Source organism: Lepidochelys kempii, chromosome 9 (assembly GCF_965140285.1).
Source record: "Lepidochelys kempii isolate rLepKem1 chromosome 9, rLepKem1.hap1, whole genome shotgun sequence".
Classification (NCBI taxonomy): Eukaryota; Metazoa; Chordata; order Testudines; family Cheloniidae; genus Lepidochelys; species Lepidochelys kempii.
Window position 1 is genome coordinate 34,414,292 of NC_136388.1, and position 123,205 is coordinate 34,537,496.

Genomic DNA, 123,205 nt, shown 5'->3' on the forward strand with positions numbered 1-123,205 from the left:
AAAAATTAAATATGGGCTTGTAATAGTATAAAAAATTAAAGCAATTTCCTTTCAACTTTAATAGTATGTTCTATCTAGGTATTTATAATGTGTGACAAAGCTCTGTCCTTGTCTCCGTGGGTCCCACATTTCCTGGCAGATTTCGCTAGCCTCAGAGGCTCACTGTGACCCTCCACATAACCCTTCTCTCTCTAGAGACAAGGGTCACAGTCTACTGAGCCATTTTCATCATAAGCCAGCAAGGGAGGTGAGGAGAAGCTATCCTCCCTTGCACAGTCTCTGTTGTCTCCCAGTCTCAGTGATTAATCGGGGGGGGAATGAAAGGGGGGAGTCCAGGCTCACCCTCTACTCCAGGCTCCAGCCCAGGGACCCTAATAGTATCAGCTATGGTAGCTGACCTTTAAGAAACATGACACGTATAATTCCCTGGGCTACTTCCCCACAGCAACCCCCACTTCCTCAAGCTCCACTTCACCCTTACCTCAGGGCCTCCTTCTTTGTGTCTGATATCGTGTGTACTGCTCAGTCTCTCCAACAGCACAACTTCCTCCCTCAGCTCCTGACATCCACACCTACCTGACTAACCGGGAGGCTTTTAACTAGTTTCAGCCAGTCCGTGATTGGCTTCAGGTGTCCCAATCAACCTAGCGTTCTCCCTGCCTTCTGGAAAGTTCTTAATTGGCCCCAGGTGTCTTAATTGACCTGGAGCAGCTGCCATTTAACTTATCCTGGTACCAGGGATTTGTTTAGCCTATCTCCCACTACTTTTCTATAGCCATCTGACCTTTCCCAGTCACAAATGCCTCAATCACTATTTTAAGAAGGCACAGAATACATGTTTTTAGGACTGCAAAGAAATGGTCCAAACTGGATTCTCCTCTCTGTGCTTCAAATAGCCACTGTTCCTATATTTCCTCATCTACTTTTCTCTCTCCTCCTTCTCTTCTCTTCTTTCTACTTAGTTTTAGAAATGAGGAGGTCTGGGTAGTTGTTCAACTCAGTTAATGTTCACAAATTGATGTATTTTGATACATTCTCTGAACTTGTTAGTGGATGGATTCCATCTGAGCTTTTCTTCTAACAAGCTCCATAATTGAAGTCCTTCTACAGAGAATAATTTGCCTCCAGCATCTAGAGATTTCACCCCAGAGAACAGTCAAAATTACCATCCCTGATGAAGGCAGCTATTTTGGAGGATCACAGACAGACACTAAGGATAAAACTTTCAAGTGCTCCTAAGTAATTTAAGAGCCAAAGCCCCAATGTCTTTCAATGAGACTGAGGATTCCAAGTGCCTAAATCCCATTTTCAAAAATGATTGGAGACTACAGATAAAACTTTCCTAATATAGATAGACCAGAACCCCCTTATTGATAAGGCCCAACACCTTGAACTAATTCTAGGGTACATTTACACTGCAATCAGAGATGTGACTGTAACACATATGGACATACCTGAGCTAGATTTTATCTAGCTAGCTTGAAAAAGAATAGCAGTGAAGCTCTGGGGGCATCAGTAAACACAAGCTAGCTGCTTGAGTACATAACCAGGGTCCTGGGCAGGCTTGCAGATCCTGCGCCACCACAGCTTCAATGCTATCATCATCTGTGCTAGCTAGATCAAACCTAGCTTAGCTACATCCCTAGAATCACATAGAAGGCAAATGGAGCTTGCAGTGCACCTGTGTGATGTGTTCTCGTTGCTCATAAACAGATTAAGGCCTAGACAAACTAGGTGTGATATATAGCAAGTTCATGTAATTTCCTTAAAAAACCTTATTGAATTAAGTTTAATTATCTTTGGAGTCCATTGTATTGAATACAAAGTTTATGTAGTACTGTGAACCTTGAGAAGTGTTGTGAACGTCAAAGGACTATTTTGAACAATGGGCCAGACATGAATGGACTTTTGGAACAAACCATGTTAAGTGGTTTTTCTGGGAATCTCTACGTTCCCCACCTCTGGTTATGCAAAACCCCAGCCTTTTGAAGCTACACCTTGAATCATAGAATCATAGATTATCAGGGTTGGAAGGGACCTCAGGAGGTCATCTAGTCCAACCCCCTGCTCAAAGCAGGACCGATCCCCAATTAAATCATCCCAGCCAGGGCTTTGTCAAGCCTAACCTTAAAAATAACTAAGGAAGGAGATTCCACCACCTCCCTAGGTAACACGTTCAGTGTTTCACCAACCTCCTAGTAAAAAAGTTTTTCCTAATATCCAACCTAAATCTCCCCCACTGCAACTTGAGACCATTACTCCTTGTTATGTCATCTGCTACCACTGAGAACAGTCTAGAGCCATCCTCTTTGGAACCCCCTTTCAGGTAGTTGAAAGCAGCTATCAAATCTCCCCTCATTCTTCTCTTCCGTAGACTAAACATCCCCAGTTCCCTCAGCCTCTCCTCATAACTCATGTGTTCCAGTCCCCTAATAATTTTTGTTGCCCTCCGCTGGACTCTTTCCAATTTTTCCACATCCTTCTTGTAGTGTGAGGCCCAAAACTGGACACAGTACTCCAGATGAGGCCTCACCAGTGTCGAATAAAGGGGAACGATCACGTCCCTCGATCTGCTGGCAATGCCCCTACATATACATCCCAAAATGCCATTGGCCTTCTTGGGAACAAGGGCATACTGTTGACTCATATCCAGCTTCTCATCCACTGTAACCCCTAGGTCCTTTTCTGCAGAACTGCTGCCGAGCCATTCGGTCCCTAGTCTGTAGCGGTGCATTGGATTCTTCCGTCCTAAGTGCAGGACTCTGCACTTGTCCTTGTTGAACTTCATCAGATTTCTTTTGGCCCAATCCTCCAATTTGTCTAGGTCCCTCTGTATCCTATCGCTACCCTCCAGCGTATTTACCTCTCCTCCCAGTTTAGTGTCATCTGCAAACTTGCTGAGGGTGCAATCCACACCATCCTCCAGATCATTTATGAAGATATTGAACAAAACTGGCCCCAGGACCGACCCTTGGGGCACTCCACTTGATACCAGCTGCCAACTAGACATCGAGCCATTGATCACTACCCGTTGAGCCCGACAATCTAGCCAGCTTTCTATCCACCTTATAGTCCATTCATCCAGGCCATACTTCTTTAACTTGCTGGCAAAAATACTGTGGGAGACAGTATCAAAAGCTTTGCTTAAGTCAAGGAACAACATGTCCACTGCTTTTCCTTCATCCACAGAGCCAGTTATCTCGTCATAGAAGGCAATTAGATTAGTCAGGCATGACTTGCCCTTGGTGAATCCATGCTGACTGTTCCTGATCACTTTCCTCTCCTCTAAGTGCTTCAGAATTGATTCCTTGAGGACCTGCTCCATGATTTTTCCAGGGACTGAGGTGAGGCTGACTGGCCTGTAGTTCCCAGGATCCTCCTTCTTTCCTTTTTTCAAAGATGGGCACTACATTAGCCTTTTTCCAGTCGTCCGGGACCTCCCCCAATCGCCATGAGTTTTACAGGATAATGGCCAATGGCTCTGCAATCACATCCGCCAACTCCTTTAGCAGGCTCGGATGCAACGTATCCGGCCCCATGGACTTGTGCACGTCCAGCTTTTCTAAATAGTCCCAAACCACTTCTTTCTCCACAGAGGGCTGGTCACCTCCTCCCCATGCTGTGCTGCCCAGTGCAGTAGTCTGGGAGCTGACCTTCTTCATGAAGACAGAGGCAAAAAAAGCATTGAGTACATTAGCTTTTTCCACATCCTCTGTCACTAGGTTGCCTCCCTCATTCAGTAAGGGGCCCACACTTTCCTTGACTTTCTTCTTGTTGCTAACATACCTGAAGAAACCCTTCTTGTTACTCTTAACATCTCTTGCTAGCTGCAACTCCAGGTGTGATTTGGCCTTCCTAATTTCACTCCTGCATGCCCGAGCAATATTTTTATACTCATCCCTGGTCATTTGTCCAATCTTCCACTTCTTGTAAGCTTCTTTTTTGTGATTAAGATCAGCAAGGATTTCACTGTTAAGCCAAGCTGGTCACCTGCCATATTTACTATTCTTTCTACACATCGGGATGGTTTGTCCTTGTAACCTCAATAAGGATTCATTAAAATAGGGACCTTTTTTGAGGAAGGGACCTTTTTCTACTGCCTATCTGTTCTTGAAGTCTCAAGATCAAAGGCCCAAACTGCATAAAGGAAAGACTGAACTATTCATGGTTGTGCTAAGTATGAACTTATAACTACAGAAAAATACCAGTTGAAGGATTGATTCCTACCAGAGCCCTTGCTGGAGTTGGGGGCGATTTTTGGTAAGCTTATTATCATGCATGTAGGTTCTTTATTGTTTTTAATATGTTTTCTCTGTAATGCTTTCATCTTAAAAATAAATGTGCTTGCTTAGAAAGAGCTTTGTGGTAACTTGTTACTGCTGGCAATTATAGGTTTTAGGACTATGAGCAGTGCCCTGAGCAGCAGCAGGCTGAGGAGCTGGTTCAGAAGCATCCATAGCATGGCCATGATGAGTGTACCACACAGCTGTTTGTCATTATTCATAAGAAAGTAGGGGCCCATACATGTATTTTGCCTAGGGCCCTCTAATGCTTAATCTGGCTCTGCTTATAGGGCAAGCAAATACTTGTAAGCTTGGTGGCTCAGAGGACAGTGATAGCCAAAAATGCTTTTCAATCACATATGCTTTGCCGAGAGATTGCGAACTTTTCTTTAAGATGCAGAACTCACCACAACAAATTCATGCCTTTGTCACCTCCCGTCTGGATTACTGCCATATGCTCTACATGGCACCTTACGACCCCTTGGACATTTCAGGTACTGCAGCACGTGCAGCTAATGCAGCTCTTTTGCGTGGCAGCACATTACACCAGCACTCCCTGATCTGCACTGTCTTTCAGTTCAATTCTAGATGCAATTTAATGTGTTGTTTTTGACCTATAAGATCCTAATAAATGGTTTAATTCTTGTTTACTGAAGAAATACTATCATTATTTGTATTACTCTAGCAACTAGGAGCCCCAGTCATGGACCCGAACCGTGTTGTCCTAGGTGCTGTACAAACACAGAACAAAAAGAGAGTCTCTGCCCCAAAAAGCGTTCCATCTAAGAAGTTTTTGTCCCTGTGGAATACTACAGTAGTTGAGATCAGCTGAAAGATTCAATGTAACAGACCCCTATTTAGTCAGGAAGGCCGTGGAGGCAGAACATTTCCAGTGAAGAGTCCTCAACCCTGGAAATGGCTTGGTTGGTCTGCTGGAGTCCAAATGTAAGGTCTAGCTGCAAAGTTCATCTTTTTCCCCAGGCCTCTTCTGGGGAATGTGGATGTAGGCTGAGGGTAGAGTACTAGTATGGGAGGATTTTTTTTCATTGGGCCTAATTTTGTATGTTTAATATTAAAATTGTATACATTCACCCAGAGATTTGGAAGATCTTATTTTAGGAGAAGTTGAAATATCTATCAATATGGGTACAGATGAGTGTAAGAGAGAACAACATGTACACCAACACACCATGGACAGAGTAGTGATCCGTATGTATTAAATTATGGAACCATATGATGCATTGCAGAGGGATGTGATAAATCATATGGATCTTTCTCCTTTGACTCTACCCATCTGTTTCAGATCACTTTCTTCTGAAGATGCCACTATCAGCGACAAGATACTAGACTAGATGGTTAACTTGTCTGTTCCCACAGGGATTGCCTTACGTAACACTTGCTTCCTTTAGTAATATGAATTTGATGGCACGGTGTAATTCCTATTAATGAATGTACAACGTATACACTATGGACAAAATCCACAACCAAATGAAGTCAAAAGAAAGGCTTCCAGTGATTTCAACTGAATTTTGAATCAGACACCAATAACTGCATGAAATGGGATAAGCACAATTATATATAGTGAGCGTGTGTCTGTCTGTCTGTCTATCTACATCTGGAGTATACTAAACATATCAAAACTAAAACTAACTCTTGTCCTACACACTTAACCTTAACCAGCAGAGTGTAACTTCACTAGTAACATACACTTAAAAAATTAGTAAAATATGCATATCTGTCTATACCATGTCAGAACTCAACAGCTGTAGCATCCAACTAAATAAAGGGAAATTACAAAACCTGATTAATAAATTCTGCAAACATCTGAAGTAATAAATTGTGCCTGGCAATCAACTACATATGCAAACACGAAACTACAGTATCTGCAGCAGTAATCAAACATTTAATGAATACTGACAAGACCTGGATCAACTTTGTCCATTTAATTTAAAATAGTTAATTAAAATTAAGTGGGTAAGGTAAAATCTTTTATTGGCCCAACTTCTGTTGGTGAAAGAGACAAGCTTTCAAGCTACATGGAACTCTTCTTCAGGTCCATTTTTTAAACGGACTTTTATATTTTAAATTTGTATAGCTCCTCTGGTGCATTTTTTTGCAATTTCATTTGGAAGTTGAATTATTGCTGTTGTGTGGAAATTGCTACATAAGCATCAAGTTAGTAATTTGCATGCACACTTCATGGTAATTGCACAAGCAAAATGTAGGCAAAAAATTGCATCTGCAAAAGTCTACACAGATTGATTATTATTTAAATCATGGTAGTGGCCAAAGGCCCTGATCCGCATTGGTGTTTCATTGTGCTAGACACTGCATATTATGTATATAGTTCCTTACCCAAAGATTTTACAAAGTAAGGTCTGCTTCTGGAAACATTATGCACAACCTTGACTTTATACATAGACAGTACTATTAAATACAATGCTAAGCTCGAACTTGTCTAAGCTCTTCCTTTTTTAGGCCCCAAGCTTGCAAACACTTACCATGTGCTTAACATTACACCTTGCAGTAGTCTCATTTAGTAAAATGGTTCTGTAACAGAGCTGCTGTCATAAAAATAAAGGGAAAGGTAACCACCTTTCTGTACACAGTGCTATAAAATCCCTCCTGGCCAGAAGCAAAACCCTTTCACCTGTAAAGGGTTAAGAAGCTAAGATAACCTCACTGGCACCTGACCCAAAATGACCAATGAGGGGACAAGATACTTTCAAATCTGGAGAGGGGAGAACAAAGGGTTTGTCTGTCTGTCTGGTTCTTTTGCCAGGAACAGATCAGGAATGCAGCCTTACAACTCCTGTTAAGTTAGTAAGTAATGTAGCTAGAAATGCATCAGATTTCCTTTTGTTTAATGGCTGTTAAAATAAGCTGTGCTGTTTTTGTGTTTTTTTGTAACTTAAGGTTTTGCCAAAAAGGATTCTCTGTGTTTTGAATCTGATTACCTTGTAAGGTATTTACCATTCTGATTTTACAGAGGTGATTCTTTTACTTTTTCTTTAATTAAAATTCTTCTTTTAAGAACCTGATTGATTTTTCATTGTTCTTAAAATCCAAGGGTTTGGGTCTGTGTTCACCTGTACACATTGGTGAGGATTCTTATCAAGCCTTGCTCAGGAAAGTGGGTGTAGGGCTTGAGGGGATATTTTGGGGAAAGACGTCTCCAAGTGGTCTCTTTCCCTGTTCTTTGTTTAAAATGTTTGGTGGTGGCAGCATACGGTTCAAGGGCAACTCAAAGTTTGTACCTGGGGGAAGTTTTTAACCTAAGCTGGTAAGAATAAGCTTAGGGGGTCTTTCATGCAGGTCCCCACATCTGTACCCTAGAGTTCAGAGTGGGGAAGGAACCTTGACAGCTGCTCAGAAGACAAGCAAGGGGACCTCATTTTGAAAACACCATCCAGTATTGGGACCCACATGGACTAGTCCCCATCTAGATAGGCCTGCCAAGACATGTCTGACTGAACTGGAGTCATGCTTAAGCACAGCTTTCAAAGATAGTTCTTTGCCTAGAATGGGCAAGGCTTTGGTATCAAGTCAAGCTCTTGATGTAAGCCTTGCTCCCTCTGCCTTTTCAAGAATCATTGCCACATTTTCTGATATGGCAGCTACCGGGAAAGGGTCAACACGTCTTTTGATGCTGTTGTTTCAGTCTTTCTTTGCCAGCTCGAACTGACAGCATTGCAGCAGCTTACTCTATCAAACCTATCTTTCCAACCAGAAGGGCTAGAATTTTTTTTTTAATGAAAGCTTAGATATTGTATAAACTGGCAAAATCCTCAGAATATGCATACATTCTATGTCCATGAATTTCCATTATCCCTAATGATGACTGTGTCCTAGACTGATGTGGTAAATGCAGGTGGAGCTGGCTTTCCTGACATAACAATGTTTTTGCTGTTGCCTATTCAGATCTGGAAGCTATGGGTATGCTATGGATGACATACAGCTCTGAATGAAAAGGCAATGATTGACAGTAATCAGTTTTGAGCTGTCATGTGGGGACCTGGGAAAGGAAGAGATTTTTAGCTTGCCTATTAACACTCTCAAACTACTGGACAGAAAAAGGCAAAGGGACAAGCCAGGCACTGCTACCTGCTTTAGAATACAGAGTTCAGAGAGTAGTTGATTTGGCTACCTGCACAATAAAAGAATGAGTCAAGAGTAGATTGTGAGGAAGTTAATAATAGATTGAGAGAGAGAGAGCGAGAGAATAAGTAAATGGTGCTCTAACAGAGGGAATGAGAGAGAGAGAGAGAGAGAGAGAGAGATGCTGTCAGGGATGGATGATGGGGAGATGGAACCAGTGATTGTGCCAGTCAGAATCTTGAAGCAGTGTTTTCACAGGGTGACAAAGCCAAATAATAAGAGAATGACAAACTGCTGTCTAATACAATAAGAAAAAGGAGAAGAAAATCAAATTATTGGTTAGGAATGAGAGGGTTTGAAATTGGTTCTTAGGATGTGTTAAAAATCAAATAGTGTAATCTCAAAGCAATCTACTGGAGTAAGAGAGGGATGAGCGGCAGTCTGTGTGATAGAAAGCAGCATTTGAGATAACATCTTCTAGAACAGAGGCTAAAATAGAGGGGAGCCTGGGCACAGCAGAGGAAGAATTCTTCCCCCTTTCTCAGATTTAGGGGAGCTTTGCTGCTCCAGAGCTATCACTCCTCCCTGGCTCACCAGTGATAACACACCAGGGCAGAGACTCTGAAATGAAAGAAGCAGGAGAAACTGGCTGAGGAACTTCTGGTGCCCCCAGCTTTCAGGTAAGCAGATGAAGCCACAGCAGCCCCACCTGACTGGCAGTAAAAAAGATGGTAATAGGAAGATTTGTCCCTCTGCTGAGTCTCCCTCCCCCTAGGGGGTTAGGCAAAATCTCCCTGCTGATCCATGAAGCCCAGACACAGGAATGTGGAAGCTGTGGATAAAAATTCATGACTTCTGAGAGGTGAAAGAATGACAGTAGAAAAGCTGAAAGAGTGGGAATGACAGAGGGAGATGCAAGAAGGAGTAAAGAGAGAGGCAAACAAGCACGGTAGAGGTACAAGAACTGAGGAAAGCAATACACATTTATTTATGGAAAGGAGAGCATGATGGATGGACTTAAGGGGAAGACAGTCTGAAATAATCAAACAGATTGAGAATGGCCTCAGGCAAGTTTGAGTCTTATTTCTCACCCACCCCACATCTGTAAAAGGGGGGTGGGGAAGCTGTATAAAATATAATTCATAGCTCACTGGGCTTTCAGGGTGCTAAGTGAATGTTTAAGGCATTATTTTAACAAAATCAGAGAGGCTTAAAAATGATTATTGTACAGAATGTCAAGGAAGTGAATGAGGGACAAATAGAAGGAAGAATACAAGAGTCATAGAAGTATGCGTCTGAGAGAGTGTACCAGGAAGTTAATGCCACTGGAAGTTCAGGAGAGTATTAAGGAGGAGTTTTACAGATGATCACTGTTTGTAAGCAGAGGATGTTTGGAAAATAAGAGACAGATGGGGATAATATCAGTGTATGGAAGAGTCAAAGAGTGGAGGACTCAAACTTTGGGATTACAGAGGCGGTCTTGGGGACAGAAGGAAAGCCAGAGTAGAGAGAGAAGGAAGGGAAAGAGTGAGAAAGTTAGAGAGACAGAGGAACAGGAGAGATACTGAGTGCAGAAGAATGTAGGAAAGGTTAAGGAGTACAGCTGGTGACTGGAGAAGCACAGAGGCAGGGAAGACAGGATTAGGGGAAACTTAAAATACAGAGCAGGATCGCTGATGCAAAGTCAAAAACTAGGAGACTTAAAGAGGAGTTAGAGGGAGGGATGCAGTTGATGGGAGATATGAGATTTGGAAGCAGGGGTTATGGGGGAGATTTGAGGGGTGAGAGTGAATGTTGGAGAGTTGAAAAAATACTCAGGCAAGGAGAGACACTAGGGCTGGGAGTCAGCACTGGAAGCAGGGAATGTGTGTGGAGAATCAGGAGGAACATATGAGGGAGGGGCTTGTTTGAAGTGATTTGGGGGAATGAAGTGAGAGAGTGCTGAAGGGGCTCAGAAGAAGAAGACCATGAGATGGTCTTGGGGAAGTAAGAAAGGGCTTGTAGGAAAAGGCAGGAGGACATGAAGTGCTGAAGGCAATGGGAGTAAAAGCTGGATCTTGCCAAAAACTATTGGATCCTGCCAAATTTAATTCCAATCCTGCAAATTCCAGCACCTAACTAGAGAACACCAGCTGCACCCACTGCATCAAAGATCCAATGCACCCCAGAACATGAGCACTGCAAACACATGGTTCCTGCACCTGGATCCTTCTGGGAAGATCAAGTCCCTATCTTCTTAATGCCAAAGTACAGACCAAGTCTAGCCATTCCTACTGCACCAAAAAATTCTGGACCCTCATGCATGAGTGCAACAAAACCCTGGATTCAACACATTCAGTATTGTCAAAGCTAGGGCTTTGGAGCGGAGCCCAGAGCTGGAGCACGGAGCAGCTCCAGAGCAGTGGAACTTCAGGTTTTTGCCTGGAGCTGGAGCGGAGACAGAGCACAACTCCAAAGCCCTGGTCAAAGCCAAGCATTCAAAAAAACCAAACAAACAAACAAAAAACCCAACCACTATATAAAAATAACCCCATACTATTGTCTTAAAAAACATGAGATTAAAAAAAAGTTGGGTTCTTTTTAAACGTTTTGAATTCTGAGACTTTAGAGTTCACATTTGTCAAAATATCTCCTTATTTGTGCGGACTAGAAACCTTTTTTAAAAAAATTCTTATTTCAATCACATAATTCCAGGAGTTGGGACTTCAAGAAGACACACTAAAATATTGTGTGAGTCGCAATAAAATCATGAGCTGGCAACACTACATGGATCCTGTTGGAACCACATAGTGTTTAGTTTCCACCTCCAAATTCTATGGCATGAACACAGAACAAGTATTGCAGCACCTTGTGCACCAAAAATGTGGACCCTGATGTAGTGATCCTTTTACATCAGATAAATCTGCAACCAATACACTGTTTCAGGGAATCCACAGTAATTCCGATCTGATGTCTTGATTTTTTAAATACAGCTAAATTTCATATCATAACACTGAACTTTTGCAGTGGAAGTGGTTTAGTAGATGTGAATGATCACATCCTCCTAGCTGATCAGGAGGAATTGGTGCATGAAGCACAGAAACAATAACAGAAATATCAAAAACACAAGACATAGTATTAACGGGAGATGTTAACTATCCAGACATCTGTTGGAAAAATAATATGGCAAAACTCAATTTCCAATAAGTTCTTGGAATACATCGGGGACAACTTTTTTCTTTCAGAAATTAGAGGAGGTAACCATGGGGACATGGTTTTAGACTTGATTCTAACTAACAGGCAGGAATTGGTTGTGAATCTGAAGGCTGAAGCCAATTGGGGTGAAAGTGATCATGAAATTATACATTTTATTAGCCCAAGGAAAGGAAGGAGTGATTAATGAGAATGGACTTTTAAAAAAGCAGACTTTAAGAAACTCAGAGAACTGGTAAATAAGGTTCCATGGAAAGAAAATCTAAGGGAAACAGAAGTTCAGGGGAGCTGGCAGTTTCTCAAAGAGGCAATACTAAAGGCACAACAGCAAACTATCCTGATGAGTTGCAAAGATAGAAAGAATAGTAAGAGGCCAATAGGGCTCCATCAGGAGCTCTTCAGTTAACTCAAAATCCAAAAGGAATCCTACTAAAAGTGGAAACATGGGCAAATTACTAAGGATGAGTCCAAAAGAATAGCACAGACATGTAGGGACAAAAATCAGAAAGGCTAAGACACAAAACTGAGTTCCACCCAGCTAGGAACATAAAAGAAAATAAAAGAGGGTCTATAAATATATTAGGAGCAAGGGAAAGACAAAGGAAAGTGTAAGTTCTCTGCTTAGCAGGGAAGGAAACCTAACAACAGATGCCATCAAGAAGGTTAAGGAGTTAAATGTCTATTTTGCTTCAGCCTTCACTAAAAAGATACATTTGACCTGATACCCAAACACAATTAATATTAACAGGGGGAAGGACTGCAAGCCAAAATAGGGAAAGAACAGGTTAAAGAATATTTAGATGAGTTAGATGTACTCAAGTCAGCAGTGTCTAAAGGTATTCACCCTATTGTACTTAAGGAACTACCTGAAGAAATAAGAACCAGTAGTAATTGTCTTTGAGAACTCATGGAGGACGGCTGAGAGCCCAGCAGACTGGAGATGGGCAAACATAGTACCTGTCTTTAAAATAAAGATAAATAAAGGGAATAAAGAGGATCTGGGGAATTATAGATCAGTCAGCCTAATTTCAATAGCTGGAAAGATAATGGAACAAATTATTAAACAATTGGTAAGCTCCAAGAAGATAACAGAGTTTTAAGGAATAGCAAGCACAGATTTGTTAAGAACAAATCATGCCAAACCAACTTAATTTCCTTCTTTTACAGGGTTACTAGCTTAGTGGATAGAGGTGAAAGAGTCGAGGTGATATATCTTGATTTTAGTAAGGCTTTTGATGAAGCCCCACATGACATTCTCATAAGCAAACTAGGGAAATAGGGTCTAGATAGTACCATTAGGTGGGTGCACAACTGGTGGAAAGACTGTACTCAAAAAGTAGTCATGGATGGTTTGCTCTTAAACTGGGAGAACGTCCCTGGTCCAGTACTATTCAATATTTTCATTCATGACTTAGATAATGCAGTGGACAGTATGCTTATAACTTTTGCATATGACACCAAGCTCAGAGTGGTTGCTAGCACTTTGAAAGACAGAATTAGAATTCAAAATGACATTGACCAACTGGAGAATTGGTCTGAAATCAACCAGATGAAATTCAACAAAGACAAATACAAAATTCTGCACTTAGGAAGAAAAAAGCAAATGCACAACTACAAAATGGGGAATAACTGGCTAGGCAGTAATATTATTGAAAGGGATTTGGGGATTACAGTGGATCACAAATTGAATGGAAGTCAACAATGTGATATGCAGTGTTGCTGTAGCTGCGTCATTCCCAGGATATTAGAGAGACAAGGTGGGTGAGGTAATATCTTTTATTGAACTAACTTCTGCTGATGGGAGAGAGAAGCTTTTGAGCTATCCAGAGCTCTTCATCTGTTCAGACCTGATGAAGGTCAGGGCAAGTCAGACGTGAGGAAGAGCTTTCCATAGCTCGAAAGCTTGTTTCTCCCACCAACAGAGGTTGGTCCACTAAAAGATATTACCTCATCCACCTTGTCTCTCAAAAATGTGAGACAGTTGAAAAAAGGCTAATATTCTGGGGTGTATTAACAGGAATGTTTTATATGACACAGGAATTGTTCTGTTCCACTTGGCACTGGTGAGGCCTCAGCTGTATCCAGTTCTGGGCACCACACTTTAGGAAAGAGGCGGACAAACTGGAATAATCCAGAGGAGAGCACCAAAAATGATAAAAGGTCAGGTTTTCTAAACCTATGAGGAAAGGTTAAAAAAACGGGGCATATTTAGTCTTGAGAAAAGAAGACTAAAGGAAGGATCTGTTAGTTTTCAAATAAAAGGTCTGTTAGAAAGAGGACCGTGATCAATTGCTCTATATGTCCATTGAAGATAGGACAAGAAGTAATTAGCTTAATCTGCAGCAAGAGAGATTTAGGTTAGATAGTTGGGAAAACTTTCTAACCATAAGGACAATTAAGCACTGGAACTAGTTTTCAAGGGAGATTATAGAATCCCAGTCATTGGAGGCTTTTAAGATCAGGTTAGACAAACCTTTCAGGAAGGTTTATTTGCTCCCTTCCAGCCCTACATTTCTGATTCTATGATCTCATGACAGAGATCGTCAAAGCAATCTAAGGGATTTATACTTGCATTTGGATAGTGCTCTGTGCCAGGATGCACGAGTGTTCAGATTTTTATAACAGACTACGAGCAGCCACATTTGGACGCTACACAGGAGAAGACAGGAGTCCCTGGACCGAAGTTTACGTTGGCGAGATTGAAATGCTCTTGCACTGGAACTTGTTGAAGCCTGGATTCTTCTGGTCATGTAGAAGTAGCAGCATCTGTTGTCTATTTTAATTGTACTATTTGAGAAGATAGGGGGCCAAAACGTGGTAGGATCCAGAAGGATCAGTGTTTTTATGGTGTTTACAACAGGGATGCATTGATGTCCTAAAACTGCAGCATCTGCACTTCCCTTTTACCACGTTTGAGTTTGTGCTCAGAAAAATTAGCTGGATTGCAGAGGATCCTGGTACCAAATACCACTTTTTGCAGTGCCAGCTTACAACACAGTTTGGATATTTTGGTACATCAAGGGCTACTGTTTATTTAGTAGAATTGGGGGAGAACTGGAGTTAAAAATCGGCAAGCTTCAGATGTGTTTTTTCCAGTGCTACTGGCTTGGGATGCATCAGGGGCAGATTTATCCACAGGAGGAGGAACAGCTAGCTACTCCTATTTTCACACAGATTGTACAATTCGGGGCTTGGGGCGAGATACACGTGTCAGAGCCCAGGTTTTGTGGCACTGGCATGCCAGGAGGCATGGAGGTCCGGAATCTTTTGGTGCAGTGAGAGCAACTCCATGGACTCTCTGACCTTGCCGTGAAAGTTGGGGCAGCAGCAGGGCCAAGGAGCAGCCGGGTGCAGGTGGCGGATTCCGGTTTCCGTGGCACCAGGGCTCGGGATTTAGGGGGCAGTCGGGGTGGAATTCAGGGGGCGGCGGCGGCTCCGGCCTGCGCCCTTCTCCCGGGGGCGGGAGCGGGAGCGGGGGGAGGAGCGAGGCAGAGGGCGGCGCGTAGCCGGGCTGGAGCGGTGCGATGGCAGCGGCGGAGCGCCCTGCGCCCTCGCTCTTCCCCTGACACCGCCAGAGCCCGGGGCTCGTCTCCTCGCCATGGCCGGCCATTCTCTGCTGACCGTTCCCAGGTAGGAGCCGGGCTGCCCCCGGGTGGGACCGCGGGCCCCTGGCTCTGCTCGCCGGACACCTGCCAACGCCCCTGGGGCGAGGAGCGAGCCGGCTGCGGAGGGGGAGCTCTGGCCGGCGATTTGGGGCGCAGACTCCCCTCCTGCCTGCGGACTGTGGAGCGAAGCGCTCCGGGCGCGCCGCTGTAAACGGGCTGCCGGGGCAAGGGGACTGGGAGCAGGCTAGTGAGACAGCGAACGAGGAGAAGGAGCGGGGAGCTCGGGGCTGCCAGCTGCCCAGTTAAGTACTGCCCAACACGCAGCCCCCTTGGCTTGTGGAGCTTCCTGACCCCTAGCACGAAGGGGGCTAAGCTCATAGGGACCTGTAGCCACCCTCCCTCGGGTGACTTTCTCCAGAGAGCCCAGCGGAACGGCTGGCAGGTGCTCAGTGCCTCGCAAAAACTTTTGCTGTGAAGGGTCCTAGTTAACCTTAATAATAATTAACAGCAAAGCCGTGAGGGAACTCTGATTCATGGGGGATTTAAAATCTCTCCCCTCTTTGCCAGAGCAACACTGTCTCTGTAAAAATAGTGATACAGATCTTGAAAATTAACAGCTCTAAAGCAAGGATAGGGTATTAGGATGGCTTTGTAGTAGAGAAAAATCTTGCCGGGCAGTAGAGAAAGTGGGATTTCTGATAAATGAAAAGTGGGACATTAGAAAATTACATTTCATCCTAAATGTTCAGTGAGATGTAGGATTGTTTAACTAGCAGTTGTTTACTTTTAATATCTGCATCCAGCAGATTCTCTCTCTTAGAACATGATGTTCAGCCCCTTGTAATATAGTGTTGATTTCGCTTTGGCACAATCTCATTTCTGTAGCAGTAGTGTAAAACTAAGTGCTATAAAAATGAAATGGCAGATCTTATCATGGCTTTCATGCTGATTAAGAAAATAACAGGCTGGGGCAAAAACAGTAAATAAAAGGTGTAGCATATAGCAGTGAATATGAATTGTGCATATGAATGTGCTAAGTGTAACTATGTGGAGCAGCAGTAGTTACATTTGCGGATTTGTTTTTTAAGCTAGTAATATTCTCTCAGATTTGGAGCGGTCTGCATTTATTTTACTAGTACACATCAGTCAGAGAGGCACTGCAGAAGAGAAGTATGCTTTTTTGAACAAATAATCATTTCATATATTGTGAAAACTGTTGAAGTAAAACAGTGGTGTCTAGAGTTTTAAAGAAATAGACCAGATAATGCATAATTTAGGAAGAGCAGAATATGGGTAGAAATCACTGTATGCAAAACTGTTATTAAATTGTATTTTAACACTGTACTTAGTATGCGATGGAATGTACTTTTACATTTTTCTGAATACATTTGTGTATATGCAAAAATAAAATCTAGAGATCAGCAAGATAAAGGGCTTTTAAAAAAAGCTGTGAATGTGGTAGTTTTGGATTTAAGTTAAAACATTAGAAATAAAAAAAACATTTAGGGGGCTTAAACACTGAACAGAAAATAAACATTAAAAACCAATCCAAATAAGGTTATTGGTTTTTCAGGAAAGCAATTAAAAAAAAAGATATCCTAGCGGCTTTTTCATCCCTTCTCACCGGACAGCCTGTGTGTGTCAACCACACTCATTTTATAGTAATAGAGCAAAATGCAAGTACACCCTTCTTGGCTGTCTCAGTTCTATAGGTTTCAGAGTAGCAGCCGTGTTAGATGTAGATAAGGCATTTTTGAACAGCTGATCGTGTAAGTGAGAGAATTTCCTTTTTAAGAGAAAATTGATGCCAAAAGGAAAATATTAAGGGTTGTTACAACAGGCTTCTCAGAGTAATCTTCAAAATGCGGTTTACTTTTGATTCTTGACAACAGACATTGTTTACTACTAGAGATCAAGGCATCTTAGGTTTTAGCAGTGGATACAATGGGTTTTTTTTTTTTTTTGCCTCTAGTAAGGCACTCTAAACAGAACTAAAATTAATGCTGATGTTAAGCGTGCCTGCAGTTAAAAGAGGGAAAATACATAGTGATAACTCTGTACCTTCCCCATGTCAGTTATCTCAGCTTCCAGTGGCTTTAATGGGAACACTTAGTGAATAGTAGTTGCAAGATAAGGGCTTTTGTCTTTATTTTAGTAGAGAAGACTGAAGAAAACTTGCTCATGTGTTTCTTATAAGAAACCCCAAAAGAAGGGTGCTGCTTTTCTTGGCAACATAACATTTCCTGGCAATTATTCAGTCTCCCCTCCCCCAACCTTGTGAGTAGCATCCCTACTGCATGTTTTTAAGCTTGTGACTTGGCTGCCCTGAAGATAGCCCTTCCTCTCCTCCATCAGGATGCAGTTGCAGGATCAGATCCTAAAATACACAAGTGAACTTAAAAAAAAAATCTATATAAGTTTTCAAACATTGACTACAGAGCTGTTTTTACAGTCTACCCTCATAACCAAAATCTGTCTTAAATTGAAAGGGATTCATTCTAATGGCCAGAAGGACCATTAGATCAGCTACTCTGACCTCTTGCGTATCAGAGGCCATTGCATTTCACCAGTTACCCCTGTATTGAGCCTATTAACTTATGTTTAACTAAAGCATATCTTCCAGAAAGGAATCCAGTTTTGATCTGAAGACTAAGATGTAGAATCTACCACTTACTTCCCGTGGTAGGTTGTTCTAAAGGTTAGTCACCCTCACTATTTAAAAAAAAAAAAGTTGTGCTTAATTTCCAATTTGAATTTGTCTGGGTTCAGCTTCCAACCATTGGATCTTGTTATGCCTTTCAGTACCCAGAATATTCTGCCTGTGAAGGTACTTATACACCATAAATGAGTCACCTCTTGACAACTTTTTGTTGAAGCAGATTGAGCTTTAAGTCTCTCATGCTAAAGAGATTTTCTCCAGCCCTGAAGTCAGCTGTGGCTCTTTTCTGCACCCTCTCCAGTTTTTCCAACAATTTTTTTTTTTAAATTTTGACATTGATATTGTAATGCTGCATACAACTCCAGTATCACCAGTCCCATATGCAGAGGTGATTTTCACCACTCTACTCCAGCTCACTACTGCCCTGTTTATACGTACAAGGAATGCATTATTAGACCTTTTAGCTACAGCCAGCACCACACAGGGAGCTCATGTTCATTTCCTTTTCTACTATGATCGCTAGAGTTTTTTTGAGAATCACCGCTTTCCAGGATGTAGTTTCCCATTCTGTAAGCATTGTGAGCACCCCTTGTTCATAGAGGTATGACCTTGCATTTGGTTGTATTAAAACTCATTGTTTGAATGCCCCCCCCCCATCTTACCAAGTGATCAAAATAGCTTTGTATGGCTGCCTTGTCATTATTTTGCCAAGTTTGTGTCATCCACAAATTTTATATTTACTATCAGGTAATTGATATAAGTGTTGATTAGTATTGACTTTAGTACTGATCCTTTGGAGCCCTACTAGAAACACCCCCATTCAAAGAGGATTCCACATTAATAACTACTTGAAAACAGTTAGCCACTTCTTAAACCATTTAATGTGTGCTTTGATACTGTATGGTTCTAATGTTTTCAATCAGAACACCATTTGGTACTAAGTCAAAGACCTTACAAAAGTTTAAGTATATTACACCAATGCAGTTATTGTTATTAACCAAAAAGTCAAAATCATAATAATAAAATCATGTTGCCAAACATTAAAGAATGAAAGGGTATGAGATTTAAATTATACTCCTAACAGCTATTCCATTATTTTACCCAATGTTGAGATCAAGCTCGTTACTCTGTGGTTATCTGGATCATCTCACCTTACCTATCTCAAAACACAACAAACAGTCTTCTAGAATTTCCCCAGTATTCCAAGATTTAATAAATATGAACATCACTATGCCAGCGATCTCCTACACCAGCTCTTTTTGAATTCTTGGATGCGCCTTATCCAGGGCTGCTGATTTAAAAATGCTTATCCCTGGTAGATACTGTTTAACATCATCCTTGTTTACTACTGGACTGGAAGGTACTTCATCATCCTAATGTGACACAAGTCTTTCATCTTGTTTCTTTCCAAATGCAGAACAGAAATATGTTGAACACTAGGTCTTTTCTGCATCATTAACAGTTTTACCATCTCCATCTACTATTGCGCCTATACTGTGATAGAATCTCTTTTGTTCCCAACATGGGGGGGGGGAATTCCTTAATTCCTCCCACCTCATAAGGTCTTTAGATTCTCTTAGCAATTTTTCATTTCATTTCTAATTTAGATTGCTTACTGTCAGTTTCATTCCCCCCTACCCCACCTCACCCCTTACAGGTTGCTTCCTCCCCCCCACCCCCACTTACTGCCTTCATTTCACCACTGAACCTGGATGGGCTTTTAGCCAGATTTGTTCTCTTGCTTGATTATGGACTTGGTCATCTAATAAACTCTTCTTAAAGGGATTCTAATTTTCATCCCCCTGTTTCTATCTAGTGATTGAAAAAGAATAAAGATTCATCCTTTTAAATGCTTGATAAAACTTCATTTGGATTCAGGAGTTAAGAAATATACTTTAAAAAGAGAAAAACCACACACACACCTTGTGGTAAAGTCATTTAGAACCAGCTGCTGTAGTTCTTAATTTCACCAGCTGGGAATTTGCTTGCTTCACTACTGTGCAGAGAGACAGCACAAGACCTGTGCATGCTTAAGCTGTCCCACAAGTCTTCAAAATAGGGGTTAAGTAAAGCTTGGGTGTGCCCAAGCCCACTCATGCATTTACACTGGCTAGTAGGGGACTATTCCAACAGTTTTTGTTTAGAGTTATTTTCTACTAGTTTTTATTTATTTAAAAACTTGCAGGACAGTTGAGATCATTGAACTGAGCACACTTTATACTGCATGTACTTGGATGACCACATATCCATGGAGAACAGAAGCACTTAGGTTATAACATGCATCTGTCACAAGGGTGTTGTGGGGATTAGTTAGCTAGTGGGCTCAATCCTTTAACTGGTTAAATCAGTGAAATTAACTCTCTCCATGCAGAGAGTCAGCACAGGGCCTGTGTGCTCCACTTAAGTCTGGAAAATGCAAGTGTAACTGTGCTGGCCCTCTACAGAAGCATGACTTTCACCCCATTCACGGGACTCCCATTGAAGTCAAAGAATGTTCCAGGCATTGAGCAGACCCAGAATGTGCACATGCTTTGAAGATGCACTTTTTGAAATTTTTAGTCATAATTATGACTTTAAATGTAAGCCAGCTTCTTTATACGCAACCTATGAAGATTGTTTCATTGGTAGTGTAAAAATAGAGTAGTTGCACAGAAGATCAGAGGGAAATTTTATATTAGAATAAACAGTTCTGCAGTGTATTCAGAATGGTCTTAATCTCTTTCAATTTTACATGGTCTGTGCTATTTCAGTTCCTAGTGGAAAGACATCAGATTAGTGGGGAAATGGTCTAACATGCCTAAAAATCAGCTTGTACATACACCGACAGTTTTATGCTACTATTGGCTTGTAGATGTGCCACCCTCTTAGTGCTAATGTAAGAAAGTTAATTGTACTACCGATGTTGTTTACCTCTTCTGAATAAGTTGTTCTAATGTTTATTAAAGGAAAAGACTGCTCTGCTAGTAACATCTGGATAGAAAGCTTGCAATCTGAAAAGAACTCTGAAATACAACACAGCCCTCCCCCAGCCCATAAAAAGGTGGTGTCTTAGATTATCAGGAACTACAAAATTGTAACAATGTATTTGTTAAAAGGAGTTAGATTAAAAGGTCATGTAGTCTTTACCTCACATTATATACTGTGGTAATTATGAGCTTTTACACACACACACACACACACACACACACACACACTATAAATCAAGTGAAATTCAATGCAGTGTTGTTCATTTGTTTCAAAAGCAAGTACCATGTTTGAACTATGCCAGTAGTGTGTGTGAAGTTGCAATCTACTGGATGTGAAATTGATTAGCATTTTAGAGTAGCACAGCCCTGGTTACAGAAATTACTCAAGCCATCCAGTGTGTGTTATGGGGGTTGTTAAATGTTAAACAATACTAAGGCATGGGTTTGCATTCTATCAGCAGCTTGTTTTGGTTTAAAGTAATGGAGATGGAGTCTACATATTATGTAGTCTAAAGATATTTATATTTGTAACTGAATAAAATGGCTGTTTTTCACTCTTAGGAGACATGACCTGTGAGCATCTTAGGATAGGGTGCTTAGAATACAGTGTATTTTACATAGGGACTAATCGTAATCTGTATAAGAGTTTGACTATTAAAAAAAAAAAGACTGTCATTAGAAGAATGTATTTTTTAAAAGAGGCCAGATTCCAATACCCTCCCCCACTGAGCGCCAAGTTAGTCCACAGCTAGAGTCCCCTGAAATTGGGGGGTCAGGGAGTGAGGGTTAGTCATGGAGTAAGGTAGTACTTGTTGTGAATAAGGATATTGGGATCTGGCCTGAGGAGGACCTTGCTAACGGAGGCATTTCTCTCCCTGCCCCGCTCCATTTCATCTAGCCAAAAATTCAAAAAAGAAAGGAAGAAATGTGTTAGTCATTAAGGTCACATCTACATAGCATTTTGAGCCCACCAGAGCGAGCCTCCTAGGCTGGTGGCTAGACTTCTGCTAGCGGGGGCTCATGCTCGTGCTCTGACAATAGCGGTTTACACAAAACTTTGAAGTTGTGACTTAGGCTGGAGCTCGGGCTCTGAACCACCGCCCCATCACCCACAGGCTTCGCAGCCCAGGCTGCAACTGCAAAGCCCTGGCTACACAGCTAATGTTAGAGCACTAGCACCAGCCCCACTAACCCAAGTCAGTCAACTCAGGCTGGGATGCCTGCTCCCAGGGGCTCCCAAATACTGCACAGAAACCCTAAAATGGCTGTCAAAGTGTTTCAGGCTGATGCTCACTATTTGGTATATGAACAGGGCATTTCACAGGTAAGCAGTGAATTATAGTCAGGAGTTCTCGTTATTACTTGGCAATTGAAGAGTGCAATGGGACTACTTGTGTAAGTACCACAGAACAGAAGGAAGAAAGAAAAATTGGGCTCTAGGTTCTGACCCTGTAATTCTTGTGCAGACAAAACTCCCACTTGATTTCCCCATAACCTCTTACTACCTAAGAATTCTGGTTGACATTCGTCTTTTATATATACATAATTTCTCCCTTAGACTATAATAGTGTTCTTGTAATTCACTGAGTAGCTGAGTCATTCCTCTAAGGTATGAAAGCAATCCTTTGCCCAGCAATCAGCCTGAATAGCCAGGCTGGGCTCAGGTATGAGGGGTGAGAAAAAGGGCAAATACCCACCAACCAAGCACAAAAAACAGTTTCACAGCTGCTCCATGAAATATACTGCAGCCTAGTGGCTGGAATAACTCTGCAGTTATCAGAACAAGCTCATGCTCTGGCATGAGGAGAGAAAGTGAGGATCTTTAGCTCACCCTTCACCTTGAGCTGCTCCCAATTCATGCTGTGCATACTACCCAGAAAGTTAGCTTTCAGCTGGGTTCCATGAAGTAGAGCTCCATGCACACCTCTCGTTATGCCACAGAAACGACTTTTTCTACTGCTACTGGGCCTTTGAGGAGGACACTCAATTTTACCCAAAATCTTTATTATGAAAGTCAAGATCTCAGTGATCTGACTATGTACCGTTGGGTTTAGTGATCTGTACAGTTAGAAACAGTGAATTTTAGTGTTTTTAGGAGAGAAACAGAGGATCGTTCTTACCCATGGTTTGTTGGCCCAGTTCCCGACTGCCTCCTGCCCTCTGTAGTCTTGTATATCTGTGCAAAATGAATGTAAGTCACCATCAAATCAGGCTGCTAGTGTTTTCACGCCAATGTTGCTCTGGTATGAAACAAACAGCAAGGCAATAGAGGATCGGTCATTAGAAAAAGAGGAGCCCTGATACAAGCAAAGCACTAGGGAAGGAAAGCCAGGATTGCTGGGCTCTTGCTCTGGATACATGTGGTCTGGTGTAAACAAAGCTAAGATGATCACATGGCTGAATGATACTATGCTACCAAAGGGATTAATAGTACTGAGCTGCCCTAACAAGGGGAGTAAAAGAAGTTTTTCAGAAGTGATTTTAGAGCCTTGTTTGCTTTAGAAAGCCCCACAGATTTTTGATCAATGAATAGTTAACTTCATATTGTCAACAATGAAAATGATTGAATTCGTGTTTCTCTGGGATATCAGAAGGGAAATAGAGCTTCATTCCTACAGAGGAACTGAAAGTACCAGTCTCATGTAAATTTTTAAGAGAGATTTTCTATGAGCAAGTGATGACAGAATATAGTCTTTAGCGTCAAAGTGATCACAGATTGTTCCTATACAATTTAGCTAATAGCTTAGTATAGTTTAGGAGCAGATCTGCATGTGGTCATAGAAACAGTCTCATTAGAGCAGTTGGAACTTCTGAATGTAAATTAGATGCAAACGCTCAATTTAGACCATTTTACTTTATCATTCCCTTAGATCAGAAATCATATCAGCTCACGTCAGTTCGTAATCAAATACTATGGAAGGCATCCATCTAATGCTTGAGAGTCAGGTTGTCCTTCCTTAGGGCCAAATGTGCTGTTACATGTTCAGTGGGAATTGCACCCATGGAATTTGGCTTTTTGTGGAATCAAGATTAGTGGCTATTGCTTAATTAAGTGTAACACAAACTCTTACAGATAATCTTCCACCAGCCTTCGATTTGTAACAGAGTTAGATTCAGTGTGTGTTGGTTGCTCTGTGCGCTCAACTTTTAAGGTTGTACCTGATCAGAATAGGTGGTTTTATTTACCATAAGTAACTTGACTTACTGTCTCTTCCCCCCCTCCCCCCAAAATAGCATCTTCTGTTAAGGATTTAGATCTCTCACCAGTTTTATATTTGTGAGATTCCATTTACTTCAGTAAAGTTATTGCTGACTTTATGCCACTGTAAGAGAAAGGTGATCAAGCCTTGTGTACAGAAATTGGAATATGTTATCAGTAACTTAACTGATGTAAAATTATTAGTGTATAGGATATTTTCTTACCATATACATGCCCTAAAGTTGATTCCAGTGTAACTGGATATAGTGACTGGAGTAGAATTAAAGTGGTTTGCAATTTCAATCACGGTGAACCTCTCTACAGATGTTACTGTCATTCTGTGACAATGAAGACTCCCTATAAGTGTACTGTGTAAATCAGCTTTTAAAATTTGAAAGCTAGTAAAATTGTGTGTTAAAACCATAGTCAATTCAGGCACTATTTCTGATAACTTAAGAGTCAAACATATTTTCTGTCTTTTAATAAAGGGACCAAGATCCAGAACTGGATGGAACAAAGAATAAATTTAGCAGATAACATTTTCTAGAAGAGTGGTTTTCAAAACTGCGGGTCACAGTGAATGTAAGGCACTGGGTCACGGTGACTCTGGTCAGCACCACTAACCAGGCTGTAAAAAATCCCGGTGGTGACGCTGCGTGGCTAAGGCAGACTAGTCCCTACCTGTTCTGACACTGTGCTGCACCCCAGAAGCAGCCATCAGCAGGTCTGGCTCCTAGGCACGGGGGGCTCTGCGTGCTGCCCCCGCCCCAAGCACTAGCTTGAGCTGGGGGGGGGGCAGTGCCTGAATGCAAGAGACACATGGATCTGCTTGTGTGCCTCCACCTAGGAGCCAGACCTGCTGCTGGCCACTTCTGTGGAGGACACAGCTTGGTCTGCACTGCCAGGACAGGCAAAAAGCCTGCCTTAGCACCCCCGCTGCGCTGCTGCCTGGGAGCCGCCTCAGGTAAGTCGGTGCCCCAATCCCCTGCCCCAGACCCCCCACCAAACCTGGAGCCCCTGCCTGCACCCCAAACCTCTCAACAATTTTCTTCAACTGGGTTGCCAGAAAAGAAGTTTGAAAACCACTGGTCTAGAACAGCCTTCTGTCCCACTGATAAATCACATTGATGCTCTGAGTGTAGCAAATTGCATTACATTATACAGAGAATTTAGCAAAACAGGAACTGTGTCAACTTCCATTTTTAATATCAATTGAGTACAGATTTGCTATGCAGGAGATCAGCATTAGGTCTTGTAATTAGATAGGAAGTTCAACCAATTGTTTTGTGAAGATTTAAGTGAATTGCCAAAACCAACCCACATAGTGACCTGTGATATAGAGAACTGAATGCTACCGAAGGTTATGAATGAAGTCTCAATAAGCTTGTGAGAGATGTTTTCACACTTAATTTTGCATTGGATAGTACTTATTTCTGGAAAGGAGGGGAAAAAAAGCTTGCTTAAAATCCAGCAGAATTAAAGCCTGATAGAATTCTAAACAACTGGTCATCTGAATTTGTTTTAGTAGTGTGCACCAAACTATGTAAGGCGAAGCCTGCTGATAAAGAGATCTTGGCACCCCAAGTATAAATTGTTGTAGGGATATAAGCCTAGACTATACATTGCAGGGAGATTGGGGTGGGGGAGGGGGGAAGAGAGAAGACATGGCTGGGCCAGATCCTGAAGTCCTTATGCATCCATAATACAATAGGAATCTTGCTGACTCCAGATTCATTGAAGTCAAGCCGGGAGGGATTTTGGATGTTCAGCAACTCCAGGAGCAGGCCCAGATGTGTCAGCTACTATTAGCAGTCTAACTGAGGTCAGCGACAGATTGTCCCAGGCACTGTGCAAAGAAGGAAGCACTCTGAAGAGCCTAAAGTCTGCAAAGGCAAGAGAATGGGGAATTAGCTAGATGCATTATGGTTTTAAGTTGCCCCTCAAGAATAGACCACTTCAAAAGTCTGCTGCAGTTTCCACGGTAAACATCTGATGAAGTGAGCTGTAGCTCACGAAAGCTCATGCTCAAATAAATTGGTTAGTCTCTAAGGTGCCACAAGTCCTCCTTTTCTTTTTGCGAATACAGACTAACACGGCTGTTCCTCTGAAACACTTCAAAAGTGTTAACAAAAAAGGGGCCATTTACCATACGCTATGCCATGCCAGCCAGACACATTCAGGGGCATAAGATTTGATCAGTATTTAAGATATCTGGGGAGGGACAGGTCAACAAATTATTACCAGGCATTGCTGCTTCATCTGCCTTTTTGTAGCTCTAGTAGCAGTATTAATAGAGTTTCGTTTAGGATTTCTGTAAGCAACCTTTGCTCATCATTACATGATTATTTTCACCTCTACATTTTCCATATTTGCTTTTCTATGGTTATTTTATTTAATATTGAGCACAGATCTGCATTTTATATCAATTCCATGCTGTGTGTGAGGTTTTACTATATGAAGGGGAGGATTTAGGCCCCGATCCTGCAAACATTTATGTATATGCTTAACTTCAGGTGTGTGGGTAACCCCACTGATTTCAATTAAACTACTCATGTGAGTAAAGTTAAACATGTAACTAAGTGTTTGCAGGATCAGGTCTTACATTTATAACAGAAGTCTGCATAGTCCCTCCCTGGCACCATGCCCCCCCCCCCCATTTTTAACTCTTCCCATCTCTCAGTGACAGAACTGGTGTTTTGTGAAGCCCATGGTTAGACAGGAAAGCTTAAAACAAAGTCACTTCCTGGTAGTGATTGCTCAAGCACTTATTGAATCTGGTCTCCCTTCAACCAGTTTTACACTGGTATAACCCCATTAGGCCCTTGACAGCTGCTTCTGATTTATATCAGAATCAGGCCCTATGTATGTAAACATGGTTATCCTTATTTTAGGAATCATCACCAAATAAAAGATAGGAGATTTCCAAGGATACAGCATGTTTTTCAGTGTAACTTGCAGTTAAGTGGGGGTGTTCTCCAGTAGTTTTTTTTTTTAAATCCTGTTTTACAAATAAGGTTGAACATCATTAATGCCCACAATAAAGGCTTCCTGATTTTGAATAGAATTATTGTATTTGAAGAAGTGATGGCATGTGAGATCTGAAAATAAAACAGGTGCTTAGTGAACTTTGCTTTTTTTTTTTTTTAAATGCATAAAACTAGCAGTATATCTTTTACTCATTTGCTTTATAGATCATATCAGCCTCCAGACCAGATTGAGGGGAGGTGGTCAGCACCCTCAATTCCCAGTGAAATCAATAGAAGTGGAGGGAGCTGCATAGCTTTTGAAGGCCCTTAGCACTGTACAGGTCAGACCTAGATGTTGTCCCATTACATTATGCATGGGTCCCACCTCCATAACAAAAACACCCACACATTTGTTCAAGGTATTTATAGATTATCATCTGTTTGACTAGCCATCTGTGCTCTGATTGAAGTACACACGTCAAGACTGATCAAAACGAGTTGTGTTAGAATAGTAATTTCAACAGCATCTAATCTACAGCTGTCACTGTACAGTGACTATATTGACCCTTTTACATGCAAAGTTAAATTTTAAAACAGGGTACAAAATTCAGCAGATACCAGCAGCATTGGAAGGACAGCAGGAGTAGTCTGTTAGGTTCTGGTTCAGAAAAGATTGATTAAGTGAGGTAGGGCCTTACTTCCTTGGATGGTTGAACAACAGCTGTTGACTATCTACCCCTAAACTATGATCCCGCCATTGAACAGACAGCTATAGGAACTTGAAAATTCCATGTAACAGTTTTTAACTATCCCAGGGATGTTAAAAGCTTTTTACAAATGACAAGTGATTCTTAAATACTGTTTATTGGGATTTTTTGCAAAGCTTAAAGAAGTCTTTAAAAAGGCATTTAATTACTCCTCTTTGTATACTCGATACTTACATGTTTTAGATAATTTTGATAGTTCGCAACCTTTTGTCAGAGAGATAAAGCTTAAATGAAGCTCTGAGCACAAGATACCATAGTGTTTGGATTCATTTAAAAAAAAACACACACATAGATGGGGCCATTATGCATATTGAATGTAGTAGTAGCAGCAATGGGATAGTAAAGGGTGAATGATTGCTCTTGATGATACATTTTGGCTGACTGATGGCAACAGCTCATTTATTCCTCTCTTGGTAGGCCCCATGGGGTACTATTCTCTTCTTGTACATTACACTTTTATAATGAAACCCAGTAATTTAAGTATGAATATTCTAAAGTTGCAAATAAGCCACTGGCACAAAGCCAGTGGTCTCTGTTGTGATGTTACATTGTGGAGCTGCACCCTCCCACTGGAAGCAACAGGAAATATTGCATCTCAGAGCTCCTAGGCATACCATGGGAATGCACCCACTGCTGCATCTCTTCAGGTGTGTAACATACACTCATTTGCATGTCCATCCAACTCCTTTGGAGTGTCTGCAAAAAGACTAGCTCGCAGTCTCTGTCCTTAGGAGGATAAAAGAACAAAGACTATGGTCAGCCCCTGCTCTAGGAGTATAAAGTGGCTTAAATCCTTCTCTTGGGTACCTGTGCAGGGTCTAGTCACAGTCTGACCCAAAGAAAATAAAATTAGAATTACTACTAAAAGATGCTGAAAAACTAAGAAGTGATGTATTATCACAGGAGGCCAAAGGAACTCGGGTCTCTCTGGGTATGTCTACACTGCAATTAAAAGCCTATGGCTGGCCCATGTCAGCTGATTTGGGCTAACAGGCTGTTTAATTGTGGCGTAGATGTTCAGGTGTGGCTAGTGCCCAGCTCTAGGACCCTGCGAGGTAGTTGCCTTTATTCCCAAAATTTCCTATATTTATTAATGCAATAACTAATTTTTGGGAGCGGCTAAAACTCTCAGTTGTCTACACCCAGGAACATGAGATCTCCGAGAAACACTTAGATGCTGCAAAGGCAGGCTGGCAGTTTAGTAGCTGGCAGCCTTCCATCTGAATCACTGCTGGCAAAGTAAATAAATAAAAACAGTTCTGGGTTAGGGAGGATTGTGCTACTGTAAATGCCATCTTTTACCTAAGACGGGAAACTGAGGTGATAGAATCATAGAAATGACGACTTCTAGGGTCCCTTCCAGACCTACAAGTCTAGCCCCTTACCCTGTGGCAGGACCAAGTAAACTTGGACCATCTCTGACAGGTGTTTCTCTAACCTATTTTCTAAAAACCTCTAGTGATGCAGATGCCACAGCCTCCCTTAGAAGCCTATTAATAAGGCTAACGACCCTTATCATTAGAAGGTTCTTCCTAAAATCTAGGCCATTACTTCTTATCCTATCTTCAATGGACATGGAAGACAACTGTCCTCTTTATAACAGCACTTAACATATTTGAAGACTTATCAGGTCCACCCATCAATCTTCTTTCCTCAAAACAAAACATGCCCAGTTTTTTTTAAAAAAATGTTTTCTCCTAGGTCAAGGTAATGGAGTTCTCTACTCACCCCTGGGGCATCTCCTTGTGGCTGCATCTGGGAAATAGTTCCACCCTGTCTGACACCCCCTTCTGTTGCCCATTCATTCTGCAGCCCCCTTCTTATGCTCCTGGAGTTGTAGTTCTTCCTCTTCGTTAGTTAGAATGCTCCTTCTTTGTACTTAGCCCTCTAGCCAGGTTACTATAGTTTTCCCCTTCTGGGGTATAAATCACATCACTGGACTAGTTTACCAGATATTCTGGTAGTCCCCCAGTTTAAAGCTATGCTCCTCTACTATGCCAGTGGCTATTAGAGGAACCATTCCTTCTGAGCCAGGATCCTAGGTCTTCTACTCATCCTCTGGATCCTCCCTATGGTTTCTCTAAGCCTAGAGAGTAACTACAGGTTTTTATGCTACAAGCCCCTTCTTCTCTTGCTTCCTGGCTTTATACAAGCCCCCACCTATTCCAGCCCAGATGAGCTCCATCTTCAATTAGGGCTTGACAGTGAAGCCTAAATCTACCTCCATGTGCACTCTACCAGGTTAATTATCCCCCTCTGAGCCACTTTAACCCTTTCAGGGGTGATGTGGGGTGAACATCCCATTACAGTCAGGTTTTCTAAATGTTTTGTTATTTTCATAGCTCTCCTCTGGACTCCAATTTGTCAACATCTTTCCTAAAGTGTTGGACAGAACTGGACACAGTACTCCAGCTGAAGCCTTACCATTGCCAAGTAAAGCAGGACAATTACCTCACATGTATTACTTATGACAGACTTGTTAATACACCTGAAAATGATATTGGTCTTTTTCACAGCTGCATCACATCGTTGAGTCATTCAGTTTACAATCCACTATAACCTCCAGATCATTTTCAGCAGTACTAGCCCCTATCCAGTTACTCCCCATTTTGTGGTTGTGCATTTGTTTTTCCCCTTCCTTAGTGAAGTACTTCTTTGCACTTGTCTTTATTGAATTCATCTTGTTGAATTCAGACCAATTCTCCAATCGGTCAAGATCATTTTGAAGTCTAAGCCTGTCCGTCAAAGCACTTACAACCCCTCTCAGTTTGTATCATATGCAGATTTTGTAAGCAAACTGTTTACTCCATATTGACTAGTACTTGACCTGGGATTGACCCATATGGAACCCCACTAGATACACCGTCCCAGTTTGATAGCAAGCCACTGATGACTCTGAGTACAGTCTTTCAACCACTTGTTCACCCACTTTATAGTAATTTTATCTACATCACATTTCCCTAGCTTGCTTAAGAGACTATGGGACTATATCAAAAGCCTTACTAAAATCAAGATATATTACATCTACTCCTCCCCTCCCCCACTCCAGTTCCCAATCTACTAGGCCAGTAACCCTGTCAAAAAGGAAAGTAGGTTGGTTTGGCATGATTTGTTCTTGACAAATCCATGGGGGCTATTCCTTATAATTCTATTATCTTCTAGGTGCTTACACCTATATTGTTTAAGAATTTGTTCAGTATCTTTTGAGGTATCAAAGTTTGACTTGTTGGTCTAGAATGCCCTAGGACCTTTTTGTTCCTCTTTTTAAAGGCAATTACTATGTTTGCCCTTCTCCATTCCTCTGGAATCTCACTCGTCCTCCATGAGGTTCTCAAAGATAATTGCTAATGGTTCTTAGATTGCTTCAGATAGTTCCTTAAGTAGCATAGGGTGAATTTCATTAGGCCCTACTGATTTGCATATATCTAACTTATCTAAATATTCTTTAGCCAGTTTTTTTCCTATTTTGGCTTGTGTTCCTTCCCCCTTGTTGTTCATGTTTATTGTGTTGAGTATTTGGTCACCCTTAACGCTTTTAGTGAAAACTGAAGCAAAATATGCCTTAAACTCCTCAGCTTTCAGTCATCAGTTCTTTGATCTTTTTTTTTAGACCTACACTGACCTTCTTTCTCTCAGTCCTTATATGTTTAAAGAACCTCTTCTTATTGCCTTTTATAGCCCTTCCTCAATGTAACTCATTTTGTGTCTTAGCCTTTCTGAGTTGATTCCTACACACTTAGGCTAATTTTTCGTACTCCTCCCTAGCAATTTGTCCATGCTTCCACTTTTTGTAGGATTCAGGTCATTGAAGAGCTCCGTATGGAGCCATATTGGCCTCTTACTATTCTCTCAAGCTTTCCAGAATAGTTTGCAGTTGTGCTTTTAGTGTAGTCTTCTTGAGAAACTGTCGGCTCTCCATTTTCTCTTAGATTTGCTTCCCATAGGACCTTAAACTCAGAGAGCTAGTAGGTAAAGTCTGCATATCTGAAGCCCCTGGTCTTTATTCTGCTGCTCTCACTCTTTCTTTCTCTTAGAATCTTAAAATCTATCATGTCATGATCACTTTCACCCAAATTGCCTTCCACCTTCAGATTCGCTACCCATTACTCCCTGTTAGCCAGACTCAAGTCTAAAATGGCTGTCCCCCCATTACTTCCTCCACTTTCTGGTACAAAAAGTTGACCCAATAAATTCCAAGAACGTAATGGCAGTTTTGTGTTTTGCTGTATTACTTTTCCAACAGACATCTAGGTAGTTAAAAAGTCCCCTACTAGAACAAGCTCTTGTGTGTTGGATATTTGTTATTTCTTCTGGAACTGCCTCATCTACCTCCTCTTCCTGATTTGGTGGTCTATAGTAGATCACCTTCATGACATCAACCCTTTTTATCTTTACCCAGAGACTCACAACAGGTCTGCCGCTCACCTTCTACTGGAGCTCAGAACAAGTGTATATATTGTGGATGCATAATGCAACACCTCATCCCTTTTTACCCTGTCTGTCCTTCCTGAACAAGACATACTCCTTTATATAAATATTCCAGTCATGAGACTTAGCCCACCACATCTCTATGGCAATTGTCATAATTTAGCTTAGGTATGAATACTTCCAGCTCTTCCTGTTTTATCACCCCATACTCTTTACTTTTGTTTATAGATATTTAAAATTGTTATCAGATTACCGCAATGATTTCCCTCTTGTTGTTGTTGTGATCCTATTGTGATCCCTGATCTCAACATCTAACCCTCTGTTGAGGTCACCTTTTGTATACCTATCTGTGTGCTTTTGGTATCTGCCCCCTTTGAACCTAGTTTAAGCCCTCCTCACTAGGTTGGATGTTGGTGTGCATAGATGTTCTTTCCTTTCTTGGTCAGAGGGTCCCCATCTCGTCCCAGCATCCCTTCTTCTCAGAACAGCCCCTGGGCAAGGAAGTCAAAACCCTCCTGCCCACCTCATTTGAGCAGGCAAGTATTCATCTCCATGATGTGTCTCCTTGCCTGGGTTCTTATGGCTACTTATGTTCATTATAGTTTCTATGGTATTCTCCATAAATGTAGGTATATTATATAACATGGGTGTCATCGCTAAAGTCCAAGTTGTATTGTATTATGCTTCTCTACGATCTCCCTGAAGTTTTGATAAGAAGAGATATCTTTCACTTACTGTGCAAAACTGTTGGCTAGAGTTGCTATATACTACTGAACAGTTACTATATTGCACCCTCAAAGATGGTGGATGAAGTGATCCCTGTTTGTAAAGTGCTTTGGGATCCTTCTGGGTGCAAAGTGAAAGTAAGATCATGATCCTTTGACAGCTGGAGCCCCAGAATGAAGTCAGAGGGACAAATTGAGCCTGGGCTTATGTTAACACTAACAGATTTAGTAATGGATTTAAGTTACAAACAGATTCAAGTTTATTTATTGGGATATTTAAAGTTTTAAATTACTTTCAAAGTGACAAAGTTCCAGGTAGCAATAGGCACACATTGATTAGGGGCATGGGGGGAGGGGGGACAACTAGGTCAAACACTAAATTATGCTCAACTGTTGCCTGGATTTAGGGAAATACCACTCTGACTTCTAATAATGCCTCTCTGACTACTCTGCCAAATTCAAGAAAGGGTTTAATCAGGTCTGGAAGTCTCTTCTCAGTTGCTGGTGGTCTCCATCTCTACCCTAGACTCAGAGGAAGACCATACAAGCTGAGGTTCCTCCTACCTTGCCAAGGAAGAGCGGTGAGATTTTGAAGACTTACCCAACATGGACTAGAAAAAAAAGTTGAAACCACAGAACATATGCAGCAAATGTTGGCGTCAGGAAGGAAAGAGACAGGCATAAGGAAGCATAAAAGGGTAATGGGAGTCATTGGGGTTGAGGGCAGGGGATTGTGTGTGGTTGGTCAGTGGGTGTGCAAGTATGAGAGTGAGAAATGAAGTCAGCCAGAGAGCTGATCAGGAGGCAGCGTTCAGGCGAAGTTTAGGTTAGTAGGAGAGGTGGGATAATGAGTAAAACAGTGGACAAAAGCTTCTAATGTTTTGATCAATTTTGGATTAAGTGTAGAAATCAGAAATATACGATTGGGAGGGACCTCGATACATCATCTAGTCCAGTCCCCTGTACTAAGTCAGAGCTAATTATCATCTTGACCACATCAGACAGGTGTTTGTCTAACCTGTTCTTCAAACCCCCAATGACAGATTCCACAGCCTCCCTAGGTAATTTGTTCCAGTACTTAACTATCCTTACAATTAGGAAGTTTTTCCTAATATCCAACTTAAATCTCCCTTGCTGCAATTTGAACCAATTACTACTTCCCCTTAGCCACAGAGAACAGGAGAACAGTTATCACCCTCCTCTTTATAACAATCTTTTATGGTCTTCAAGTCTTTTCCAGACTAAACAAACCCAATTTAAAAAAAAAAAGTTCCTTGTAGGTCATGTTTCCTAGACCTTTCGTCATTTTTGTTGCTCTCCTCTTGACTTTCTCCAATTTGTCCATGTTTTTTTCATGAAGTGTGGTGCCCAGAAGTGAACACAATACTCCACATGAGGTCTTATCAGTGCTTAGTAGAGTGGAAGAATTACTTCTTGTGTCTTGCTCGCAACACTCCTGCTAATACATCCCTGGATGATGTTCACTTCTTTTGCAACAGTATTACATTGTTGACTCATCTAGTTTCTGATCCACTATAACCCGCAGATCCTTTTCTACAGTACTCCTTCGTATGCAGTTATTTCCTACTTTGTATTTGTGAAATTGATCGTTCCTTCCTAAGTATAGTACTTTGCATCTGTCCATATTGAATTTCATCCTATTTCAGACCATTTCTCCAGTTTGTCAAGATCATTTTGAATTCTAATCCTGTCCTCCAAAGCACTTGCAAAATACTATCTAAACTTTGATAGGCGTTTCTCAGAACTTTGAGGCTGCTGGCCCTCCAGTGTGGTACAGCTTGGAATTCTAATTCAGGATTCTTTTACTATCCATTTTTGCTAGTTTTCAGTTTCATCATCAACAGAACATTAGGAACATTGTATGCCATAGCTGGAATTTAATTGTACTAAAAAACTTCACTGCATTTATTCAATTCACTTACTTTAACAAAGATTATCTTCTTTCATTCTGTACAGCATTCTGTACGTTCAAAGTGTTGAGATTAAGGATCATAATGAAAAGATGAAAAGCAGTAGGCTTTTATTGTACTAATCCTATTAAGAACTGTAATGGGCACTTAGTATTTATTGAACATGTTCCTTAAATAGGAACCATTACTGATCATCAGCGAGTTTTTGGAAGCTCAAGATGGTAGAAAATTGAAGTTTGTTGATACTGTTTCACAAGATTAATTTTCTTTAGCGATAACCTGGGGAATTCTTTAAATTACATCTACTTGTGTGATGTGTAGCACCATCTGCCACATCTGCAAGGAAGACAATTATTTTTAGGAGCAGATGTGTTTTTTGATTAAGCCTTGAGTCATCAAGGTCACTATTTTTGACATATTCAGTACAGCAAAATAGAAGCAATCATTTCACATTTTGGCCCATTATTTAAAAAAGAATGTGTTTTATTACTGCTAGCACTTTGATTCCTTGCAATTGCTTCCTGTACTCTCATGGAGTTAGCTATAATTTCTGAGTAGTTGACTTGCCTTCTCAGTGGAAGCATTATGGGATTTAGAACAGTCTTATTCATAGTCAATAGGGCAAGGTTTTTGGCAGACAAGAAGCCCCTGACAGACTCCTTGTGTCTTCCAGAGAGAGAAGTAGCATATGACTTGCCTCTTCTCATCTCTAGTGTCTTCCGGTTAATTCCCTAGCTTTATTTTTAAAGGTAGCTTGCAGGGAAGGCAGTTTCACGATCCTCAAAGTCAAAGGAAGGTTCTTTCAGTGGGAAAGTGGTTGACACATCCTTCTCCTCCCCCATAGTCTTCTACAACAGGACCTAAGATACCTATTAGATTTTATGGTTGCACTGCAGCTTCAGTTCAATGAGCAGTGAACATACTTCAATGCCAGCAGAATTCCTGGAAGAGGAATTCTAACACTGCACAGTCTGGGGTATGTCATGGTAGACCAAAAGGGCTCTAAATCCAAACGTGTAGCAGCAGCTTACTTCAGGAGGCATTAAGATACAGGTGCTGCTTCAGTTTTGCCAAGGCTGTTTAGCAGACTTGCAGTTTGCTAGTAACATGGTCACCCAGCCAAAGCAAGAGAGTTTCCTATTGGAAGGAGGAGACAAGACACTGATGCCAACTTGTGATTTTAATCACAAAATTTCATGATAATTGGCATTTTCCCCTCAAACTTCAGTTTCTGGATTCTTGTAGTACCATGAGAATCTCAGCTTTCATTAAAAAAAATTCTAGCCCTCATGCTTGCAGAGGAAAAAAAGCTTGGAAAATGTGACAAGCATACCCTACTTTGTCAAAGTGGAAGGCAAATAAAATGAATCCCAAAATTGTTTCTAGAATCTCATGACTTAAGCCAAACCTATGATTTTTTGAATGCTTGGGAATTGACAATATTGCAAGTGTCCAAACAAACCCAACCTTTTAGCCCTTTCGTGGGCTCAGAATTCTTTCAGCCCTCCTGCACCACCTCTCTAGATGGCTCCATAGGATGGCCCATGCCCCCTTTCTGTGTAAAATCCCAGGATTGAAACCTTAAATTGTGGGCAACTATCTGCACTAAACCCATAACCGTTCTGCTCTATAGCCTACAATGCCTGCTACTCTTACTCCTTTCCTGGCTTCTTCTTCACACAGACTTTCCTAGGTTCCTTCTCCAGCTCCCTCTTAACAGGGAACCACTTTTGAGATTTCCACTGATCCCAGAAAGCTCCCCAGGACAGTACTGCTCCTACCAGCTAATCCCTTATGCTGAGACATGGTTGCCTCATATTTCCCAGCAGGCTTGCTCTCAGGTGCCTCCTCTTGGGTATATGAGTCCAGTGCAGGAGAGAAACCATGCACAGTTCAGAGCTAGGATTTGAACCTCTTAAAAACCCAGCTCATCCTGTGACCGAGTGCAAAAGGCCCTGGTTTAAATCCTGCACAGGATGTCATTGAGGCCTTGAAAATTATGGCACCTTTAAATTAAACTCTCAAGTGAATCATAGAATATCAGGGTTGGAAGGGACCTCAGGAGGTCATCTTGTCCAACCCCCTGCTCAAAGCAGGACCAATCCCCAACTAAATCATCCCAGCCAGGGCTTTGTCAAGCCTGATCTTAACTTCTAAGGAATGAGATTCCACCACCTCCCTAGGTAACGCATTCCAGTGTTTCACCACTCTCCTAGTGAAAAAGTTTTTCCTAATATATTGATATTGATGAGCACAGCGTGAGCATGGGAATGGAACAGAAAGGCCAACTGGGGTAATGCGACTGTGTGGCTGCAGGAGAACCCTTTTGGATCTCGCTGCTGAAGAGCTGAGAAGGGCAGACAAGCTATGCACGCCCCAGAAGATTTTTCCTGGAAAGACTGTCCAGCTGGCTTTGCCACAGAATGAAGGTGGGAGAGCTGAAGAGCCTGAAGAGGGTGTCAGCCATCTGCTTCCTGTGTTGGGATGTAAAGCTCAGAAGGGAGCCCATAAGATTAAAAGGAGAACCAAAAAAAAAAACACCACACTCAGAATTTTGAGGGATGAGGAGATCTTACAGAGGAGGTGAGCTAGCCTCAATCTGACCCCATATTGAAAGAAAGATTTGTGAACCTCAGGAAACAGAGGCTGAGTTTCAGCAAAATCTGACCTCTTGGTAACTTTACTTTGATTTTGTTACTCTTTTAGGCTCTAGATCTTCTTTGACATGGGATGACCTACTTGAAGCAGCTTACTGGAAATGAGCCCGCACATGTGCATGTGCTAATGTGCACCTGCTTCACGTGCAGACTGCACTGACGGTGTACACAATGGCTAAATGGGGACCCACATACTATAGCCAATATGGGGATGTGCACTGTGTGTCCAGTAGTGCATGGACAAAGTTAGTCATTGTCTTACTTATACAAAAGGCACATCCACAAACTTACTGAAAACTAGGCATTAGAATCCTGAAGTTTTTGCCAAACCTTCTTTGTTGTAGCTGCCATGTTTGATCACCCTTTAAATAAGTCAACCAATCTGACCAATCCAGCAACTGACCAATCCAGATGAGTGATTCAGTACAGTTACTTATACCTAGGACCCTACCAAATTCAGGACCATGAAAAATGCGTGATGGACTGTGAAATCTGGTCTTTTATGTACTTTTACCCTGCACTATACAGATTTCACCAGCATTTTTCAAACTGGGAGTCCCAACACAAAAGGATCACAGTGGGGAGGAGGGTAGCAAAGTTATTGTAAGGGGATCGTGGTATTGCCACCCTTACTTTTGTGCTGTCTTTAGACCTGGGCGGCCAGAGAGTGGCGGCTGCTGGGCCACAGAGGACCCAGCTCTGCAGTCAGCAGCGCAGAAGTAAGGGTGACAATACCATACCATGCCATCCTTACTTCTGCGCTGCTGCTGGCAGTGGTTCTGCCTTCAGAGCTGGGCTCTCCAGGCACCCAGCTCTGCAGGCAGAACCACTGCCAACAGTAGCACAGAAGTAAGGGTAGCAATACCAGGACCCCCACTACAATAGTCTTGCAACCCCTCCCCCCACAACTGCCTTTTGGGTCAGGACCCCTAGTTACATCATCATGAAATTTCATATTTAGATAGCTGAAATTATGAAATTTTCAGGGTCATAAGATTTTTTTAAATTGTAATTGACCAAAATGGACTGTGAATTAGGTAGGGCCCTACTTACTTATGCCTAACACTTACTCCTATGTTGGTACGGCATGCAGCTCGATTTTAAAGTGTTCTGCTCTAATACCACTGGAGACCAAAAACAGACACTTCAACACTTACAGCTTCGTGTTCATTCTCAAATACTCCCAAGTATACTGTCAGAGGTCTTCTAAAAATCACTGCTATGCTGTCCCATGTGCACAAACTATCCAGTCTTACAAGGTTCACAGCTATAAACTTCTGAGTGTCTGACATTAGAAATTAGCTCTTATCAGTCTCCAGTGACCTCAATGACAAGTGCTCCAAGTCATTGAACTTCAGTCTGTGTTGTAGCCTGTTCTGTCGGATATAATTCATAACACACAGTGGCATTCTATTTCACTCAACACAGCTCCAGCAAGCCTTTCCATATTTGTACATGAAGATATTTTCCCTTTCACTTTAACCCTGTTTTCTTCTGGAAAATGTTGGAGAACTTTTGCCTTATGTGGTTGAAAAGACTGGTGTTGTGTACTATATCGGACTATGACCTGATCATATATTCAAAGGGAACAGATTTGTTAGTGTGCCAAAATATAACTCCAGGACTAGTTTTCCACATATACATTTTACAAATGGAGAAGTAGAACATCAAGTCCAATAAGTTCTTTGGTTTGTGGTCACGTTTATTGTTTGTTGATTTTTAGACTCCTCACGTGAACCCACCACAATGTGTCTGATTACATGCAGAACATACTGTAACAGATGATATTATCAGTGCATCAGCTTCCTCTAGTGTTAAACTGTACATAAGCCCCACAGTTATCTCTTCAGTTAAAAAGGTGAGCATATAGATGCTCTTGCACTCATACCTGAAATTCAGACTTTGACTTGAACCTTAGTTCTAAATTGTGAAAATGCACATAGCCTATAATAAGGGGCAATACAGCTGCAAACAGACTAGATAAATCCTGATCTTAATCCTCAGTTTAAGAGTAGAGACCACTTTAGATGCACAAATATGCCCATATATACATGCAGGGAAAACCTGGTTTAGTAAAGTCTTTCATCCAAACTTCACCACAAAATTCTTTACAGAACTAAAGAAAAAGGTTATACAGTTAAAATTAAGACTAGAGAAATTAAAATGGCATAAAATGCACATTTTCTATCCATTTGAAGAAGTGGTGAAAGTCATATCCACGTGCATTAGGTTTGCCATCAATATGACATGAGATGTAAAATGGAAAGTCAAAATGAATGCTATAGCTGGTACAAGTGTGGCTTTAATTTTTATTTTTGGGGGGGGGCTGAGATAGAGATCAGAATCTCACTGATTTAACTAACACTGAGAAACCAGAGAGACTCCACTGACTTTCATGGGGATACTCCACTTTTCCACCAGTGGATGATCAGAATCCATCCCATACTTTGTCTCGAGTTACAGAGGCATCCCCTATAATAATGCAATTTTTTCTTGCTGAATTCCAAGGAAATTGACCACAGATGTTCAAGTGTTTAAGGCTATTGATCCTTTGCATAGATTAGACAGGTGAAGAAAAGGCTGAAGATTGAGAACATTAAATGATGGTGTCACAAGGGAAAGGGGCATTCCAGCACTCCCCAGCAGGAGCATTGTGCTCAGCACCTCCTCATGTTCTTCTCAATTTCCCAGACTACACTGGTTCAAAACGTGCATCCACTTCATGAGGTCTCATTTATTAAGTCTTGCTACAAAATGAAACTCGCTTCATTAGTCACCCTAGTTCACATCCACTGAGTCCATATAAAAAAGAGTCCTGGTCAACTTCCTTGTCCCTGTTCAGGATGCCTCTCAGCCCCCTCCCTGGAGCTGGGATTTACTTTAAACAGTCACTCTGTTCCCTCCACCAGCTGGGAATCCCCAGCACTCCTCCTTGGAGCAAGCATTGTAACTTATGCCAGCTGTAAGGCCTCAGCCAGCTTCTCTTTCAGGTAGTCCCTTCTCCCCAGGGAGTCCTCAGCGGGTTCAGCAGATAGCCTTCTCCTGCAGGTGGCTGCCCTGCTATGTGGGAGGAGGCAGCATACCCACTAGTTCCCTTCTCCCAGCTCATCCACGATTGCTCGGGTGAGAGGGGAAGTCTTGTCCTGTCTACTATGCAAGGCTCCTGGTCCAGTCCCTTAAAGAAACAGTAACCGACTTTCTCCCAAAGGCTACTTATTCCGAGGTCCACTTCCTCTCCAAAAGTACCTCTTATGTGTTTGTGTATATCAGAGCCTCCCACAATCTTAAAGGGTCATGCCATGTGATGCGGGGTGGTCTTACCCCTATACATCACTATGCTTAAGTAGTCAGTGATCATGCATGTCAGGTGAACCCAACTATTTAAGGATATTTGTGTGTTTACTGCATCTGTATTAATTCACTGTACTTCTATGCAATAAACACATTTATTAAAAATTACTTTAGCCTTAAATTTTCTTAATTAGCTATTTTAAATTCACTGTATTTAGACAATACTTTTTTTTTTATTAATTATGGATCAGCTTCTGATACCCTTACACTAACTGAGTGGGTCCAGACCTCACTCAACAAATAGTCCCACTAACTGTAAGTCCCTGTTTGCAGAATAAGTTCCCTGTTCTTACTCTCACTAAATAGCAGCAGCATCTGGCCCTGCACAGTATCAAGTAAAACATGTAAATATTCTGAGAAAACATGAACTCTTTAACCTATGAGATAGGGCAAATCCTACATTTGTGGCACACCATTTGACTGTACCTTGACTTAGTTCAGAGTTTTGGATGTGTAAGGAATGGAGGATCAAGTTCTCTATTTTGAAGATTTTCTATATTTTAATATGGGATACGCTTTCAGCTTGCCTCTCAGGAAACTGGACACACAGCTCTGAAAGGGTACTGAGAACTGCGCTGAATTCACTAGGCAATAACCTGAAAACATATGACACTTATAAACTTCATCTAGTTAATACTGAAGTAATGATAATTTAGGGCCTAGTTCTGCAAACAAACGCTTAAAACCAGGTGTAATGGGACACTTAATACACAGTGTAATGTTTACTATGGTGAGTAATGTTTGCAGGAATGGGCCTTTAGGGCTGTATGATCTTTAGGAACTCTGAAATCATGCATAAAGAGAGATGCAGGCTTATTTAGCTGAATTTACCTTGCTATAATTTGATTATTAATTATTTAGTTAGCAGTCTTTCTTCTATGTAAGAAATAATTACGCTAATCCAAAAGCAATGCTTTAGGATCGGTATCAGCTGCGCGTATAAATACTGTGACTGGAAGTCTGATTTGCATGACTTCATGAGAGGAAGATGCAGATGTGAAGGATAAATACAATTCAGCAGCACGCACACAACATTCAATACAGGGTGTGTGCGCAATTCTCATTTCTTAGTCTGCAATTATAAAGCTACACTGCCTGGGCTTTTGAGTTCAGTCACTCCCACTGTTTTCTTTGTGCTTTAATGACGACTATTCAACTCACTTCCCAGATCCCAGGCAGGCAATAGAGAGGATGAAGTACAGTATGAATTTTCTTTTATACTAGTGTCTACCAAGCTCAATCAACGTAGTGAGGATGGCATTTACTGCTCAAGACTGCTTGCTTAAGAAGAAAAGCTAGTACCACATTTTAGTATATTATTAAAGACAGGCAGACATAACTAGGTCCAGCTAAGTGCTATATTCTAGTCTTTAAAAGGCAGCAGTCTGCTATTTTGTATTCATTATAGGATAGTCCTCCAGAAATGAGGAAATTGGGGTAATCAACAGAATGGAAACATCAGCTAGGGAAAGTGGAGAGAGGTTGGTGCAATTTGAGTTAAGATGCATTTCTTTAAATTGAGCTGTATTTTTGGCATCATTTCATGTATTTATGTAGATGAGTCATTGGAAGGATTTTTGTTCTCTTTCTTCAGCAACTTTGAATCCCCACTGATGTATGAAGTCTCAGAGCACCAAGTCAGCGGCACAGACAGTTCAGAAAGCAGTTTGGGGAGCTCTGTCACAGCATGTAAGAAGGTAACTTCTCTCTAAGCTTATTTTATTTTCCAAGGCAGATCTAGCTCTGCTTTAACTCATGCCTTAATGGGGATTATAAAAATCAATACATACACAAAACAAAGTCAATGATATGGAAACAGTATTAAAAGCTGAATGGTCTGGGTATTTTTCAGTTTTATTTGATTAGCCTATGTTTGCCAATGATTTGACACAACACATGTTAAGTGTAGCAGTGATCACTTTCATAGGCAGTTTTCCCACTTTTCCCTTCTTACCAAAGCAGTAGACAGTGTATGAACAGTCTCACAATTGTGTTATAATAAGTTGTCAGGTTCTAGGACCTCACATAGAGGTCCAGAGCTCTTCTGCCTATTCTGGTGTGACTTAGTGGGATTTTTAGTCCAAAAATCATAAAAGTGAGCGTTATTTTGAGGCAAATGGGTCAAGGGAGACAACCCTAGGAACAGCTAAGGTCAGAGAAAAGCTTAGACTAAGGTTTATGTTTAATTAGATAAGTTAAGGGTAAATTTTGACTAGAATGTGTATATACAGTTGACTAGTATGTGTCTATACACACACGGTATTAGGAGCAGGACAAACATTTATATGTACACTTTTTCACTGTGACTGAATATACCACTAAAGAATTTCTAACCTTAGTAGCATACATTCCGTGTACTACAGGGCCAGGTTGTGGCTGTTCCTTGTGTAGGAGCAGAAAAGGGGGAGAACTAGCAGAGCCTTTGAAGAGGTATGGGAGAGGAAGGGTCACAGCTCTGCTCGCATTTTGCAACATGCAGGAGTGCTCTGGGGAGCTTTAAGAGAAATTGTGCTAAGCAGAGGCACAATATTAGAGCCGGTCCAAAAAAAGAAGTTATTTTTCCACAGGAAATTTAGCAAAATTCTCAGATTACTTTTTTTTTATGAACCCCCACCTCAAAAAGGTTAGTTTTCCATAACACTTTGTTTTTTTAAAAAACGGCTGAAATTTGCTGAAAAAAATTTCATTCGTCAAATTCTGTTTTGGTCAAATAGCTTAACTAGCCCTACCCCCAGCCAATGCTTTTGTTCTAGGGCAGTTCTAGCTCACTTCAGCGGGAGGCAGTAGCTAAGAGACACACTTAAGAGTGAACTGAGATGTTTTGTTTATTCAGGAGTGTGCTTATTTGCTTTTAAGAAAAGAGAGCCAACAAATGAAAGGACAAGTAACTGGAACCTGACAGGCACTCCCTGTGTTTCTCCTCCTTATAATGAAAATATTAAGGGTAAAATGTTCCGTGACATTGGTTCCTCATGATTCTCTATTTACTCTTTGCTTCACATCAGCTTGTGGCACACTGGCAGATTCGCGAGGGGAAGATCATGTAGCCAATTGTATCTAATACAGAAGGCTTCACCTTTGGGGTGGGTCAACCTTGCACCTTCACAAACACCAGGTTAAAGTTAAGAAGTTTTAAAGGAGGACACCACACCAGTAACTCAGAGCTGTTCCAGCTGCCTGGACCCTTACAGTTAAGATTTTAATAGTAAAGTATGACAATCAACTTCTAATACATCTGTACAATCAAAATTGAGCAATTCACTTCTGCATTTTGCCAACAGCAAAACATTTTGGGCACATTTGAGGAATTGTTACAGGATGCTTTAACATTGCTTTTAGCCACACAAAACCATACAGAAAGATCAGGTCAGTCCACCACCTTCTTTTATATTACATTCATGAAAAATAAGTTTAATTAAGATTGTAATTGCTGTTGGATTGGAGCCACCTTGGTCTCCCATTGGCAGGGAATGGTTTAAGCATTCCAGCTGATTCACTTGCCAGTTTGAAGAGCTATTTTTATCATGAACAGCTACTGTCAGGCAGCATCTCTCATGGTGCCTGTTACTTCACAGACCAATCTGAATGAATGCAAGAGATGTGCCCCTTGATATCTCATCTTATTCTGCATGTACCTCTTTCATATCTTTTTGAAAAGTGGTAATTAACCAAAACAATTAACATGATCAGTCATAAACATGCAGATGTCTTGTTTGTAGAGCAGAGCCTCAGTGTTGTATGTATTGTAGATAAATTTACTATATATTAATGTCTCAGAGCAGGAAGCTGTTACACTGAACTTGTGTGAAGTTTTTTCCCTCTGGGAAGGAGTGACTTTTCCACTCCACATTGTGCTAGAGGGTGATTTAGTTCATTGATTCACCACACACTGAGTAATGCTGACAGTTAAGTCTAGATGCAAGTGGAAAAACTTTTTTTAGAACCATGAATTACTGCTGATTTCACATTTAATGCATGATGCAGATTCATCCTGAATTATTTAAATATATATCGGATGCATCTGATGAAGTGAGCTGTAGCTCACAGAAGCTTATGCTCAAATAAATGTGTTAGTCTCTAAGGTGCCACAAGTCCTCCTTTTCTTTTTACAGTTACACAATTGTAAGTCTGAAGTAACTTCATGGACCTCAGCAAAATATTATGGATGTACGTCAGAGGAACTTGAGCAAAATTTGGTTCAATACGTAATCATTCTGAGTATGAAGAAGTCTACAAGATTTTAGAGAAGGGAGAACCTATTTTGAAATGGACAGTATAGAACAGGGGTGGGCAAACTTTTTGGCCCAAGGGCCACATCAGGGAATAGAAATTGTATGGTGGGCCATGAATGCTCACAAAATTAGGGTTGGTGTGTGGGCTGGGATGAGGAGTTTGGGGTGTAGGAGGGTGCTCTGAGCTGGCATTGAAGGGTTCAGAGGGTGGGAGGGGGATTAGAGATGGGGCAGGGGTGCAGGTTTCAGCTGGGGGTGCAGGCTCTGGGTTGGGGCTGGGGATGAGAGGTTTGGGATGCAGGAGAGTGCTCTGGGCTGGGATCAAGGGGTTTGGAGAGCGGGAGGGGGAATCAGGGCTGGGGAAGAGGCTCGGGGTGCTCAGAGTGGCGCTTACCTCAAGCGTGGTGTGGCCTGACCCTGTGCCCCAGCTGGAGTGCCAGAGCAGGGCCAAGCTGCGTGGTCCAGCCCCTGACCCAGCTCCCCAGCTGGAGTGCTGCTGAGCCACTGGTGAGGCCCCCGACCTAGCGCCCCAGCCTTAGGTCCGGGGCAGGGCCGAGCCACATCATGCGGCTCGCAGGCCAGTTTAAAACGGCTTGTGGGCCGTAGTTTGCCCACCTCTGGTATAGAATGTACTGAATGACTGGTAACGTACACATTCACATTACTCATTACAGGTGTGTGTTTGCTATATTGCAATGGATATAATCAATTGGTCCTTCTTCACAAACATTCAAATACACTGCTGGAGCTACTAGCCTAAGAAGCAGGTGCGTCCAAATTACATTTGACAAACTAACTAGTGCCATGTAGAACTTGATCCTGCAAATTTATACACGTGTGGCTGAGATTCCTTATCCTCACAGCCACATGTTTGCAGGGAGAAGATTATATCTCAAAAATTAAATAAGATTCTAGGAAATGTAAGAGTATTTTGACCATATATTATCAGCATAGAGATATTATCTTGGGACATTGACATCCTAGGACAAACCTGCAATATTCCTTGCAAATGAAGGGAAAGTGGCCTTTCAGATATCATGTGACAACCTTTAACTTCTAGTTATCAAGAAATCCAACTGTTCATGCATTTTCTGTCTCTACATTACTGCATATGTAGCTATATACTAGTTACCTTTAGTCAACATTACCCTTAGATACCAAACAATGGTCCAGATTATCCCTTTCCATAGAAAAAATAATAGGAGGGGAGTTCTGAGCGAGAAGATAATATCCACCAGGATTCTGTTGCAGAGATTCCCTCCCTCGTATTGTTCATACGTGGCATAGAGTTTGCCCCTACCCCAAGGAAGAGTCTCTAGCAACTTCCATGCTCCCCCCACAGACTGGCATATTCTCCTACCCCCACACCACTCAGATCCATGGGAGGCCCAGGGCATCTGCATGGAAGCCCCCCTATGCCTCCACATCAACTCTCTTTGCTACTAATTTCCACAGGTTTCAGAGGGGACGATGGGCCCACTCCTTCCCCTGGCCTGACCAATTTCCACCCCTTTCCTCAGCATTGACTCTGGAAAAGCCTCTAGAATATCTGAACTGACCGAGGGATGCCATAAAAATGGCAGAGCTCCCTTCCATGTAGGGCGGGGGGAATCCAGGCATGGATCTGGAGTGGAGAAACAGGGTGAACTGAGATAGTGGTACTTCAGACCACATGATGATTTCTTATGGAGAAACGATTAACCATCCCCCCCACACACACACCCCCCCTTACCTATTCATTAAATGACCAAAATCACCACACGGAGGTCATGCATTGCAGTGCTGACAGACCTTGGTCATCATCTGCTGGGATCAAACCTGGGACTTCTGGAGCTTAATGTATAAGCCTCTATCACCTGAGCTAGAAGACATCTCTTAGCCAGGCTGTATCAGGCTCAACAATCTCTAGCTAGCCTAGCTGCCATTAAAGGGGAGCAGAGCGCTACAGCAAGCGGGCATGGATTACACATAAAATATACAGACCTTTGTACTGCTTCAGAGTGACAACAAATGGGCTGGATTCAAGCCATAGTAGCTATGTTGGGAGTGTGGCCAGAATGCTGATGCACCTTAGCTGTACTCAGCTGCCAGAGCAGGCCTTTGAGACCACTAATGTCAAGAATAGCATAGAACAGCCATGAGGCTGCTCTCAACTGCACTGGGGGCTGAACTGGTCATCAGATGACTCAGGAATCCAGGAAGCAAAAAGGTAGCTTAAAGCCACCTTTGTCCCCTTCCCCAGGTGCAGTACCAAACAGTTTGGCTGCATCTGTGAATTGGAGGCATTGCATTAAGCATTATACAACAAAACAAGAGCAAACCATTGAAGCCAAAGGGAACAGCAAATCATCTGACTCTTTCCTCCTTGCTTTTGTCTTAGATGAGAAGCATTTATGCTGAAAATGTCATTTGTAAGGGAGGCCATCTAGCAGCATGATCCGCAACAAGTGAGAAGCAACCTCGAGCAGTTTATCAGTATTTCACCCAAAATTTTATTCTGGTCAGCCTCTCTCCCTCATGCAATCCAAACTGCCTCACTAATAGCAGTGATCTCAGGCCTCCTTCTACAACAGGAAGGAGAGTTAATCTTTGAGACTAGTTCTAGAAGTGGGCAAAAGCACCTGCATGTTGTACCCTTCTCTGCACTTCCAAAGCCTGGGCTAAATTCTGCCCTCAGATACATGCATACAACTCCAGTGGGAACTATGCATATCAGAGAGCAGAATCTGGCTAAGTGAGATCATCCCACTGATGCAATTTGCTCATAGCCAGCCTGAGGAGATAGAGTCCTGAGCTTGCTTCCCAACCAGCCTCCCATGTGATGGTGTCAGCTTTCTACTTGGTCATAGAGTTCACTCACCATTGGGTGCCTCCTTGTGGTTATTTCTAGGGACTCTCCATTCAGGTCAGATACTTCCCTCCTCACTCTCCAGGAGTCATGAAGTTCCCTCCAGCCAGGTCACTATAGTTTTCTCCTTCTGGGGTATCAAAATCCCACTGGGTCAACTGTCTTTATGCTGTTCCAGTCTTCTACTCCCAGGCCAGGTCCTATGCCACTATTCTGGGTTCCAGCTATTTTCCTAAACTCCTTCCTGCATCTCTCTGGGTTTACAAGCCAAAACACTCTCCTCCCAGGGAGTAACTGTAGACTACTCTTTTCTTTGGTTTCTTACCAGACTCTGTAACCAAGTACAAGACCCTTCCCCCAAAAAGCAACTACAGATTACTGTCCTTATAGCCCTCTTCTAGGCTCAGCTTGCTGGCTTTATACAAACTCAGCCTGCCCCTGCCCAGCTGGGCTTTGTTTGGCTCTCCCACAGATGCAGCCTATCATGTTAATTGTCCTAATAACCTGCTCTGCCTTGTGTGGAGGGACACCCATTACACAGCCTCATCCCCAAATTCTGTCATGAAAAGAATTATAAAAACAAACAAGTTGAATATACGTGAATAGACTCCTTGAATAGACAAGTTCATTAGACACCTGAACTATCCACTCATCCTGAGCCATCCTGTCCATGCCCTCAGGCCTAACGCATGTGACCTTTTCAAGCATTCATTCAGGAGCATTACCTATGATCATCATATGCTTTCACTTAAAACAGGGTTCCCTAAAAGGGGATGGAAGAATCATGTGCTCATTCACTAGCAGAGGGTTGGGTATGAGTGGAGCTTTAGGTCCCTAGCTCACTTTTTTGGGTTACTAAATTCATAAATGTTGCCACAATCCACAACTATTTTGTCACTAAAGGTGGGAAGCTACCCCTGGGGAATTTGGGGTGGGGGCAAGTGGGGGAAGAGGAGGAGTATATCCTGAAGCCCTAATTAGAACCTTGTTAGAAGGCAAGTCAGGGGTGCACTGGCTGTTGTTAAAGAATAAGAATAGCTCTTATCCAGTGCTTTTCATCCATAGATTACAGATTGCTTACGTATATACAGATGGCGCTACTGAATTATGGAAAGTTGAAATAACTTGCCCAAGATCACTTAGCAAGTCTGTGGCAGGGCAGGGTCAGGCCTTCTAATTCAGAGTTCCACACACTGTCCCCTAGGTTCTGAAAGAGGGGCTGAGTTAAGGGGAAGAAAGATCCAAAGTGATCAAATCTGAAATAGCATTAGCCATGATTTTAAAGGAAATTCAAAAAGAAAGTATGTCAGTTTACCTCTTGCAGGGCTGTTTAAGCTCAAAGAGGCAATTTCAGATGCACAGGAGAGTATCTCTGACAAGAGTTAGAACTTTAGTTCCTGCGGACAAGAAGTTGTAGAAATGGAAGAATTCTACAACCTATTACATAAGATACAAAAAAATTAAAAATAATGTATCTTGAAGAAAGACTTAGAAAATAGGAATAGAAAGTCAGGAATGTGTACACTGCAATTAAACACTCGTGGTTGGCCCATGTCAGCTGAATTGGGCTTGTAGGGCTCAGGCTGTGGGGCTGTAAATTTGCAGTGTAGACAGTTGGGCTCATCTGGAGCTCGAGCTGACATGGGCCAGCCACGAGTGTTTAATTGCAGTTTACACATACTCATTAATTGTTGTAATTTCTGATGACTCTGCAAAGGTGAATATGATTAACTTTGCCTTGGATTTTACTGAGTAATTTAGAGATAAAGATGGTGTCCTTTTCCCAGCTACGTCTAGATTTGAGCAGGATCATAGCGTTCCCTTGGGTTACTCTGTATTGGCAACAGTCTAAGATCTAGAGTGGTGACCGTTTTAAAATAAAGAGGTTCCAGGGGGAAGAAACATTCTTTCAACAGCAATAAGATCTCTTTATTTCAAGATTTCAGCACAAATATATCAAAAAATGACTAACACTTTGCAAAGGCAAGAGGAGATGTGCTTCTGTGGCGTGCATGATGTTTTAGTTTATGCATCTAGTCTGAGTTAATTATGGTAGCAGGACTCTATTTTCACTGAGGCAGAAGGTATGGCATTTATCAAGTGCAGAGTCAATGAACTGATAAACAAGAGTAGGCAGCATTCCCCAAGGAAGGGATTGTTTTAAAATTCAAGGCTTTGCCATTCTCCGTACAAAGTCTTTGGTCACATTGGTGTATTTGTGATCACTAAACACACTTGTTTGAAGGTATTTGGCATAGATCTGTATTCCAGGGTCTGGATAGTCTTCTAGAGATTAGCATGTGGAAGGCCCCCTCCACAAACTAGATATTCCCCCTTTCTGCATGGTAGAGAGAAGGACCAGTACTTCTAAAGTACCATTCCACTCTATCCGGCCCAACATGAAGGCCCCTCCCATAGATGTCTGTAAACAAGAGGCCTTGCAGAAGGCACTATGACCTTCGTGGCACTATGGTTTCTGTGTGGGGATTTAAGTGGGAGCTAATATAGGTAGGAGCTATATTATCTGGCTGCCTAGCTCAGTGTTATGATTGCTGGCTTATGGTAGTAAAGGTTACGGCCCCAGTCCCCATAGGGTAATAATAAGTAGTCTTCTAACTTCCCTCTGCAGCTTCATTGGGACCTAGCCAGTGGCAGCTTGGTTCTGTGAAGGGATCCTAGAACAGTTTTCCCCTTAGCCACTTCTAATGGGTTGTCCCCTAGAAAGATGATCTCGTCTCATTTTGTGGTTTGCACAATTTTCTTTTCTCAGTAAATATTTTGACGTAGTGAATTCTCACGTCTGCCATTGAATAGTAGTTCTGGGCTCTAGGCAGATTAACATGTTCCTTTTCTTTGCATCGCTTAGTCCCACCATCCTCATTCTATTTCTAGTTATATCTTGTAATTGAACTGTGGTGCTTATTGCCACAGGAATTGTTGAGGCCAAGAATTTAAGATTCAGAAAAAGGATTGGACATTTATATGGATAAAGACTATCCAAAGTTGTCATAATTAATTATTTCACATTTTGGAAGGACATTTAGCCTTGTGCTTGAGGCTTTAAGCCAATCTCTCTTAGAAATCAGGATGAGACCTAATGTGGGAGAAAATTATTTCACATCTTCCTCTGAATAATCTGGTGTTGGCCACTGTCAGCCCTGGTCTACACTAGGACTTTAGGTCGAATTTAGCAGCATTAAATCGATGTAAACCTGCACCCGTCCACACGATGAAGCCCTTTATTTCGACTTAAAGGGCTCTTAAAATCTATTTCCTTACTCCACCCCTGACAAGTGGATTAGCGCTTAAATCAGCCTTGCCGGCTCAAATTTGGGGTACTGTGGACACAATTCGACGGTATTGGCCTCCGGGAGCTATCTCAGAGTGCTCCATTGTGACCGCTCTGGACAGCACTCTCAACTCAGATGCACTGGCCAAGTAGACAGGAAAAGAACCGCGAACTTTTGAATCTCATTTCCTGTTTGGCCAGCGTGGCAAGCTGCAGGTGACCATGCAGAACTCATCAGCAGAGGTGACCATGATGGAGTCCCAGAATCGCAAAAGAGCTCCAGCATGGACCGAACGGGAGGTACGGGATCTGATCGCTGTATGGGGAGAGGAATCCGTGCTATCAGAACTCCGTTTCGAAATGCCAAAACCTTTGTCAAAATCTCCCAGGGCATGAAGGACAGAGGCCATAACAGGGACCCGAAGCAGTGCCGCGTGAAACTGAAGGAGCTGAGGCAAGCCTACCAGAAAACCAGAGAGGCGAACGGCCGCTCCGGGTCAGAGCCCCAGACATGCCGCTTCTATGATGAGCTGCATGCCATTTTAGGGGGTTCAGCCACCACTACCCCAGCCGTGTTGTTTGACTCCTTCAATGGAGATGGAGGCAATACGGAAGCAGGTTTTGGGGACGAAGAAGATGATGATGATGAGGAGGTTGTAGACAGCTCACAGCAAGCAAGCGGAGAAACCGGTTTTCCCAACAGCCAGGAACTGTTTCTCACCCTGGACCTGGAACCAGTACCCCCCGAACCCACCCAAGGCTGCCTCCTGGACCCAGCAGGCGGAGAAGGGACCTCCGGTGAGTGTACCTTTTAAAATACTATACATGGTTTAAAAGCAAGCATGTGAAAGGATTACTTTGCCCTGGCATTCGCGGCTCTCCTGGATGTACTCCCAAAGCCTTTGCAAAAGGTTTCTGGGGAGGGCAGCCTTATTGCGTCCTTCATGGTAGGACACTTTACCAGTCCAGGCCAGTAACACGTACTCGGGAATCATTGTACAACAAAGCATTGCAGTGTATGTTTGCTGGCGTTCAAACAACATCCGTTCTTTATGTCTCTGTGTTATCCTCAGGAGAGTGAGATATAATTCATGGTCACCTGGTTGAAATAGAGTGCTTTTCTTCAGGGGACACTCAGAGGAGCCCATTCCTGCTGGGCTGTTTGCCTGTGGCTAAACAGAAATGTTCCCCGCTGTTAGCCACAGGGAGGGGGGAAGGTTGAGGGGGTAGCCACGCGGTGGGGGGAGGCAAAATGCGACCTTGTAACGAAAGCACATGTGCTATGTATGTAATGTTAACAGCAAGGTTTACCCTGAAAGAGTGTAGCCACTGTTTTATAAAATGTGTCTTTTTAAATACCGCTGTCCCTTTTTTTTTCTCCACCAGCTGCATGTGTTTCAATGATCACAGGATCTTCTCCTTCCCAGAGGCTAGTGAAGCTTAGAAAGAAAAAAAAATGCACTCGAGATGAAATGTTCTCCGAGCTCATGCTGTCCTCCCGCACAGACAGAGCACAGACGAATGCGTGGAGGCAAATAATGTCAGAGTGCAGGAAAGCACAAAATGACCGGGAGGAGAGGTGGCGGGCTGAAGAGAGTAAGTGGCGGGCTGAAGAGCGTAAGTGGCGGGCTGAAGACAGGGCTGAAGCTCAAATGTGGCGGCAGCGTGATGAGAGGAGGCAGGATTCAATGCTGAGGCTGCTGGAGGACCAAACCAGTATGCTCCAGTGTATGGTTGAGCTGCAGCAAAGGCAGATGGAGCACAGACTGCCACTACAGCCCCTGTGTAACCAACCACCCTCCTCCCCAAGTTTCATAGCCTCCACACCCAGATGCCCAAGAATGCAGTGGGGGGGCCACTGGCCAACCAGCCACTCCGCCACAGAGGATTGCCCAAAAAAAAGAAGGCTGGCATTCAATAAATTTTAAAGTTGTAAACTTTTAAAGTGCTGTGTGGCATTTTCCTTCCCTCCTCCACCACCCCTCCTGGGCTACCTTGGTAGTCATCCCCCTATTTGTGTGATGAATGAATAAAGAATGCATGAATGTGAAGCAACAATGACTTTATTGCCTCTGCAAGCGGTGATTGAAGGGAGGAGGGGCGGGTGGTTAGCTTGCAGGGAAGTAGAGTGAACCAAGGGACGGGGGGGTTTCATCAAGGAGAAACAAACAGAACTTTCACACCGTAGCCTGGCCAGTCATGAAACTGGTTTTCAAAGCTTCTCTGAGGCGTACCGCGCCCTCCTGTGCTCTTCTAACCACCCTGGTGTCTGGCTGCGCGTAACCAGCAGCCAGGCAATTTGCCTCAACCTCCCACCCCGCCATAAACGTCTCCCCCTTACTCTCACAGATATTGTGGAGCACACGGCAAGCAGTAATAACAGTGGGAATATTGGTTTTGCTGAGGTCTAAGCGAGTCAGTAAACTGCGCCAGCGCGCCTTTAAACATCCAAATGCACATTCTACCACCATTCTGCACTTGCTCAGCCTGTAGTTGAACAGCTCCTGACTACTGTCCAGGCTGCCTGTGTACGGCTTCATGAGCCATGGCATTAAGGGGTAGGCTGGGTCCCCAAGGATACATATAGGCATTTCAACATCCCCAACAGTTATCTTCTGGTCTGGGAATAAAGCCCCTTCCTGCAGCTTTTGAAACAGAGCAGAGTTCCTGAAGATGCGAGCATCATGTACCTTTCCCGGCCATCCCACGTTGATGTTGGTGAAACGTCCCTTGTGATCCACCAGAGCTTGCAGCACTATTGAAAAGTACCCCTTGCGGTTTATGTACTCGGCGGCTTGGTGCTCCGGTGCCAAGATAGGGATATGGGTTCCGTCTATGGCCCCACCACAGTTAGGGAATCCCATTGCAGCAAAGCCATCCACTATGACCTGCACATTTCCCAGAGTCACTACCCTTGATAGCAGCAGATCTTTGATTGCGTGGGCTACTTGCATCACAGCAGCCCCCACAGTAGATTTGCCCACTCCAGATTGATTCCCAACTGACCGGTAGCTGTCTGGCGTTGCAAGCTTCCACAGGGCTATCGCCACTCGCATCTCAACTGTGAGGGCTGCTCTCATCTTGGTATTCATGCGCCTCAGGGCAGGGGAAAGCAAGTCACAAAGTTCCATGAAAGTGCCCTTACGCATGCGAAAGTTTCACAGCCACTGGGAATCGTCCCAGACCCGCAACACTATGCGGTCCCACCAGTCTGTGCTTGTTTCCCGAGCCCAGAATCGGCGTTCCACAGCATGAACCTGCCCCATTAGCACCATGATGCATGCATTGGCAGGGCCCATGCTTTCAGAGAAATCTGTGTCCATGTCCTGATCACTCACGTGACCGCGCTGACGTCGCCTCCTCGCCCGGTATCGCTCTGCCAGGTTCTGGTGCTGCATATACTGCTGGATAATGCGTGTGGTGTTTAATGTGCTCCTAATTGCCAAAGTGAGCTGAGCGGCCTCCATGCTTGCCTTGGTATGGCGTCCGCACAGAAAAAAGGCACGTCCAGCTCTGACGGAGGGAGGGGCGACTGACGACACGGTTTACAGGATTGGCTTCAGGGAGCTAAAATCAACAAAGGAGGTGGCTTTACATCAAGGAGTATTTCAGGCAGGACTTCACAGAGGGTTCCAATAAGAAATGGTGCACCTAAGTTATTGTTCTTATTGGAACAAGGAGGTTAGCCTGGCCTTTGATTGATACATGGCTAGATTTACCTCGCTGCACCTTCTCTGTGAGTGACTGCAGTGTGACCTAGAGGAATGAGTCCCCTAGACAGGGGAGGAGGCAAATGAGTACAAAACAAATCTGGTCTGTTTCTTGTTTTGATCCACTCCATCTATCTTTTACATCTTTGGCTGGCAGCAGACGGTGCAGTAGGACTGCTAGCCATCCTCATCTCTTGCCTGCCCGGCAGAAGATGATGCAATAGGACTGCTAGCAATCCGTATCACCTGCCTGCTCACCATAAGACAGTTCAATCGGACTGACTGCGGGACTAAAGAGAATGACCTGATCAAGTCACTCCAAATTTAGTCCCTGCACCAATGTCTGCCCAGGCGCTCCCAGCCGACGTGGCCAGGAGCACCTCGGACATGATGAGGACGGCTACCAGTCATACTGTACCATCTGCTGCCAGAAGGCAATGGGTTGCTGCTACTGTGTAGCAATGCCGTACCGCGTCTGCCAGCACCCAGGAGACATACGGTGACAGTGAGGCTGAGCGGGATCCATGCTTGCCGTGTTATGGCGTCTGCACAGGTAACTCAGGAAAAAAGGCGCGAAACGATTGTCTGCCCTTGCTTTCACGGAGGGAGGGAGGGAATGGGGGCCTGACAATATGTACCCAGAACCACCCGCGACAATGTTTTAGCCCCATCAGAGTGCTCCATTGTGACTGCTCTGGACAGCACTCTCAACTCAGATGCACGATTGTTTGCCGTTGCTCTGACGCAGGGAGGGGCGACTGAGGACACGGCTTACAGGGTTGGCTTCAGGGAGCTAAAATTAACAAAGGAGGTGGCTTTACATCAAGGAGTATTTCAGGCAGGACTTCACGGAGGGTTCCAATAAGAAATGGTGCACCTAAGTTATTGTTCTTATTGGAACAAGGAGGTTAGCCTGGTCTCTGATTGATACATAGCTAGATTTACCTCGCTGCACTTTCTCTGTGAGTGACTGCAGTGTGACCTAGAGGAATGAGTCCCCTAGACGGGGGGGGGGGAGGGAAGCAAATGAATACAAAACAAATCTGGTCTATTTTTTGTTTTGATCCACTCCATCTATCTTTTACATCTTTGGCTGGCAGCAGACGGTGCAGAAGGACTGCATGCCATCCACATCTCATGGCTGCTCGGCAGAAGATGGTACAGTACGACTGCTAGCCATCCTCATCTCTTGCCTGCCCGGCAGAAGATGGTACAGTACGACTGCTAGCAATCCATATCGCCTGCCTGCTCACCATAAGACGGTTCAATAGGACTGACTGCAGAACTAAAGAGAATGACCTGGTCAAGTCACTCCAAATTTAGTCCCGCGCCCATGTCTGCCCAGGCGCTCCCAGCCGACGTGGCCAGGAGCACCTCGGACACAACGAGAACGGCTACCAGTCGTACTGCACCGTCTGCTGCCAGAAGGCAATGGGTTGCTGCTACTGTGTAGCAATGCAGTACCGCGTCTGCCAGCACCCAGGAGACATACCGTGACAGTGAGCTGAGCGGGCTCCATGCTTGCCGTGGTATGGCGTCTGCACAGGTAACTCAGGAAAAAAGGCACGAAACGATTGTCTGCCCTTGCTTTCACGGAGGGAGGGAGGGAAGGGGGGCCTGACGATATGTACCCAGAACCACCCACGACAATGTTTTAGCCCCATCAGACATTGGGATCTCAACCCAGAATTCCAATGGGCAGCGGAGACTGCGGGAACTGTGGGATAGCTATCCACAGTGCAACGCTCCGGAAGTTGACTCTAGCCTCGGTACTGTGGAAGCACTCCGCCGAGTTAATGCACTTAATGCACTTAGAGCATTTTCTGTGGGGACACACACACTCGAATATATAAAACCGATTTCTAAAAAACCGACTTCTATAAATTCGACCTTATTCCGTAGTGTAGACATACCCTTAGAGACAGGGTAGTGGACTAAATGAACCTTAGATCTGATCCATTTTGGCCGTTCCTGTGTTCCTAGTTAGTTACTGGACCATTCGTAATTGCCCATAAATGTAGTTAAACTTTTTTTACCCTCTTATCTATTGTCTTGTCATGCCAATCAATTTTCTTCCCGACCTCCCCCTTGTATTTTCCTAATCTCACACATATTCTGCTGCTTGTGGCCATTATTATTTTATCCAATTTATTTTCTTTGCTTTTCTGTAGAAATCTGTATTTTGGAAAAGCAGACCGACCACTTTTTGATATTAGGGAAGGATATCTGCTTTCTGTGACTCTATCCCAGAAAAAGTGGCCTTAGAGGGCACAAGGAAAGTTTCTCTATGGATTTAAGATTCCTTATACTTCAGGTATAGGTATTTTGAAGGCCAGGATTTCTTGTGAAGTTTGGACACACTTACTTCTTCATTCCCCTTTCCTGGACAGACCAAAGACTCCCAACTATTTGGCCTCTTTTGCCATAGAGGTAGCTCTTACTTTACGCTCTTCTCTCTGCTAAAAACATGAGGAAGTGTTATCTGTTGTTTTCATAAACCAATATCAAATGGAAAGGGTGAAGTTAATATCCCTGTGTTTTGGTAGCCAGGAACCTTTTATGTAAATATATTTTTTCCTGAAGAACTTGACTGGATTGCTAAATATAGTGTCCAGTCTTCAAATGTAAAATCAGCATTTGCACCTTGAAGGAGCAGTCTATAAAGCCTGTACATACCCCCGACCCCAGTGCCTTACATCTAGTGTAATCGTTTACAGCTGTGTGAAGGAGACAGACTGTTACCAAATTCAGAATGGGAGCATTTTACACCTGCTAAGCATGTGCTATGTGTATGCAAGTGACTATCCAGAGTGCAAGAAAAGCAATGGAGAATCAGGCTCAGAAGGTTTTAATTGTATCATCTAATTTAAAATGTAACATCCTTGAGATTGTGACCACATCATAGCCACAGTATACAGCACTGAGCACAAGGAAGACTAATACTCTCTTCAGTAAAATGGAGGTGAATAACAACAACCACTCAGTCTCTCAGTGGGGTTGCCCGGGCTCACATAAAGAACTGAATTTGGCTCTCAGAGTCTAGTTATCAGAGGCAGTTTTGTATTTATTCCTCCCCTCTATCTGCCCCTGAGTCAAACAAGTAAGTGGAGTCTTCTCAGTGGACAGTAGCTACTATAGGCCAATATCAATTAAGAGCATGTGTCCTCCGTGCTGCCCCCATGCAGAGCCCCCCTGAAGTCACTGGGGCTCCATGTGGGTGCAACAGGCTGCCTGCTTGCTAACAAGTGCATGATATTGGCCACAGGTAGGAGTTCTGGTAGCGTGGTGTCATACTGCCCAAGACTACTTCAGTGAGGCTGTTGCAGACACATGGAAAGCATTCCAGGGACCATTCACAACATATGGAGGGGACATTTTACTTAAGCAAAGCATAGTCCCAAAAACCTCCCAGCCTACATGAAGACAACCCTCTAGTTGCCACTTAGTGAATGTTGTCAGTTGAGTATCATTTGGAATTGCTTGTTACCAAGTGATTTTTGTAATTGAATTATTGATGTATTTGCAATACAGATAAGCACAGTTCATCACAGAGACGAGTCTTGCTTTTGACTCTCTCCAAGGTGACTTTTTGTAAACAAATATACAGCATACTCACCATATCCAGTAGTACAGTACCTGCCTACGACCTTCTTTTTGTCTTTAGTGGGGCATCAATATAAAAGGCTACACAATAATGACAGAAGCTATTAGAGCTCAGAGATAGCTCTTGTTTCCCACTGAAAGTGTATTATTAGAGCAGAATTCACAAGGTTCATACCCAATAAGGTTGAAAGTCAAGCACTGTTTTATAATTTTATCCCAGCACAGTGATAAAGCAAGATACTTGCATTTTGATTACTTGAAACATGGTAGTAAATGTATGGTTTTAAAACATGGCACTTCATTGTTTCATAAACAAGAGTGAGGAGAAGTTAGTGCATAGTTTGTGTTATGCAAGAATTGTAAGAAATCAGAATGAAACATAAATCCATTTCACAAAAATGCTTTCTGATATCCCTACAGGGTGAAGATGATTAACCACACAAGGTGGTTTATAGCTAGTGTCACTGTTCTTGCTATTCTTATTCCTGCAATTGTCCAATCCTTGTTAAAGTATTACGGCCAGATCATCCTTTTCCATGGAAAAATCTGCAGATGGGGAAGTATACCAGGTTGATGGAGCAGGAAATTGCATGCATGCTCTAATATAGGCATTTTCTATGTGAGGGATTCTTCCCACACTATGCCCCTGTATTCTGCTGCAGCAGCATATAAAGGATGAGGAAGGACCTCAGCCAGCTGGGGAGAACTCCTGGGTGCAAGCAGTGTGCAAAACTGCTGTAGACAGCTGTACTCAGGCCCCTCACAAGCACCATTGTAGGAGTGTAGCTAGGGATGAAAGGAGAGTTCCCACAGGTCATCTCACCAGGATGATTGACCGCTCCATCTTGTGGAGCAGCATGAGCAGTGCAGGCACCAGCCCCAAATCCAGAGGGTGCAAATGTATCTACCTGGGTTGTGTATTGTGTGCTGCATCTCCAGGACTGATAACAACAGAAATGTGGTGGTAGCCTAGAATAACGATTCAGCCCCATTTTTAAAGGTAATTGAAAAGTCTCCTGCTTTCTCATTATTATTTGCCAGGCTGGCCACATTTAAAGCATTGGCAAACAAATTAATCCATCCTGCTACTCAGAAATCCTAGCCTATTTTAAATAGTAATAACAGCGTTTACCCAGATAGAAGCCACCACCATCCTCCTGTGCTGTGGGAGAAATGGAGCTAGGCAACTTATGGTATAGTCTGTGCATAGATGACGAACATATGAAAAATTGTCATGAGATAATTCTCCAGTGCATGTGATATCTTTATGTTCTTGCTAATGAATTTTATGTTGTTTTGTGTCTATTTCCTCCTATATTTCACCTATAAAATCCAGAGTATCCATGTAAAACAAGTGCTCACAACAGTTATCCCAGTCCTTCCTTTTAAACAGAGTTTTATTATGTTGCCAGGAAGTTCTCATAGGTACTGTATGGATAAAGAGTGCAGTATCTCTAGCATGAGATCAATCTTCCCAAGGAAGTTTTGTGTCTGCTATTACTGAAATATCTGAATGGGAGGTAGGAAAGTGCTATTATCCCCATTTTACAGATTGGGAACTGAGGCACAGAACGACTAATTGACTTGTCCAAGATAACATAGACTTGCTATGGCAGAGTGAGAAATAGGACTCAGTTCTCGTGCATCCCAGGCTACGACCCATGCTGCAGGACCGTTCTTTCTCCCTAGATGGAGCATGTATCATGTGGTTTGTTCTGTTCCCTTTCCATGGAAGAGTGACTGGAGATCCCGCAGATTTTCAGCCACTCCCCCAGTTTATGTTAGGATACTTTCTGCAGCTGGCCAGTAAGCTTACTGCAGTATCAGTCCACCTATTTTCAAATATAGCTATTTTGGCCCACACAAAGTGTGAAGCAAATGAGAACATACTCCTAAACACATACTGGTGCAATTCTTTGGCACAATCAGCATGTGTAATGTGAGTCACAGTTTCAAAACAATTTCAGTCTTACAAATCTGAGGCATTTCAATAAATTATGTCATGCCACATTCAGAAAGAAAATACCCTTTTTTGTTATGCTAAGTGTAATAGCTTGCAAATCTGTTGTAGTAATGAAAATACATAATATAGCAGAGATTTCTTTATCAAAAAGATTATTTGGCTCTGTTGGACATTGTGTTCCACAGATTTGTCAAGGAATAGCAACATAAGGGATTAAATTAATTCTAGAGGCTGCACCACCCACCTTGTAAGATTGTAGACTAGAAAGAGTCAAAGCCAAACATTGGAAGTGGTCTTTAGTGACGGGGCAAAGATAGGAAGAAGAGGCACAGTAACTTGGTCTTTACTTTGCCAAAACTCCTAATGGGGACCATGGGTCTGAGTAAGGATGCAGTGTTGAACTCATAAGGGGAACTCTTAGGGTATGTCTTCGCTACCCGCCAGATTGGTGGGCAGGGATCGATTTATTGCATCTAGTTTAGACGCAATAAATCGATCCCCAAGCACTCTCCTATTGACTCCTGTACTCTAGCACTGCGAGAGGCGCAGGCAGAGTCCACAGGGCAGTGGCAGCAGTCACCTCACTTCGGTGGAGACACCACGTTAGTCTTATTGGAGTCAATGGCAAAACCCTCACTGACTTCAACAAACACAGGAGTGAGTTCAATATTGACTAAAATGATACTTAACTACTTCCAACTTCTCTAGTGAGCACTCAGATATGAAAATGATATGCATGGTACACTGGCAGCCTCCAGCCCTGAGACCGCCAGTAGAATTAAAATGGTATGTTACTTCCCTCTAAAGGCCTTTTTTTCAAATTCATTTTTTGCTATTCATGTCCACCAGTTTAAAGCCCCCGCATCTGTATTCCAGTAAAAATGTGGGTGTTTGATAGTCAAAAAATATCTTCAAATATCTTCAAGGCCTTCACTTCCGAAGTGAACATGATACGACTTTGAGGGAGGTGTAAATTTCTGTAATCTCATTTTGATTAAGTATATATTTTTCCAAAAGGAACAAAAGTCTCAATATTGTCCCAAATGAAACTCACTAGCAAGACTCCCATTTACTTAAAAGGGTGAAAATCCAGGCCATTACTTCAAGCAAATTAGAACTAAGTAAATTCATCTATTTTAACAGGTTCTCTGCAGCAACAGTCTACTAGAGTCAACTGACTACTGGCTACAGAATCAGAGGACACCATGCCAAATTGGCTTTGTGGAAGACAAATCAGAAAACAAATGTGCTTCAGTAAGTACACAGAAGCGTTACACCCATGTGGGGAAAAGTGAGGGAAGGGAGTTGTCTCAATGAAGGCACAAATTAATCAGCCATTAAAAAAATATCACTGCGTGGTAGCAGAAAAAATATGTAATCAGTTACTTAATCTAAAACTGGAAATCCTAAACTTCAATCTGGATTAAGACAGTTAAATAAACAGGCAAAGCAAGAATACAGGCATAGATTTGTATACAATAGACACTGAAAAGATCACTTTGGAAGTTTGCCTACAGACTTAGGACAATCATATTGGTCATCATATGGACCATCATAGTCCACAGCAGAAAGATAAAGCTAAAAAATAAGCATACAGAGAATTCTTCCATGTTTTAAATGAAATTTCCATCTCAATATTGCATTCTCAACCATTCCATGCTAAGGGTCTGATCCTGCAAGGTACTGAGTTCCCTCAACTCCCATTTCAGTCAAGGGGAGCTAGGCTTTCAACATCTCTCAGAACTGGCCACTAAGAAATATACCATTTTACGGTAAGTCCACACTGCAAAAAAAGCCCTGCAGCAGCAAGTCACATAGAGTGGGGAAGCTGACTTGGGATGCCCTAGAGGGCTAAAAATAGCAGTGTAGACTTTCCCGCTCGGGCTGGAGCCTGGGCTCTGAGAGCCTCCCCTTCACTGCACATGCCCAAGGCAGTTGACCCAGGCTCTGAGACTGTCTCCTGCATTTTTTGTTTTGTTTTGGCTGTGTAGCTGTCCCCTTTGAGTAATAGAAACTCATTGTAAGTCTGCTGTTCTGAGGCACACACCCCATCAAATTCTTGTGTAAACGTGCAACTGACCAAAGTTGCTACTGCAGCCTTGATGCTGCAAAACTCTGCAATGCCCCAACCCCTCCTTTCTTGGGAGGAGGCTATTAGGATCCTTCAGCCCTGCCCTGTTCTTCTTATGGCATACTCTTGCCCACCCTGCATGACAGGTCCCCTATAGAATAGAGGCATGACCCTTGCCCCTTCCCTCCCATCTCTGCACAGAAGAAGCTTTTGCAGCCTGCATAGTAGAATCTTGGTGCCTAGCTGATATTCATTGTGCAAGAAAAACGGAGAAGGGGGGGGGAAGCAATTCCATTGAGTTGTGGCTTGATTGTTCAAAAAAAAAAAAAAGCTACCCTTTAAATAATCCTCACTATTATTAGACATGGAAACAACTTTATACTCATGAGGGATAAATTGTGTATACCTAATTTTAGAAGCTCTTTCAAATACAATAGTTAATGCTAGAAAACAAAAGCAAAAGCTTACTTCTGTGATGGCCCAGAATCTTAGGTCAGCTTAAATTTTAGAAGGTGGCATTAAATCTTGCTACTGAAATGTTTTAGTTATGATGCTGATATAAGCAGAATTGAAGTTTTGTTTATATACCTGATTGACATACTCCTAAAAAAGCATAGGCCAGAGTTTCAAATGTTGTTGCCTAAAGTTAGGCAATTAATTTAGGTGCCCAAGTATGGGTACCTAACTTTAGGCAACCATTTTCCAAAGTTTTTGTCTTAGTATTCAAACTTTGAAGTGGGACAGAGAATTTAAATTACCGGTAATAGTGTTTGTTTAAGGTGCCCTCCCCACTGAGTTACCTCAGCAAGATTGTGTTTGGTCCTACAGAGGTTCACCAGTGTGATAAGGGAACACAACAAAACTGCACTTGGATGCAAGGAATGAGCATGATCCCAGCACACATGCCAAAGGAGTGCAAAGAATCTCGTCTTGTGCCACTGGCATGACAGACATTCCAAAAATAGTGGAGGACTTGGGGAGTGGGACAGAGACATGAGGATGCCCTCCTCCATGTCCTCCATTAACCAGTGGAGTAGATCCTACTTAGGAGAGAGTACGTACTACCCTCTTGCAAAGAGGGGAGGAGAAGCTGCTCTTCCCAGTGCTCTGAGCGGTACTGTGTCTGCTTTAAGCACACTGCCTTTGCCCTAGTGGGAGCTTCCAATGTCCCACTGAATGCAGCTTGTGTCTGTAAAACCACTATGGTCTTTTGTATTTAATACACTCTTGTTATTGTTTGCTTTTACCAAAGGCAGACGGTAATATTTTTACCTATTGAGTATTCAACTTTCCTTTGAATGAATGAGTTTTCATTTTAGGTGTCTGTGGTCTATGGTGTCTGGTTGTTAATACCCACAGCTCATCTCAAAATTGTCTTCCATGAATATTGGTTGCTGTCATCACATCCCATTATGGATTAGCACAGTTAGTACAAATAAAAATAGATGTGTGGCTGCCCTACATATGCTGGCAAGTACATTAACATTAATCTTTTTAACTAAACTGTGACAGGCTTCCTGCTCACAGAGAGACAACGAGAATGATTAAACAGAATTGGTCTTTCTGATGTATGTGGGACCCCATTATTTTTTAAAGTGGGTTAAAAAAAAACTTTCACACAAAGGTTTTTCTTCCTTACTCTAAATGAGAGATTTTGAACTCTTGTGTGGACCAGTGTTTAGGAGGTCTGCTGATTCCTAGCATACCCTGTACCAGGTACCCTCATTTAAGCTTGTTTCCATCAAGCCATCATTTGCTTTGAAAATTTGTGTAGGAGGCTTGTGCAATTGCAAAATAAATGGAACCTGCAACAACCTGCAGGCTGCCTGTCTAAATCCAGGCTTGCCTTACTTGAACCTTGTATGAGTGGTCGAACCATTTGAGAGCAAGCAAGGTGTGTAGATAGTCATTGGAGGATCTGTTCACTATGATCATCTACAATAGTTGGTGTGTACAGGAATCACAGCTAGAAGTATATCACTGCTGTCCATTCTCTGGTTATATGGTGACTTTTCATTCAGCTGACAGGTAGACAACCAATGGACATAAATTACCTCACATAACTTCATGCTAAAGTCTATTGTTGTGGTCCTGTAGAATAGGATGTAGTGGCAGTTCATATAAAACAGGGGACGGTGAACTATGGATTGACAGCCGCATGGTGCAGTGGGGCTAAGGCAGGGTCCCTGCATGCCCTGACCCTGCGCTGCTCCAGGAAGCAGCCGGCACCAGTCCATGTGGCTCCTGGGGGAGAGGAGGGAGAGGGCTCTGTGCGCTGTCCTTGCCTGCAGGCACTGCCCCTTGCAGCTCCCATTGGCCGGGAAATTTGCCCACCCCTGATATAAAATCTTTCATCTTTAAAGAAAATTTGAACAATAGCACTGACACTAAATTAAACCTAGCTTGATCAATAGTGATTTGTTTTGTAGTGGTTTCCAAATGGATTAGAAATAAAGTAATATGTAGCTTTGCCATAATGTTGAATTTTAGCAGTGTAAATTAGAAAGTGTAGCTAATTACAGAAAGCCTTTATTTTTTGGCAAGGAATGAAGAACTAGTCAAAAGCCATCATACAATAAAATATATGGATTCATTGGGTGCATCTTGTGAATGAGCAGCTCAAATTACTATAAAAATATACTGAACTTTAATGAGAATGTCTATAATGTTGCTGACTTGAAAAGATTAATGAGCTCTGTTTAACCACACATCTCTTTCCCTCTGTGGGGTGGTGATAGCCATCTGATAAAGGGCATTTGTCAAAAAACCTTTGACCACTCTACCATCTTCCTCTGCAGGACTACATCTAATATTACCAACATTGGAACAGTTTCCAAACAAACCCTGGTTAGAAACAGAAACCTGAAGAGTTTCCTTCTCTCCCTCCACCACTTAAATTACACTGACTGCAGAGCTAGGGTGGATAATTTTCAGTGTTGAACCTGCGATTGGTTTGTTATATCATAGAATCTCAGGGTTGGAAGGGACCTCAGGAGGTCATCTAGTCCAACCCCCTGCTCAAAGCAGGACCAATCCCCAATTTTTGCCCCAGATCCCTAAATGGCCCCCCTCAAGGATTGAACTCACAACTCTGGGTTTAGCCAGTCAATGCTCACTGAGCTATCCCTCCCCCCCATATCTTTAAGAAGGAAGCAAGCTGCCTCTAGCCCTGGAAGCTCCTGAAACATAGGACCTTAATATCATAACATTATGCAGAGGAAAGACATTTTAGGAAACTTTTTGGAGGTTTCTAAACCATTACTCGGAATTTTTCTCTTACCTTCAAGGCCTGTACAGTTAGATTCTTGAATCTAAGGGCTTTACTACCAAAGGGAGACAAAAGAATCTCAACAGGATTTTTAAGAACTCTCCACATTATTTCTAAATATATTTTTTTAAAAAGAGGGAGGTGGAGGTGTAAAACAAGATATGTGATGCTATTGTGCAAAGGATTAATCAGCGCTCATTTATCATAAGCTGCATAAATCACACATGATTTTCCCACTTGAAGTAATGAGGCTTTCTACAGGTACCATTTATTTATTCATTAAATTGTCTTGCCTGAGAAATATTCCCCTTCTTTTTCCAAGCATAGGCCAATGTGTTTTTCCAATGGGGGGTGAGAGGATTCCAGTATAGGTAAAATTAAGCCCTGGACCAGGGACTGCTTTTCTAGACATAAAACACTGTATATTTAAGGTCAGGTATTTTCTGGCCCTGCAGGACTAGAAACAGAAGCTGTATACCATTGAGAAAGGGGGTTGGAAGCATTTCCCAGCTTCCCTATACCACCCCCTCCCCCCGCACTCATTTCTAACTTTAAAGTCATGGCACAATGTATAGAAAAGCTCTTTTTAAGGTCATTTAAAGAGTATTTATGGCTCCTTCAGAGACCTATACGGTCAGACAGGACATTCAGATACCTGGCTTTATAGGTAGTGGGTTGTGGGAACAGTTTCAGTACAACGTTTAAAAATGTAACCAATCCTGAAGCAGTTTTTCTGCAACATATACTGAACTCACAGACTACGTGATGGTGTAGGCAGTTTAAATGGTTTAGCAGTACTCTTTTTGGGAGTACATTTTCAATTCATCCAAGTTTTTGCCATTAGGGATGAAGTAATACACCCCTCCGATAGTGATGCTGAAAAAATGTTTATATATACTACATCATCATGTGTGTATATAAGTTCAGGTGTGTACATAGACACATGTGAATGGTAAAAGATATTATGGATGCTTTTGAGCAGCAACATTCAGAAAAATCCATAAATGTAATCTATATGGTTCATAGCTAAAGAAGCCATTTTGTTGTGATATTTTTAAATGAAAGTTAACAGTTTGATCATGGTAAAATGGGAAAAATCCACTTTATGCATTTGTAGAATTCGTAGCAGCTCTGTTTAGGCAGCCCTGAACGTTATGCACTTGTACAGCTTTACTCCTACAATTGGGCATCTAGACTGGGAATTAGGAGAGTGTGTTTATTTTACCTTTCAGTCCCATGGTTATTTGAGCATCTTACAGAACAGCATTATATCTTTCACAAATTGAAATCCAGCCTTCGTTTTCCAGACCTAAGCCATAATTAGCAGGGGTATTTTTAGTCCTAAGCCCTATCTTACTGTTCAGTTTGACAATTCCTTAATTATATCTTGACAAGGAATAGGAACCAACAGCTGAGGGCTCAGTTGTGGCATAAAACCACAGTCCTGTCTTGGAGGACATTGTCACACTGCCTCAGTAGGGAAGCAAAGGGCCTCCTAGACGGCCAGGGATCATGCCACTCTTAAAGGGGTGCAAGGTGAGGCTTCACCCCTCCATGATGGGCGTGGGAAGATAGGACCACCAAACCCATTCCAGCTCATCTCCTCCTCCCTGATTCCTCTGATCTTTTTAAGGTAATTTTAAGTGTATTTATGGCTCCCTCTGAGACCTATACAATCAGACAGGTCACTCAGATACCTGGCTTTATAGGTAGCGGGTTGTGGGAACAGTTTCAGTACAATGTTTAAAAATGTAACCATTCCTGAAACAATTTTTCTGCAACATATACTGAATACACAGACTACATGATGGTGTAGGCAGTGTAGTTTAAATGGTTTAGCAGTACTCTTTTGGGAGTGAATTTTCAATTCATCCAAGTTTTTGCCATTAGGAACAGAAGAAATATACCCCTCTGATAGTGATGCTGAAAAAATGTTTATGTATACTAAATCATCATGTTTGTATATAATTTAAGGTGTGTAAAGAAACACCAGAGATTCCAGTGAATCAGTAGCTCTATGTGGATTAAGTGATTCACTGAAATCTCTGGTGTTTCTTTATGCATGGTCCAGTTATACTTTATGCTGAAAGTATATGGAAAATCATCTGCAGCACAAAGGGAAGTGTTAATACCATTATACAAAGCGCTGGTAAAGACCTCATCTGGAATACTGTGTGCAATTCTGGTCTCCCATGTTTAAGAAAGATTAATTCAAACTTGAACAGATGCAGAGAAGGGCTACTAGGAGAATTCAAGGAATGGGAAACCTGCTTTATGAACAAAGACTCAAAGAGCTTGGCTTGTTTAGCCTAACCAAAAGAAGGCTAAGGGGAGAGATGATTGCTCTCTATAAATACTAGAAAGATAAACACCAGGGAGGAAAAGGAGTTATTTAAGTTAAGCAGCAATGTGGACACAAGAACAAATGCATATAAACTGGCCATCAACAAGTTTAGGTTTGAAATTAGATGAAGGTTTCTAACCATTAGAGGAGTGACATTCTGGAACAGCCTTCCAAGGGAAGCAGTGGGGGCAAAAAACCTAACTGGCTTCAAGGCTGAGCTTGATAAATTTATGGAGGGGATGGTATGATGAGACCTCCTACAATGGCATGTAGCCTGTCTGTGACTGCTAGCAGCAAATATCTCCAATTGCTGATGGGACACTAGATGGGGAGGGCTCTGAGTTACTACAGAGAATTCTTTCCCAGGTGTCTGGCTGGTGGGCCTTGCCCTTGCACACATGCTCAGAGTCTAACTGATCACCATATTTGGGGTCAGGAATGAATTTTCCCCCTGGTCAGATTGACAGAGATCCTGGGGGGTCTTCCTCTTCCTCTGCAGCATGGGGCACGGGTCGCTTACAGGTATACAATAGGTAAATGGCAGATTCTCTGTAACTTGAAGTCTTCAAATCATGATTTGAGGACTTCAGTAACTCAGCCAGAGGTTACGGGTCTAATACAAGAGTGAGTAGGTGAGGTTCTGTGGCCTGCAATGTGCAGGAGGTCAGACTAGATGATCATGATAGTCCCTTCTGACCTTAAAGTCTGTGGGTCAAGATCTTCCTTTATGTACTGATCTTGCATGCATTTGCTTTCAGAAGGAACTACCATCGTATTTAACTGCTGTCTTTATATTGGCTTTGTACACTTGCTAAACATTTGTTTGTCAGCGCTTTCTAACCAGTGCTACACTCATTTTTATACAGAGCCCAGAATTCTTTTGGTAATCTTTTTTGTGGGGAAAGAAGAGACTGACACTAAACTTTGGATTTTAACATCTGGTTTGGTTACCCTCTGGTCTTCAACCTGGAGCTGCCATCTTCTCTTATCCCCTGTGATCCACCCACCTAACTTACCACACAGTAAAAATAATAGCAGTTCTTGCATACCTATCAGTGGAAGAATTGAGCCTATCTCTGGCAATGCTATAAATACTGCTCCAAAGAGCTTGGAGGTTTATGTGTAGCAGTACAGCCAATGTCCCCCTCAGGATCTTAAGATGTCACTTTCATAAAGCACCAAGATCTAGTTCCTTAAGAAATGGGAAACCTGATGTTACTTCCAAAACAAACCTCTTGCCCAGGTCTATGATAATTTCCTGCTGTCATAACCACAGGGCTCACTATAACATAAATTACAGCGTGAGGTGAACAGAAATGTGTTAAACTAATTATTAACATATTTTATATACAGGACAGCAAAAGGGAGCAGATGGCACACATGGCATAAATATTTATTGGCATATTTTCTTTAAGTATAAATCATAAGTGACAATTAATTACATCAAAACCAAAAGGAATAACCCTTAATGAGAAGAAAACAGTCACAGCTGTCGCTGAAGCTGTGAAATATGGAGACAGGACTCTGGTTGATTCACAGATGCAGCCATGCCATTAAAATAAGGGCAGTCTTTAACATATCAACCCATGGTTGGTATAAACCCACCAAGATATCTGAGTTATGGACCTTCTCAAATATAATTAGGACCAAATTTCAGATGTATTTTTTCATCAGCTCTTGCCAAAGTGCACTAAGGCCTCTTAGTACCATAAACACATGTTTTGAAGGGATTTAAGTTTGAGGGGAAGAGAACAGCTATTGAAGGCCATATCCTGGGCCCAGTTCACATGAACGGGAGGGAATCAGAAGACTCAGGAGGTCATGGAAGTGATCTGTACTGTGGGCTGACTGCTCCTGGGGACAGTCAGCTACAGTCAAGGGGAGCAGCGGAAACCTTCATCTGCTCCATTGGCAGCACTGTGGAGCTACATGGGATGGGGTGGGGTGGGGTGGGGTGGGGGGATCTCACGTAAATGAGCTTCCTGAACACTGTATGCAGACAGGAAGAACACTCCCCTTCAGGGAGAGAGGTTATTCCACATTCCTGTTGATAGATTGCAGAGAGCAAATATTTATACCGACAACCCTCTTGCCTCTGATTGCCTGAGAGTTTACAGTTATCAGGTAGGTGGGTTGTCATGGGCTATGTGGCCCATTCAGTCAACACATAACACATTAAGAACACAAAAGTGGTAACTATATAACATACTGGCCACCTACGCCCAGCTGCTTTGTAGCTGGTGCAGAGGATGGCCATCAGCAGCTGCTCCTAACTGATGAGATACTCCTTGAATTCAAGTGGTAGAGGTTTGTGCTTTCAGGTTCAGTCCCTACTGACAACCTGCACGGAGTTGTTAGAAGAGGTGGTTCATTTTGAAGATCTGAACTATTGAGGATCTAAGCTAGTGAGGTGTGCAAAAGCTGTACATGTTATAGGACATTGGGGGAGGGCAGAGAATTTTTAAAAAGCCACTGAACTGAAAACCTTACTCAGACATTTTGCATTAATTTGAAAGGGGTTGTTAACAATAGAGAATCATGTCTCAGTGAATTACTGAACTATATGGGTAAATGGTTTGTACCGTACAGCACTCCGATGAAGCTCCATATAAGTGTCTGAAGAAGGGAGCTATTCTCTTCTTAGTGGGGATGTTTATTTTTCTATAGTTGCTATGTTTTAAGTGAAGTTAAAGTGAAAAGATAAATACAAAATGAAGAAAAGAGAATGCTCTTTACTGTTCTTTTGCTCCCTGTATCTATTGTCCTTACAACAGCCCTCTGCCACAAGAACGTAAGCACAGCACAGGATGCCAGGAAACCATTAGTTCTAATCCCACTGCTTAACCTCTGTTTCCCCATTTGTACAAAGGAGATAATACCTATCCCACAGGCAACTGTGAGGATTAGTTAGCTCATGTTTGTGTTTCACCCTGAAGATACACAGCACTAAGTATTGTTTTTACATCAGCAAAAAAACAAACAAAAACCCCTTTTCCACTCCTGCCCCAAACCAGAAGGATATTATTCAAGTAGTAATTGCCCATCTCAAGATGAATCTGACTGTATATCAGATGAGTGAGGCAGAGAAATAAGATAGGTCCATTGACATTAATGAGTTATACATGCACACTGAACAGAATGAGAACCTGACAGGGCTAACAGATTATTTACATGGCCCCAAGCTAACAAAGATTGAGGTAGAGGAGAGGGAAAGCAAGTGTCTAATTGCCTTCCACTCTCACGCCCAGAAGAGGGCAATTGTCACTTTCTCCAGTCCTGTGGATAACTGAGGAGAAAGGGAAGGATCATGCTAGCTTTGAAGTTGCTGTGTCCCCACAGGGCTCTCCATCTTTGCTGATTTGCGTGGACTTTAAGTCCAATGCTGAATTCTGCTGTTGATAGTGGAGCCTTCATGCAAACTAGTGAACTCCATTGACTACAGAGGAGATGCTCATGATTTACATTAGTACAAGCGAGAGCTAAGTAAGGCCAGAGAAGTACCCACTGCAAGTATGTATTAGACATAGGGCTGGCCAAAAAGCAAGAATTCCACTGAGTGAAAAATTGAGGTTTCAGAATCATTTTTTTTGTTCCACATTGAAATGAAACTAAGGCCTTTGCAAAATTGGTGAAAAATCAGGAGAGAAAGGATAGTCAATTGCACGGTGCTTAGGGTGCTCACGTGAGCAAGTCCATGATCTGAATCAGGCAGCGTAGGAACATGAACCTGAGTATCTCACATCCCCAGTGAACACCCTGACCTCCAGGCTATTGACACACATCTCTCTTCTCTCCCCGTGACTTCTTCCAATGGATAAGGCCAAAGCATTCTTCTTCATATTTCCACTTATCTCATCCTGCATCCACTTCTTTAGAAAATCAAACACCTTCCGTCCAGCATTCTCATTTCTACATTTTACAGCTGGTTTCTCTGCCAAAGGCATGTTGGCAAGTATGGAATTTAAACACAAGCAGCACTACATTTAAATTTGAATGGATAATTAGTTCAAGTACCTTCCAAAAGCAAGTCATTTTTATTCTGTGTATATAACCTGCTATTCCAAATACTTCACTTGCTACACTCAGTTTCACATCTCCTTTAATCATTAACTATTAAGGAACAAATTCTGCCATGTATGGGGTGAGCAGGGGTGCTTAGTGGAGTTGGGCCCTACAATGCTACTGTCATCAATACATAATCATAACTCTTAATGACATTAATGGGAGTGATGAGAATCAATATCCGGAAAATCAGCCTAAATTCTGCCAAAATTAAGATTATGACAAAAGATGATACATCTAAATGCAAATAATTTTTTCCATTTCTGAGTTGCCTTCTTCCAAGAATCTCCAAGCGCTTTACAAAGATTACTGTGTTAATCCTCATAATACCCTTTGAAGTAAGGAAGGCATTATCTCTAGATACAGATGGGAACACTGAGGCACATTGAGATTATGTGATTTACACACACGCCACAAGATGGCTCAGCAAATCGGTAGTAGAGCAGGGAACAGAACCCAGAGTTCCTGAATGCAAGCCTCATACTTTGAATACTGTCCTGTGCTACTGCTGAGATGGAACCACATGGACATATCATAGAATCATAGAATATCAGGGTTGGAAGGGACCTCAGGAGGTCATCTAGTCCAACCCTCTGCTCAAAGCAGGACCAATCCCCCATTTTTGCCCCAGATCCCTAAATGGCCCCCTCAAGGATTGAACTCACAACCCTGGGTTTAGCAGGCCAATGCTCAAACCACTGAGCTATCCCTCCCCCTCCCCCATGGGCAAAGCAAACATTATTAGTCAAGAAAATCAGGTGAAAACTCCCCAAAAGATTTCCTTTTACACTGAATATATTTGAGTTGGCAATTTATGTTGGGTACAGTCAAGGTCTGTCTCGAAACACCACCAGGAAATGTACTTTTTCTTTCTACCAGCCTGCTGAAATGTCACAAGCCTCACCTCCTCAGCATGAAGACATTCATAAGGAATTAAGTTAAAAAGATCATCCCTTGAAAAGGAAGAATTGAATGGGGGGGGGAAGGAATGTGTTAACTATTATCAAACTGTGGCGAGGGGTGAGGGGGGAGCCAGACGTAATGACACAGACATCAATTCTGTTACTCTGTTCTGGTTCTGTAGTTCAGTGATCTATTGGCTGCAAAAATAAGCTTCTGTCTATCTAGTAACAGTCTGTAATCAAATATATATACACACACACACACACATGCCCGATAAGAGGTTTAGATACAGTATAAGTGGGACAATAGGAAAGAAAATGTTACTATTGAAACCTAGCCGCCTCTCTGCGGAAAAAGCCAGCAGCAGAACTTCTCCCCATGACTGTGCCTCAAATAAACCAGTGCAGTATTTCAGGGGCGGTAGAAAACTGGGCTTTTCCTCTCTCTTTAAACTAGAGGTGCATATAACAATAGTACTCAGAACAAATATAGCACCCTTCAGTCAGGAATCGGCATACCCTACAAAGCTGGCTAATATCATTCCCATTTTACAGACATGGAAGTGACGTCCAGAGGTCACTACAGAAGTCACTGGCAGAGTTAGGAACAGAAGCCACAACTCCTGGTTCTCCCAATCCATTCACTAAATACTAGGGTAGGCTGCCCATTCCTGCCACCGCCCTTTCAATACTGTCAATTATAATCAGTCCTCTATCTACCAGATATTGTCCAGCTAGCCATTACAGTTTGCATTGCTTTGGCTGGCTCATTACCCCAATCTAGTTTGACAGAGGTCTACAACAGAATAGTATATAGTGGCTCTGTCCAGTGGATAGGGCACTGGCTTAGGAGTTAGTAGACTCAAATTCTCTTCCTGGCTTTCATATTGACAACCTTTGGGACATTAGGCAAGTAATTTCACTTCTGTACTTCACTTCCCTCCTCTGTAAAATGGGATTGGTACCATCCTTTGTAAAGCATCTTGAAATATGTGGATGAAAAAATATTTAAGGGCTAGGTATCATTAAATGTAAAGTCTTCAGATGGGGTAAGTGAATGAAAAAATGCCAGGAAAACAGAGATGTAGACTGCTTTCCTGAAACCATAGGAGCTAGAATCATAAAGTACTTCCTGGAGAATCTAATCCCTCTTGCTATACTAGTGCAGGGCAGTCCTCTGCCCCAACCGCTAAAACATTTACAGTATGGATCCTGGCTTCAGATGTCAGCAACATAGCCTCTGCTTGAAGCTGGGCATGCATATCTTGATACAAAATCTTGCCCTGTTTGGTCTGGCCAGCTTTTAAATATCTACAGATCTTGCATATGCAAAGTACTGTTTTTGTCATTTTACACATGAGATTCATTACTACTACTATCCACACGTTGTCTGCTTTATGGCTGTATTATTTGTATACAATATCTTCTAGTTCAGCTACTTCTCGTGCTTATCTTATTAAGAAACTGTCACCCTCTACCAAGAGAGGTGCTTGAAAAGTGCTTTGTTTTGAAAACCTCAATAAGAGATTACTAAGAAGATATGCTTCGTTCCAGATAAATATGAATTCAATTTATATATTACCTCATGTAAACACCATGGTCTTGGCCTAATAATTTCAGGCTTTTGCTAAAGCAGTGCAAAAATAAATCTAAGTAATGGGAACAGCAGATAAAGAAAAAAAAATAATTTCAAGGTGCAGCCATGCCTCCCTTCCTAATTATGCAGTGGCATTTAGGGTTTCGAGTGCATATATTTAAGATGTCAAATTGACTGAATTGATGAATCTTTCTAATGCAGCTGTACAACAAGTTCTATGAGCATTGGAGTGCTGGTGATTCATGATTTCATTTTCAAGCAAATGTATGGGATCAGAGAGGTGCCTTTTGCCATTCCTTTACAAATCCACTGAAATCTGGCCAAGCCTCTGGAAATAGTCACTGCTTGCACATGCTCAGCAGAAGTTTTTTACTACATTATCCAAAGAATCCATCTGTGCTCAGCAGGGTTCCAAAGCCTAGGGCAGAGCAGGACTTTTCCAGGCAATTGCATAGGGAGACATTTTCTCCTATACCCCCCTTCTACCCCAGGAAGAAACAGCCTGGCCCCAGCGCCCAGGGATGAGGAAGAGCCAGGGACAGGCTGAGGCGAGGGACCTTAATTCTGCTTTCCCAACTTTTGGGTGCTTGATTTTGCACCCTTATTCTTGTTTGTATATAATAGTGAACATTTATCTTACAATGAGCCCAGACAAAGCCCTCAGACCTCCAGGTTTCCCAGGGTTTTTCCTTTTTAGGTTTCTGCCTCCTTTCTCTCAGAGAAATGAACTTGCCATTCAAGGCTTACACTCTAGCCAATCTCTTTTATTTTCTTTAAAAAGAGGACTTGTCCTAAACAAAGCATGCATAGGACCCAGTCCTGCAGCCCCTTTTCCCAGGAGTAGGAAGCGGAATAATTTGCCTCACAGTAGCCCCATAATAGTGTTGATGCTCCTTCCTCGTTTTTTCAGCTCTTCGCTCTTAACTGGAAATCCCAGCATATGACCCTGAAAAGCTGCAGCTGATAAATCTATTTATTTATATTCTTGTATCAGTGAGTTGAAGAGCTAAATGTTGTAGTTTGGTTTTCCTGGAGGAAAAGATGTTGTGGTGCCACTTACACATTGTATTCTCTTATTCCAAATCTGTGCCACCCTAAAAATTAAGAAAGTATCATATAAACCATTCCTGTCATGGAAGCCACCCGTTGTCCCCACACTGCCGCACTATACTCTGGGATATTGGTTCTCAACCTTTAGGGAACTTTACCAGTGTGGTCTACTGCAACTACCATTTCCCACTCATTTCTACATGTTGTAGCCCACAATGAAGATTTCGAAGTAGGGCTGTTGATTAATTGCAGTTAACTCATGCGATTAACTCAAAAAAATTAATCATGATTAAAAAAAGTAATTGCAATGAATTGCACTGTTAAACAGTAGAATACCAATTGAAATGTATTGAATATTTTTGGATGTTTTTCTACATTTTCAAATATATCAATTTCAATTACAAAACAGAATACAAAGAGTACAGGGCTCACTTTATATTATTTTTTATTACAAATATTTGCACTGTAAAAATGATAAACAAAAGAAATAGTATTTTTCAATTCACCTCATACAAGTATAATAGTGCAATCTCTTTATCATGAAAGTGCAAGTTACAAATGTAGTTTTTTTGTTACATAACTGCACTCAAAAACAAAACAATATAAAACTTTAGAGCCTATATGTCCACTCAGTCCCACTTCTTGTTCAGCCAATTGCTCAGACAAACAAGTTTGTTTACATTTACAGAAGATAAGGATGCCTGCTTCTTGTTTACAAGTCACCTGAAAGTGAGAACAGGTGTTCACACGGTACTGTTGTAGCCGGCGTCACAAGATATTTACATGCCAAATGCGCTAAAGATTCATATGCCTCCTCATGCTTCGGCCATCATTCCAGAGGACAGGTTCCATGCTGATTATGCTTGTTAAAAAAATAATGTGTTAATTAAATTTGGGACTGAACTCCGTGGGGGAAAATTGTATGTCTCCTGCTCTATTTTAGCAGCATTCTGCCATATATTTCATGTTATAGTAGTCTCAGATGATGACTCAGCACATGTTCAATGCTGCAGATTTGACAAAACACAAAGAAGGTACCAATGTGAGTTTTCTAAAGATAGCTACAACACTTGACCCAAGGTTTAAGAATCTGAAGAGCCTTTCAAAATCTGAGAGGGATGAAGTGTGGAGCATGCTTTCAGAAGTCTTAAAAGAGCGACACTCTGATGCGGAAACTACAGAACCCGAACCAACAAAAAAGAAAATCAACTGTCTGCTGGTGGCATCTGACTCAGATGATGAAAATGAACATGCGTCGGTCCTCACTGCTTTGGATCATTATCAAGCAGAACCCATCATCAGCATGGACGCATGCTGGAACGGTGGTTGAAGCATGAAGGGACATATGAATCTTTAGCACATCTGGCACATAAATATCTTGCGACACCGGCTACAACAGTGCCATGTGAACGCCTGTTCTCACTTTCAGGTGACTTGTAAACAAGAAGCAGGCATCCTTATCTTCTGTAAATGTAAACAAACTTGTTTGTCTGAGCAATTGGCTGAACAAGAAGTAGGACTGAGTGGACTTGTAGGCTCTAAAGTTTCACATTGTTTTATTTTTGAATTCAAGGTTTTTTTGTACATAATTCTACATTTGTAAGTTCAACTTTCATGATAAAGAGATTGCACTACTGTACTTGTATTAGGTGAATTGAAAATTACTATTTCTTTTGTTTTTTACAGTCCAAATATTTGTAATCAAAAATAAATGTAAAGTGAGCACTGTACAGTTTGTATTCTGTGTTGTAATTGAAATCAATATATTTGAAAATGTAGAAAACATCCAAAAATATTTAAATAATGGTATTCTATTGTTTAATCGTGTGATTAATGTTTTTAATCGCTTGTCAGCCCTACTTCTAAGCTCAGTGGCCAGGGCTTCCAACCATCCCAACTCCACTGTGAGTGAGAGGATACAAAATTGAATAGGAGATACATGTCAGTGTTATGTTAGGAAGGAGAAGCAGCTTGGAGTATCAGTTCTGGAAGTCTAAAGTGTACTTGTAATTGCATGACCACTGGTTGGGAGGTACTACTATATTGCAGAAGTGCGCTGGGAGAATGGCACTCTTGTAACCTTTCTGAGATAGTCACACTTTAACTTCAGATGCAAAGGCACAAGTATAATGCAGCACCTTGTGTTTCCATCCAGCTGAAGTATGTGCTTATGCTTTGTTACTACTTACTTATGCACACTGGAGAACCAAAAGAGTTGGAGCTTGAGGTTATTCAACATCCCTGCCTGCCAGTGTGTTGGAATGTTTTCCCTTGACATCTTTGTTTAGTGAAATCATTAGCATAAAATTTGGCTTAACATTTATTCTGTCATTCTTTTGAGTTCTAAAAATGCTGTTAGTGCACTGTAAAACTATTTAATATGCACAGATAAGGGGGACGGATTTAAATACTTATTTTTTTTAATTATCTTCCTTTGCCTCTCCATGACTGTTGCTAATGTTTTTTTATGTGTAGTAAATTATAATTTAATTTATTTATAATAGTTTAGAGCAGCACTTCATAATCTATGACAGGTGAGAATCTATGACATTTTCATAATATTTGAACCCAAAGAGGGAAATTTCAAAAATTTCCACAAAATCTTCCCTCTGTTTTTTCAACCATATGGAAGCATTTTAAACTTTGGACACATTTGCATGAAGTCTCCTGGATGGTTAACTTATTGTAGATCAGCTCTGCCAAGAGTCTTGATGTTTATGTTGTAGGATGAGGGAGGAACCATAATGCCATAGAGATCAGGGGAGCCAAGAGGACCCTCAACGGATCTCAGATCTAAACTCATTCCTGCTCTTTCTGTTGAGAAGCCAGCTCCTCTGTGACCCCAACACACTATGAAACAATCAGAGGAAGACAAAAAAATTTCCAGCACATGGGTTTTCCATGGCAACAGTCTGGCCCTTTTTTTAGTGTAAGCTTCTGTATAACTAGGAAGAGGAAGATGTTTGGAGATAAAATTAATGTTAAAGTTAAGTGGTCGCATCTTCTTTTGCGCCAGCATTGGTTTAGTTCAGCCAACATCATATTGAGAGTGGCCCAGGAATGAGATTTATTGGTTTTGTTAAACATCATAGATAAATTATTTAGTCTCCAGAGACTGCACTTGACATTTAAATGGTTACAGAAGAAAGTCAGTAGGTAGAAGGGCCCACAATTAAGTCATTTGAGCAGAAATGGGTAATATAGACATAAGCTTTTATAAAGAATTATATTAACATGATAACCAAGTTTCAGTAATAAGTCAGAAATAATAAAAGGAGAAACAAAATTAAATACTAAAAGTTTATCAGAAGTATTCCATGAAAGAGTGGACATAGGGAGATAGGTCAGTTGGTGCTACTCAAATGAATAGTGCATTTGGTTTCAGTTGTTTTCTGTAATAATTTTCTTGTCTTCATTCCTGACTGCATTATTTTAATAAAAAACAGTGTTTGACTTTCAATGCCTGACCTAGATAGTGTTTTACTTCTATAATGCTAGCCAGATGTGCATAAAAAAAGTTGTTTCTTGCAGTTGGCATGGGTCTGAGCCATCCAAAGCTCATTGAATTAGAAAGTCTCCCTTCGAAATAACTCCAATTTAAATCAATGGGCTTTGAGTCAAGCCTCAGGTTGCTAGGGCTCCAATCCTGCAACTTCTAGAACAGGAATGGACTGAGACACAGAGCCCCATGACCCACAGTGGAGCCCTGATTGGTCTGTTGGGCACAGAAATAAGGAGTAACCAGTACTGCCAACTCTGATTATTTTATTATGACTTTTGGAGTATTTTTTACTTGTCTCATGAAAATGTGATGAAAGACTGATAAATCACCAGGTTTCCCTTATTCAAAATTGTCACCATCTCCTATTACTGTCAGTGGGGTTGAAGCCAGCAAGGCCACCATTCCCTTACTATCTATCTGCATGTGGAAGTGAGGCTGCCCTTGATAAAGTTGGCTGCTACATCCCACTGTTTTCACTGAGATTGAAGCCATGCCCACAGGCAAAATGGCTGCCACTCTATAATGGGGAGGAGGGCTAGTCAGGACCCAGGGACTGAGAGGAGTAACAGAGATGCTGTGAAAGGCAAATGGGGAGAATGAGGGAGAGCAGAAGGCAGATTTAGTATTTGCAAGGGAATGGGATGCAGAGGGCAGGAGGGAGGCTGAGGGGTGGGAGATGGAGGAAATAGAATGGCATCTCCCCGAGCCTGGGGGTAGTGGTAGGTACAGGGAGTCCTCTCTGAGCAGCCAGCGAAAGGCAATGTTGCCAACTCTCAGTAATTGATCATGAGTCATGGGATTTTGGCACCTGTAGGAGGAGTTCTAATGATAATGGAAGAAGCTCCTCCAGTCCCTTGGTTTTCAGTACATGGGCAGAGCTCTGCACAAGAGCCTTGGGGATGAGGACACAGATCAGCCCTGACTTCATGTATGGCCCTAGAGTACAAAGAGGATCCTGGGGCAGTGGGAGGCTGAGACATGTTGCTGTTGGATCAAGACAGTAATAGGTAATAAATGACAGTTCCGCCTTTTCAGGGATAAGGGGCAGGGGGCAGACAGGAAGATTCATGCATTTTTATGTGCATTAAAGGTCAACTTTTTAACCTGAAATTATCACACACCACACACACACACACCCCCTACAACAGTAGAGAGGAGTTGTAGAGTCAAAAAATTCAAATCATGTTTTTTAGTGTTTTTTTTAAATATTTGGGGAGGGGCAGTATCATTATTTTTTCTCTCTTGAGTTTGGCAATACTGAGCAACTGTTTCATTCATATTCCTAGATTTATTTATGTGGTAATGTTGACATAAGGCATTAATTTTGAAAGCTTTGCTTTTGTTGGAGGTTGTGGTGAACTGAGCAAGACCACAGATCCCCCAGTAAGATCCATATGGGTAGGCCCTTATGCCCGTTCAGAAAAGGCATAGTCCAGGGGTGGGAAAACTTTTTGGGCCGAGGGCCACATCTGGGTGGAAAAATTGAATGCAGGGGCAGGGCGGGGGGTTGGGGTACAGGAGGGAGTGTGGGAGTGGGGGCAGTGTGCAGGAACGGGCTCAGGGCAAGGGATTGGGGCAGAGGAGGGGTACGTGGTGTATGAGGGGGCTCAGGGAAGGGGGTTGGGGTGCAGGAGGAGTGCGGGGTGCCACAGGGGGCTTAGAGCAGGGAGTTGGGGGGCAGGGTGCAGGAGGGGTTCGGGCTCCGGCCCAGCACCACTTACCTAAAGCGGCTCCGGGGTGGCAGCGGCGTGCACCGGGGCCAGGTCAGGCTCCCTGCCTGCCTGCCCTGGCCCCATGCCGCGCCGCTCCGGGAAGCGGCCGGCACCACGTCCCTGCGCGGCCCCTGGGGGAGGGGTGGGCACAGGGCTCCTCGCGCTGCCCTTGCCACACCTCCAGGTGCCTCCCCCAAATCTCCCATTGGCTGCGGTTCCCCGTTCCCAGCCAATGGAAGCTGCAGGGGGTGGTGCCTGGAGGCAAGGGCAATGCATGGAGTCCTCTGCCCCCCGCCCCAGGGACGGGGTGCCAGCTGCTTCTGAGAGCGCCTGCGGCACCACGGGGGGCAATCCCACTGGCCGGATCCAAAGCCCTGAGGGGCCGGATCCGGGCCATAATTTGCCCATCCTTGGTGTAGTCAGTATTGCCAGCCCCAAATGTTTAAAAAAAAGAAAAATCAGGAGATTAACTTAAAAAAACATCATACCTTTTAGGATAGGGGTTCTTTGTATGTGTCTTTTTTTTTCTCCTTTTAAGCCTTAAGAGTACACTCATGTTACATTTTAAAGCTCTTCTCCACAATCATGAAGGCTAAAATTTTGTTTTGTCATGAAAGCTGAAATTCTCATGTAATCACGTCTCCAGAAGCTGGAGTTTTAAGAAGATATACCGAATTCAAGAATCACTCCAAAAATCACAAGAGTTAGCAGCACTGCCTAGGGGTCCATGCAGGAAGGCATATACTGCCTATTAGGTCCCTGAGTGTTTGGCATCTAAATGTTACTTTAAATTGGCAGAAATCTTTCAAGTAGAAACAAATGCAAGTTTCTATTTAGAAGCTTTGTGAATCAACATTTTGATGACCATTAAAAACAAATGATCCTGCCATAGAGACAGAAAAATCAGATGTCTGCATTGTTTGAATCAGCTGAAAAAGGCATTTTATTTTAGTCTAATAGAAGTCAGAAATATGTAGATGTAGTTGACCATTTTCAAAGACACAAAGCTTAAAACAAAATTTCTGGAGAAAGTTTGCCATATTGCTTTTCCTTTAATATTTCCTATGGGTTACATTTTGCTCTGTCTCAAAGATATATAAAGTGATTTTTTTTCCTTTAGGCTTTATCTAACTTCAGCTCCCAAGGGAGACTGACATGCAGCTGTATATTTATATCATCCTACTGAGTGAAGGCTTTGAGTAGTTATATTTGGTTATTGTGCTATGCGGAAATTATGGTGATTTAAACCATCTTTCCTAAAGACAGATGGAGATTCTGATCTCACTTGCACCACTAAAAATTGGGAGTAACTCCATTGTTATTCCATATTTGCACTAACAAAACTAGATCAGAACGTGGCTCAATATTCTGAAAATTGCTATCACATGAGAATATTATTCCTGAGGGCAAAAATGAATGAGGAGAGACACTATATGAGATTGTTTTAAAACATTTTTGACTCCATTAAAAATCTTTACAAGTGACTTTGCAAGTAATTAAAGTGATCATGGAATTATATATTGCCTACAACCGTAACTTTACAGTTTTGCTTTTACAAGTAGACAAAACCGTTAGTGGTTAGCACTAGAATACTTAACACACCAGAAATCATAATAGGCTTTCTAGAATCAGCAATTCTCCTTACAGTACAATATGAAAGAATATGGGGAGAATACACATGGGTAATCTTCAGTATACTAATAATCTTAGCATGAAGTGCTTCCCTGAACAATTACAATATTATTAATGACAGGTTACAGAGTAGCAGCCATGTTAGTCTGTGTCCACAAAAAGAAAAGGAGTACTTGTGGCACCTTAGAGACTAACAAATTTATTTGAGCATAAGCTTTCGTGAGCTACAGCTCACTTCATCGGATGCATGAAGCTCACAAAAGCTTATGCTCAAATAAATTTGTTAGTCTCTAAGGTGCCACAAATAATATTAATGCATACCACAAGGTCCATGCTTCATAGTGCACAATGAGCAAGAAAAGGTACAAACAATGTACTCATTGAACATTAAAAGGTGTCATAATTGCATCATCCTGGCTAGGGCACAGCTGCAATGGCCAACCCATACCTCTCTAATCCTGTCACCCATGTAGACTTCTTTCCCACTCCATATGCTGGACTTCTAGAAGAGTAAAGCATTAGTTGGAAGACCTTTAACACAATAATTGCTTACCAGCAGCACAAGAGATCTCCAGTAAAAGGGACAGCATAGTACTAGCTGGCCACTCCACACCATGGAGATGCAGTCACAGGCTTAATTTTTCCCCTTCTCAAGGGCATTTCCAGGCTGGTAGACTGGTTTTAACTATTAACTATTAACTGGTTTTAACTATTTGACCAAACACATTAAGAGACCTCGCCTTTCAGGGTAAGCAGAATTCCAAACACAAAACAACCTTCAGCCTTTCCCTAGGCTCAGTAGTCCATCAGCCCCCCTAAGGCAAACAAACATGGGCCTACCCAGCTTGGGTAGCTTAACTAGCTCTTTCTCCCAGGGTCTGTGTTCTGTCTGCTCCCAGGTCTTTTCCACAGCTCCTCCTGGGTCTGGGGCTGAGTGCTTCTCTAACCGCCCTGGGTGGAAGGCCTTACATCAGTTTGGGGGGCAGCAAGCAATTACTATCCCCCACATTTTGACATAGGCTGATGAAAGGCTGGCCTTTATATGTCCCAGAAGGCCTGGCTCTTAGTTACCTGCTCTCTCAGTTATGTGATTGGAAGAGAGTGGGAGGGAACCAGGCATAGGCCAGAGCTGGGACTTGAACCCCTTAAAGGCCCAGCTTACTCTGTTAGAGACTGTATTTACATTTTAGCAGTCAAGCATATTTATAAAAGCCCCCCTTTGTGGGTTGGTACTATGGGTGAAAATCACCTGCACAGAGAGGGCACACAGGTCGAATGCATCAATTAAGCCTAACTAAGGGCTTAATTAGAACTTAACAGGTTTCATGCTGACCCTCTACATAGGTGAATTTCAGATTTCATATGTTTTAAAAGTTCTATATTGGCTCCGTTGCAATAAGTTACACATTGTGCACAGTGTCCTTAGAGGCAGTGAAAATGTAAATACACAGCTCCTGGAGAGAGACTTTAGCTTTGCTGGAAAGGTAATACATAGTTAAAGTCCAAGGTACATTCAACCTGGGGTTTTTTTAATTATTGTTTTTATTTCACAGGAAGCTCTACATCTTTTTGCCAAAGGTGACAAATAACTGAAAAGAACCTCACAGTAGCATTCATATATGTCACCTCTCTGGCTTGTATATACAAAAAATATACAAAATATACAAAAAAAAAACTACATTACCATAAGAGAACATCAAGACTGCATAGTTAAGCTCCTAAAGCAGTGGAACAGCAAAGTTACGGTTTTCCATGCAACTGGAACTCTGTCCCACCTCCCCTTGTGCATTAACAAGCTTTAAAAATATGATCATAGGTTATTAAGTCTTACAGTCAGGGATCCTGTAGGGGGAAAAAACATTAATATAATTAACAACTATATTTTAATGCATATCCACAAGAGGGCTGAATTAAGGTCGCACAAGCAACTGTATATCAAGCATTTCCTAATTTTCAGGTGCTTGCCTTTACAACCAAAATAACATTCTTGTATTAAAGATTTTATTCATGTATTTTTCTAGTGTTTTAGAAGGAAAAGACAAAACATACTCTTTGTGTGCAACTGTAACAATTTCCATTATGAATCTTCAGCAGGTTTTGAATCCTGAATTTTCAGAATGGCAGCACGGCCTGCTACCACTTAAGCTACAGGTACTTTACAAGTACTTTAGCTAGCCGCAAGAGAAGGCTGTAATCCCAGAGAATGGTTGGGCTGGTGGTTGCAGTGTGCTGAAGATGGTTGGTGGGTGGGGTGAGGAGTTCAGCTTGTCTCAGTGCAACTCTTGCTCTTCCACTATAGGTTGGGAGAGCTCCAGCCCCATGTGTCACCCTGAAAAGGCCATTTAATGGGGGTGGGGAACCCAACCTCTCTCTCTTCCCCTTTCCCCCATAACTGCTAGGGCAGTTCCCAGGTTTTCCCAGAAAGGTGTCAGCAACAGCCAGAGCAGCTGCAATGTTGGTCAGCCTAAGCTTAGAATGATTGTGTTTAGTTATTATTTTGGCAGGCTGCCAGAATTGGCCTTAGGAACACAAGCAACAGAAGGTAAATGGTGAGTTTTAACAATTTTTTTCTCAGCAAAAGCTGAACAGAATTTCATGGGACAAAGAAAAGGCAATTCCTTAGCCCAAGGGATTTCCCTTGCCAAATACCAAAGGTCTGCTGAAAACAATGGCAGTATTAGAGCTTCTCAAAGAAAAGGTCACAAGAATACCTTATAATGTAAAGTGCTAGGAAAGCTAAATATAGGGGTTGCTACTAGATCACCCTATCGTATATAATTAGGAAAAGGTTACATAATTTGAACAAGGGGAGAAAAGAATTAATGTACAAGGTAGAAGGATGAAGAGTGTCTGGTACAATATCTTTGTTAATATCACTCATTAAGCTTTTCTCTTTAGGGGGCATTAAGTACTGTCTATGTCAATTTTGGTTTACATATCCTGTAACAGAACAATGAAGCAAATGTAGGTACTAATACGATCCTTATTTACTAAGCTGTTTGCTAGTGTCAGCACCATAAAGCACTCTGAAATTGTTTGACTGTTCCAAGGTGTGAAAATAAAAAGTGTTATGCTTACAGCAATTCCCTGAATTTAGCATTCCATCTGTTAATAAATAAAATAAGTAGAAATATGTATATAATGCATTATCTCTTCAAAGGACTTATAAGCATAAACAAATTATTGTCATAACATGTAAGTTTACTAAGTATCGTTATTCCTGTTTTACAGATGGCAGGCGGGGGGAGGGGGGAGAGCATGCGAGATAAAGGCATTTGCCCAAGGGCTACAGTGTGAGAGCCAGGATTAGATTCAGGAGTTTCTAGCTCCTTGACACTGTTTTCCTTGAAAATTTCCTTTACAGTGTTTTCCTTTCTTTCCCCCTTCCCCCAAGCAGTTCCAGTAATAAGCATTAGAGAGGATATGAAGTCTACCTCATTTCTTCTGCGAGCCATGGAGACTAAAAATCCTTCAATGTCAAGTTTAGCATACTAGTGGGCCAGTTCTGTTTGATGATGCACACAGGGATCAGTCTGAAGAACCTGCCCCGACAAACATCATAAAAGGGTACCATGAGGTAGGGCCTGTGGGAATAACTGGCAACGAGGCAGAAATAAGGATGGTGTGTAAGGGAGGTGCACACAGGAGCAGTTTGGTATCTAGAAGTATTGGGGTGCTCCCACATTGAGCTGAAGTTGGAGTTAGGCTATAAGGTCTTGCTAAATTATAGTTAAAGGTATTAACCTGCATCTACATTAGAGAAAAGTTCATGGTTAAATTGGGGTTAGCTAACACCAACCTAACTTCAATCTCTTCTCGTAATCTGTACAGTTAAAACATTTTTTTTCAAATTATCAATTATATCTCAGTGTCCGTTTACTATATTATGACAGAGGTCTCTCAGTGATAACAGTCATATGCTTATCAACCAATATAAGTCAATGCACCTAATATATTTCATTAATATCAGGCAAGCCGAAAACCATGAGTGATTTTTAGATTCAGTTTTCTCCTTTCGTGTCCGTTAAATTGGACAGATATACTCTTAATGGGTCTCCTAGAATCTGGCAGTACTTTGGGGCCAGTTAAAATAGCAAAAAATCAAGCAAATTCTGCAATACATTTCAATAACCACTGGGGCACAACATTTATCTTTGCAGTAGTTGCCTATAGCTTCACATCTGAAAAGTCCACGCAAGTGCAGAATTCCAGGAGATTTCAGTAATAAGGCAATGTAATAAATCAGTTTCTATGAAATTTGCACCTGTCAGTGTATTCAGATATATAGGATAAAGTACTGCTTTAGGCATATATATAATAAATGCATTTGGATATCAAATTAAAAAAATAACAAGAAAACAAGCTGTGACTTTAAATAATGCATATACCTGCACATGATTCTACTTCTTCTACTGAGGCATAAAAGAGCTAAATATATACCATCCGCTCCACATGAAATGGAACTGACAATTTCACCGCGTGCTTGGTAGAGGCATATTTTAAGTTGGCAGCTGATGTCACTGTTACAAGAGACAATAGATATTTCAGGTCAATCATGTGCAGCACCACATCAGTATTCAGGCATGCAGTAAATTACAAAAACAAGGATTATTGGAAAATAATGTCTTTGAGTAACACTGTATGTATGTATGTGCATACATACATAGAGAGAGAGCAGAGCCAGACTTTTTTGGGTTTTTTTGGCACATAAAAACTCCCATTGAATCCAGTTTTGGGATAGAGCCAAAATGGCGTTAAGAAATAAAGCACCTTTTCCTTAAGTCCCAGAGTAAAATTTTCAAAAGCACTTAAAGTGCAGGCACTTAAAAGCCCAAATCACATCTTATCTCTCAGAACAGGAGCTGAAGCATGCTTGAGAAGATAAAAAAATGGAGGTATACATTTTCACCAGGTTTTCAAAATGTCTCCTGACATCTATGCTGAATTCATTATGGCCATTCACCTATGTATATGTATGTGTGTATATATATATATATATAAACATACCCATACACACACACATTTATATGGTTAGGAACATATTATCATTGTGGACACTTGCAAAATTCAAAGTTGTATGTGCTAAACAAAATCTGGCACCAATATTTTCTAATGGTTTGTTGTATACACCATCTGCCTCCGTAATATACAACTCCTAAGAATCAACTAAAAGAAAGGGAGATTTTGTTCCTCTGTACAATTAACTATAACAGGCTCAGGAAATTATGTAACTATAGTATGTATTGCTAAAGGGTATTTTTATTACTTTATGGATTTGACATGTCCATTTCCTAATAAGTACATCTTAAAAGTTAGCCATGCATAAAACCCTGGTGACAGTGACACATTCTTCTGGCTGACATCCTCAAGCACAGAAATACTTTTCTTTGAAGTGTAATGGTGGAAAATATGTTTTTGTATTGGTGTAAAGAAGTTACATTATTAAAATAAAATAAACTCTTTTAAAGAGCAAAAAGTATTCTTCTTTGCACTTTTTTTGGTTCACACTGGGAGGGCTGAGTCTTTCCATCTGCTATGCTTGCTGTTACTACAGATGGTCATAATCTGTACATATGGTATGTACATATATAAGCTGAAATGAGTGCTACGTTAGGGTGGAACTGACATATAATATGCAGCAGAATGTCTAACTTCAGTATATTGGTGAAATGTACCATTTTCATTTTTTTAAAACTTTATACCTTTCTAAGTGAGTTTTACAGATTATGGAAGTGAAGTAATATTGTCTAAGCCTAATGATAATGTGAGCAGGTGCTGAGAAAGCATTTCCCAAAGAGTCCTTCATGAACTAGGATAATCAAGTCCTTTGACTTCTGTTGGAAAAAAGAAAATGTTTTGTCTGTTGTAATTCATCCAGCCATATTAGCATTCAAAAGATGTCAGTGTTCAGCCAGTTACTGTATTTTTTTTGTCTAAGAAGCCAGTGCCGTATGAGGTTTGAGCAGTCTTCCTGCGAGGTGCTACTCCCATTGACTGCAACAAAAGTTGAGGCACATAGGTCTTCAGTTGAATCAGACAGGGAATTTGTTCCTCCTCTGATTATTACAGAGCAATTGGCTGAGCAAATGAAGTTTGGCGCTAAACCTGGGGATTAAAGGTTAGTGTAGGATTTGGACTCTACCCTGAATCTGGACTGGAGTTTAGGTCAAGATGTATCAGCATTTAAATCTCAGACTGTTCTTCTGAGATTTCTGCCACATCCAAAAATAGGAGCAAGTCCAGTTTTGGGGCTTTTGCCTTGAATGCAGCTTACCACCAAAGCGGAGGATTCAGAATTGGCTCTCTTCTCCCCCACAAAAAATTCCCAAATTAAAAAAGGGTTGGATTTGGGGTTCCTGTTTTGGCCAATCTCTAGTATTCTACAGTGTCAAGTATGCTGTTGTTGCTTAAACAGATGATGATCAGAGCTGGTCAGACAATGGAAAAAAATACCCCTCTTTTCACCGTGAAACTGGCACTTTCCACAGAACCACGTCTAAAATTACCAGATGTTTTACTGATTCTGGCAGCTGCAGTGCCTGGTTAAGGCTAGAGAGAGCCCTTGAGTACCATTGGTTTATGAACCCTCTTCCCAAGATAAAAATATTCAGTTTCCATAAAGTTATTAGGTTCGTCTGGACATGCTAGAATCCTTTTGAGCCATGTGATCTTAAACCCATACACCACAAACTTAACCTGTTCCCAGCTGGTTGATTACAAATGTTTAATTTCCATTAATTTCCCTTTTCCAACCTTCCAGCTTTCTAGTAAATGAACTAAAGCTACATGCTGTAATAGGAAGAATTATATCTTACCTAATAGTAGTTGCTATGTAGTGCAAGGTGTCCTGTGTTGTGGCCGTGGGAGTCATGCGGCAGGCAATGTGGAGGAGCATCATTACGCTAGCCGTTGCCAGATTTCCTCTCTGTTTTCCCATATCCATTACATTCTAGTGTAATGGCTACATTTGGCAATTTGACAAAGAGAATTTGTGTTGGAAAGATATAATGATTGCTCTTAATTCTCTTGCCTTTTCTTCTCCCATTTTAATGTCAGTACATTACTCCCATTTGACCTTATGACAGTTCTTTTTGTGTGATGAAAAGGTGCCATATCCAGCTACAAGTGTAGGAAATGTATTTATATTAATTACCTTTAAATTGTTTGCTAAATTTCTTAAGAAACCTTAGACTACCTTTTTTCTCTCTTTTTTTATTACAGGTTTGCTTTGTGAATGTAGATGCAAACAAAGATGACTGCAGTGATGAGCACTTAAAACAGGTATCAAATTAGGAAAGGCCTAATAATGTGCACAATACATATGTTCATGTTATTCACAGGATGGTGTGATGAGAGAGAGAGAGACCCAAACCATATTCCTCGGCCCTATTCTCTCTTGTCCCCTCTCAAACTTTGCCAGGATTTGAAACCTAAACATGGATCTAAATTTTACAAATGGACACTCATTTTAATGTGGGCTGAATCAAAACTCTGGATTTGAAACCCCTCAAACAACAGTGTTTGAAATTCAGATTTGGATACAGTTCTACACGTGTGGCTTTATGCCCAACTCGGATGCCAGCTACTAGAATTTTGTGGTCTAAATTCACAATGCCTGTTTTGTAAGTGGAGTTTCTGCTAAGTCTTGGTTTTATAAAAGAAGTGTTTGTACATGTGTTGTAGTTGTAGTAGTTTATCTTGACACTGCAGTACATAAAATAGTCTCATGACGTCTTTTCCTCCTATCATCAAGCAAATCTTGAGGCCCTTTTACTCAGTTATTTACGTTTACTCAGCTGCTCAGTCTTATTCAGGCAAACTCCAGACTTTGGAGACTTTAGAGACTAGTTAAAAAAAATGTTTAAGGGCCTAAGGATTTGACTCATTGATTTCTGCTTATTTACTGAGCAGAAAACCAGGACACTCTTTATCAATTCATAAAACCAGCTGCACAGCTGGACATACAACTGAAAATGTGTGAAAATCCTCCTGAAATGCTCAAGTCAGTGGTTATGGGAAGAAGGGACATTTTGAAAGTGTGGCACAAAACTGAGCTTTTATATAGGGCCACAGAATGGAAGCTTAAACCTTCCCTTACTGCCTCCATCATCCCATGCTGGCATCAGAAATACATGACAAGTGAACACATTGAAGGAGGGGGGTTATTGGCCATACTCAAAGTGTTCCTCAGTGAAATACTGAAATTTGTTTGCTGGGGCCATTCTCAGTTCAGTTGAGAACTACCACATTATTTTCCTAATTGCCGTCTGCCAGTGATTCGCGAGAAGGAAGTCTTTCTACAAGCAGCTGTCGATAGCCTCAAGCTGTGGAAACTTAAACATCAAAAATATATACAGCTTCCATAGGCAAATAGATTTTTCTGTTGAATCAGTTGGTTAAGTGTGGATGCCAGATTGAAAGTTTAACTTCACTGAATCCACAGAAGTACTAAATTATTTTATTTATTTATTTACAACCTCAGTATTGTTTTTTAAAGAACTGATGCTATGTCAGGTCATGGGGATTGATTAATGAGCAAGAGAGCCTTGATAAAGGCCAGATCCTGACACCTGCACAAAACCCAAGTAAATGAGCTTTACGCAGCACATATTTGCAAAGGGCTAGTGTTAGAATCCTCTCCCACAAGCACAGATCACCATTGGAGACTCCTCACAGCAACATGGGGTTTGACCCATAGATCTACGTAGTGGTGCCTTCACTGGCCACGTCCCTAAGCTATCCACAGGCCCCTCCAGTACAGTGGTACAGAGAGAGTGGAACCTTACTTTGCAACATTCCCTCTCTCCTTGCATTCCCTCCACATCTGGGATACCCCATGCACTGAAAAATGCCAGGTCTGTTACCTCAGAGGCCCTACATATGTGGCCTTACATATGTCGCCTTTCGACAGACCACAGGATTTAGCCTTCTAGAAATAGAGTTACCAGTACGTAGTCTGAATGTTTCTTAGGTATAAGTGAAAACTAGTGGGTTTTCCTCTGTGGTTAATGAACATTTTAAAATATGTGCCACCAAGATAAAAGTTTATATATTATCTAACAGCCTCTAAAAGGAAGATCGGTCTGTATGCCTTTCTTTGTATAATTTACAATGACTGTAAAATCTACTTTTGACACTATGGATTTAAACAACATGCTAGTGCAGTGAAAATATTTAATAGAAGTATATAAAAGATCTTGGCATAACTGTGAGGCACAAAAATGTTTATATAAGTTGTACAGTGCCATGTGTTACATATTGGTGCTGTCTGTTAGCATTTCAAATCATCCTTTTGTCACCTATAAAATAGAGTCTATACTGTGCTATAGAATATGTTACAAGGGTTTCTTGGTTACAAATTTAAGAACATTCTTCCCAGACCTTTCCCTTTGATTCCAAGCAGGGGAAAAAAAAAAAAAAGATATTTAAAATGTCATGGTTTTCCAGCCTAAGTAATCTGATAAATATGGTAATTTAAGCAAGAGAAAATACAGAGAAAACACTATGATAACAGAAAAATTATCATGAAAAAAAGACAAGTACTTTTTGGGTACTAGACTAAAAATGTCAAAATGAATTGAAGCACCGAATTTAAGTTTTATATCAAATATTAATACTTGGTCATATCTGCAGATCAATGTACTGAGAAGTAGATTGTTCCCCGTAACTGAATTAGGTTTGCGAAGCCAGCCATTGGTATTAAGTCTAATTTAAATCAGTGTAAGGAGAAATGTCAGTATTGTAACCTTATCATTTTGAAGATAAAGAGGGGGGAAATGAAGTATCTTTGAACTGTATTGTAGTTAAAGCACAGGACTGGGTGTCAAGGTTCTGGATTCTTTTCATGGCTATGCCACTGATGTGCTGTACTTGGTCATGTATAAAGTGGAGATAATAATGGTTACGTGTCTCAGAGACACTGTGATGTTTAATTACTTATTGTTCATACAGCACGTTAAGAGCTTTAGGTAAGCTCTTTGGGGCAGGGAGTCTTATTTTGTTCTGCATTTGTACAGCACCTAGCACAGCAGGGTCCTGATCCATGGCAGGGGCTCCCAGGCGCTATTGCTATACAAATATTATAACAACAGAGCAACGTATCATCATCATTAGTAGTTTATCTTTGTTCAAATGTACTGTGCATATATGTAAAACACATGCCATATAGAAAGTTACTCTGTTTTCACATCACAAATGATAGGTTATGAAACCAAAGTATCTACAGAGTATATTAAATCTAAGAAATGGATGTTTAATTCAAATGGTGTATTGAATACATCATTGTAAATATAGATTTAAAACGGAATTAATTTCATAGGGCAAAATCCAGCAGATCTTTTTCCAGTAAAACTCCTTTTGATTTCTTGTTAATCATAAGCCTGAGTAGGAACTACAAGATTTAGCCCATACCAATAATTATTTAATCCTTTTGTATTTTACATATTAACACTATGTACACAGTAGTCCCGTTCACTCAGGAGCTATTCATAGTACAAAGGCCAAGACTTTTTATGGGCATGGGGACTGAACTGACCTCTGATCCCTAATGCTGTCATATTTCTAGGGCAGTGTGGGGACATTTGCACTGCCATTGCTGTAATTGTTTGGTACATAAATAGAGGACCTGCATTTTCAGTGCTGCCAATTCTAGTTCCGGTATGTTCTGAGAATTGAGTTCATTTTTAAAATGCATTTAAAAGGAATGCCTACCAAGTGTCCTTTAAATATTTACGGATGCAACAGGGTAACTCTGACCGGGGTGAAGTAGAGTGGTGTTATCTCAGCCATAATTTTCTTATTGCAGAGATTGATGAGTGTCTCTCCAAATCTCCCAAAACTTATCAGCTCTATGAATGTACAACCACCAAAAGAAAACGAAATAGTCCTGCTGAGTGGATTAACTTCAGGAAACCTTCAGGCTGATTTTGAAGTTTCTCAGGTAGGCACTATTCATTTATCTTTAGGAACACATCGCAGCCATCAAGGATAGTGTATGCAATCTGAAAGAAAAGAATCTGCAAGCACAGAGCCAAGTGCTGGCTTGAGAACTACACAGGTATGTACACATAAAAAGAACAAGCTTAGCTGTTTAAACACTATTTATGCAGCTACATAGTTAAAAGTCCAAATCAGGGGGGAATTGGGGGCTGAGCTGAGATAGGAAGGGGTGGAGCCAGGGATCAGCCTGTTCCCCTCCAGATCCTATGGCTATCTAGGTGAGAGTTAATACTGCCGTAAGCATATTCACTCAAACTCTCATTCAGGACCCCTAATAGCTACTTCTGTGCAGCATCCTGAGAAAGCAGCCAATGGTGGCATAGCTCATTCAGGATCCTGCTTCCAGAGACAGTCGGGGCAGAAGGGCAGCATGGACAGGCAGGAGAGAGGATTTAATGCTTTGGATTCATGGGGGCGAGGGGGAGGGTGGGGCGTTAGAGCAGAGCTGCTGCAGATTCCCTTTTAAGTAAGGTCTTGCTCCTTCTTCCCACTGGCCAGCCTGCTCTAGCAATCCTCCCTGTCTCCATCCCCGGCCATACTGGCCTCATTAGGCACCTTTGAAAGGAATTCATGATGGTGCTTTAATATCCCTTGGGCTAAATTGTCTCAGGAATTCATTTGCCTGTGGGTACATTTAATTGCAGAATGGAAGAGCCTGAGAGCTATTAACCCCGTCAACGCTTGTCCCTGCTTTATTCTGCAACAGTAAAACTAATTGATTACTTTCTCCAACTAAGATACAAAAGTAAAGATTAGCATCCAACCCCTTCACTCCGATAGCTCTGGAATGCTCCAATGGCAGCAATGAGTTGCATGCCAAGAATTCCCAACTTCCAGCACCACATATAGATAGGAAGCAAATGTTAAATGGTAAATTAAAACAATTTTTAAACATAGATTTTAAAAGTGTAGCTGCTTGTTAGAGTGACAAATTTTTTGTGGCTCTATGTTATTCTCATAAGACTTTGTGCCTTTACATTCATACCTGTGCCAAGGGGAAAGGATGAAAGGCCCGTTTATTGGGCCTGATTCTGATCTCATTTATCCATGTGTAAATCAGGAGCAACTTCCTTAAATCCATAGAGCTACACAGCAGGTGTAAAGCCTGTCTAAGTAAGATTAAAATCAGAACAGGTTATCTTCACTAGCAATGAGCAGCAGGGCCTGCTGTGAAATTAATTTGTGCACATAAATCTTGTGAGAGTGCCCTGTAATCTCTGTTACGAAGATCATTGCATTTTATGTCCTACTAATGTGCTACTTTTTAAAGACAAAATTGGTTGTTTATTGAGTTTACTTGCTATTTATACCTAATGGCTGCATTTAAAAAACATAAATAATGGCATGGTGCATTTTAAGTACCAAAGAGCTCCATTGCACCAGTAAGGAGCAATGAACAGCCACACCACTTCATAGTTGCTCCAGAAGGCACAGGAGATCTGATGTCTGTTTGATGGCCTGTGAGTTTGGTGATCTCAATCCATTCTTCAGGATCCCAGTAAACAAGCGTTCATATCACAAAAAAGCACAGCTCCCTTGCTGGGAGGTCAGGACTGAAACAGAAATGGAAGCTGACCTAAACTTCTCACCTGAGAGGTGCTCTCTCCATGTCGGGATGAGGTGAAATAGCATTGGCATCAGGAAGCATTGTGCTAATTCGGTCCTTGTCATATTTGTCTATCTAGAAAAAGAATTTCAGGGATGTCATTCTTTTCACATGCATTAAATTCACACACACACACACCTACCTCATTTTCACTTTGGTTCTACTCTGTTTCATTTCCTGACCCTTAAACACTAATAAAAAGAACGAGGAGTACTTGTGGCACCTTAGAGACTAACAAATTTATTTGGGCATAAGCTTTTGTGGGCTAAAACCCACTTAGAATATCAGGGTTGGAAGGGACCCCAGAAGGTCATCTAGTCCAACCCCCTGCTTGAAGCAGGACCAATTCCCAGTTAAATCATCCCAGCCAGGGCTTTGTCAAGCCTGACCTTAAAAATAACTAAGGAAGGAGATTCTACCACCTCCCTAGGTAACGCATTCCAGTGTTTCACCACCCTCTTAGTGAAAAAGTTTTTCCTAATATCCAAACTAAACCTCCCCCACTGCAACTTGAGACCATTACTCCTCGTTCTGTCATCTGCTACCATTGAGAACAGTCTAGAGCCATCCTCTTTGGAAACCCCTTTCAGGTATTGAAAGCAGCTATCAAATCCCCCCTCATTCTTCTCTTCTGCAGGCTAAACAATCCCAGCTCCCTCAGCCTCTCCTCATAAGTCATGTGTTCCAGACCCCTAATCATTTTTGTTGCCCTTCGCTGGACTCTCTCCAATTTATCCACATCCTTCTTGTAGTGTGGGGCCCAAAACTGGACACCGTACTCCAGATGAGGCCTCACTAATGTTGAATAGAGGGGAACGATCACGTCCCTCGATCTGCTCGCTATGCCCCTACTTATACATCCCAAAATGCCATTGGCCTTCTTGGCAACAAGGGCACACTGCTGACTCATATCCAGCTTCTCGTCCACTGTCACCCCTAGGTCCTTTTCCGCAGAACTGCTGCCTAGCCATTCGGTCCCTAGTCTGTAGCTGTGCATTGGGTTCTTCCATCCTAAGTGCAGGACCCTGCACTTATCCTTATTGAACCTCATCAGATTTCTTTTGGCCCAATCCTCCAATTTGTCTAGGTCCTTCTGTATCCTATCCTCCCCTCCAGCATATCTACCACTCCTCCCAGTTTAGTATCATCCGCAAATTTGCTGAGAGTGCAATCCACACCATCCTCCAGATCATTTATGAAGATATTGAACAAAACCGGCCCCAGGACCGACCCTTGAGGCACTCCACTTGATACCGGCTGCCAACTAGACATGGAGCCATTGATCACTACCCGTTGAGCCCGACAATCTAGCCAGCTTTCTACCCACCTTATAGTGCATTCATCCAGCCCATACTTCCTTAACTTGCTGACAAGAATACTGTGGGAGACCGTGTCAAAAGCTTTGCTAAAGTCAAGAAACAATACATCCACTGCTTTCCCTTCATCCACAGAACCAGTAATCTCATCATAAAAGGCAATTAGATTAGTCAGGCATGACCTTCCCTTGGTGAATCCATGCTGGCTGTTCCTGATCACTTTCCTCTCATGCAAGTGCTTCAGGATTGATTCTTTCAGGGACTGAGGTGAGGCTGACTGGCCTGTAGTTCCCAGGATCCTCCTTCTTCCCTTTTTTAAAGATTGGCACTACATTAGCCTTTTTCCAGTCATCCGGGACTTCCCCGGTTCGCCACGAGTTTTCAAAGATAATGGCCAATGGCTCTGCAATCACAGCCACCAATTCCTTCAGCACTCTCGGATGCAACTCGTCCGGCCCCATGGACTTGTGCACGTCCAGCTTTTCTAAATAGTCCCTAACCACCTCTGTCTCCACAGAGGGCTGGCCATCTCTTCCCCATTTTGTGATGCCCAGCGCAGCAGTCTGGGAGCTGACCTTGTTAGTGAAAACAGAGGCAAAAAAAGCATTGAGTACATTAGCTTTTTCCACATCCTCTGTCACTAGGTTGCCTCCCTCATTCAGTAAGGGGCCCACACTTTCCTTGGCTTTCTTCTTGTTGCCAACATACCTGAAGAAACCCTTCTTGTTACTCTTGACATCTCTCGCTAGCTGCAGCTCCAGGTGCGATTTGGCCCTCCTGATATCATTCCTACATGCCCGAGCAATATTTTTATACTCTTCCCCGGTCATATGTCCAACCTTCCACTTCTTGTAAGCTTCTTTTTTATGTTTAAGATCCGCTAGGATTTCACCATTAAGCCAAGCTGGTCGCCTGCCATATTTACTATTCTTTCGACACATCGGGATGGTTTGTCCCTGTAACCTCAACAGGGATTCCTTGAAATACAGCCAGCTCTCCTGGACTCCTTTCCCCTTCAAGTTAGTCCCCCAGGGGATCCTGGCCATCCGTTCCCTGAGGGAGTCGAAGTCTGCTTTCCTGAAGTCCAGGGTCCGTATCCTGCTGCTTACCTTTCTTCCCTGCGTCAGGATCCTGAACTCAACCAACTCATGGTCGCTGCCTCCCAGATTCCCATCCACTTTTGCTTCCCCCACTAATTCTACCCGATTTGTGAGCAGCAGGTCAAGAAAAGCGCCCCCCCTAGTTGGCTCCTCTAGCACTTGCGCCAGGAAATTGTCCCCTACGCTTTCCAAAAACTTCCTGGATTGTCTATGCACCACTGTATTGCTCTCCCAGCAGATATCAGGAAAATTAAAGTCACCCATGAGAATCAGGGCATGCGATCTAGTAGCTTCTGTGAGCTGCCGGAAGAAAGCTTCATCTACCTCATCCCCCTGGTCCGGTGGTCTATAGCAGACTCCCACCACTAGATCACTCTTGTTGCACACACTTCTAAACTTAATCCAGAGACACTCAGGTTTTTCTGCAGTTTCGTACCGGAGCTCTGAGCAGTCATACTGCTCCCTTACATACAGTGCTACTCCCCCACCTTTTCTGCCCTGCCTGTCCTTCCTGAACAGTTTATAACCATCCATGACAGTACTCCAGTCATGTGAGTTATCCCACCAAGTCTCTGTTATTCCGATCACGTCATAGTTCCTTGACATCACCAGGACCTCCAGTTCTCCCTGCTTGTTTCCAAGGCTTTGTGCATTTGTATATAAGCACTTGAGATAACCTGTTGATCGCCCCTCATTCCCAGTATGAGGCAGGAGCCCTCCCCTCACAGACATTCCTGCCTGTGCTTCCTCCCGGTATCCCGCTTTCCCACTTACCTCAGGGCTTTGGTCTCCTTCCCCCGGTGAACCTAGTTTAAAGCCCTCCTCACTAGGTTAGCCAGCCTGCTGGCAAAGATGCTCTTCCCTCTCTTCGTAAGATGGAGCCCGTCTCTGCCCAGCACTCCTCCTTCATGGAACACCATCCCATGGTCAAAGAATCCAAAGCCTTCTCTCCGACACCACCTGCGTAGCCATTCGTTGACTTCCACGATTCGACGGTCCCTACCTAGGCCTTTTCCTTCCACGGGGAGGATGGACGAGAACACCACTTGTGCCTCCAACTCCTTTATCCTTCTTCCTAGAGCCACGTAGTCCGCAGTGATCCGCTCAAGGTCATTCTTGGCAGTATCATTGGTGCCCACGTGGAGAAGCAGGAAGGGGTAGCGATCTGAGGGCTTGATGAGTCTCGGCAGTCTCTCCGTCACATCGCGAATCTTAGCCCCTGGCAAGCAACAGACTTCTCGGTTTTCCCGGTCAGGGCGGCAGTTAGATGACTCAGTCCCCCGGAGGAGAGAGTCCCCGACCACCACCACCCGCCTCCTTCTCTTGGGAGTGGTGGTCGTGGAACCCCCAACCTCAGGACATCGCATCTCATGCCTTCCAACCAGCGGAGTCTCCTTCTGCTTTCTCGCCCCAGACATATCATCTGGTCCACTCTCCGCAACGATACCTGTGGAGAGAACATGAAAGCGGTTAGTTACCTGTGTCCGCGTTGCTGGAACCCGGACATTCCGCTTACCTCTTCTGGGGGTCACATGTTGCCAAGCTTCTTCACTGGCCTCTTGGCTTCTCTGTGCAACCTGCTCTATATCTTTATCGGATGCATCTTCATCGGATGCATGCAGTGGAAAATACAGTAGGAAGATAGATAGATAGATATACACACACAGAGAGAACATGAAAAAATGGGGGTTGCCATACCAATTCTAATGAGTCTAATCAATCAAGGTGGGCTATTCTCAGCAGGAGGAAAAAAAACTTTTGTAGTGATAATCAGGATGGCCCATTTCAAACAGTTGACAAGAAGGTGTGAGTAACAATTGGAGAAAAATTAGCATGGGGAAATAGTTTTACTTTGTGTAATGACCCATCCACTCCCAGTCTTTATTCAAGCCTAATTTAATGGTGTCCAGTTTGCAAATTAATTCCAGTTCTGCAGTTTCTCGTTGGAGTCTATTTTTGAAGTTTTTTTGTTGAAGAATTGTGACTTTTAGGTCTGTAATTGAGTGTCCAGGGAGGCTGAAATGTTTTAGCCCATGAAAGCTTATGCCCAAATAAATTTGTTAGTCTCTAAGGTGCCACAAGTACTCCTCGTTCTTTTTGCTGATACAGACTAACATGGCTACCACTCAGAAACCTTAAACACTAATGTAACACTGCAAATTGTGTACTGGGACATTTGCAGAGGAATGTTTATATCTAAACATACACCTGGTTTTATTGATTTTTTTGCTGTGTAAATTTCAGGAAAACGTATTACATTTTCAATCTAAAACTTACATTTTCAATCAAAGCTGACAGCGTCCTAATGAAGTAATACATACGTCTTTTCTTCATATTTTTATATTTTGAAGTAATACAAATTGACTCTCATTCACTGTTTCACATTACTTTATTATTTTGCATTTTTTCATAGTACTCTTTGTACTAAATCGGAATTCAATGGTAGCTTCTTAGCGACAAGTAATCTCAAAGCCTGTCAATCTTGTGCCCTCTCAGGTGCTAACAAATTTATTCATGCAGTTTTTCCACTCAAACATATTGTGTAGCTCGAAGGGGAAAACAGACCAGTTAAATGTGCTGTTACAGTATAACACTAATCCCAAGACTTTTACACTTAGATACTTATCTTACAGTGGCACCCAAAGGCGAGTCAGGACAGGGCTGTAATGTTCTGTACAAACCCATAGAAAGACACAGATACAGCTCTGAAGAGCTTTCAGTCTAAGGTCCCACTCCTGCAATCAGAGCTACACAGGCTGACTCCTTCACTCACATGAATAATTCACTCCAACTGAAGTCAAAAGAGAGGACGGAGGGTCTTGTTGTTAAGGCATGTGGATGGGGACTTGAGAGCTGGCTTCACATTTTAGCTCTGCCACAAACTCTGTATATGAGCTGGAGCAAGTTAGTTAGACCCAGGCCTCAACGTTATTTTGGTACTTAGCTCCCATTAGGCATCTAAATATCTATGAGGATCTGGGCCTTAATCTCTCTGGGCCTTAGTTTCCCACTGTACTTTCTTTCTCCCATCCTTTGTCTTTGGCTTCCATGGTAAAGCTCTTCACTGTCTCTTACTATGTAGTACTTAACAAATCTTATTTGGGGTTCCTAGGTGCTAGTGTAATATAAATAATTAATAATGGTGCTTTGCACAGGCACAAGGCTAAGGGAAAGGAATACAGAGTATATACAGTTTTAAAATATTGTATTTTAATATTATAATAGGTAAATAGCCCCATCCCTAACTACCTTGCAAACTAGTCATCCACAAGGCTGATTTGTTATACGCATCACAGTAGAAATGGTCTTGAAGAAGAATGTACAACCTACACAAACCATTCCTTAAACAGCTTAATAACATTCAGAAACACGTGTATGTTAATAATGGAGAGGGTTGCTAACTTCGACAGAGCCAAAGGCAAGTAGAACAATATGCCATTAAAAGGACAAGAAACTGAATTAAGGGTAAGCGATTTGGTAACTTTAAAAAAAAAAGTAGTCTGACTACAGCAGAGTGCTTTCTTACACCCGATTTACGTAAAACACTTTTGTAACTGAAAATGTCATGTCAAACAGTCTCATATTTGGCATCAATGTAACTGCACAGTATGTTGAAAACATCTAATTCACAAGTTTTATTGCTTCTTTACAACAGACCGTTCCTGTATAATTATAAGGGGAAAAGGGAAAAAAAATCATTTTCAATTAAATAACTGTTTGATATTATTTTTCCCTCTAGTGTCCTTGGCTGGCAGATGTATGTTTGGTTCAGTGTGCAAGGGGGAACAGAAAAAACAGCATAGGCTGCATCATCTTTGAAATAAACAAGTTTCTGATTGGACTGGAGCTTGTGCAGGAGAGACAGCTGCAGATAGAAACTAATATCTTAAAGCCTGAGGATGATACAAACTGTTCAGTGTCCTCAATAGAAGAAGATTTTCTCACAGCATCTGAGCACCTTGAAGATGAGAATGAGGCTGATGAATATAAAAATGGTAAAAGCAATGTAACTGACCATAAGTTTGTTATTGTTAAGTACTGCAAAATACTTCGGGTAATGCTCATATAAATTGCACTTGACATTAATTGATGCATACATTTAATTGCAGTATAGAAGAGGGATAATTGGAGAGATAAAAGTCATTTATTTTTTTTTAAATTTTTGCTCAAGAGATAGGGAACATGGTATTTGTATGCTAATTGTACAGTACAACACATTAATACAATCACCTTTTAGAAAATGACAGCTGGTTATCTAAAGGCTAATGTGTCATTTTTATTTGTACAGGTCATGAAAATGTACATCTCACAGAACCTGCATCAGATATCAGAAAGCATAAAGGAAAGGGACTTGAGCACCTACATTATAGGAAGACCACGCTGCCATTTGCCCTTGATGACAACTGCTTTAATAAAGAAAACTTAACTTCTGCTAAAAACTCTGCTGATTCAGAAGACGCACTGAATATTGTGGCTGAAGACAGCATCTTACAAACTGTGGATAAGTCCATCCAGCAACTACAGTGGAAGAATGATTTAGCTGGAAGAGTTAGGTCATCCCCTAATACTAATAGCCTGGAAAGATCCCTTACAGATAAGACTGAAAATTCCTATCCAGTATGCACTTCAGAAGGTGTATCTTTGACCAGAATGGCTAAGGAAGAACGAGCTTCTCAGTGTGTCACAATAGCAAAACAAAACAATAAGCTAGACACAGAGGAGCATACGGGTGAAAGGAAACCTCATCTTCCTTTGCAAAATGAGCAAGCAATGACAGGTCAATATGCTACAAATTTAGCAGAGTCTGTTCTGCAAGATGCATTTATTAGATTGTCCCAATCTCAACCTACTTTTACCAAGGAGGCTGCTATTAGCATCTCTGTAGGAAACTCCTTAAGTTCAGCAACTTGTACAACAGAAGACATAACTTCCCAATCATGGAATGAACTTCCAAAAATTGTCATAGTTCAAAGTCCAGACAGCTGTGAAAATACATCAGAATGGCCTGGGTCTGGTTTCCCAAATCTGTGCCATTGGTCTGAGTCAGAAAGTTCTGCTGAAATTTCAGATTACCTGCAGGAAGAGAATTCCAAAGGACACACCCAGAGTGCACTGGAAGTAGCTTTGGCTTGTGCAGCCACAGTTATTGGAACCATTTCAAGCCCCCACGCTGCAGAAAGACTCAAAAGAGAACAAGAAGCCACAGACTCTAAAACCAAAACAGTTGATAATGAAGAGGAACAGATAAAATCTTCACGAGTACTTGATAACTGTGCAGATACAGAATATTCATTTCCATCTGCTTTGTGTGGTATGACTCAAGTAGCAAGTGCTGTAGCAGTCTGTGGTCTTGGTGAAACAAAGGAAGATAAATACCCTGCAACTTCAAGTGGACTCTTATCTGCAGCTGAGACTTCTGCAGCTGTTACCCTTCATTGTAGTATAGCCATAGGAAGCAGCATGGAGAAGTTGAACAAGAGCATTGCAGAGGCATTGCTCAAAGAGGCATCCATGATTTTGACAAAGCCCAGTATATACAGAAATGTAGGGGACTTCATTGAGTCCGTAAATGGAAAAATTATTGAAACAGCAACAAGGCCTCGGATTTCACCCTTAGATGAAGTAATTTGCGATGAACTTGCACAAAATGTATCAAATGTTATTCTGCGGCATTCTATGGAAGAAGTTAGGAAGAAAAGACAGCTACATCCTGGTTCAGACAATAACTCAGACTTCAGTACACAGGACATGTTTATGGAGACTGCCAATGAACTGCTTTTTAATGTGATATATTTCACTTGCAAGAAGATGAGAGAGATTGCACAGGTTGGTGAGTGTTCACTTCTCTTCTCTGAGGACAAAGACAGATGGAGGGTAACAGAAACAGAAAGCCACGCAACACAGACAACAGCTACTCAACCATCACAGCAAGCCCCAGATCACACCAGTGAACCACTTAGTACTTTTTACGGTGCTAATGCTGGCAAAGATCTTGTAAATTTGACAAATACAAAGAAAGATAAGGAGGAAGGCGTGCCAAATACCATGGAAAGTGCCACACTGCATTCAGACCTGCTGTGTAGTGTCAGTGGGCATAACTCACTGGTTGTCAAAACATCCCCCAAGAAAAGATATCTGAAAAGAGCCACAAGAGATTGCGACAGATCCCCATATCAAAGCAAGACTGACCTCAGGTCTTTTTCAGACAGAGAAAACACACTTACAATCAATGAATGCAGACATGGTTTTCAAGAGCAGTTATCTTCTGATGTTATTGTGAACACAGAAAACCAGAGCAAACGTAAGTGTGATACTGTGCTAAATAATGAAGTCCAAGTTAGTGTGTCTTTATTAGGTAATCACATCTTGCTTCCTTCTCAGCCTGTGCTACAGGTAAAACATCCAAGGGATACATACTGTGTAACAGATTTTGCAGAAGAATTAGCAGAAACCGTGGTCTCCATGGCAACAGAAATAGCTGCCATTTGTCTTGAAAACTCAAATGGTAAGCAACCTTGGTTCTGTGCATGGAAAAGAGGAAATGAATATCTGGTGACCCAGAGTTTATCATGCAGAACTATAAAAAGGAAGAAGGAATCGCAGCCCAATGGCTCAGTTGTTAGGAAGCACAGGCCACCTAGACTGAGTGAGATCAAAAGGAAAACAGATGAGCATCCAGAACTAAAGGAAAGACTGATGAACAGAGTAGTGGATGAATCCATCAACCTTGAAGATACTCCAGAATCTGTCAGTATCTTTGCAAATGAAGTGGCTGCTAAAATTATGAACCTAACCGAGCTATCCATGGTTGATAATGTCTGGCAGGGTCCAAACCATCCCAGAAACAGGTTGCACTGTGAAAGATGGGGCCGTGCCAAGGGGTCCAGCTGTGAGAGCATACCAGAAGAGGATTCAGATTCCAAAAGATCTATAAATACTTTGGGCCCAATTAATATTTTAAGTCAGCCGGGAAGCCAGACTAGTTCTGTCTCTAAGCAGTCTAGTTGTGAAAGTATTACAGATGAATTTTCAAGATTTATGGTGAACCAGATGGAAAATGAAGGGAGAGGGTTTGATTTATTACTGGACTACTATGCAGGAAAAAATGCAAGCAGCATTCTAACTTCTGCCTTGCAACAGGTATCCAGGAAAAACGGCCACCTCAACGTGAGACCAAGCTGCCCATCCAAACAGTCTAGCACAGAAAGCATCACAGAAGAGTTTTATAGGTATATGCTAAGGGAAATAGAAAAGGAAAATAAAGATGACGCGTCTTCCATCAGGAGTTCAAAGGAGTGGAGTGGAAGCTTGTTACCACCTTCTCCACGATCACCGTTTTGTTTTAGACAATCCTCTATGCCTGACAGCAGATCATCAGGTTCCAGGCTAACAGTGAATGCACCAATCAAAGCAAAATCTTTAGATGGCTTTGCTCACAACAGCCACCAGGATTCCTTAAGTGTACAGCAGGTCAGCACTGTGTCTTCTTCAGGTCTTTGCAAGTCAGACTCATGCCTATACCAAAGATGTAGGACTGACCAGGTGACAGACATGCTGATTCATGAGACATGGACAAGCTCAATTGAATCTCTAATGCGTAAGAACAAGATTATAGGGGATGAGGCAGAGGTTACAGATGCTGATCAATTCCCCAGTGATTCCCCACTGCATGTAGAACAATATGCAAACAGACTGGCTGCAAATATTGTTGAAAGTGGGAAAACATTAATTGTCATCCATCAAGATTCCTTTGACTATACAAACCAGGAACATGTAGCAGAAGGCAGATCTCTCCCAAGTGTGACTCAAAGTCAGTCTAAACCCACAAGGGACAGAATAAATTTAGATGGGAAAAAAGAACAACTCACAACCCATGGATCCCTCCAGGGAAGCCATATAGGCTCTTCTGCTTTCCTGAGGGAAGTGCCTTTGATTCAGATAGAAACTGATCAAAGAGAAGAGCTGAATAAAGACTTAGAGCCCTTAACTTCTAGTATCATCCCCGCTGGGGAAACAAAGGAGCATCTGAACAAAGAAAAACCTCCAGCAGCATATTCTGGGAAGCACATGGTTTCAAGCTCCGTGATAAATACCAGGTAAGTGACAGAAAAAGACAAGTCAAGACACTGCTTTGTTTTTAAACTTTAACAGTATACAGTGGTTTCCGGGAGGGGTCTGGTGGGAGGAACTTAGCTTTTTGAAATATATTGGAGTTAATTTCCTATTACAGCAAACCTAATGAGGGAAACAAATTGAAATACTATTAATTGCCAAAAAAGACCTGTGTGTACAAGGACAGTAATTATATTACTGAGGTGCGCTTCTAACACCACAGGACACATAGAGCTGAACTCTGACTGTGAAATGGTTTATGCCTGAAAACCGAAGGTGGGAGGGAGTAAAAGGCTTAAACTATTTCAGCCTGGTTTGCACTGCCCTCCAGACCCATAGAGTTGACATTGTCCATGTCCTCTATGTTTTGAGTCACAGACAAGGCCAGATCTAGGAATGTGTGTTTTAGTGTGGACCTTATTGGTTCACCTGATGCCACTCTGCCTTCTCTCCTGTACCGATTAATCCTGCCTTGGCAAAAATCATCTTCACAGGTAACCATGTGGACATGCACAGCTGGCTAACACCTAGGCTTAAACTAATGCTGCTTTTGTAAAAACAAAGAGAGCAGAATTTGGCCTTGAACTGTCTGTTCTGTTCATTCACATAACTAGTTACTTATGTGCCTGGAAAGAAGAATTAGACCTCTTACAACTAGATAGTCAGCTCTGTGATTACATCTGTAGGGATGGGTATCTTGACAAACCTTGAGCAGGAAACAGGCCTCATTGAGCTGCAGCTCTTCTGTAGTGAAATGAAAAGCTTGGCTTCTTTGGTTCAAAGCATGGTTTTTCCTCTATTGAAGAATGCTAAATCTGCTTCTGTCTTGGTTTAGGAAAAATACAAGTCCTGCTATCTTGTAGCACAATCCAAAGGTAGAGAGCCTAATTTTAGTGTGTGTTGATCCTAGTTTCCACTGGCAATAAAGCAGCTGTATACTTTTACCAGTAACTGCCCACACAAACAGGTGATTCTGTGGCAGGAGTGGAGACAGTGTGCAAATGTGGGTTGCACTCACTCAGTTACCACTGCATAGTTCGCAAAAGCACAACTTGAAACCTGGTTTTTGCAAACTTAGCCCTAAATAAAGTCTTACAATGGAAGACCTAATTATTTTCTTGGCTGTCCAGAAACAAAAGATAAGAGTTAGTCACTCATATGAGTCAGCAGAATTTTGCAAGGCTGTCTTGATGTAACTTGACATAACAATTGAATGATGAATTGGATGCTCAAGAGTTGCTGAATAGAGGGGATTTTCATCCACTGAATTGGCTCTGGATTTCAGGAAACTCAGAATACCCAGAAGCCTGTAGTTTTGGAGATTAACTTCAGAGGGAGTAAATTCAGGGTCTGGTTGAATGTAGTTACATATTTATTGTTATAGAGTTTTAACACCCAGTTTTCTGCAATGGGTAATCCTATGTTTTGACCAACTCTATCTGAACTGCTCCTTCTGTACAGTATAGAGATTTAAAGCACTAGACACTGAACTATTATGAATATCTTGGTGGACAATCCACTCAGCAAATGTGTGCCTGCTTCTGATGTGGTTAAAGATACTGTTTGCTCTTTCCTCAGGATGAAACCTGAGTTTTGTAAGGTTCTCCATGAAGACAGATGTGGGAATTTTGTGACTTATGTAGCTCATGTGTGGTTGTAACAGGACTTGTTAATGGAGAAAGGAATAAGAGACCTTGACTGAAATCCTGGATCCATTAAAGTCGATGAAAAAATTCCCATTGACTTCAGTGAGGCCAGGATTTCACTCCTTGTCACTGTGGGCAGAGGAGATCAGTAAGCTTCCAAAGCATAGAGTTGCAGGGGTCGGTCATGCAGAGCTCACCACACAGGCAGGTGGGCCCCATATTATTCTTTCTTGGTATGTAGAGTGGGTGGGGAGAAGATACCACTGGAGCTGGGGAAAGGAAGATGACAGAGCAAAGCTGTATGCATCTGCACACTTTACATATGCTTGGGGGTGAATTCTGTTTGTGTGCAGAAAGTTTACATGTAGGTAGGTGAATTGAATGATGAGTTGACTTACCTGCTGTAGTCAGACAAATATGCCCTGGTTCATCTGTGCCTTTGGTGAACAATTCTTGATGTGGCCATGTGAAATGTACTGTCGTGGTACTGATGAAACAGTGTGGTTCAGTAACCGATTGATACACACGTTTCAGCCCAGATACCCCACCAGAACACCGAGTAGCATGTTCTCGTTGCCAAGAAATACAAGCTGTACAATACAGACCTTGAATGAGCCTCTGCAAAAGGAAATGATAGAAAAGCTGAGGTTATATTACTGAAGTATTCCTCTTTCAAGTCTACTTCTGTTTTGTTTAAAAGCAGCTAAAAGAATGTCATTGTTTCGCTAACATTTAGCACTTGATATAACTCTTTAACAATATCTTGTTTCACTTTTGGTTAGTTAATACAGCAATGGAGAGAGAAAATAGTTGGAAGAGAAATGTAACGTATGAGAAGCTGGGGGTGGTAGGGAGCTCCTATGTAGGGAATACATTGGTCCCAATGCTGATCCACACAGAAAACTCCTAGTGATTCTAATGGACTTTGTGTGTGTGAGGATCAGGACCACATGGAAAGACTGGTCAGGCTGGGAAATTGCACTTGCAGTATCTAATTGGTTAATGGCTCTAAAAGAAAATGAAACACTTTATAAACCCAGAAAGCTACTGTTTCACCTTGGGTTAATTGTAATTCAGTTCTTGTAGCTGTTTCATTGCTCTTTCTTATCATGCATTCATTTGAGGTCTCTTTTACGGTCCTTATAAAACAGAGTCTCCATGTAGAGTAGATACCACAGTGCCCAGGGAAATTCTCTTAAAGTTCAGTTCTGCTCAGAAAAGTGAGTCCCTAAAAATGTCATTGTGGGGGTCCACATTATTGTTCCTTAGGAACTCCACATCAAGTATGCAGAGTTTTAAGAAAAAACATTTTTTTCTAATCACCAGTGCTCCAAGCTCAATTTGGGTTCAGGGAGTCAAGCTGCGTTCATTCCATCTCATGTACAATCACCAAAAAAAAAAAAAAAAAAAGTCCTTCATGCCTAATTAGTCCTCCAGGGTATGTCTACACTGCCTCTGGGAGCAAGCCTCCTGGCCTGGGCCTACAGACTCGCCGTAGCGTAAAAATAACTACAGTAGAACCTCAGAGTTATGAATTGACCCGTCAACCACACACCTCGCTTGGAACTGGACATACACAATCAGCAGCAGCTGAGACCAATAAAAAAAGCAAATACTATACAGTGCTGTGTTAAATGTAAACTATTTTTTTAAAAAAGGGAAAGTTTAAAAAACAATTTGACAAGGTAAAGAAACTTTCTCTGCCTGTTTCATTTAAATTAAGAGGGTTAAAAGCAACATTTTTCTTCTACACAGTAAAGTTTCAAAGCTGTATTAAGTCATTGTTCAGTTGTAAACTTTTGAAAGAACCACCATAACGTTTTGTTCAGAGTTATGAACCACCTCCATTCCCGAGGTGTTCCTAACTCTGAGGTTCTACTGTAACTTTGTAGATGCTGGAGCTCGGGCTCTCAAGTCCACCCCCCTCAGCCCCAAGCTTAAGAGCCCAAGCTCCAACAGAGCTGCAATGTCTATGCAGCTATTTTTAGTGCACTAGCATGAGCCCTGCTAGCACAGGTCTGTGGACCCAGACTGGGAGGCTTGATCCCAGATGCAGTGTGGACATATTCACAATGGCTTGTGCAACCACATAGTCTTCAGTGGCATTATGCTTGTGCAAGTGAGGGCCAAATCTTTGCCTTATAATTAATCTTTTGATGCATAAACTAGAATACTACCCAGCTCACCCTTCCTACATTCTGTTGGCTCTGCAGTGCTAGCAGGAATACGAGGAGTAAAAGCATGTTTAATCTATGGAGCTATATGACTGGATACACACATGGAGCAGCTCTGTAAGGTGCAGCATTTCAAAGACATGTTTCAGAGTACAGCTGCACTTTGAGAATAAGGATCTGACACAGCATCCTTGGGAAAAATGTCCTCTTACTTTCTGTTGTGCCATCACCCCATCTGTCCAACCAAAAGATAGCTGGATTTCAATGGTAGCGTGAATAAACAGTTAGGGAAGCACTTTGTAATCCTTCATGATGAAAGGTGCTATTGTTTATTTTATTTCCTCTTTTCATTTCCTAGGAATAGATTTAATGTTGCCTTAAAGGTTGAATGTTAGATTTTTGCATGTCATTTTGAAATAGCCAAATTTTGGTCAACAGCTATTGAAAATTTGCTGGCTGCATTTTGAGTTTTTTAAGCAGGATGATTGCATTGTAAATAATTCAGACACTTTTTCATTAAACATGAAAGAGAACTTTGGGAAGTAGCACAGTCAGTAGCTAGAATGTGTATGAGATGGCTTTGCACAAAGCACCTGTATTTTCAGTGGCAGAATGGACTAGGGAAAGAATGTGTGTATCACATACGAACATATGCCTTTCCAATTAGAGGTCCTCCAGAGACATTTAAGATGAAATGGGACCCACATTTGAGCATAAATTTGGTATGTTTCACTTCTAAATATGTTTATAGTGTTTTTTTTTAATCATGTGTGCACTACACTTCTTTTCAGGGATTTTTATTTGACTCAGATATGTATCTCGTTTTTAATACTTTTTGATGTCTAACACAATTTATTTTTTACTGTTGCACTTTAAGAAATTTAACACCTCTGTTATGCAACTGGAAATACAAAAAGAATAAGCATCCTTAAAATACTTATTGATAACAGGATTAATTTGTTTATATTTTCAAACCACTATACAAACAAAAAGTGCTGTCCCATATAATTGCTAAGAATTATTGGTATTCTAAGGGCATACAAAGAGATGAGTCCCTTTCCTCAGGTGATGCCTGGAGTGGATTTTATCTGATACCTCTTTCCCAATCCCTACTCAGCCAAAGGACATATTTTTACATGTGTGGGTTTAAACATCTAATTGCAATTAAGTCATGATACAGGCCCATAATTTGGCAGTTTGAACATTTATGTGATGTGGCATTCCCAAAATAATGGAAAGCCTCATTTGTTTTGTTTTTATATAATAAAAGCCATTTTAAAGAGAATCTTAGACCAGATATTTAACTGGATTTTGTGTAACATGAAATGGTCTAGATTCTGATCCTGCACCATTTTTACTGCTGAACATTACAGTGATAAATTCATGGAGGAGGATAGGTCCATCAATGGCTATTAGCCAGGATGGTGTCCCTAACCTCTGTTTGCCAGAAGCTGGGAATGAGCAAGAAGCGATGGATCACTTGATGATTACCTGTTCTGTTCGTTCCCTCTGGGCACCTGGCATTGGCCACTGTCAGAAGACAGGATACTGGGTTAGATATACCTTTGGTCTGACCCAGTATGGCCATTCTTTGTTGACTTCAGTGGATTTGCCCTAAATTTACAGTGAATGGGAAATGAATCAGTCCCCACAAGTATCCCCACTATAGCACAGCCAGAAATTGTAATACAAAACTTGAAGCTGACTAAAGTGTCCTGCTGCTATTTGGCTCTTTGGAAATCAAGCTTTCCACTGCCTGAAGGTTGGAGACTCTAGTTTAAACTCCTACATTTTTTCACTTACCATATCAATAATGCCTTTTCTTGCAGTGTTGATACTAGAAGCAAACCAGATGCTGAAATCATGGTGGAAACAAAAACAGCTGAAGACTTTCCGAATCCTCTCAACAGCAGCGATGAAAGCACAGGCAGCTGGTCCCAGCTAGTTAATGATGAGGACAATCCTGATGATACAAGTAGCTACTTGCAACTCAGTGAGAGATCCATGAGGTATCTGCATTCTGTTTGTGTCTGATGTACAATAGGGACTAATCACCAAGCTAAAGGTTTGATGATTGTTTGTCAGGAACATGAGAGACACGCAAGGTGTAATCAGAATGTACAGAAACAGAACTAGCTACAAAACGTGTCTTTCATTTTTCAATGCATGTTCTGGTTCTTAGCCAGGTCTTTGTATACATTAATAGCTGGCATCCTACACAGAAAGAACTACCCAACCCCAAGCGACTGCATCATGCCCCTACAATGAAAGCACCACCTGACAAACTAATTACTGTAAACCATGAATTGTTTTATCTACTGCTGCTTGCGAACATGCTTATTTGGGCATTTTCGTGGGTAATTTACATTTTAGGATGTTGTACAGAGCTCTCTGTTGATTGGGATGAACACAGAGTAAAAAATTAGAGCCATTTTGTGTCTGGGCCTGTATGGAGGCACAGAAAGTTTCTCCTTTCCCTAGAGTCCCTAGATAGGGACAGCTTTGATGTAGCTACAGGGAGTAGAGGGTCTGGACTAGACCAGCTCCACTGGTGGCATTAGAGTTGCTGGCCACACAGCTGACCAGTACAGTGGGAACAAATTCTTAAAGGATGACGGAGTTTCTGTTATAGTGTGCCGTTTTCTGAGTTAGCAGGGGCAATTGTGACAGACCTGGCATATTTTTTTCTTGGGATTGCCACTACAGTGCCCCACATTCCGCGTCCCTCTCAAGGCCGGACTTGTCAAAGAAGTCATCTGGTCCTTAGAGCTTATATACAATGATGTTAGTCTGACTGACCTCAGCCCTTTAAAGATTTACTGTTTACTAAAAGCTTTTCTCGTGAACTCTTAGATAAAACTAACATTTTTGCCTGTTAACCACACCACTCTCCTCCACATTGTGAAGACAAAGGGAAAAGTACTATATTGGGCCGGGGAAAAGCAGAGTCTATGAATGTCATATAGCACTGCTGGGTTAGTTGAAAGAATGTTTAGCTGGGCTATGTATATGAGTTTGAGTGAATGTGCATCTCATTATGTACAGGACCCAGCCTTTAATAAATTCTTAAATGTGAGAAAGCTAATATACTGTGCCTCATAGCTCTCCCCACTGAGAAATCATAGAATCATAGAATATCAGGGTTGGAAGGGACCTCAGGAGGTCATCTAGTCCAACCCCCTGCTCAAAGCAGGACCGATCCCCAATTAAATCATCCCAGCCAGGGCTTTGTCAAGCCTGACCTTAAAAATAACTAAGGAAGGAGATTCCACCACCTCCCTAGGTAAAGCATTCCAGTGTTTCACCACCCTCCTAGTGAAAAAGTTTTTCCTAATATCCAACCTAAATCTCCCCCACTGCAACTTGAGACCATTACTCCTTGTTCTGTCATCTGCTACCACTGAGAACAGTCTAGAGCCATCCTCTTTGGAACCCCCTTTCAGGTAGTTGAAAGCAGCTATCAAATCCCCCCTCATTCTTCTCTTCCGTAGACTAAACATCTCCAGTTCCCTCAGCCTCTCCTCATAACTCATGTGTTCCAGTCCCCTAATCATTTTTGTTGCCCTCCACTGGACTCTTTCCAATTTTTCCACATCCTTCTTGTAGTGTGGGGCCCAAAACTGGACACAGTACTCCAGATGAGGCCTCACCATTGTCGAATAAAGGGGAATGATCACGTCCCTCGATCTGCTGGCAATGCCCCTACTTATACATCCCAAAATGCCATTGGCCTTCTTGGCAACAAGGGCACACTGTTGACTCATATCCAGCTTCTCGTCCACTGTAACCCCTAGGTCCTTTTCTGCAGAACTGCTGCCAAGCCATTCGGTCCTTAGTCTGTAGCGGTGCATTGGATTCTTCCGTCCTAAGTGCAGGACTCTGCACTTGTCCTTGTTGAACCTCATCAGATTTCTTTTGGCCCAATGCAGTAAACTATAGTGCACCAATCATTAACACTCTGACTTCGTAAAAGTTGATGGCAAGAGGTACTGTATAGTCACTACTTTGGTGTGAGAAAAATACTATAGGAGTTTTAATTGAAACAGACTGGTTCAATTTCACCCCTACTACATAGGATAAAAAATTCTCCGTTGTTGGTGTTAATATGCACTGGGGTCAGTAAATACACAGCATCTTGGTTGTATAGGTATGTGGACAGATTGATAAATTAGATTATCATGTCATACAGTAAACAGGCGTTATCTTATCAAACATCCTGAGATGAAAAGATTCATTCTTGCAATGTAACCAAAGAGAATGCTTCCAAATATTATTGATTATTGATACTGAAAACACTGGGCCTGATTGAAATCTCAGTCTATATTTCATACTGGCCAGCAAGACAAGACAGGTTGCCATTATATCTGTAAGTTCCATCAGATTCCCTGCAGTGTTCAGATAGTATGATTTACTGCACCAAAAGAGCTGCCTGTGTTAATGGGTATGGCGTTACCCAGAAAGTAAGTAGTGAGGCAGACAGACAGATACCTTGCCTTACCCCACCATGTTCAGAGGTATTTGAATCTCTGCAGGTATACCCAGGACATCTCTAACTACTTGATAGTCATGCTGTATAAAAACTCATGGAGCTTGTTTTTCTGTCAAAGGTTAGATGTTGTACTAAAATTCACATAGTACTGCGTAAGCCATGAACAAGATTGGGTCCGTTTTTTTTTTGTTTTTTTTTTTACAGTTCAGAGCATCACTGGATGCATGACTCATCTAGAATAATTTTTAACATGTCAGTAGCCTTCTTCCTGGGAATCATTTATTGAGCAGGATTGGAGTAATATGCCCTGGTTTTGTGTAACCTGGGTTTAGAGCAGTAACTCTGTATACCAGAGGGACATCCCATTCACTTTTCTTTGCACATTAATTAGAAAATGTATGGATCTGTAGTAGTGCAGATTGGCACTAATATTTAAACTTTTGCTTTGTCAGCAATGGCAACAGCAGTACCACTAGCAGTCTTGGCATTATGGACCTGGAAATTTATCAGGAAAACATGCCCTCTTCTCCTATGATTAAGTAAGTAGCCACTAAAATGAAGTCTAATATTTAGAAGTGCTATTCCAATTTCAGCTGAAAATCATTTATATCATCCCAAACATGCCAAACGCCTGCTTATCAGTGCTTCTAAGATGCTGTTTAGGCTGTCATTAGGCTTAGATAAATGCACATGCAGGTATCCTTATGCAAAGTGACAGTACTAGCTTATGGTTAGGCTGTTCCTGGTGGACACCTTGAAGGATATATTTCCACCATGTACTCTGTTTAAAGATAGAATTAACTAAGTTATCCACTTCTCACTATGTGAACACACCTCAAAGAATAACTTTCTCAAAGGCTTCTCCTACTAGCAGTTAAAATCAGTATAGCAGAGTCAATTAATTTAAGCCAAGGAAAGAGAAATCATAACGTTCTTTACAAGATGTATAATTTGGCCCAAGACACTCCTTATCCACTGTCTCTGGGCATGATTCTACCAAGCTTGCTCAAGAGCAATAAAGAGATGTGCAAGTACCTGCCTAAAGATTCTGGTACCCTGAAACATAGTATAACCTACTGATAAATGGTAGAATGCAATGGTATAATTGTAGAAATGAGTGTACTGTACATCATGTAGAGAAGATAGGCGCTTTGCAAAGTCACTGTGAGCCCCAGAAACTCCTCACAATCCACTAATGAATCACAACCCATTTTTAGATCACTGAGGATCTAGCTTCTCCTCTTGCCAAAGGTTCTGACCTTTTTGATATACACATAGGCCAATCACCTTTCTGTAGAATCGTAAATATTCTGTTTCAACTGTGGACTGAGGATGATAGCCATAATAAAACATTTATACCTTGCTGCCAGCACCATAGAGTGCTGGCTGCTGCTCACAGACACTTCAAGCTGACAGCTTTCACTTAGTTCTACAGGCACTGCATATGTAAGTGTTCTCAATCACTAGCCACCTACTGATGAATTTACCAGATGCCGGCCAAGAAACTTGAGATTCTGTGAAGACAGAGGTCAGGAAAGGCAAGAAAAGGAAGGCAATCTGTAACTACAGAAAGCAAGGATCAGACAGAGAACAGTTTGATACTGAAATAGAAGATCTAAGAAGATTTTTAATTGTAGATTCATGAATGGTGTACATATGCCAAGAACTGCCTCACATTCATGATAAACCATGCAGTGAACGCTGCCATTTTAAACTTTCCCCCATATGTAGCAGCAGCTACCAAAAAAAAAAATGTATATGATCTTGCTTCCATGTAACTTTCCATTTAAGACTGGGATTCTGCAGTCTTTTTGAGGGCGACAATAGAAGTTCTTCCAGCCAAATGCTACACATGCACAATTTCCCTTGATTAAGTACAGGATGGGATCTTATGTAAATCGAAACAGTGGATGCTATACCTCTGCAAATATCACGGGGCTGTAACTTTATTACCAGATGTACAGCCTTCTGCAATATATAGATAGGTGGGGACCTACTCTTCCAAAAGGGAGGACGCGGAGGTTCTGACACACTGAATCTGGCGTTTCCCCCCTGCTGTCTATCAGGAAAGCACAGTGGTACATATGAAATGAGGACCTCTTGATATTTTTGGAAGTTATTGAAATAACCCAATTATCAAAACAGAGCTGATATGCTAAAAAAATGACAGTTTCTGAAGATACTTGTTCATTATAGTTACATACAGCTATGGCAGGCATAAAAAGAAGGCGAGATTTAAAAAGATGCAGCATGGGTGGAACATTGTAGTATGTGGCCATGTCACAAGACTTGTAGTTTCTTATCCTAATTACACAATGGGAAACAGTAATGATACATTGATTTTCATGAAGTGTAAGGTACAAGGCACACTGCAAGCAGTATGTCATACTGGGGTGATAACATTGTGAAGCATGTACCCTGATTCACATCTCTCCCCATACTGTTTATCTTTTTTGCAACATTATAGATTAAAATTTTACATGATAAAACAAATTTGTCACCTCAACTCTAATGAAACAATGCTTTACACTGTCCCTAATATTACTAACAGGCTTTGTTGTTGTTTGTTTCTAAGTGAATTAGCAGAAGAAAAGGCTTTCCTTGAAGAAAAGCCAGAGAACATAGAGGGTAAGTTGAATGTATCAGTTGTGACATGGAAATTTGACTTGATGTAGGGCTTCTAAGGTTAATACACATAATTGCATAGCGACTGCTTTTTCAGAAAGCACTTCTGGACTATCAGAGGAAACAGCCAATTGTCAAAAAGACCTACTGGTGATAAACTTTGACCTGGAGCCAGAGTGCCCGGATGCAGAGCTACGAACCACTCTTCAATGGATAGCTGCTTCTGAACTTGGAATACCAACCATCTATTTTCAGAAAACTCAGGAAAACAGAATTGAAAAGGTAGTATTTACAGTGTAGGGTATAACATCAATGTACTTAAACCTCTGAACTGTAAATCCAAAATTTGTAATGACAACAAAAATTCTTCACAGCTAAGGTATATAGCTCAAAAGAATAATCACTTAAAATGAGACCTCCTCAAATAGAGTACAGTATACACCAGTGAAGCAGATTTCACCTATTCAGGTCAGCCATTCTGTTGCATGAAAGTGACAGCTGCATAGATCAGGACAGAGTTAACAAAAAAAGATCCTTAATGAGGATGTTCTTGGACAGTGCCAAGTGGTTACATGGAGTTTAACAAGCGCCATGCACTGTCTTAGTCTCCACTTAGGTCCCACTTAAGCCAGTTGGGGAAAATCCTGTTCCCACTGATGTCAGTGGCAATAGGAGCAGAATTTGACATGGGACACAGAGTAGTGCATAAGACTCTGCATGGATCCCATACATTGAGGTGCATTTCACTTCCAAAAACTGAAAGAGGGTCTTGTTTACCAGTGCTCCACTTGGCATTGGTCCCCTGATAGTGGCTCTACGCCAACTTTGAACCTCCCCTATTCCAGGGCCACGCTGCTTCAGCCCCAGCACGAGACCTACCTCAGACATGACTGAGCTCGTGACTAGTTGCCCAAAGATCCAAGGAGCAATTCCTGCAGATGGGAAGAGTTGGAGCACAGCTGTGTGCTGAGCCTACCTCCTTTTCCACAGCCACCCACACTCAGAGAACTTCCCCTGTGGTCAGATCCATTGGCTTTATAGACCCTTTGTGCTAGTAAAGCTGCAGGACAGTGAAGACCTGGACCCCCAGATTTCAAATATACAAGAAAATATACTTTAGTGACTAGAACTTTGATTTACTATTTATTCTGCACAATGATTAGGTTTTTTCCAAGTCTTTTTCAGACTGTTTTATAAAATCCATAACAGCCTCTCCTCTGAATAGGAGTGTTTAATTGCAACAATCAACTTTCCACAAGAGTACCTACCCCAGTTAAAACTGATAGTCCTGCAGGACTGGAGCTTTAGCTACTAATTAAACATCACTTTTGCCAGCCACATTTGTGAAGGCATAACTATCTTTAGATGGTGAAGTGAACAGATTTTAAACCCTTTCAAGTTTCATTACGGTGTTTTTCCAAAATATCAAAGCATGCAAGCTCAAAATGGCCTCCAGCACTATGGGCCCTCAGCTACATGGAGGATATTTCATATTCCAAGGGCTTCCTTACTCCCCCTTAATGATAACCACAGGATACCATTTCAGACAGTTTTTGACTGTCAAAACTGTCCGTTTCCCAGAGTCAGCTTTAAAGGTTGTATCCAGCCATCAGGTTTACAGAAATGTCAGGGTATTTAAATAAATCAATGAAAGAAAAAATATTACAGTCAATATTTTGGCATTTTAAAATAATATCTATGGGAAGATCATTTTATGTAGCAGAGCTATAGTTTGGTATTTCTTGAGTACATGCATTTGGGAATCATCAACATAATTTAAAATGCATTCAGCAGCAACCATCCAAATTGCATCTTATTTAAGAAGCAGCTGTCAGCTTTACTCATGTGCTTTTGCAAACAGTTAATTCAATTGCTAAAATGCACTAGAGAATAATGAAGTACATCCTGCCTACAAAGCTGCTCTTGGAAATCACATGCTTATTACATATAATTAAAATACATATTAAAGTTTAGGACTCAGTATGTAAATAGCAAACAGCTACACCAGCTACAGATACACAATATTTTCTTGTGTGGTTTAAAACTGGAAGATGTATAAAAAGGAGCCTAATTAGTTATTGATTGTGAAATTCAAGGAAATGAAAAGCTTTGATTTTCATTTCCAAGCCTGAAAAAAGATAGGCCAGATGCATGACATTATGAAGTCCATTATTAAAACAGGAAAACACAAAAGTGGATACAATATAGGATTTTTTTCCAACTGTTTAAGACTATAAATGAAATGTAACTAAACAAGAATACTGACTATGATAATGAAAGAGAAACGTATTTTTCCTTCAAATCTAAGATCTTCAAGTTGGATCCCTGGGGTTGTACAAGATACAGTACCTATTATTTTGATAATGGGCTGTCAATATCATGGAAGGTTGTAATTATTTATCAGGGTTAAAGATCTCACATAGCTGTAAACAGGAATAACTTCACTAATTACAGCAGAGTTGCTCTTGATTTATCTGGTGTCATTAAGAACAGAATCTGGCTCTCACAGATTATAGACTTTCAGAAATGAAATGCAAAGTTTCCAGATGTCCAAATCCATATTTTAGATGTTTCAGATCCATAGTGTATAGACAGAACCCTCGGCAGATTGCACTGCTATTGTGTATGCAGTGCCTGAAACAGTGGAGTTCTGATCCCTGGCAGGGCTGACTCAGTAATGTCCTCATACTTGGAAGAGTTATTTGCATGTATTTATTTAACAAAAGCTGGTTAAGAATACACAATGAATGAAACCCTAAATGTGCCATTTTATCTAGTTTCTAGATGTTATGCGGTTAGTTCACCAGAAGTCCTGGAAAGTGGGTGATATCTTTCATGCGGTGGTACAATACTGCAAGCTACATGAGGAAAGCAGAGAGAGGACACCTAGCCTCTTTGACTGGCTTCTCGAATTGGGATAAGAAACCTCTTAAATGTTTGGCATTTTCATTTTAATCCAGCTTAAGTGGCAGTGGTTTGTGTAATGCTCTAATTTTCAAACATCAGTGCATAAAACAAGCAGAGATATAGAAACTCTGCGGACAGTCCACACAACTGTACACTGAGCAAAGTGAAATTAAGGTGCACCATATACTGTTATATCATGTGGGGGAACTTTGACATATTGTACTTTCGGATGTACTGTATTAGGAAAGGATGGGTTTTTTGCCTTTAAAGTGAATGGATAATATGAAGGATGGATGAAAATAGGATATATTTCTATAATCAAATATTCTATTAATATCGTTTGATATTATTTCAATCAACTAAAATAGAATTATACACTAACAACATTCAGTTTTTAAAACATGAAAATTTGTACAGGTTAACTGTTAGAACACTAGTGTTTTCCAGACGGACAGCCAAATGAATGCTTAGGAGGATGTGCATCTTTAGATAAATAATATAGATATCGAAGTATTTTTTAAAATCCTCACCGTGTCTAAAGGGGTTGAAGACTTTGAGCTATTAGACCTTTACAGGTAGACGATACAACAAGCTGCTGAAAATGCATTATAATTTCCGCATATGAGGCCATTTATTTCTTCTCCATAGCCTTTCACCATTCTTGTGTTTTTCTGGAGGAACTGAAATCCAGACTCTCAAATATTACTCTTTAAAAACATTCTGATTCCTTTCCATTTTAATCAGAGGCAGTTTGGACCAGTGGATAATCAGAAGATATGGGTTCAATCCCAGCTCTGACCTGCTGTGTCACCTTGGGCAAGTCACATCACCTCTGTGCCTCAGTTTCCCTATCTGTGAAAAGGGGGTGATGACAGTTACTTTCTTATGAAAGTATCTAATGCTTTAAGATCTATGGATAAAGAAAGAGCATATTATATGATTTTAGTCTAATTAAATTGATTATTAAAAAGAAAAATCAACTGAACATAGTCCTACCTGAAAAACTGATTGTATTGTCATACATATGCCTAAACTTTAATTTTGTTTTTGTTACTTACAAGAATACAAAATGAGTCTCAGCACATATAAGCATATGTTTACCTTAAGGCTACCTGCTCATTTTGGATATATATGTTTGGAATACAAATGATAGTTCATGTTATTACAGTAACATTGATATAACTACAGTAGACTGCTGTTGAGAAGAACAGTTAGTATTATATACATAATTATAAATTCTCTTGACTCTGCCAAAGAGATTGGATTTTAATTTAAAGGGGAAAAAAAGTTTATTGCAGTAAAGCTCCTATTGTTTGAATTTCACATATACTGTGATTTGCTTCTTTGAAAACACAAACATTCATTTTTTGTTTTCTCCTACACTAAATGATGTAATTGAAATTCTACCTGTATTTCCCTAAAAAAATGATTTGAAAGATCATTTATTTTCCTTATATCGGTATATGCTTCTGTATTTTTCCTGAAATAATTATCCTTTTGCACTAGATATTTTTGAAAATTTTGAAATAGTTTTAAATAAATTATGAAAAAGAGCCATACTATCAGTGTTACCACCATTAAATCCATTTCCACCCTCTCACACTCATTTGTTAGGGAAAAAATTTGTCAGTGAATCGACATCTATATCCATGTGATAAAGGTACATGGCTAACTCTACATTTACTCTACAGTATACACAAAACAGTAAAGATCACTTTACTGCCAGTATAAAGGTTGATCTACTGTATACACTAAATTTAACTGTACAGCTATTGGGCCTGTTCCTGAGAAGTGCTGAAGCTCCTATTGATGCCAGTGGAAGTTGTGGGTACTCAGCATCTCTGAGAGGCTGACTGTTAATAACGTAAGTATTGAGTGTTACAGATTGAAGGTACTTTGTTCTAATAAATGGGAAAAGGTATTTATTTTTAGACCAAATCCAGTTAGTTGTCAGTATACAAACTTTTGCTGTGCTAGAATAAATGTTTACTTACCTTACAAAGCACAACTATCATGACTGGGTTGTAACAGTGTGATGAAGTTACTTCTGTACAGTAGTTCTTTATGTTGCAAATCTAATCAGAAATAAATTTGTGTTACAGTATGTGTCCCCTTTGCCTTTCTAAAAGGTGTTGATGTGATTTTATTGCATACTGGAAATGGAAACTGTGTAATACATTTTATTTGACCAACTAAACATTATTCATGGCAATCATTTAGCCTTTCCAAATCTGCTTTTGCTGAATGCAATGTCTCAGAACAGGTCCTTACACCAAAGGCAGCGATGGAAGTTGAGGTCACTCATCACCTGAAAGGCTCATGCCCTTAGTTTTATTTATTTATGGTCTAATTTTCAAAAGGGCTGCTCTTCTCTAGCGCCCACTGACTTCAGTGGAATTTGTAGCTGCTCAGCACCTCTGAAAATCAAGCCATGGCTCGCATCTCTACTTGTAGCTCTGTTTTGAAAAAACTATGGAGTGGGTAATTAGATCTTAACAGATATCAAAAGCTAAACAGGGTCAGACTTGGCATTATATTGATGTATAATTTTGTAAGAGGATCAGATGCAATAGGAAGTGAATCAGTAATAAACTAATATCCCTGCACAGTGTGAGAAGGTGCTGTTCTGCTGGAGGTACTGTCCTGCTGATAAAACATTAACCTGTCTATACTAAGGTTATATGCAGGGTAGTTGCAGCCATGTCGGTTCCAGGATATTAGAGAGACAAGGTGGGTGAGGTAATATCTTTTATTGGACCAACTTCTGTTGGTGAGAGACACAAGCTTTCAAGCCACACAGAGGAGATCTTCTGCTCTCTTCTGTTGAGCCAGTAAAGATATTACCTCACCCACCTTGTCTAGACTAAGGTCACATAAGTCTGAAAAAGGAATGGTTAGATCCACAGAGTATGTCTAAATTCTACCCTGAAATTTCAGTTTGGTGAATAATTAGCCTCACTCCTCCAGCTCCACACAACTCTAGAGCAATGAGCTGGCAACAAACTAGCTAGCAATATTAAGATTTTAATTTAAGGTTTAAATCGTTAACAGAGGGTGAACTTAAGTAACTGTCACTAACTTGTACATTGTTTCTAACATGCTTAGAGACCCGTGTCAATGACATGTTATATTCATGTTATACCTTTAACTTCTCATTTGAGAATGGGTTCATTTTCATTCAGAGAGCTGTGGCTTTGCTGAGGTTCCAAGTTTTATTCAGATGACATGGGACCTGATCCTGAAATGCTGAGCACCTACTCCTCCATTGAAATATATGGGAGGTAAGTGCTCAGTGGGTCTCAGGATTAGGCTCAGAATAACCACAGCTACACTCTCTTTTTTGCTCAGTGCAGGAAGGATGCAAGAGCTAAAGCAGGTTCCCTATTGTCATTGGTTAAGCAGTGCAGAAATGCCCGAGCTTATTTAATTGTCACAAATGCTGCACACTCCTAATGGTCAGGTGTAAAAAAAAAAAAAATGATGCCCTTTCCCACTACTGAACAGAAAAGGAAACCCAAGGTCAGGCTTAACTGGGTTGGGAAATCAGAATGATGGGTGTGGGGCGTCCATTATCAGAAAGTGTGCTACAAAATTACAGTGAATTTTAAATGTAGTGAGCA

The 123,205-nt window shown here is 41.6% G+C and overlaps 1 protein-coding gene across 11 annotated transcripts; it reads left to right on the forward strand.

Moving 5' to 3' along the window:
- Nucleotides 1-15,089: 15,089 nt before the first annotated feature.
- Nucleotides 15,090-121,689, forward strand: SPHKAP (SPHK1 interactor, AKAP domain containing). Of its 11 annotated transcripts, none has more exons than XM_073359842.2 (14): nt 15,115-15,203; nt 27,194-27,309; nt 33,415-33,586; nt 42,422-42,524; nt 61,616-61,726; nt 89,834-89,893; nt 93,417-93,551; nt 101,372-101,627; nt 101,921-105,728; nt 111,394-111,573; nt 114,506-114,592; nt 116,629-116,681; nt 116,761-116,960; nt 119,456-121,689. In XM_073359842.2, exons 4-14 carry the CDS (start codon nt 42,441-42,443, stop codon nt 119,597-119,599), a joined length of 5,118 nt encoding a protein of 1,705 aa, XP_073215943.2. In that variant the 5' UTR covers nt 15,115-15,203; nt 27,194-27,309; nt 33,415-33,586; nt 42,422-42,440; the 3' UTR covers nt 119,600-121,689. The 11 variants fall into 11 exon arrangements, with proteins under 11 accessions (XP_073215940.2, XP_073215942.2, XP_073215949.2 ...); XM_073359844.2 differs by lacking the exon at nt 15,115-15,203 and adding an exon at nt 15,229-15,479; XM_073359843.2 differs by lacking the exon at nt 33,415-33,586.
- The last annotated feature ends 1,516 nt before the right edge of the window (nt 121,690-123,205 follow it).

Coding starts and splice junctions, on each gene's coding strand:
- SPHKAP (XM_073359839.2), top strand. CDS start 15,172: ATGGCCGGCCATTCTCTGCTGACCGTTCCCAG. Junction 42,525..61,615: donor CTGTCACAGCATGTAAGAAG/GTAACTTCTCTC, acceptor CTATTTTAACAG/GTTCTCTGCAGCAACAGTCT. Junction 116,961..119,455: donor AGGAAAACAGAATTGAAAAG/GTAGTATTTACA, acceptor CATTTTATCTAG/TTTCTAGATGTTATGCGGTT.